The following is a 144,179-nucleotide window of genomic DNA, read 5'->3' on the forward strand; positions in this document are numbered from 1 at the left end:
CCATAGTGGTACATGTGGTGCTGGAGTAGTGTCTGAGAGCTACAACCTAATGTAGGCAGAGGGTCGGAGTGGGGAAAGAGACTGGGTCTGGCATTGGCTTTTGAAATGTCAAAGCCCACCGCAAGTGACACACTTCCTCCAACAAGGCCATGCCTCCTAATCCTTCTAATCCTATCAAAGAGCTCCAATCCCTGGTGACTAAACATTCAAATGAATCTATTGGGGCGGGGCCGGGGGCATTCTTATTCAAGCTTATTATATTTAGCTATTTTCTCTTACTTCCTAATGCTATCAACCATTTGTACCATGATGTACCTAGATGTGGGACTTCTAAAACTCATCTTACTTACCAGTGCCTTTAACTGGTAAGTTTCATTTGCCAACTACAAGGGCTGGTTTAATTATTAGTTTTTTTCCTGTTAATCACCTTGGCAGTACAGTCAGTCATCCAGTCCTGTACAGTCAACCAATCCTAGATGGAAAAGTGTAATTACGTTTACAATGGCTGCATCTGTCCTGAGCATCTGCAGACTTTTTTCTTGTCCTTATTCCATAAATATTACAGTAGAGCAACTATTTAATAGCATCTGTGTTATATTAGGTATTGTAAGTCATCTACAGATGGCTTATAATATATAGGCAGTTGTACATTGGCTATATTCAAATGTTATGCCATTTTACACAAAGGACTCCAACCATCAATTATGCTATCTGCAGAGTCTTGGAGTTAAACTCCCAATGGTACCCAGGAAGGATGAAACTCCTGGACCTGTGAGCTGATCCTTCTTTCTAATACTCGTTGGCCTGAGTTTGGAGTCCCCACGCCTCCATGTTCCCACTTTCCCTGTGGATTCTCCATGTCTTGAGGAAATGGGTTCCTCTAGTTTTGTTTGTGTTTTGTGAGCTGACTGCTGCTCTGGCTTCGGCTTTGGCATACTGCTTCTGAGTGTTGTGGTAATACTGTGTTCCCCAAAATATTGTGCACCCTAATAAACTTATCTGGGGTCAGAGAACAGAACAGCCACTAGATATAGAGGCCAGAAAACGGTGGCACACACGCCTTTAATCCTAGCATTCCAGAGGCAGAGATCCATCTGGATCTCTGTGAGTTCAAAGCCACACTGGAAACAGCTAGGTGTGGTAACAAGAGCCTTTAATCCCAGGAAGTGATGGCAGGAAGCAGAAAGGTATTTAAGGCACGAGGACTAGGAACTAGGGCTCGTTAAGCTTTTAGGCTTTTGAGCAGCAGTTCAGCTGAGATCCATTTTGAGAGGACTCAGAAGCTTCCAGTCTGAGGAAACAGGATCAGCTGAGGAATTGGCAAGTTGGGGTGGCTGTGGCTTATTCTGCTTCTCTGATCTTCCAGCATTCACCCAAATACCTGGCTCCAGGTTTGTTTTTATTAATAAGAACTTTTAAGATTCCTGCTACAGAGTGTCTGATAGAACTTTCCTGCATTCCCATGAACTGATAAATTAGTTTCATGTGAGGTGGAGTAATGACAGCAGGATGCTTGTACAGAACCAGTCTCCAAGGGAACTCTCTAGCACATGGCCTAAGCAGCTACCTGGCTCACTGGAGATGCTCAGCTAGTCACCTGCAGAGTGAGGTGAAGGGACAGGTGCTAGGGAAGGAGGCTTCCGACACTGCAGTACTCGCTGGCTAGCTTATGTAATACCGGGCTCCCGAGGATGGGGTGTTGACTCTGGCTCCGTTGTGTACGCACTTGGTGACTCCAACTGAGTTACTTTACCTCCCTCAGCTTCACTTTCCTCATTCAGAAAACGGAGATAATATCTCCTGCCTGGTGGTCCTGCCCTGAGGGTTGCCGTCACAGTGAACACCAAGCACTCAGAACGGCCCTGGTGTACATATCAGAAAAGATTAAACTGGGTTGAAATTGCACAAAATATTTCGGATCCCAAACCGTGTTTGAGGCATGTGATCTGGTGCTCTTACCAGCTGTCCCTCCCGCCCCCAGCCCTTCCTCGTTCACCTGCCTCTTCCTACTCTCACGCTCCACCCCACCCACTCGTTCAAAAGTGCAAAGCCTTCCAAGCAACCCAGAAACCTGCCACCTAGTCTTCCCCTTAATGGGCCTTAATAAAAACCCTTAACTGAGCCTGTCATCACTGGAGGTAGGTGGTGAGTTAGCAATCAGCATTCTTTAGTTAATGGGCCTATATTTCTCTCAGGGCGCCCGTACCAATTAGGAGATGGAAACAAAATTTTAATCTCATTGCTTTATGGGCACAGTACATCTGTGGTTGAGATACCCTTGATGGATGAATTCGAGAAAACCATACCTGGCATGGCATCTCACAGTGACAGAGATATCATCCTATAAGTCAAACTTTAGATACACAAATACAGGGGCTGCTGAGATGGCTCTTTGGGCAAGGTACTTGCTGCAAAGCATGGTCACCTGAGTTCTTTTCCAGGGATTCACATGATGGAAGGAGAGAAAGAGAGCTGGCTCCTACAAGTTGTCCTCTGACCTCCATACCGTGTGTGTCAACACTCACGCATGCACACACACACACAGAGACATACACACATACACACACAGAGTAAAATAAAAAGGAAGCAATTTTTAGCTTCTTGAAAATATTATCTAACAGAGGCATGTGTGAGTGGGCACGTGTGTGTAGCTAATACATGTTTGGCATTATTATAACCTTTATGCATTTTTGCAGAATGTCTCCCTTCTCTGCCACCTCAGCCGTGTCTGCAAAATGACTGGGAGGAAACACAGCCCTTCCTCCTCAGACTGCAGTGGCCAGCATCCAGAGGATACTGTGCCCAGACGTCTGGGGTTGCCAAGGGTCCACTCCAGCTGGGTAGGAGCTCCTGGATGTCTCTCTGTGTCCTTGCACTATGAGGCCTCTTTTCGCTTTGTTTTTTAAATATTTCCCGAAGCTCTAATTGCTACACTTCCTCAAATGTTTTTTAATACAGGCAATCAGTGACTACTGCAATTAGGAGGGCCTAATTACCATCGGCATTCTTTTTCTTCTGAGAAACCACCATTGGAACAGTCACAAATAAACCTTAATGAAGACCAAAGATCTTTCCACAATCGAAAGCCACTTGTAATCATGATCTCTTATTGTCAAAGCCAGCAGGCAGAGGAGTCCTTTGAAGGACTATTGCATATGCAGCAGCAGCAGCAGCAGCAGCAGCAGCAGCAGCAGCAGCAGCTCTGGGGCCAGGACTTTATGGCTCTTCAGGGGACATAGGGGACTTGTATTTCACCTATTGTTGTATACTTTATTTGTCTGATGAAGTTGCTTAAGTCATACCTTTAGCGAAAGGTTCCTAAAGGGCTGGAGAGGTGGCTCAGTCGGTAAAGTGTTTGCCATGCAAGCGTGAAGACCTGAGTTCAATCCCTAGCACTGACAGAAAAGGCTGGGTGGGTACAGTGGGACATGCCTGGAATCTCACTGGGGAGTAGAGGTAGAAGGATCCCTGGGGCTCGCTAGCCAAAATAAGGTGGAGAGCAGCTGAAGAAGTCAACTTCTGGCCTCCAAATGCGTGTGTACTCACATGTGCACATGAACAACACACACACAAATAATTCCCAAGACATAGCGTGAGAGATCACCAAGAGCCAGAGAAGCACAGGCAAGGCTGTTGCTTGTTTGCTTCTGCTGCCTCTGAATTCACTATCGTGGGGATGAGCTGAAGCCAGCACCTCTGCACCTGCTCCACCACTGGGACCCTTCCGAGCACAGTGGTGCTCTTCGGCTTCTGCATGGTGCAGCTTACAGACCATCCCTTTTGCCAGGTGTAACCGGAGCTAGACAGGGCAGGGGACTCTGGAGTGTGGTCTAAGGGGAACCAAACTGACAGTAGAAAATACAGCTCTCATGGAAGCATGTTTATGCTGGCTAAATGTGGCTCATGGGATGGCATCCTCCAGCTGTGAGATGGTGCCTTTAGAAGAGTCGACACGCCAGCCACAGGACACTGGCACACCTTCCCCAGATGCATAGGAGGGAGATGGCATGTCCCTTCCTATCCCTGTCCCCATGCCCCTCGAGGTAAAAGAGCAAAACCTGATGATGTGCTTGTGTAGCCTCCTGGGAGGCTGAGCTAGGAGGGTCACTGGAGCCCAACGGGAATCTGGGGTTTAGAGTCAGTCTGGACAACAGTGAGAGGGCTCTCGTTCCTTTGCTGTCCCCTCAGTCTCAACTTCGCTCTAGTTGTTTAAAAAATGAGGGCTGGAGACGCAGCTCAGTGGTGTTTCCAGAAGTTCCAGGATGAGCTGTGGCTGTGGCTCAGTGGGAAGAGTACCTGCCTGGCATGCACAAAGCCTTGGGTTCCATTCCCAGCATGTCCTAAACCGGATGCGGTGGCAGACACCTGCAATCGTGGCCATAGAGAGCAGGAGGCAGGAAGATGAGAAGTTTGAGGTCATCTTCTCCTAGACAATGAGTTCAAGGCCAACTGTAATATATGGAGTCGTGGCGGTGCATGCCTTTAATCCCAGTACTTGGAGACAGAGGCAGGTGGATCTCTATTAGTTCGAGGCCAGTCTCGAACTGGTCTACAGAGCCAGTTCCAGGATAGGCTTCAGAAAGCTACACAGAGGGGCTGGAGAGATGGCTCAGCAGTTAAGAGTACTGGCTGTTCTTCCAGAGGTCCTGAGTTCAATTCCCAGCAACCACATGGTGGCTCACAACCATCTGTAATGAGATCTGGTGCCCTCTTCTGGCCTGCAGGCGTACACGCAGGCAGAACATTGTATACAAAAAATAAATAAATCTTTTAAAAAAAAGCTACACAGAGAAACCTCGTCTCAAAACAACAGCAACAAGAAAAGAAAAAAGAAAAAGAAAAACAATTATAAGTTGGAAAGTGAAAAGTCCTGGATGCAGGTTCAAGAGGGACGCTGAGACAAATTTTTTTTTGGGGGGGGCGGGTAAAAGTTGAGTAGAAAAGGTATTAATACCATGGACAAACAGACAGAGAAGAACAGGATGGGGAGAGCTTTGAAGAGAGTTCAGGATCCAGCACCAGAGACAGACAGTGTGGTAGTGGTTAGGGGAGGAGAGAGCGGGGAGAGAGGAAATCAGGGACCGTGTAGAAGAAGTAGGAGTCCCTTCTATATTAGTGGTTCTCAACCTGTGAGTCGCAACCCCTTTTGGGGTCAAATGACTCACAGGGGTTGCCTAGGACCATCGGAAAACACAGATATTTACATAATGATTCATAACAATAGCAAGACTGCAGTTATGGAGTAGCAATGAAAATAATTTTATGGTTGAGGGAGTTACTGCAACATGAGGAACTGTATTAAAGGGTCTTGGCATTAGGGATGTTGGGAACCACTGTCTTATATCTTCCTAGGGGTGGGAGTGTTTTCACAGCACAAGTTTGCTGGTAGACTCTCTGATTCCCAGGGAGGAGCAGGGCAGAGGGTGGGGACCAGAAACTGTAGTCATCACTACCCTCTTTGATGTAAACTTACTTCCCCAGGTGTGGTGGTTTGCACGAGAATGCCACCCGCCCCCATAGGCTCAGATATTTGAATACTTGGCCCATACTTGATGGGACTCTTTGGGAAGGATCAGGAGATGTGGCCTTGTTGGAAGAGATATGTCACTAGGGAGAGGGGAGCTTGCAGTTTCAAAAGACTCATGCCTTTCCCACTGTGCCCACTCTCTGCCTCCTGCTTGTGGATCAAGGTGTGAGTTCTCAGTTGCTGTTCCAACTGCCTATCCCTGTGCCTTGATCTGCCATCATAAACTAACCATATGAAACTTTATGCCCACTTAAACTCTCTCTTTTATAAGTCACCTTGGTTATGGTATTTTTTTACCACAATAGAAAAGTAAGCAAGACACCAGATGAGAGAGATCTGAGTACCTGTAAGTCTGTTAGCTCAGAACTCACAGGCAGTGCCTCAGTAGAGTGCCTACGGGTATCTGTGAGAGGTGAAGGGCTGCTGTAGATGCCTGAGCAGCATCTCGATTCTTACATTATATTCTTCCTTACCCCCCCCCCCCCTTAGACAGAGAGAGATGTCCCACTGTATGACCCTGACTGACCTGGAACTCATGTAGAACAGGCTGGCCTTGAACTCACAGAGCTCTGACTACCTCTGCCTCCAAAGTGCTGGGATTATAGGTGTGTGCCACCACACTGGATCCCTAACTTGACGTTCTTACAGAAAGTGACTGAGGAAGATAACCCCACGTTGACCTTGGACCTCCACATGCATACACACACACATACATTCGCATCTGCACATGCCTATACATTCATGAAGATGTATGAACATAACACATACACACACATACATCTGCACATACCTATATATTCATGAAGATGTATGAACATCACACACACACACACACACACACACACACACAGATGGACAGTAACTGGGTTTAGCGTGGTGATGACTATAAGCTGGTCATTAATAATCTTTTGAATGCGGTGTCCCCACAAATCTTGGAAATGTCTTAGTTACCCTTTAGTGTCTTCAGCCTTGAAATAGGCCAAGAGAGGTTATACAGGGTCAATCAACTGTGCATCTCTGATTTTTAGATGAACACTTAAACAGTGAACATGTCCAGCCAGGTGCAGAGTGAAGCAGGAGTGGGACGTAACATTTAAGGTGGCAAAGGGAACAGAAATCACAGGCACAGATGGCAAGCCTTTGTCTGGATTATAGTTGCCTACTAGATGCCCTCAGACCCAGGGGACGAGTCGGAGCAGTGGGCCAAAGCTACCTCTTAGTCCTTGCTGCGTACAGAAAGAGGAATCCTTTCCATTCAAGGGAACACAGGGGACAGACTTCCACAATAGGAACCTCCCCATGTGGGACCTTCCCAGCCCCTGGTAAACAGCTCTACAAAAGCTCTGGAGGGGAGGAGACCTGCCACACAGGAACCAGTGTGGACTCCATGCAGGTGTAAGTGATCTTGCCGAAATATGAGTTACTTCTGCCCAGTCTTGTGACAGGATTTTGAAGAATATGAAAGTGTTAACATTTCAGAAAGCCGATGCTGTCCAGGTCTAATATTAGTCACGAGGGAGTTTAATATTCCCACAGACCTGGAAGGAACTTGCTGTGTTAAACCTCTGCCTTTGTGTTCAAAGCAGACATTATCTTCTCAAGGTGGAATGGCCTCCCATTTACATAACGGTTTTCCTTTGTTCCCCCTGTTGTCCCAATTAATTGCCTTAGAATACCCGACCTCTATGATTTAGTCTATCTCTCACCAATAATGGTTTATGATCCACTTCCCTCTTGATATGTAAAATGTAGAGAAAGTTCAGGCACTTCAAAGGCTTCACAGGACTCCCCCAGGTCTGGATACTGACTGTGGGGTGCCAGAGACTGGATGAGCAGGGGGTATGGGAGGGATGTAACTTCCTTGCTTAATCAAAATGTCTCCTTATGTTATGTAGGGGTGGGGTTTGGGGGGGTGGTTTGAAAGGAAAGGTTGTAGGATGGGGGTGTTAAAAATCCTCTTGGGACGTCTCTTTCCTGAGATTTGGGGTGGAAACTGCCTAGGTAGAAACAAAAAAGGTTAAAAATAAAAGCAAAATCTCCACACTTAACCATCAGCCTGGGATCATTTGGAGCCTGGCCTTCGTGACCCAAGATGTCTTATGTAGAATGTCTGGAGCCTGAACTCCAGTGGCCCATGGCACCTTATACCAACTGGCCAGGCTCAAGAAAAACAGCCTTGTCTGTAAAATTTCCTATTTAACAAGATAACGAGAAGTCTGTCTGTTCCCTTAGCTATACACTAGTACAGGACCCATGCAATTAAACAAAGTAACATCCCCCTCAACTGCTGCAAAACAAACAAACAGACAAACAAACAATACAGATCCTTCCACCCCCTCTCAGTGACAGGCTGCTCTCTTTGGGAATGAGCCTGCTGCATGTTTTTCAATAAATTCTCTGCCCATGTCTTGGTAAGTTCTTTTACTGCTAGAGTCACCAGACTTCTCTATGTCATTTTACACAGTACCCGTGCCTTTGTGTTTAATAACACTATGTTTTTGTGGCTCAGTGATTCTTTCTTCTTCAAATGTGCGGAAAAGCCTTAAGAGAAAAGATTCTCTTTAGCTCGTGGTTAGGATTAGGATTTGGGACTCTCTAATATGTTCTTAACTATTTAGTGTGGTGAGGCAATGATACACAAGGTCCCTCACAGGTTGGTCCTGTTTAATCCACACATATTCAAGTTGCCCTTGTTCAAGGCTGGGGATATGTGTGAAAGATCCATGGGTCCCAACAGACTAGATATGGCCATTTGATCCTAAAAATCCAGAGGGAGGCCAGGTGGTAGTGTCACATGTCTTTAATCCCAGCACTTGGGAGACAGAGCCAGGCAGATCTCTGTGAGTTCGAGGCCAGCCTGGTCTACAGAGCAAGATCCAGGACACGCACCAAAACTACACAGAGAAATCCTGTCTCAAAAACAACAACAGCAGCAACAACAACAACAACAAAAAACCAAAAAACAAACAAACAAAAATCTAGGGGGAGAAAGTGATGGTGAGATGGGCGAAGGGTTTATTCTAGATGACCACACCGAGAGCAGGGTACCATCAGCCTCAACTCTTGGGAGTCTTGACAAGAGTTTCAGCACTGCATAGGGAAGGGACAAAAGCAGGAGTGATAGTAGGAAGCATGCACCGTTCTGCTTTAGTGAGCTCGTGATCTGGCTGACCCAGCTTGGTTGGATTGGTGGCTGGCTAGCTTAGGTTTTCTTCTGTTGGATCCTGCTGGCTCCAGAGAAGGAAGGGGTCCTTGCTAGTGTAGGCAACTGGGCTCTCATTAGGGGATGATGCTTTCCCCCTGTGGGGGTCACTTCCATCGCTCTCATAGGATGATTTCTGTCTCCTTCTGGGCTTGGGGATAGCTTCCATCCCATCATGGGATGGTTAATCTGCAAGATTCGTGGCTCCTCGGGGTTTACACTTGATATCTTTCTTCACCTTTAAAGGGAGCAGAGTAGCTCAACTTAGGGCTCATAAACCCGGTGTTGCCAGGCTTTAAATGACACCCCTTAAATCATTAACATGTCTGGATTCATGAAGCATGACTCAGAGTTTAAGGTAGCAGAGGAGGCAACTGCAGGCCCAAGAGTCAGTGCCTAGCCCCGACAACTCTCAGTTCCTCTTAAGCCACTGGATTTGATTGGTATTTCTGTTTTGTGATATACAGGGAAAAAATATCCCCCTACCTTCTTATATTCAATATATGGGCCCCCCAAATCAAGTTGATAAGAGATAGATGAACAGAAAAGAGGGGAAGCATGCAATTTTTACTTGCTGTTAGCATTTTAATTTCATCCCTGCACACAGGGGTCTCACAGAAGAGGACACAGAAACCCAAAGACATAGGCCTGAGAGTTTATGTACTGTTTTAATAAAGAGCAATACAATTGTGGAGAGCTGATGAGACAAAGGGAAAGAGGTTGGACTCCTGAGAGGTAAATTGTGGGAAGGTAACATGTGGAGGAGTCTAACCGGAGGTAAGTGTTGCTTCAGTGAAGCTTGTGTATGCAGGTTCAAGTTGGTGACATCCCCAGGATGAAGAGCTGCTTCATCTCTGGGACAGGAGAAATGGGGAGAGACACCCAGGGATTTATGCAGAGAGGGAGAGGGCAGAAAACTTTGCCTACTTCTGCTGTGTCTCAATTGTCTTCAGCTCAAAATAATCAACATGCCAAAGTGGTGTATTTGGAGTGGCCTCTGATCCTGTCCAGCACGGGAGTAAATCAAGGTACAGAAAGCCCCTGAAGTCATGGAGAAGGGATTTGAACGGATCTGTGCTTTAAGTTAGAATGATGAGCTGTGGCAGCAGGAGCTGACCTTGTTGTAATAAGGTAGTCACGGTCTACCACGACCATAGTTCTATACCCAGGATGCACAGCTCAGGATAAATAGTGTGAGGTGGAGCCGAAGAGAGGAAGAAGCAGAGGAGAGGACTTGAGGCAAATCAGCAACCTTCTATCAGGGGATCTGGGACTTGAGACCAGAGGGTTAAAAATCAGAGGAGAGTCAACCCAGAGGTGGGAATAAGATTTATGGCTGTATGGAAAGGAAGGGAGGGAAAAGAACATATATCAGTAAGGCCATAAGAGAATGTGTTGCAAAGAACTGCCATATGTGGTTGTGGGGGCTGGCTGGGTAAGTCTGAAATCTATGGGCAGGCTACTAGGAAGGGCAGAGTGGATGCTTTGAGAAGGAGTGGGTGTTTCTGCTCACAGGTGGAATTTATTTATTTAGCCTTTAAAGCCCTTCAACTGACTGCAGCAGGCCATTGAGCATAATCCCTTTTATTTAAAGTCAACTTTAGAATTAGTCACATCTGTGAAATTCCTTCATGGCAACATCTAGATAAGAGTTTGTGTGATTCATTTGGTCCTATAGGTCAGCCAAGTTGTGATGGTTCTTCTTGACTGTCAATTTGGTGGGATTTAGATCACTATGGAAACAAACCTCTGAGTATGTCTCTGGGGGCATTTCTAGATGATATTAATTAAGGAGGGAAGATCCACCCTGAACTGCAGGGTTTCTAAAGGAGCTGGAAGGCAAACTGAGTATCAGCATTCGTCCCTCTGCTTCCTGACCGTCTATACAAGGTGACCAGCTTCCTCACTCCCCTGACGTCATGCCTTTACTCACCTTGATGGACTGTACACGATGGCTCAAACTGAGCCAAAATTAGCCCTTCTTTAAGTCGGTTTTGTCATAGCAGTGAGTCAAGTGACTAACACATGCATTGAAATCGCTGCTGTGCTCAACACACACTTACCAAGGAGTTAATGTGTACCGCTCTTCCGAGAACTTACGTCCACAAACACATGAAGAAGTCAGCCCCGCTCCTTGTGTTAGGAAACTGTGCTGTCTTCTCATTAGTATTGGCTCTCCTCCCCTTCCCAGGCCTGTGGTGGCTTTCATGTTGCTGTATACTTCCCACTTGGTATGGCCATGTGATTTGTTTTGCTCAAGCATCAGGAGTAGAAACGTGCCAGAGCCTATCTTTTTGTCTCCTGGTCATTCTGCTGAGCCATGTTCAGATGGTCGCTTCTATCAGCTGTGGCCTCCTAGACTGGGCTGCCAGAGCAAAGCCCAGTGACTCCTGTTGGGTGCATGGTATGTGTTTTTAGCTACTAATCTTTAGAAGGTTGTTATGGTTAGGATTGGAAATGACCTTCATGGGCTTACATGTTGAAGGTTTGGTCCCCAGTAAAGCAGTGTTCGGTGGTGGGGGCCTTTAGAAGGACCTTGACCTAATCTGTGGGTTAATCTGATGGAATCATAGCTTGATGGACTGTGGGGAGGAGCCAGTGGAAACTTCAGGAGGTGGAGCCTAGTGAGGAAATGGTCACTATGGATGTGGCCTTGAAAGATGTATTTTGTCCCTGCCCACTGCTGCTTCCTGACCGTTGTGAGGTACGCAGCTTTGCTCTACAGTCATGTTCTGGCTCATCTACACCCAGGGACAGTGGAACCAGGGGACCGTGGACTGAAGCTCCAGAAACTGTGAGGCAAGAGCAATCTCCCTACTCTGTGTTGATTTTTCCCCTGAGTTATTTTGTTAATGTGATGGAAAGCTAATGAAGGTGTTGTTTATTTCTGCCAAATAACACATCATAGCTTGGTCATCCCATTTTATGGTTGAGGAGACTGAGGCAGAGAGAAATTAAGTAAACTAAGTCATATTACCAACCAGTGTGAGATCCAGGACTCAAACTCACCCTTTTAGCTTTCTGTCCTGAGCGCTGTAATCACTCAGATTGCTGTCTTTCCTAAGGCTTTGTTCTTTCAATTCCCTATCTGTAGACCAGTGCTGGTCAGCTGAGAGCGACTTCTGCCTCCTCCCTTCAAGAGACATTTGACAATGGCTGGAAAGATTTTTGGTTGTCACAAGCTGGTAGGAACAGAAGCCAGTGGCGTGTGTCACATCCTACCTTGAGCAGGGCTGCTCCCTGAGGGTGGCCCCAAGTGTCAATCATGCCGCTGCTGGAAAGCTAGGATAGACATCCACACTGAATTCCCTGTTGCTTGTTACCTACTGCTGCCCCCACTACCATGACTGGATCTTCCTCTCCTTCTCTCCTCCCACTCTCTTCCACCATCCTCCTCTTCCATCTTCCTTCTCTCCTCCTCCTCCTCTTCCTTCACTCCACCTCCTTCCACCCCCTCCTTCTTCCTTCCCCCTCCCCTCTTCCCCCCACTCTTCCTCCTCTTTTTTCTTCCTATTCCTGATGCTTAGCTTGCTGTCTCCTTTTTTTTTTTTTTTTTTTTTTGTTCAGCCTGGAACCTCAAGCCATGGAAAGGTGCTGTCCACATTGAGTGTGGGTTTTCTTCCTACCTCAGTTAACCCAATCTACAAATTCCCTCACAGATTACCATGCACACACAGCTTTCAGCTACTTGCAAGCAGTCACGTGGTCTGGGCTGTGGGAAGTTAGTTACTTAATGAATTGACAACGGTTGGGTGTGGTGCTGGGACTGGTCCTAGCTGACATTTGCCTAGCTGATCCGGAGGTGTGAGTGGTGATAGCTCCACATTTGCTGGTGACACTTAACTGTACCAGGTAGTGAAATGCCAGGCTGCTGCTGCCGAGCCGCAGGGAGAGCTCAGCAGGCTGCGTGAGTGGGCAGAGGAGTTGCCAGGGATGAGCTTCAGTGTGGGCAAGTGCAAGGTGCCGCGCTTGGCAGAAAATAATCCAAGCTATACTTAGAGGTTAGAATGGGAGGGGAAAATTATGAATCAAAGCTGAAGGGACTTCAGTGAGTGATTCCAAGCCTACCTGACTGTGAGACTCACCTGAGTGCTGGCGTGCTCTACAGGTAACCCAACTCCTGACTCAGGGGTACTTGCCCAGCAGTCTGGGCTTGGCTCTCTCAGGTCTGCTTTTAATTCTCTGCAAGTAAACGGAGCTGCATTTCCAGATTCCCAGAGTTTTTGAGAGTAGCATTTTTTTTTTTTTTTGGTCAAGTTCCCATTTCTCCCCTTTTGAGAACTTTTAATTTTAATATAAATTCTACCCACAGAAAAAGATTTATGAGCAGAGTTAGAGCTCCTATATACCCTCTGCTCAGATCCATCACCGGCTAGCATTTTGCCTGTGTTGCGTCTCTCTTCCATTTGCCAATTTAAAAATAAACACCCCACTGGTCAGGCTGATTAAGAATGAGTAGAATTTGGCCGAGCTATCCGTTGACAATGTCTAAAGTCCAGTCCCACTCTGAGGCCAATTAAAATTGCTGGGGTCATGGGGGCTGGGGACATAACTCAGTTGATAAAGTGTTTGCTGCACACATATAAAGATCTGTGTTCAGTCACTGGCACTCACATAAAAAGCTGGGCACGGAGGCTTGCTCTTGTAATCCCAGTACTGGGGAGGCAGGGACAGGTGATCCCTGGGGCTTGCTGGCCTGCCAGTCTGTGGCACTTAGTGATTTACAGATCAGTGTGAGATCCTGTCTTCACAAAGTGGCCAGTGCCTCAGAAATGGCTCTTGATGTTGATTTCTGCCCTCCACGTGCAGGCTCATCCCTCTGAGTGCACGTGTGCACCCCCATACAGGCACCCCTCTCCACACAAAAGAATAGCTGGGGTGGAGATCGGACTTTGGCAGTTTTGGAAGATGTATTTCTTTTTGTTTTATGTGTATGAGTGTTTGTCTGTATATGTGCTATACTACATGTGTATCTGGGGCTCATGGGAGTCAGAAGAGGGTGTTGGCTCCCCTAGAACTGAAGTTACAGACAGTTGTGAGCTGCCCTGTGAGTGCTGGGAACTGGACCTGGGTCCTCTTCCCCACTTAGCCATCCTTCAGCCCAAGACCTTTGTATCAGAAAAGAATTTTCTCCTGGTGATACTCAAGTGTAACTGAGGCTGAGAAGTACTAGCCTTAGTTCCTCAGAGTAGGTCCACTCCACCCATTACTGGCTTACAGGTGGAAACTTGAACCAGCTTTGCCCAGTATGAACAAAAAAGCAGAAGGTCTCCCTGAGTAATTCTGGGCAGGCTTTCTCCATTCTTAAAGACACACAGGGGAAGAGCAGGTCTTCCCTGCTGGGCATTGTGTCTGGATATTATGGGATATCACACCCGCCTGTGATGGAGCAGTATTAGATCTGACAGAAACAGCATAAGGAAGAAAGCTTTGTCTCCCAGCTGAAGGTGAGTCTGTGGTGGAGGTGATGGCATGGCAGCAGGAGACCATGGTCACCCTGAATCCACAGTCAGGAGGCAGCAGGAGGCCATGGTCATCCTGAATTCACAGTCAGAGAGCAGCAAGAGACCATGGTCACACCACATCCACAGTCAGGGAGCAGCAAGAGACCATGGTCATACTTCATTCATCCACAGTCAGGGAGTAGCAGGAGACCATGGTCATACCACATCCACAGTCAGGGAGTAGCAGGAGGCTATGGTCATACTTCATTCATCCACAGTCAGGAGGCAGCAGGAGGCCATGGTCATACTTCATTCATCCACAGTCAGGAGGCAGTAGGAGGCCGTATTCACACTTCATTCATCCACAGTCAGGGAGCAGCAGGAGGCCATGGTCATACTTCATTCATCCACATCAGGGAGCAGCAGGGGGCCATGGTCACACCTCATTCATCCACAGTTAGGAAGCAGGAGGCCATGGTCACACCTGATTCATCCACAGTCAGGAGGCCATGGTCACACCTCATTCATCCACAGTGAGGAGGCCATGGTCACACCTGATTCATCCACAGTCAGGAGGCCATGGTCACACCTCATTCATCCACAGTCAGGAGGCCATGGTCACACTTCATTCATCCACAGTCAGGAGGCCATGGTCACACCTCATTCATCCACAGTTAGGGAGCAGGAGGCCATGGTCACACCACATCCACAGTCAGGAGGCAACAGGAGGCTGTGGTCACACCACATCCACAGTCACACCGCATCCAGTCAGGAAGCAGAGAGAGACGAGTGCTGCTCAGGCCACTTTCTTCTTTTCACCCAGTCCAGGCTTCCTGGAGTGGGTCTTTCCACCTCAACTGACCCAACCTCAAACTTTCTCATAAACATGCCCAGGTGATTTTTCTCTTAGATGATCCTAAGAGACTCATAATACAATCAATAGTAACTGCCATAGAATAAAAATATGGGAAAAATGGGAAGATTTGGCCCTTGAATTTATTGTTAAGCTGCTGAATTAACTAGCCTCGTGGCTCTTCACCTAGATATTTGTTCTCAGGGAGGGTATGTTTTTCTTGTTTAAGTTGTATGGCAGAGATGACTGTTCCCTGCCAAAGATATGTGCATGGGTTATATGATGTAGTTACTACCCAGAAGCAGCTCTCTCCCTGTGGATGACATTTTCAGCATCCTTTCCTCTGGACTCTACACAGAACCACATGACTGGTTCTCACTAGTGGATGGGACATGAGGTATACAAGTTCCAGGCCAAGGTGGTGAAGTTTGAGTTCATGATCCTTTGGCTTCTCACCATCTCTCTGCCTTTTCCTTCCCATCTTCCAGGTGGTGATTGCCAGTGTGATTCCAGAGCTCAAGATGGCGGAACTACAAAACTAGTCCATGTGGCTCCCGAGTCACTGCGTGGTGTAGAGCCACCCAAGGGGAGCACTGAACCAGAGCCACCCAGGGGGAGCACTGGACCAGAGCCACCCAGGGGGAGCACTGGACCAGAGCCACCCAGGGGGAGCATTGGACCAGAGCCACCCAGGGGGAGCACTGGACCAGAGCCACCCAGGGGGAGCACTGGACCAGAAACACCTGTTCTGGTCTTTGTGGAACCAAGAGATGAAAGTCTATTGTGATTTTGGCGTTGATTTGCAAAAACGTAACCTAAGTCTCCCCGACAAGGGTAAGCTGACTAAGCAGGAGTTAGGTGTTGGCCACTGCCAGAAGCATTTCACCTCAGGCATCGGAAACAGGAAATGATCCTCAGGTCCAGATCACTGTCATTTTATACCTTTAACTTAATATTTTTTTGAGATAGGATCTTGGTATGTAGCCACAGTTGGCCTTGAACATGTGGTGATCCCCCTGCCTCTAGTATACTGGGAGTACAGGTGTACACCACCATGCCCAGACAGATTGCTGTCTTAAGATTGATTTGGAGGGCTGGGGACATAGCTTAGTATAGACTACTTGCCATGAAGTGCAAGGCTACAGTTTCAATCCTTAGCACCGCTTCCTTGAGTTCATTTTTTTTTCAAAGAAGTAGTTGATATGCAATGACTATTTCTCAAGAATGGCTTGCTGTAGCTTGGTGGCCTGGCCTCTTCACTGTCATTGTGACGACTTTGATTTTACCACTTCCCAAACCCTCAGACCCCAACACTTGGGTTCCAGTTCCCAGATCTCTCTCTGTCTTAGCCCTTTGTGGACTGAACTGACTTCGAGGCTGTGTTCTTCTGACTAGATGCCACTGGTCTGGCTTCCTAATGTCTCTAAGAGGGACTTAGCTGCCACACTATTGTTGGGTGTTCCTCAGTTCTAGAAGCTTCTAGAGATACCAATTCTGGTCAGTGTTCATTCAGTAATTAGAAGCAGAAACACATTCAGGCTTTCTCAAGGAGTAGGGGGACTGTGAAGGAGTTCAGAAAAAGTGCCCAGGGGTCTGAGAACAGGATATAGTTAGGAAATAAGGCAGCAAAGAAACCAAGAAACTAAGCCCATGCTGGCTCTGATTTCCCTTACAGAGCTTGCAGTATATTCTTTCTTCCCTCCCTCCCTCCCTCCCTCCCTCCCTCCCTTCCTCCCTCCCTCCCTCCTTCCCTTCTTTTCAGTGTTTGAGCCCCATCAGGCATTAGGCATGGAGGATACAGTAGAAAACAAGACAGGCCAAGAACTCTGATTTTATGGGAAACTTGTAAAAAATTAAGTAAATGAAATACAACACAACACTACAAAATATACAAAAATTGGAGTCGTCAAGGGAACAAGTATAGATTATAGTAAAGAATCACAGGCCATCTAACTTAGGGAGCTTGGTGAAGAATTCCTCTCTGAGGAAGTGAACAATGAGCTCAGCCCTGCAGGACAGCAAGAGGCCAGGCATTTAGAGAGGCGGAGAGTTCAGGCTGAGGGAGCAACAACTGCAGAGGCAAGAAATGCATGTAGCTTGATCAAGGACTGAAATAGGGAGATGGCAAGACTGGGGTGCAGGCTGCAATATGCACATTGTATGGAATATAGGTGAGCAGGTCAGTAGACTCTTGGAATGCAAGATCCTTCTGCACGTAGGAAAACGTAGATTTTATTTAAGCACAATTGAAACTTTGTAGGTTGATGTATGCTGTTCGTATGTCTCCAGCACAGTCTCATGTGCTTAAGGCTTGTTCCCCAACTGGTGGTCTAATAATTGAGAGGTCATTGGATCCTAAGGAGTCTAGCCTCATAATCAATTCCTTGATGGGTTCACAATACAATGACATATTGGAGGTGGTGGGGTTGTTGGAGGTGAAGCCTAACTGGAGGAAGCAGATGAACAGGGGACATGCCCTGCAAAGATGTGCTTTGTCCCCAGCCCTTTCCTGTGTTTCCTCCTTGCTTTCTGGATGCCAGGAGCTGGACAGCTCTGCTCCACTGTGCTGCCACCACAACGACATTCTGCCCCACTGTAGACCTGAAGCAATGGAGGAGCCGGACAACCTGGGACAGAAGTCTCCGAGACAAAGGCCCAGAGAAATCTTTCCTTCCTTAAGGTGCTGTCTCAGGCATTTTGTCCCAGGGATGAAAGGCTGATTGACACAGTTTTTCTCTTTACCACATTGTTCTTGATCATTTTAACTTGCCCTTAGCCCATGGTTAATGTTCTACCCCTCAGACCCTCTCAGATCCTTTCTGTTCTGTTCCCTATAGCCAATTAGCAGTTGCCTGCTGGGTGTTTAGTTAATACTCCCAGTGTAGATCATTTGATTAGTCCAGCTTATTTTTTGTAGTGCAGCCACAAATTCCAGGCCACTGGCCATCCAGTGAATGACTTATCAGGCCTTTGGTTAGGCACAGTCCTCTGATCCATCAGCTGCGGCTGTTCAGAACATCATGATGTCCACTTGCTATGACAAAGCAGTCTGTGAGCTAAGTGTGAAGGAGATGGACTCAAGAGATGATTGAGGAAAGTAGTATTTTCCTGGGAACATGTCTTACCAAACTTCTGAAAATCGAAAATGTGTGTCAGAGTTTCTGATATATCTTGGATTAAAGTGTGTGTGTGTGTGTGTGTGTGTGTGTGTGTGTGTGTGTGTGTGTGTGTGCATGCTTACCCATATGTTTGCATATGTGAAGTCAATGTGAAATCAACATTGGGTATCTTCCTTTATCACTTTCTATCTTTTATTTTTAAAAAGTAAAAAAAAAAAGAGGGGGGTGCTGGATTGATGGCTCAGAGGTTAGGAGCACTGGCTTCTCTTCCAGAGGTCCTGAGTTCAATTCCCAGCAACCACATGGTGGCTCATAACCATCTATAATGAGATCTGGTGTCCTCTTCTAGCATGCAGGCATACATGCAGACAGAGCACTGTATACATAATAAATGAATAAATCTTTTTACGAAAAGTAAAAAGTATGTGTGTGTGTGTGTGTGTGCGCGTGCATGCGCGTGTGTGCACGCATACACATACGCACGTGCATATGTTCGTGACAAGAGAGGTAGCAGGGTGGGAGGTTTTGCATGGGTGATGCATGCCATGGCACATGTGTGGAGGTCAGGACAACCTGCAGGAGTTGGCTCTCTCTTTTTATCACGTGGGTTCTGGAGAAGAAACTCAGGTCATCAGCCTTGGGAGCAAGCACCTCTACCCACTGAGCCAACTTGCTGGCCCTCTCTACTTGAGTTTTTGAGACAAGATCTGGAACTGAATGTCGAGCGTGCTGTTTCAGTTAGACTGGTTAGTTCACTAAGCCTGCAGGGTTTGCTTGCCTCTGTCCCTGGGGTACTGGGGTGACTGATGTATATGCCTGGCTTTTATATGGGTGCTGGGGATCTTAAGCCAGGTCTTCTTACTTATGAGCAAGCACTTTATCCATTGTACCTGATTAAACTCTCAAACCTCTGATTAAATGAATGCATTCAAGGTCTAAAGCCATAGTCCTTAACATGCCTATGAACTTGCATCCTCCAGAATGCCTACAAAGTCACATCCTCCAGAATGCCTAAGAACTTGCATCCTCCAGAATGCCTACGAACTCAAATCCTCTGGAATATCTACAAACTCACATCCTCTGGATTGTTTACAAACTCCGCATTCTCCAGAATGTCTAAGAACTTGCATCCTCCAGATGCCTCCAAACTGGCATCCTCCAGAATGCCTCCAAACTGGCACCCTCCAGAATGTCTGTGAACTCATATCCTCCAGAATGCCTATGAACTCGCATCCTCCAGAATGTCTGTGAACTCACACCCTCCAGAATGCCTATGAACTCGCATCCTCCAGACCCAGCTCCCCTTGCTGGTCTCACCTGATGCTGCTTTTCTTCCTAGTCTGTCACCAGGCTTCCTGGATTTTGTTTTATTTTTTATCCCCCTAAGCCCCTAGTCTCAGGGTGTTTGTACATACCACATTCCTACCCCTTACACACTTCTTTCCTTTTATTTGAATAACTAACTTTCAGGTCTGATCCTAGTATTTCTTTCTTTTCTTGACCCTCCTCTAACTTGGGGGACCCTGTTTATATCCCTCTGAACTTTGTTTGATATGCAGTTCTTTTATGGAGCTGGGAACCATTTTAAACAGTGCAGATTGCTATGCTCCCCGAACACTGTCTCCCTCACCAGACGGAGAGTGGTGTGAGGACAGAGGTCATAGCTGCTGAGATCATGACTGCTTCTGTGATCTAAGTCCTGAAGGAGCTGGACCCAGAGACAAATGAGGAAAGCAATATTTTCCTGGGAACATCTCTTACCAAATTTCTGAAAATAGGAAATATGGTTGGAGTTTCTGACGTAGCTTGGATTAGAATGTGTGTGTGGTGGGTGGCAGCTGCTTGATAAGTGCTGACTGATGGAATGGCCCAGCAGGCAAAGACACCCACTGTTAAGATGACCAAGTTCTGTCCGTGCAAGGAGGGCTAAGATTTAGTAATAAGGCAAGGAACTGGGAATCAGTGTGACGTAGCCATAGTACCATGACACAGTGGCCTTACCAGAGCTGGGGTGAGTGGATGTGAAGAGGAGGATCCTAGAGGAAAAGTGTAAACTTGAGAACAATATGAAGTATACTTTACTTTTTGTTATTATTATTATTATTATTATTATTATTATTATTATTATTTTGTTTTGTTTTTTTGAGACAAGGTTTCTCTGTGTAGTTTTTGTGCCTGTCCTGGATCTCACTCTGTAGACCAGGCTAGCCTTGAACTCACACAAGATCCGCCTAGCTCTGCCTCCTGAGTGCTGGGATTAAGGGCACGCACCACCATGGCCCGGCCTTGTTATTTTTTGAAGCAGGGTCTTGTTATATAGCCCAAGATTGTCTCATACTCACAATCCTCCTGCTTCCACCTACCCCTTGCTTAGAGTGGAAGTGTGTGCCATCACACTTGAAGAATGGCTTATGTTTGAATGGATGGTGTGGTACTTCAATTTCTTTTCCAAATGACTTCTGACTATGAACTCAACCCTCCTAATAAACCCATTGAGTCCTGTTTTTACTTTATCGATTGGTCAGGTGGTTAATTGGTTATAGTGATGGGGATTCGACTCAGGGCCTTGTGGGTTCAGACATGTCAGCTACAGCTGCACAGTGTGGTGCTTAAGTACCAGGTCATGCAAGCTTCCCCTCTAGAAAGGGCAAAATATCTGTTCTCAAGGTAGGGAGAGAGGACTATGCACTAAAAAATGGACAAGAAGCTCAGGGTTCTGGTTTTCAGTGTGGGGCAAGAATTATGCTGGTCTAGAAATGGCGAGTTGGGGTAAGGAGCCAGACTTAGTGGAGGAGATGAAGTATGCCATCATGGAGCAACCAGAAAACCTCTGTGATGGCTGTTGCACAGGCTGTGGGGTCAGGCAGGCATGGATTATGCTTCTACACTGCTATGTATTTTTAAGTTTCAACTCTATCCAATGGCTTAATAATAACTGCCTCAAAGGTTAGGACTCAACTCATCACTCAAAATAAGTGATGTTTGTAATATGGTACTTAACATGGAAGGTAGAGGATTGGTAAAGGGGAAGTTGTGTGGTGTGCTGTGCTCTGTGTGTGTGTGTGTGCTTGCACATGTGTGGGAGAGTTCATGCACATGTGTGTGCATACATGTAGAAGCCAGAGAACAACCTCTGATGTTGTTTCTCAGGAGTCATTCACCTTGTCTTTTTAAGACAAGATTTCTCATTGGACTGGGGCTTGCCAGTTGGCTAGGCTGACTGGCTAGCGAACTCCAGGAATCCTCCTGTCTTCCAGGCTTGTTGGTGAGGACCGCTGCACATGGAGTTTTTCCATGAGTTCTGGAGCTTGAACTGTGGTGAACACTTCACTGACAGAGCCATTTCCTCAGCCCTTCTCATGGGGTTTTGATGACGAGGGTTGACCAGAATCCTGACTACAACCTGGGAGGCTACTAGTGTGAATTTGGTGCTAGTCAGCTAGGCAGACTTCAGTAAAGGTCTCCCGAGGCTCATCCGTGGTGCCAAATCCTTGCAGGGAGCAGCCTGGTTGTTCAAAGGTCTTTTCAGGAGTAAGGTGCCCATATCTCTCCTCCAGCTCTCTGGCCTTTGCATAATAGCTTTACGTTGATGTTCAGGGCCAGCCCCCAGCTGGTGAACCATTGACCTAGATTCCCGAATCTTGACTAACTGGTGGTTCCTGCGGTGGCCTGAAGCTGCTGTTACCTCCTCACAGTGTATGTCACCCAGTCACCAGATCCTTTCCTCCCAAGGATCTGTCCACAGCCGGTTTGTGGAGGGAGGCCACAGCATCGCACCACCAAGTGAGACCTGCTCCTCTTTCTCTTTCCTGTTCCTGCTGAGTAAGCCAAGGGAAGAGGCAGCTTCCTAAGCTAGACTCTCCTTACCGCTCCCGACACTTCGGCGATATGCTTTTGATGAAGGGTAGCTGCAGGGCCAGCAACAGCTAGAAGGCAGCATCACTATTTTATTTTTATCTGTTACCATTTGCTTATTTGAATTAATTCCACTTTCCTCTTTCTAGTAGATAAACCATATAGAATTGCCTCCCAAAAATCTGTTTATGGAAAGAAAAACCGAGTGTATTTAAAGAAAAAAAAAACTTAGGTATGTAATTGTTGATGTGTTATGGGGATAGGAACCATCTCATAAAACTAGTGCTTAGATGGCTGAGGCTTAGAAAATGCGGGCAGTGGTGGCACACGCCTTTAATCCCAGCACTCGAGAGGCAGAGGCAGGCAGATCTCTGTGAGTTCGAGGCCAGCCTGGTCTACAGAGTGAGTTCCAGGAAAGGTGCAAAGCTACACAGAGAAACCCTGTCTCGAAAAACCAAAAAAAAAAAAAAAAAAAGAAAAGAAAAAAGAAAATGCTGGTAGAGTAGGGACTCCTGCTTCATGTAGGAAGCAGAGGCTGGATGCAGATGTGCTTATTAGTGCCTAAGATACCTTACATACCCCGAGTCTCTATTTCCTCATCTACTCAAACGGAGAGAGTGATTTCTAAAACACGAGGTTATTTTGATGATTAAAAAGACAATTGGAGGTGCATGTCAGCTGCATACAACAGCTGCTGAGCATTAAACAAAACGCATTGTTCCCAGTGTGCACTATCTTAAACACGTATTTATTTACTGGGGGTAGGGGTGCACGTGCATGTGAGGTCAGTGAGCAGCTTGCACAGTTGTGCTCTCCTTTTACCAAGCGGGTCCTGGGATCGAACTCTGGTTAGCAGGCTTGGCGGCAGCGCGTTTACCCGCTAGGCCACTTCCCCATCCCATCCCGCTCATAGTGGGCACTCATAATGAAGTCACAGAGTCAGCGGGGACTTTTCGTCACACCGTAGGACTGAATCTTGGCAAGTTACACGCCCTCTCTTGCTTTGCTTATTGCTCCATGGTAGTATTAGCAATATCATCTTAATGTGGCTCCCGGGAGGATCAACTTTTTTCTCTTTAAACATATATATGACCCTGGATGACTGGGCTGGGATGTGTGAGCACTTAGGACAGTGGCCCTGGCTCCCGCTGGGGCTGAATTCTAGGTGAGTAAGTGCTGTAGAATTGTGAAGGCCTGGATATGTGCCAAAAATTCTCCCTGACACCATTATTGGTAGAGGGGACATGACATTCATGCTTTGAAGAATTAGTCGTTTAGCTGTGCCCCCACTGTTTTCTCTTAAGCCAGCTCCCCAGAGCCAGCATAAGGACACTCTTCCCTCCCTTCATATAGAATCACTTCCGTCGGCTTTTATAATGTTGCCTAGGAACAGTGTGGTATGCCAGGGCCCCTTCAAATTCACGCGCTGAAGCCGTAAATCCCAGTGTGACGGCATATGAGAGGGAGACCTTGGGAAGCACCTTAGAATTAGTGAGCTTGTGAGAATGCCCTACCCACCCCATGACGCCATGAGTAGTTCGTAAGAATAGAAGACATGTTTGCCCCCTGCTGCATGAGGACACAACAAGAAGGTAGCTGTCTGCAAGCTAGGATGGAGGTTCTTGCCTGGAGCCAAATACACAACCACCTTGACCTTGGATGTCTCAGCCTCTAGAGCAGTGGTTCTCAGCCTTCCTAATGCTATGACCCTTTAATACAGTTCCTCATGCTGTGGTGACCCCCAACCATAACATTATTTTTGTTGCTACTTCATAACTGTAATTTTGCCACTGTTATGGATCGTAATGCAAATATCTGATATGGTCTGCAGGATGGTCTTAGCCCCTGTGAAAAAGTCGTTCAACCCCTAAGGAGTCGCGACCCACAAGTTGAGAACCACTGATCTAGAGCTATGAGGAAATAAATACCTGCTTTTTAAGCTAGTCCAAAGTATTTTGTTATGGCAGTATAAACTAACCACTAATACAATTCTCACCCTACTTGGAATCTATGTATAAAATAAAATCTAAAAAAATCTGTCTATCTATCTATCTATCTATCTATCTATCTATCTATCTATCTAGTTCCTAGGCTGGGGATTTTGATAGCATCCTCAGCTAGAATGCACAGTTCTCAGCACCACATAAACTGGGTGTGGTAGTGCGTGCCTGCCTGTAATCTCAGAACTGCAGTTCTGAGAGTCTCAGAAGTGGAGGCAAGAAGGTTAGGAAGTTCAAAGTCATCCTCAGTTGCACAGCAAATTTGGGGCATGCTTGGGCTACATGGGACCCAGTCTCAAAATGATACACAAATGCATACATGCATTCTTCGTAAGTCACTAATGATTCCACGTACAGACGTTATTTGAGCTTCACAATTCTCCTTCAGATGAGGAGACTAGGTTTGAAGGTCAGAATTAGATCTTGAATGGCCACCATTTGCTCTCTTCTGAGGAGCCTCCAGGGGATGAGTGGCAGGAAAAAAAAGGCTACAGAGAAGATCTCACTGGCCTCAGTGAAATGGGAGAACCCTTACTGATGACTAGAGAGAGGATGAGAAAAGTGTGGTTTCTGAGAGAGACATGAGCCTTGCTGGTGGCCGGAAGAGCAAATTTGTGTAGGAAATACCCAGAAAACAAAACAAGACAAAATACCCCCAGCTCCGTTGGTTACAAGGCAAAAACCTTTAATAACACGAGTGCTTATTACATTAACTGCTTCAGGGCACTGACATCTTTGATTTCTGGTCATGTTTTTCTAACACTTAAAGGTGAATGCCTCTATCAGGGCCACCTGTGTGGTGGGTTTCCCGAGAGTTTGTGTGGGTGGACAATGGGGACAGCTATGCATACAACTGATGGGGCTTTGGAAGTTCCCCCCGCTGCTATGACCGCACCTTCGACTTTCAGTCAAGTCCTTTCCCAAGGAGGGAAGAATGTTGTGATCCTTCCAGCAAAGAAGGAAAAAAGAAAAAGAAAGAAAGAAAGGAAGAAAACACCTGGCACAGATACACAGAGAGGGGTAACATTAAGGGACCAGGGAGAAAAGTTAGAGGAAGTGGATGGGTTAAGGTCTGGGGGATAAGGGACCAATGTGGGAGGAGTTGAGTCCATTTGGTTTCGTTCTTTGTAAGAAATGATACCATCACGAGGACCATGCCATGCAACCTTAGAGACATCTGTGTACACTTCCCCCAAGGCTGTGCTGGGCGGCGGGGCAGAGGTCAGAGGTCAGCTCAGACAGGCGTAGTACGTCTGTTGGCTGGATTGTTATGCAGCGACTCTTTGAACTCTTTGGGTGTGGAATTGTGGAACTGTAGAAAAGCATGGTCCCGGTCAGAGTTGAGGAGGGTCCCCATGGTAAGCTTAGAGGGGTCCCGGGAGAGGGTGAACATGGAGATGTCAGTGGAAGGGATGGTGTGGAAGCCTTTGCTGATGGGAGACAGGTCTCGGGATCTAGGCTCAGTGGAGCGAGAACTTGACCGTCTTCGGAATCTATACCTGTAGGGTGGTAGGCGGGCAAATGTAGACTTCTTCAGGAGCTCCGAATGGGATCTGGCACGCAACTGCTGATGCTTCTCAATATAGATGTGCACAGCGACCACACCCACAATTTCCGCGATGATGAAAGAGAAGGCTCCGAAATAGAAGGACCAGCCGTAGGAGTAGCTCTTTTTAGAGTCCCTCTGCCCGGGGTCTCCAGCATTGGCTGATATATAAACTATGATGCCGATGATGTTGCTTAGCCCTGAGAGAAAGGGAAAAGAAAACACGGATTTTATAAAGCCTCGGAGGCAACGGCCATTTTTAGTTTTGAAATACTGATAGAACGTGTGGAGGTAACAGGGAGAGGAGGCAATGGATTACGGCCAGGAAATCCCACAGCTGAGCTCTTCCTGCAAGGGTTGTCTCTTGGGAAATGACGAATTCTGGTGCTCAGTCCTGGGCAGGACATTGTCAGTTAAAGAAGACATTGTCTGTTCATAGCGAGTACCGTAGAACCCAGAAATGCGTCCATTTCCCCCTTGAAATAACCCATTCCATCACCACTTGACGGTGACACTAACTCGCAAGGATGGCAAGATGAACAAGCTACAGGTCCTTGACCTTGAATTTCCCGCCAGTACCTGGAGAGACTGACATGTAAATGCAGTTAGAGTATAATACAGCAAGGACCCTATCAGGGATGCATGTGAGGTGACTCAGGAGCAAAGGAAAGACAAGTGCCTTGCTTTGAAGACCAGGTGGCATTTGACCGGGATCCTGATAACTGACAGGAGATGTGAGGCTGTGGACTATGAAGTGGGAGCGAGGGGACGAGAGAAGGACTTGCAAGGGCATAGCTTGGATGCTGGTGAGGCTGGTAGCGTCTTGAGCACCAGGGAGGACCAGCTAGCGAGTCGGGCATGTCAGATCTGTGGAACTGGAAATGCTGATGAGATACCCGGCGGACACACACAATGCGGAGCTGTAGTTGGGAGGTTACTGATCCTCTGGAGGAAGAAGGATGGTCACTTAACAAGTCTTTTTTTTTGGGGGTGGGTGGGTGGGAGGGGTGTCAATGAATGCCCTGTCCTTCTCAAGATATCCCCAACGTTATACAACTACAGGGTTATTGGAAGTTCTGTCTAGAGGCTGCAGAGATAGCTTGCTGCTCTTCCAGAGGATCTGAGTTCAGTTCCTAGCACCCATTTCTGGTGGCTTATAACTGCCTGTAAGTCCAGCTCTAGGGGATCCCACCTCCTCTTCTGGGCTCTGCAGGCACCCCTCCCCCCAATGCGTACACACAAATAAAAATAAACCTTAAAATATAACATAAAGCTTTGCCTAGCAGAGTTGCTTCAGTGCTGCTGTTCCGATTGGCTGGTGCACAGGTGTGAGAGCTTACAAATATTTGCATATGACTCTGGTCATAGTTCATCTAGGACTTGCCCCTAGCAAGGAACGGTCAAGTTTCGCCTCTGCCCTATGTTTTCTTCTGGCCTTTCCTGGCACAGGCTCTCCCAGGTAGGCAGCAAGTTCTAACCTGATACCTCTGATATGGGAGATGACAGATGTGGCTCTGTCAGGCTGCAAGGACCACCGCAGGATGAAAAACGGCTTCTCTTCCCCCAGTGTCAACTTGCCTGGATGATTAGTGGAAGACACATTCTTTTATATTAAAATGAACACGGATATAAGGAGGAGAAAGCAGAATTCGTATGAATTTTTCAGTGAAATGGGAAACTGACTTCAAAGGCACTTCAGCTCACTGATGCTTCGACTGATACCCTGAGTGCCCAGGGCCATGTTCTCTTTCTGCCCTGTGACAGCAGGGAAATATGGGTGACAAAGTTTAGAAAGTCCTAGAAAAGAGGGCTTTGCTGGGGGCAGTGTAGGAAAGTTCACAGAGAGGCTCAAATGTCAAACTAGCTTAAAGAGGCAGGAGTGAGTTGTCAGTCATTCACAGGACATTTATTATGAGCCGGACACTGGACAGAATCTTTAGTGACTTGGTTTATTAATTTAATGGTGATGGTACCCAGGGCTTCCAACATGCTAGGCAAGTGCAATACTACTTAGTTAGCTACATGCCCCTCGCTACACAGACTCTTTCCTTCATTGGTTCAATGAATCATTGCAATATGTCTGCTTTGAAATAGAGGGGTCCCTTTAATAGACAGGGAAACAACACTGATTAGTAAATTTCCATGTCAACATAAACTAGGAAATGGTAAAAGCAGAATTTGAACCCAGGACTCTTAGCCATGGTGGGCTGAGATTTCAGTAATGAGGTATAGACAATAAGCTTTGTAATCAAACTGTAAGCTCCTTGAGAACAAGGACAAAACACTTGCGTATCGCTCTTGCTCCAGCTCCAGCTTCTAGCCCAGAGCTTGACTCAAAGCAAGAACACAGGGTATGTTTGTTGAATGAATGGATGAATGGAGTTGATACACACATTAAACCCACAAAGCACATTACAATTGCTTTGTGTTGAGCCACACTGGGTGCTAGCCACGGTTCTAGGCTCAGTTATGTGTACCAGTTCATCTAATCCTTTAAACAGCCTCCAGAGGAAAGATCATTATTACCCCAACTTTTAGGTGGGGAAACTGAGACACAGAGCAGCTTAGTGACTTGCCTGATGCTATCCGACTAGACTATGGAAGAGGGAAGATTAGCACTGGGCAGCCTGACTTCAGAGCTCATACACTTGGACCTTGTTATAGGCCCAGGACACAGTAAGTGCTCAATAAAAGGTTGTAATAAAACCATAAACTTTAGCACCATAAAGGACCTGGAGGAGCAGGTCTTCCAAAACTATTATTTTATAGGTGGAGAATTTGAGGCTCATGGGATCCAGAGGAAGACGAGTGGAGAGGTCTAATCCTAGACAAGTATCCCCTCAGGGCTCTCATGGTCCCCTGCATCTAACTTATCTGTCATCCCTTACAATACTCCGGCGAAAAGCAAGTAGCGGATGACACTCTTTCTTAGCAATCCCCTGGAGGAACAAAATAATGATCTTATCTCGTTCTTTGGAAACTGTCACACCAACACAACACTGGTGCAGATTCTCCTGGTTGAGGTCAGCCAGAGCCAGGACAGGGCTCCCAGTGGGAGGAACATTCCTAGAAGCCAGTTAAGCCTCTGGGTTTTCCAGTTAACATCTGTCACCACAGAACATGGTCAGAAGCCATAGCTACCTCCAGCTGACCTCATCTCCCCAGGGCAAGGACACTGCTTTCTCCCTGGTCTGTAACTTGAATGGGTTCTCTGAGGGTTAGAGTGAGGTGCTGTCTCTCTTACTCACTCTGTAGAAGGAGAAACCGTCGGGGGTGGGGTGGGGGGAAGAGCACTGCAAGGTATGATAGGGGACCAGGATGCTGGGCTCCATGCTTGACAATGTGTTCTTACTGCTTTCCCAATAGGAGAAAATAACATTGTAAACGTGCACACCCTGTGCCCTTGCACCAGCTCTGCGAAATGGGAACCATTGCGGTTTGCCATGTTGGAGGTGAGGAAGCCAAGTTACCAGGATGTTGGTGAGAGTTCCCAAGGCCACACAAATTTCAAAGTGTCACTTATCTGCAGTCATCTTTGGTCTGGAAATAGTGCAAGGAAATTCCAGAAAGAAGTAATTCATGTTAATATTAAATAACCTTGTTATAGTTTATTATGAGTCTTCTATTTTATTATTTATTAAGTTCTTACTATACCTTAATGTGTAAGTTACACTTTCATATGTATGTTTTTACAGAGTAAGTATAGTATTATAGGATTTGGTACTAGTCTTTGGTTTTAGCATCCACTAGGGTTTTTGGAAGGTATCTCTTGTGTGTAAGAGAGAACCACTGTACCACAGAGTTGAAGGTCACCACCAAAGCCATCTTCCTCTACCCATGCCAGGGTGGTTAATAGTAACTGTCAACTTGACAGTATATCTAAGAAGCACACCTGAGTGTATCTGCAAGGGATTTTCTAGGCTGTATTAATTAAGGTGGGAAGACCTAGAGTGGAATGGTTCTTCTGTGTGCTGTGAATATGTGTTGCTCTCATTGGTTGATAATAATGCTGTTTGGCCAATGGTGAGGCAGAATAAGGTTAGGTGGTAGAATCAAACTGAAGATGAAGGAGAAGAGTGGAGTCAAAAGTCACCAGCAGATGCAGAGAGATCAAGATGGGCATGCTGTACTGAGAAAAGGTACCAAGCCTTGTGGCAAAGTATAGATAAGAAATATGGGTTAATTTAAGTGTATGAATTAGCTAGTAGCAAGCCTGAGCAATTGGCCAAACATTTATAATTAATATAAGCCTCTGTGTAATAATTTGTGAAGTGACCACCAGGTACAATCAGGCATACTGACAGAAAGCTTGCCTCTGTTTACAAAGACCCACCCTAACTACGGATATCACCATCCCGTGGTCTGGGGTCCTGGATTGAATAAAAGGAAGAGAGCAAGCTAAGTACCAGCTCATCACTCCCTGCTTCCTGAATGTTGGCACAGTGTGACCAGCAGTCTCACATTCCTGCTGCCATACTTTCCTCACAGTGACAGACTGTACCCTCACACTGTGAACCTGAAGAAACCTTTTCTTCTCTAGGCAGCTTTTGTCGGGCACTCGGTCACAGCAACGGGAGAGATGATGAATAATGAATAAACTTGCCGTGTTCTCTGCTTTCCTAAAACCTTCCATCCAGTTGGCATTGACCTGCCTGGAGCGGGAAGTGTTGGGAAAAGAGGGCAGAGGAAGTGTGGAATCCCAGAAGAAGGAGAGGAAGATGGGGAGGGGAGGTGGTGGGTGAGAGAAGGCAGAGAACTTGGACATGTTTGGGAAGGGAGTCCCTTGTCTCCTGGCCACCCTGCACTTCCTGCTACTCAGAGCTGCTGTAGATGGATGACAGGTCTTCCCTGAGGTGTTCCATCCAGGGATGCTTGGGAGGATATGGGGACTTTAAAGGTTGTGAACAGCAGTTGACCGGCAAGTAGTCGTCTCCAAGCTCTTCTCAACCCTTCTCCTCCCCTCTAGCTCCTCTCTCCTGCTTCCCCCTTCTCTCTCTTTCTCTTTTCTTCTCTTGCCTCTCCTTCTTTCCCTCTTCCCTCCTTCTCTCTCTTTGCAGTTTCACAATGTAACCCAGACTGACTGGAATTAGTGACTCAGCATCCATGGTGTTGGTTTTCTAGGCATGCACCACCATGCTTGGCTGCAGTTCAGTGAGTCTGTCTCTCTGTCCCTTTGTCTCAATAGACCCACACGTCCTGTCCTCTCCGTGTGTTTCCTTTGTGCTGGCTTTGGCTAGAGTCTGGGTCTCTTAAGTGTGTAATGGAATCTTCAGCTGTACACAAGCTGAACGTTTACTGTTGGTGTGGCTCTTGCTCTGGTTTGTTTTCTGGGGAGATCTCAAGGTCTAGGCAAGATGCTCACCTGCAGAGACGAAGAAGATGCCCGCGCTGAGGATGACGCTATGCCTGCTGCGGTGGAACTCGCTGGCAGCCACGCAGAGCCCCCCGAAGAACAGCAGCGTGACACTGAGGATGGGAAAGACGCTGGAGGCCCTCACAGCCCCTGCGGAGAGAAGGAGAGAAGTTTCCACCTATGCTCCAGCCAGTCCCAGGACTCGCCTGCTGTGGTTGTGGGGTGTCTGTGAACCAGACAGTGTAGAACTGGAGAAAAGTCCACATCCCATGGGGGTGTGAGACCAGTGCCAGCCACTCAGGAACCTGTGTTTGGTAGGCCCATCACTTGGTGGCCAACATCTTGAAAGTCTAAGCAATTTTTACTAGTAATGTGTATTGTAAATTATATCTAGGTGCTTGGAGCACAGGGCCCCACTTTCAATCATCATCTTCTCAAAGTGCCCTCTTCCCAGACCTCCTGGGGTGGAGTGTCAGTCCTCTCCAGCCTCAGCCTAGTAACTAGGTCACCCTTTGTCTCTGATGAGGGTCTGGTAGTGAACACAGGGAGAATCAGACTTAGCTGCAAGCCCCAGATCCTTGGGTGAGGTTTCACTTACTTTGAGGGTATCCCTGTGCCCAACAGAGGGCAACATTAAACAATAATTAAAAACAAACAATGGCAATCAAAACCTGACCATGGAGGGGCTGGTGGGGGGCAGTATTGGTTGAAAATCTTTTGGGTCTGTATCTTGAGCCTGGAACCCAGGGTCTTCATTTTATACTGGGACCTGCAAATTATACAGGCAGTCTTGAATGCAGGGATTCCTGTCAGCCCATTTGCAGCTCATCAAAATGCAGAATCTTAAACACCTGGATTTGCATAGTAAAGAGCCTGGCAATACCCATTCAAAACTCATTTAGTCACAGAATGATTAAATGAATTTATGTATTCACTCAAGAAATATTTATTAAGCGCCTACTAGATGCCAGGCACCCTGCCAGGTGCCAGGGAAGCAGCAGCAGAAACACTTAAGGACCATAAAGGCACAGCATTGTCCTTGGAAGAGATGCTAGTCAGAAGACCCCCGAGTCTCTGCTGTGAACCTGGTGGCTTCCTGGATCCTGGAGAGGCCTGAAGCTCCCATGGCAGGAGTCAGTGTGATCCTAGCTGGAAGAAGGGCCTACACGATCTAATTCTCAACTTACAGTGTGTTGCATCCTGATGAACTTCAGGATGACGAAAATACGGTAAATGCAGCAGGCATTTCCTACAGGGATGGGCAAACCTCATAGTGACACAGTACACCACAGAGTACTGGCCATCTCCCATCAGCTGGCAGGCTGACTGGGAGCCCCGATGGCTGCTGCCACACACGGTGAGAGAATCATTCCACATATTGAGGGCTTTCCAACCACTGTCGGGTTTGCAGATCCCAAGGTGAAATGCCTTCAGTCAGGGACTGGCTGTATTTTCTGGCATTGGCGGGGCACGGGAGAGCTGTTAGGACACCCTGTATTTCACATTACAGAAAGGAGCAAGCACCTCTGTAAGGCTAGTGGTTGGTTTGCTCTAAGCTAATCTGCATGCATGCATTTTTAATGGTTTGTTTGTTCTAACTCTTTCCGCCCAGGTAGCACCTGGAGGAGTAAAAAAAGCTGACTGGTGAATGTTCGGGTCCAGATGTCCAGAAAGATGATAACTGACGGAGGCGTGGACATCCCAGGAATGTGGAGACTACCTGGCCAGAGGGACAAGCTTGGGCACTCATGATGGACTGTCTCATTCTCAACAGCAGTACTGGCTTGAGAAGAGGTGTGAAGGTGGGGTCTTCTCAGGCCCCCCGAGCAAAACTCTCCTTAATTATTCAGTAACAGGCAGCACCAGCTTTGTCTGGTTGCAGTAGAGTCAGGCCTGGATATAGAGCCTGAATGGACTCTGTGCTCATCCATATATAAAAAAGCCGCGGGCCCCATCCTCATGGGGCTTATGCGGTAGTGGAGACCACACACAGGGCCACACACACAGTTTGCAGGGCCTTGTGCAAAGTGAAAATATGAGGCATCTTGTTGCAAAACTGTTTAAAAATTCAAGATGGCTACAGCAGTGCAGTGAGGAGGATTTTTCATGGGTTGGGCCCTGAATGATTGACAGGACTGCAGGGATCCAGGTGGGAGCTGGCATGGCTTGGACTAGTGCAGCGAACCGTGGAAGGTAAGTGATTGAATTCAGGCAATATTTTCTACGTGGAAATATTAACTGATGGCTCTGGTACGAGCTGTGAGAAGAAGATTCATGAACACCTGCCGGCTTGCTCTCAGTGAGGACTGAATGGTGGTACCCTTACTGTCGCCTGCCAGCCAGAGGAGCAGAATAGGGATGGGACAGGCAGGGCTATAGCTTATTTTGGCCCTGAGAGGTTCAGAGCTGAGTTCATGTCCCTCACAGTCACATGACTGAGCTCCAGCCACTTCCATTGTTCAGACCTAAAAGTCAAAACTCTTTCAAGAGGCTGTGGCCAGTTTGGGTTGGTTGTGTGTTTAGTGGTAATTGGGTTAAGGGGCAGGGCACAGAGGAGTGGGGGCTTCTGTATTTGCTTCAAGATGTCTCAAGCTAGAGGCCTGGGCAGTCGGGGGTCCTGGATAGCTGTGTCCTTCCCAACCCTCTGCTACCACAGTGACATTTTAGGAGGGCGTTCAAACTGCCTGAAAAACTGGTTGAAAGAAGAGGCATGGGTGTGGGGGTGGGGGTTGACTGTCCTGGACTCTGGAAGGACCAGATTGGACCAGTCTCCCCTGAGCTTGTGGCCTGCTCTGGCTGTCTTTGCTACTGCCCTGGGTTGTGTTGAGGGCTAAGAGAAGGATAAGCTGGAAATCGAGTGGGTTTTTTGTGTTGTTTGTTTTGCTTTGGTATGCTGAGTAATTTGATTTAAAGCAAATGAACCAGCTTTTAAAAACAGGCCCAGTGTCAAGGTCGCTCTGACCTTGTGTCATTCTCCCCAGCCTAGCTTCATGGCCCTGCTTCAAGTCCTAGCAGAGGCTTCCTGTGAATTCTCTTATCTGCCTGAATTCTGCATCCACCAAAGAGGAAGCAATTACTCTAGTCCCTTCGCTGAGTTTCTATTACCTAAACTCATTTCACAGGAAGACTGCAGTCTGCTGACACACCTGGACAGACGTCTGTTCGCCACCCATGGCTGCCTCTACTTCCATTCCACAGAGAATCATTTATAACTCACTGTGTGTGTTCTGGTGTCAGAGTTTGTTCTGGGCCACTGCGCATTTAATAGGTCTATTGGGTTTGAGGAAAAGTCATCTACTTTGCCCATTCCTCCTTCCCCGATGGAATAAAGGAGTCTGTAGGTTTCTAAGTCATGTTACATCGGCACTCATGCTTCAGTGACCTTCCAACATGATATGATTTCCTTCCTTTCTTCCACTTCCACACATTTGTAAGCCTCGTCTCCAATTGAGAGTACTTATTATCAGTCCATTCCAGGAAAACTTCAGAAGGTGCAGTGGAGGTGGGTTCCTCTTCACCTTAATACTCAGAGGAGGGAGAGAGGATCTTCGTGGTAATTTTGGTCCTCAGGTAGAATATGATCCCAGGGAAGCTGGCTCTGGCATCCTGAGTGTTAGGGATAGATTACTGGACCCAGTCTTGGGAGTAATTCATCAAATAATTTCTAAAAATTTCCATGTTTGATGAATGGGTTTGCAGCTGGATTTTTGGCCTGGATATCACTGAAAATTGTGTGTGTTTATGTGTGTGTGTGTATGTGTGTGTGTTGGTCAGAAGATAGTTTGTAGGAGTCAGTTTTTTCCTTCCACCATGTGGGTTCTGAGATGGATCACAGGTTGTCAAGCTGGGAGCCAGGCGCCTTTAATCTCTGAGCCATTTTGTCAGTCTGTGAATCAACCTTTAAAGAGACCATTTACATTGTGAATTGGTAGGGTTTGCTTGAATATTCAATGTAATGAGTTTATTTGATTAAAAGATTTTTTTAATTAAAAAAAATGATTAACCTTTGAAATGTGCCCCAAGGACATGCTCCCAACATTGGAAGTTATAAGGTTGATTATAAAAGTGTATATTTGGATTGGCCTGGTGGCATAGGCCTGTTATCCACACTATTAAGGAGGTTGATGCAGGAGGAACGTAAGTTTAAGCCCTGACTGGGCTACAAGGTTAGTTCAAGGCCAGCCAGGGTAAATTAATGAGATCCTGTCAAAGAAAGCAAGAAAGCAAGAAAGGAAGGAAGGAAGGAAGAAAGAAAGAGGGAAGGAAAGAAAGAGGGAAGGAAAGAAAGAAAGAAAGAAAGAAAAAAGGCTAAGGGAAGCAGAGGCAGGAGGATCTCTGTGAGTTCGATGCTAGCCTGGTCTACAGAGTGAGTTCCAGGACAGTCAAGGCTACTCAGACAAACTCTGTCTTGCAAAGCAACAAACAAATTAGGCCTCCCCCTACACACACCCCAAGTGTGAAACATGTATGTTGTATATGTGGAAGAAGGGCTGTGACTGAAGCCAGAAAGGGAGCAGGTCTTCAAAGCCGGCTTGGTACAGAAAGGATCTCTAAGACAGGAAACTGAGCTTCCTCTGGCAGAACGGTGGGTAATGACCGTTAACTGCAATACACACCTTAGAGATGCCTCTGACTCCTGTAAAGCCGGCTCAGTCTAGGAATGAACATCAACCAATCAGATTTGCCCTCATTTGCATGGTGAGGAATGCAGGGCAGGACCCTGAGTGATAGTGGCTTACCCTGCCCCTATCCAGATGAATGATGGCAGCTCCAAAATGAAGAGCCCACCCCCAGCACAAGCAGCCAGCATCTTACGCCAACAGTTGTTCTCTTACTGTCGTGTCTGCAGCATACTAAATAAACTTGTCATTTTCTGCTCTGGTCTAAAGAGTGTCGTGTGTGTGTGTGTGTGTGTGTGTGTGTGTGTGTGTGTGTGTGTGTGTGTGTATGTGTCCTGCTCCTAATGGTGGGGCTGTGACTCGAACTGGGAGCCGAAATAAACCCTCTTGCCTACGTTGCTTTTGAATCAGGATAGTTCATCATAGCAACAGGAAAAGAGACTAAGGCAGCCAGAGATTCTGAAATTCCTGGCAAGGAACCTGTGTGCTTACAAGGGCCCATGCTTAAATTTCTCCTGGTTCTGTGGCTGCTGCTGAAGCTGCTGTCGGGAGCCTTGCAGAGAATGGAGCAAAGGACCAGAGGCCTCTCCCCAGAAAGGGGAGGGACATGGTCAGAAAAACGATCAGGCTCTCCAGAGAATTTAAAATCAGTTTTGTGAGTTGAAGAGTGAAAGCCACAGTTCTGTTTAGTCTCCAATAGGGCAGGTATAAAACTGTTTCTTCCAAGCAGGAAAGAGAAACACAGATAAAATAGGCATCCAGGAAAATCCCATTGGTATTGACTTCAAAGCTATTGCTTTTGGAGGGAGTTCAGTTCTCTCCCTCCCTCCTGCCTGCCCCTTCCTTCCCCCCTACTTCCTTTTTTCCTCTCTTCCACTCTCCCCATACCCCTGGGTTGAATGCTAAGCACGTATGCTACCCACTTTGGCCCCAAGATACTTGATCTCTGAGTCACAATCAAAACCTGAAGAAGATAATTTCTTGGAGGTTTCATTTATAACCTCAGTTTTTTAAAAAATCACCTTAAACTTAACATTCCTAAATAGCAAATTAGATACTGCTTTGGAATTTTCCTTCTGCTTGAACTTGATACCCGTTGTTAATAACATGGCAGTAATATCTCAAGCTAAGCTCCCCTGTGCCTGGACCAGTGTAAGGCTTCATCTGCATCCGACTCTGCTTTTTCTAATTCCATGAGACAGACCAGAGATGACATACACCACCTCATGATTATCCGTGGGGTTCAGGGCTGAATATACTACACATTCTCTCATTTAATTTTTATGACCTTGTCAGATTGATGACATAATTTCCATTTCAAAACAGATGAAGAAAGTTAAGATATTGAAATAGCTTGCCCCAGGACCAACCTCGCTGGAAAGGAGTCAAACAGGGTCAAAGCTTGGCCTATCACATCCCAGCCCTACATGGCACTCCTGTGCTGTGCTTACAACAGCCCATGCCTCATCCAGGTTACTGACCTTGGAAAATTCCTGCAGAGACACTGTCCCTGTCCCAATAGGATTGGAATTGCAGAGCAGTCAAAGGAGAGGTGAAGTCTGGCTTGTATTTATCATGCCAGGCCTTGCCCTTGGGGACCTCACCCATTAGCACCTCACCCATTAGCACCTCACCCATTAGCACCTTGCCCATTAGCACCTCAAATCACCCACTGGAGAAGGTGAAAACGACCGAGCTGAAGAAAATTCCTTAGATTTTCTTCTAAGGAGACTAAAAAGAACCTTTCAATTCTGATACACCTGCTCTTTCTCCTTTCTATTTCTAGCTCATTGAAATGAAAGAAACTTCGACATCAGAGCCTTGGGAATGTATGTCTGCACTTTGAGTTGGATAATGAGGAGACTTGTGCTCACAGGTAAGTGGGTGATGGCAGGGGACCCTCTCCTTCCCCCCAGGGAGACTGGAGAGGTAGGGGAACTTACGTAGAAGATATTCTGCTGTGTCCTGTTCGTAGTCTGCATCTTCTGGGAAGTGATCAATTTTCTTGCACACGCCTCGGAAAGCCCCTGTGAAAACAAACAGGGCCCTGAGCCAAGGGAAGAGTATTACCAGGCCCAGGCTGGGCGGTCAACTCCATGTTGCATATACTTTCCTGGTTATCAGAAGCTGTGCATAGAGGCCCAACAGCTGGTTTAAGAAGGGTGTAAAAAAGAAACTAGTTGCTGTAGTTTGGATCTTGAATGTCCTTGGGAGACCCATGCATTAAAAGATAGACCTGAAGTTAGGAATAGAGTTCAGTGGTAGTGCGCTTTCCTAGCATGTCAAATTTTCAGCACATGCATAGACATGCACAGACACACAGACAGACACACACACAGACAGACACACAGACACACACACACACACACACACACACACACACACACACACACACACACACACCTCTGCCATTGGCAGGAGGTGCTAGAACTTGGGAGCTCAGAGAGAGGAAGCTAGGTTGTTGGGTGCATGCCTTAGAAGGAGATGTTAGGAGCTTTGTTTCCTGTGTACCACAAAGAAAGCAGCATTGCTCCCCCATGTCTTACCCAACATGAGCCCCCATGTTCTGTCTTACCAAAAGCCTCAAACAGCAGGGCCTATTAACCGGAAACCTCAGAATCAATGTCCTCCAATAAATTTCTTTTCTGTAAGAGTTAATTTATGCCAGGCATTGTGGTACATACCTATGATTCCAACTACATGGGAAGTAGAAACAGTAGGGTTACAGGTTCAAGACCTGCCTGGGATATGTGACAAGCTCAAGGCTAACTTGGGAAACTGGGCAAGACCTCCTCTCAAAATGAAAATAGAAAATAAGGTAAGGGAGGCAGCACAGTGATAGAGCACTTGCCCATCATGCTCAAGGCCTAGATACACACACACACACACACACACACACACACACACACACACACACACACTCACAGAGTTTGTCTCAGGTATTTGTCACAGTGACCCACAGCTAAAATATTAGCAGAGACAACAGATAATAAATACATTCAATAAAAACTAAGAGGCTGAAATACTCCACGTTTCAGATATTGCATGCTGTTGCCATCTTAGAAAGACAAAGAACTAGGAAGCGTTAGAGCTTGGTGTGAGGGTTTCTCCTATCCTGCCTTGGTGAGGAAAAAGGGAGGCAGAACTGAAGCATTGGATTTATCGTCCCATTTGACAGATGAGCAAGTGCGAGTTTCACTTTCAGTCACTTAGGCAAGCAAAGAGCCAGCATTCCAATCTGGACATTTAGGAATAGTCTCCTGTCTCCAACCCGCCAATTGTGACCAAAGGTCCTTCCAGTCCTCTCTTCCGTCCCAAGATCACAGTCACCCTCCTCTTACCCTGGTGCAGCTCATTCAGATCCACAGAGACGCTGTCAGCATCCTGCTTTCTTTCTTTCTCCAACATAAACTTGACTCAACTCATTGTGTGTGTTTGATAATCGTTGTGGGTGTTTATTAACTAGCCAATTAACCAATCTCTGGGGCAGTTAATGACTCTGTCAGTTCTTATAAATGACAAACAGTATTCAGAATGTCTCACAGCACAGTAGGAAATTATGCTTGTGTTTCCTCTTCCCTGTCTGCAAAGACAGAGGCAGGGAGGTGAGGGGCGGTGTAGTGTAGAGCCAAGAGGGAAGGTGGAGCATCAGACAGAGCTAGGCATGCTTCTCAGCAGCCACTGAAAATGAGAAATGACCATCTATGAAATATATATATGCATATATAGTTCTTGTGAAGCTTGGGCATGTAACCATAATAGTGGTCACTTATTAAGTGTTTCTGAGGTGGAAAGATGGCTTAGTGGGGATGGTACTTGCTGCTAACCATGAGGATGTGTGCTCAGTTCCCCGATACCCACAAATACCGAGTATGGTGGTGATGATGTCTGCCTGTAATTAAAGTGCTGGGAGGGAGGGACTGGAGCATCCCCAAGGCTTACTGAACAGATAGTCTAGATGACTTAGTGAGAGACCCTGTCTCCAAAAATTAGGTGGAGGGCTGGCAGATTGGCACAGTAGATAAATGTGTCTGCTGCACAATTCCAATGATTTGCATTTAATTCCTAGAGCCCACATCAAGGTGGAAGGAAAGAGCAGGCTTTATAAAGTTGTCCTCTGACCTCCACACATGTTCTGTGGTATGTACACGCACACGTATGCACACAAACACTAATTAAAAAACAAATGGGCTGGGCATGGTGTTACATGTCTTTAATTTCAGCACTCTGAAGGTAGAGACAGGCAGACCTCTGTGAATTCAAGGCCAGCTTGGTCTACATAGTAAGTTCCAGGCCAGGCTACCCAGAGCTACACAATAATACCCAATAATACTGTGTCTTTAAAAAAAAAAAAAAGAAAGAACAGAAAAGAAGTAATTAAAGAAGACACTCAGCATTGACCTCTGACCTCCACACTCATAAACATGTGCACACATATACCCACACACCAACTCATACCGTTGTACACATCCACTAAAATGAAAGCGTTTCCAGTGGGCCAGGCACATGGATGAAGCCCACCACCCTTTGAGGCAAGGCTGTTAATACTGATATTTCTGATGGGGCACTGAGGACAACAAAGGCATCCTGGCTGGTGAGGCTTCAAAGCCTGAGGTTTCACCATTAGATTATGAACACCCATCACTGTTGTGTCTACTATTCTTGTTCCCATGATTATCTTAACAACACTAAGAGGGCTTTCCATTTCACTCCTTACTGTTCACTGTGAGTAGGCTCCAAGCCAGCAGCATTTCACAGTCATTGCGAAGAGACATGTCGACTGTACCTTTGGTTCTGATTCTTTGCCCACTAGGCAAAGAATAGACTCAGAATCCAGAAAAGGATCCAGGGGAGAGGACTCAGGAAATTCTTGGAAAGAAAAACAAGCAATAACCTTTCTCTGAACCCTGAAAAAAAGAGTTTTAATTTTACTTTTGTATTTCAGAGCTTCGCTCTCATGTTCCTGTTTGTGGAGTGTATTATGTCTTGACATAGGTCCTAAAGACCCATGCATCAGGCTTCAGGGTGTTGAGTCATGGGGGCTCTAAGTTTATTAGAGGATTAATCTTCTGATGGGTTTATAGTGGAACAGACTGTAGAGGTTCTGGAAATGGTAAGAGATGGAGGAAGTGGGTCTTTGGAGGTACGCATGCCCAAAGGCTGTGTCTTGTCCTAAGCTCCATCCCTCTATCATTTCTTCTTGTTTGTAACAACCCTATACTGTCAAATGAGTAGCCTGCTCTGCCATCATGATTCGTCATCCCAAGCCTAAAAGCAGTGGGTCCAGCTGACCGCAGACTGGAGCCTTTCAAACTGTGAGCTAAAGGGAACATGTCTCAAGCATCTTGTCCCAGCAATGGATAGTGACCAACACTGGAGTTAGGAAGATGGCTTGGTGGGTACAGTGTTGGCTGCACAAGTGTGGAGACCTGAGTTTAGATTTCTAGCACCCATGAAAAAATCAGGTGTGGCATCATGTATCTGTTACCTCAGTGCTAGGGTGAGGGCAGGTCCCGGGACCTTGCTGGGCAGCCAGGCTAGCAAGCTCTGGTTCACTGAGAGATCCTGCCTCAAAAATGAGGTGGAATGCAATAGAGGAAGACACATAAAGTTGTCTACTGGCCTCTACACATGCATGCCAACACACACACACACACACACACACACACACACACCACTCACGCGCACACACAAAGTGGATCAACACAAATTGACGGGATAATGTCATAATAAGTAATACCTTTTGCACACTTACTATATCTCATGAACCACTTGTAGTGTCTTACATGCTTGCTAATCTATAGTTCTCAAGATACACCATTTTTTTGTGATCAGTTTTACAGAAGAAAAACCTGAAAAGGGCAAGTGTACTGTCTTACCGATTCCCAAGTTGAAAGTCCTAAGAACTGCTGTGACTCCTGCTTTCTTCAGTGGTTTTAGAAGTGGGAGCACAGATGACTTAGTGACAGTTTTGTGGTCATCCCTTGCTATCAATAGTGACAATGGGGTGCGCCAGTGACTCTCTTACCACCTAAGCTTCTTCCATGAAACAGGTCAGGGACCCCTGGGCAGAGCAAGGGCCTTTGAGAGTGACCTCACCTCACTGTGGGCTGTTTTCTATGTTCCACAGAAGATTACATAGGAAGAGAAGGGTCAGGGGAAGACAGAATGTGGAGTCTCCTAAAACAGACTACTCAGGATCACTGTGATGATTAGTAGGTGCAGGGATGTCTCCATTGGCTCACGAAACTGGCCACTCCAAGTGAGTTGGGCAGCATGAGACTGGTACTTAGAATCAGGAAGCACTAGGCTCTTGGGTACACACTAGCCAGATTTGTGTGCATATGTGTGTATACACATGCATATATACGTGTATATGTGTGTGCACATGCATATATGTGTGTGTGTGCCTACATATGAATGCAAGTGAGCCCGCACATATGTGTATGTGTATCCTCAGTTGCTGTTCACTTAAAAAAAGATTTTATTTTATTTAAAAATCATGTGTGTCTGCAAGTGGGTATATGCCTGTGAGTGCAGGTGCCCCTAGAAGCCAGAGGTCTTGGATTCCTTGGAGCTGGAGTTATAGGTTATGAGATGTCTGACGTGGGTGCTGAGAACCAAACTCTAGTTCATTCTTAACTCCTGAGTCAATCTCCCCAGTCCCCACTTTTTTTTTTTTTTTTTTTGAGACAGGGTTTCTCATTGGCCTGGAGGCTCAGGCTGACAGGCCAGCAAACATCCAGGTCCTCTTGTCCCTCCATCTTAGTGCCTATATTACAAGCATGTGGCACCACCTAGCCTGGCTTTTTCATATGTGTTCTGGGGATCGAACTCAGATTTTCATGTTTGTCCGCCATGTAATGTATCAACTAAGCTATCTCTTTAGCTCTAGTATCCAGGGGTTTATATTTTAATTTTATGTGTACGGGTGTTTTGTCTACATGCGTGTCTGTGTACCACTTATGTGTCTGGTGCCCGAGGAGACCAGAAGAGAGCATCAGATCCCCTGGGACAGGAGTTGCTGATGGTTGTGAGTTGTCTTGTGCCTTGTGGATCTTGGGAATTGAACCTGGGTCCTCTGGAAAAGCATCCAGTTCTTTTAACTGCAGAACCACCTCTCTAACCCTGGCAGCTAGCTTTTAAAGGCCCAAAGTGGTCCACTACCTGATTTCCTATGATTTATCAGCCAGGAATGTAGAGCCTGTCCTGGAACTCACTCTGTAGACCAGGCTGGCCTCGAACTCACAGAGATCCACCTGCCTCTGCCTCCCGAGTGCTGGCATTAAAGGCGTGCGCCACCACCGCCCGGCAAAAGAAGAATATTATTTTATAACATGTAGTGAATAAAGTTTTACTGAAACACAGCCATGCCTGTTTGTCTACACAGTTCCAATGCTGCCTCTCGTGCCACTGTGGCAGACATCAGTATTTGTGACAGGCAGCACAGCAGGAAATAGTTACTTTCCATCTCTCTAAGAAAGATTCTGCTAAGCTCTTCCTGGTCCAGTAACTTCTGCTCTCTCAGGGGAAAGGTGGAAATTAAACGTGAGTTTGGGCTTTTATAGGGTGTAGGGTGTGTGTGTGTGTGTGTGTGTGTGTGTGTGTGTGTGTGTATGCATGCGTGTGTGCGTGAGTGTGCATGTGTGCATGCGTGCGTGTGTGTGTGTGTGTGTGTGTGTGTGTGTGTGTGTGTGTGTGTATGTTCTTGTGTGTGTCTATGTGGAAGCCAGAGGACAATGGGTGACCTCATCTCCACCAGGGTCTGTTACTGAACCTAGAACCAGGCTGGAGACGAGCAAGCCCCAGTGGTCCCCCTGTGTCTGCTGTCCCTTCATCACTGGGTAACAGGTACATATGGCTACACTGGGCCCGTGTTGTGTACCGGGGATTCAAGTGGGGGTCCTCAGGCTTGTGCAGAAGGCACTCTCCCTTGCCCACCAGGCCTTTGAGAAATTTGAGTAAAAAAAATTTTGTTTTATAATTTTGGGTTTTTTGTTTTCCTTTAACATGTATTATTTAAGTGTGTATTGTGCTCTATTAAAAACTAAATGTATTTGCTGCAATTTAAAACTCAGGATGTTTCACATGAACATCAGATTTTCAGATTTTCTTTAAAAATGAGTTCCTTGTCACTTCCATGTGACAACCAATCCTTGTAGGCAGACATGAGCTTGGGCATGAGTCCATCAGTTGGCCAGAATCCCCATTTGGCTCAATGGCACATCTATATCCCTGCAGACATATAATCCTGCTATCTCTGAAGGCAAGCATTCTGAATAAGAGGCCTGTCTTTGGAGTCATATCTTGGTATCAACTTCAGATCAATCATTCACTAGTTGTAGTACTCAGTGAATTACCTCTCCTGCCTCTGAAGAGATGATAAAAGTGATGTCATGGAGTTGTCCTGAGGTTGTCCTGATGCAGTCACAGTACCAATCAGGCAAATGCATAAAGCATTTAGTGCAGCTCCTGGCTCACAGCAAGAACTCAATAAATCAGACCAATTACTCTCATTGGTTTTGGTAAATATTTTTAGGATGAGAGGAGACAGATTGGTGACATGGTGTGACTTTAAAAAGCAAAGCATTATAAAAGAAGACAATGTCAAGGATTTCCCTAAGGAAGACTCCACACTGATCAGAAAGCTGTTGACACCCCAAGTCAACTGCTTGCTATAAAGTGAACTTGGCCATTCGGATCAGTAGCATATTGCTAGCTCCAGAAATAACTACCAGTTAACATCTTTATATCTCTTCCATGCTTTTTTTTTTTTTTTTGCCTCCCGTGCTTTTATACAGAAGATTCAACAGGGTTGGGACCATATACTCTTCTTTACTTACATTTTCCTGTGGATATTTCCCCATATCAGTAAAACTCTTCGAGACTGTTTTGCTATGTAGTCAGTCTGGTCTTGAAATTGTGATCATCCTGCCTCAGCCTTCTGAGTGCTAGAATTTCAGGGATGTGGTTTTCAAACCATTCTCGTCAAGAATAAAGATATTTGTACTCTTGTACCCTCCCTTAGCTATGAGACTATTGAAACAATGGATCCCAAGGAAATGGGATCTCCCCAGGAGTCTCCTGTTGGGAGAGGGACAAAGCTGGGCCCTGGTGTCAGCCAGAGGAGGAGCTTGTCTCCTTAAACAGACTTTATGCAGTTCTGTAATTTGTCAGGCTACCTGACAGGGGAAACTGGAGCTGCCACAAGGATAGGTTGCTGATGGTTGGGAGCGCACTACTAGGACCGCTCTGATATGCAGATCTCTTACCCTCCATTTAAGCCTAAACCTCCTGTCAGGACCCCAGAGACAGGCTAGGGAGGGTCGCTGGACCTCTTTATGCGTTCCTCTCCTCAGTGTGCACACTGAATAGATCTTTCTCTGCTTTCCACTGCTACTTGTCTCTTTAATGGCCTACCAAGGACAGCTGGCTGAGCCTAGCTTGTTCCGACTGCTGGTGCCCAGGCTCTGTCACCATGCACAGCACTATATTAATAAACCTTTTTTAGAAAAGGAAGAAAAAGGGTGAGTGTGGTTTACCTACATACTGCAAACAAATGGGACCTAGAAATATTGGAAACATTCAGATTGTAAAGATCAAGTCAGGATGCAGACTCAACACTATCCTAGCTCAGCTTCAAGCTGAAGCTCTGAGGCAGAGATGCTTCAAAGAGGGTGAAGTGAACCAAGTAGAGGACCATGGGTGTTGGTCTGGGGACTGATCTGGTGGCTAAGGATGAGAGCTGAGGGGACTCCAGCACCCAGGCAGTTGGAAGACCTGGGGTGTGAGAGTCAGTGGATCACAGGATCCTGGGAAGAAGTTTGGAGTAGAAGGAGAGATTTCTTCAGCTGTTGAGGTGTCACCATGGAGACTGGTTTTTACAGTGATTAAAGTTTCATTCTCAGGGGAGAATTATTCCAGTAGCTTGACTTTGAATAGACAACGGGGTCTTTCCTTCCCAGGAAGGAAAGCATATTATCTCATATCTCAGACTGTGTTCTTAGACCATCATCATCATCATCGTCATCATCATCATCATCATCATTATCATCCTTCTCTCTCTCTCTCTCTCTCTGGTTTTTCAAGACAGGGTTTCTCTGTGTAGTTTTGGAGCCTGTCCTGGAACTCACTTTGTAGACCAGGCTGGCCTCGAACTTACAGAGATCTGCCTGCCTCTGCCTCCCAAGTGCTGGGATTAAAGGCATGTGCTACCACTGCCCGGCCATCATGTCTCTTTAAGGGCAGGTCCTTGAAGCAGTCCCACTAAAATCAAGAATAGGAGAAGGATGCTTGTCATTGTCTCTGTTGGTTACCACAGCTCCATGGACTCTACTCGGCACAAAGACTGAGCTATGAGCAATGGGAGAAAAATGGAATAAAGGCACCATTTTCCCAGGTGACAGAATTAGCCTATTCAGGAAGCTGAAAGCAATTTTCTCAGAAAAAAAGTTGGAATGAATGAAAGGGCTCAGAAAGGTGGGCTTTTTGTTTTTAAACAAGATATCAAGCCATACAACAAAGCTATAATAATTAAGTCCTTGTTGTACTCATGTTGAACATTTATTAGAATAATTCTTAAATGCACAAACATCCTAAAAATAAGCAGCATATTATCTCATATTTAGATAATCTCTGTTAAATTAAAAGAATATATGTGACATATGGTTCAAATGGTATAGAAAGGATTCAGAGTAAGCAACTCCCCCTCCTCACAAATGCACATACAATTATCTCCCTGGTAACTCAGTAAAATGATTTTTGTTAACTGAATGCTGAGTGAAATCATATCTAGGCTGATATTTGAAGGTTAATTAGAAGCTAATCAGAGGAGGTGGTTCCTTCAAGCAGGGGGGATCTGGTGTGATGATGACAGAATCCAGGAGGGAGGACCTGTTTGGGGTCCAGAGTCACTGCAGGTTGCAGGGTCAGCCGAGGTTGGTCTGCAGAATAGACCCAGAGAGCATGGCGAGAGAGGAGGAAAGAGCAGGTGAGAGTCTGGGGAGGGGCTGTGTATGAGAACTGGGCTACAGAGACTGGTTTCAGGCGATTCTCTGTGGTCAAGACAAAGAGGATGCTGGTCCTCAGACCAGAGAGCCTCACTGAGGATCTTAACCAGTCAGCTAGTGGACAAGATGGTGGGATTTTGATAAATGGGCCCAGCATTAAGTTGCCTCCCAGCACTTATCCTTTTATGTATAGATTTGTGCAGCTTTCACCTCTCATTGCAGTGGACAGTGGTGAGTGCTGAGACACACAACTAGTCAAAGTGCATTATCACCCTTACTTCCTGCTCCTCTTTTTTTTCTGGTGGTCCTTTTTCCTTTTCCCAAGTATAGATTCTGCACATGAGAGAAAATATGCCATTTGTCTTTCTGAGTCGGGCTTATTTTGCTTAACGTGATGGTTTCCAGTTCCATCCACGCCTTAGGGTTACTATTCCTATGATGAAACACCATGACCAAAGAAACTTGGGGAGGAAAGGGTTTACTTGGCTCACACTTCCATATCACTGTTCATTATTGAAGGAAGTCATGGCAGGAACTCAAGCAGGGCAGGAACCTGGAGACAGGACCTGATGCAAAGATCATAGAGGAGTGCTGCTTACTGGTTTGCTTCTCATGGCTCGCTCAGCCTGCTTTCTTATAGAAACCAGGACCACCAACCCAGAGATGGCACCACCAACAATGGGCTGGGCCCTCCCATATCAAAATCACTAATTAAGAAAGTGATCTCATGGAGGCATTTTCTCAATTGAGGGTCTCTCCTTTCAGATAACTCTAATTTACATCAAGATGACATAAAACTAGCCAGCACAATCAATTTTCTTGAAAATGACATAGTTTTTTTATGTCTAATTAAAATTCATCTATATATATCTGAGTTGAATATTACACACACACATATGTGTTGCTGGGAATCAAACCCAGAGTCTTGTACACACAAGGCAAGTGTTTTACCACTACATTACATCCTTGGTATGATGGTAGTTCTGTATTTGGTGGGGGCAAATGGTGGCAACTCTGGGTAAGGTGGTGGGCAGTTGGTGACAATCATGGGTAAGGTCACAGTGTTGGTGGCAACCCTGAATACGGTGGTAGAAGAGGACTGGACCTTAGACCTAGATGGAGAAGAAACCAGTTATCTGAAGATTCAGAAAAGGCCCTTTCAGCTAAGAGACTGCAAAGGCAGAGGCTGAGTAGTAGAGTGGACACCTCAGTTTGAGAAGGGAGGCCAGTGTGGACAGAGGACTAGTGTGTCAATTTCAGTGGGCCCACCAGCTGCCCTTCCAGCTGTTTCTCTATCACTGATCTCTGGAATACCCAGGAGGCTGGGTTGTATGTGGACCATGATCAACCCTAGCTCTTCCTTGGGGTTAGGAGCACCCAGTAGAGGCATCCTGAAGGATGTGCATGATCCTGGGTGGCTCCCAAACATGCCAGGATAGGAAGTAGCTTGGAAGATGGGGCATTTGTATTTTTGAGTCTTAAAGATCTTGTCAGCTATCTCCAAAGAAAGTATTGGTTCAAATCACTTGAGCTCAACATGGGGATCAAAGTTCCCATTCTGAGAGTTTTCTTCCAGATTCCAGCAATGTGGCCTCAGCTTGAACCTGGGAAATGTCCATCAGTAGTCACAAAGAGGCATAAGCTGCAATCTGTAGAAACAAGTCAGGTTCCTGCAGTCTGGGGCATGTATATTTTGACCTGGGGGGGCAGAGCTTATAGAGCAGAAGGAACACAAGCTTTGGTATTCTCAGATGCTGCCACGTTCTAACTCACCAATTAGATGCTCTTATACAATGGACTGAATGTTTGTATTTCTCCCAAACGTCTATGTCAAAAATCTTAATCTCCAGTATGATGTTATGACGAGGCAGGGTCTTTGGGAATTAATGACATTAGGAGGGTAGGGTATTCATGAATGGGATTAGTCTCCTTATAAAAGGGGCCCCATTCAAAGAACAAGAAAGCAGCTCTGGGCAACCAGGAATGGGTCTATGAGAAACTTACCATGTGGTGGGTTCTATGATCTCCTACCACCCAGAAATGTAATAATTTTTTTTCTATTATATAAGCCATCTGGTATATCGATGGTTCTTAACTTGTAGGTATCTACCCTTTGGGAGTTAAACAACCCTTTCACAGGGGCCACCTAAGACCATCAGAAAGCACAGATATTTACATTATGAAATCACAGTTATGAGGTAGCAATGAAAATACTTTTATGGTTGGGGGGGTCACCACAACATGAGGAACTGCACTAAAGGGTCTCAGCGTTAGGAAAAGTTGAGAACCGCTGCATATATGGTATTTTGTTGCAGAACACAGGCCAACAAAGACATTTGTAATGGTTTACATTGTTTGCTAACCTGACAGAATCACCTACAAGACAAACCTCTGGGCATGTCTGTGAGGAAGTGTCTGGCTTGGGTTAATCGAGGAAGACCCATCCCTAAACTTGGGCAGCACCATTCTCAGGCTGGGGGTCACAGACTGAATACAGAGAAACGCTCTTGCCCGTGGGCGTCATGTGACCAGCTACCTTCCATTTCTGCTGCCATGTCTTCCCTACCATGATGGAGAGAATCCTCAAAGCTGTGAGACAAAAGCCACCTGTCTTTCCTTAAGTTGCTTGTTGTTGGGTCTTCTGTCATAGTACCAAGGGACATACCACAACACCTCAGGTGAGTCATCCCCCTGTGGCTTGACCTCTTCATTCTCGGTCTTGATAATCTCCTGACTGGTGGGAGTTTCACCAGAAATGGCTGAAGTTGGAGCTGGATAGAGTTCTTCAATCAGTAAAGTGATTGCTATACAAGCATGAGAGCCTGAGTCTGGCCACCAGGGTCCTCATTAAAGGACTGTAATTCCAGCACCAAGGAGACAGAGACAGGTGATCCCTGGGCTTGCTGGCCAAACAGCCTCACTGACTCGGTAAGTCAAAGCAACAGACCCTGTTCCAAAATCTAAGGTGAGAAGTGACCGAGGAAGACACCCAAAGCTGACCTCTATTTTCTACATGCACATATACTCGCCCGTGCCTCAAAGAACTCACTGTAGCTTCCACTCTTACGGAGACACGATCTGCCATACCTGATGAATGCTCTCTGGATCTCCCTCACACTTTGCACAGAGAGCGTCACCTGAGGTGACATGAAGAAGTAAAAAGTGTGGCCTATGAGGCCAGGATGCCTGGGTTTGGATCCCGCTTCTACTACACATCACCTGTGGGTTACTTAGCTTATTCATGCCTCGGTTTCTCCCTATATAAGCTGAGGACATTAGTAACATTTATTAAGAGCTTTAATGTGAAGTCAGTATTTGTTCCATATTTCATTCGTTCATTTACTTTTGAGATAGATCTCATGTATCCCAGGCTGGTCTCAAACATTCTCTGCAGACAAGGACGACCTTGCCAGTCAATGAACTTCCAATATTCCCGCTTTCGTCTCTCAGGGGCACCATCATACCAAGTTTATGTGATTCTGGAATCAGACCCAAGGTGTTGTGCATACTAGTGAGCATTCTACTAATTAAGCTGCATTCCCAGTCCTTGTCACACACGTTACAGCACTGTTTAGTACATGGAATTATGCAACTATGTGTTAATTCAACAAATGCATATCAAGTCAGAGAAAAAGACATAAAATTAAGATCTGATTAATCTCAGAACTCAGCTCATAGTAAAATCCTCTTAATCCACAGCACTGGGCACTTAGTATGGGTTAGAGGGCACAGCTTCTAATACCATTATCTTTATTTTGGGCCTAGAAAGGAAATCAGGAGTCTCTCCCATTCTCATAGAGATGTATGGGTAGTTATGCAGATCTGTGCATGTGGGTGCATGCATGCATATCTATGTACCATGTAGAGTTAACTTAGGCAAGAAGCCCAAGGAACTTGTCACCATCCAGAGGGACTGGCTTAAACCATCTACTCTGTTTGGCCAAGGACTAGGTAGAGTTTCGTTTGTTGGAAAGGGGAGAAATAGTCTTTGAAAATAGTTCTTCAGTGTGTGTGTGTGTGTGTGTGTGTGTGTGTGTGTGTGTGTGTGTGTGTACATGCTGACTAGTCAGTCCCAGGGGTCCTCCTGTCTCTGCCCCCTTCTCTTCTGCCAGCATTGGGATTATAGGCATGTGCTTCCTTGCCTGACTTTTTTTTAAATTTAATTTTTTAATGCCTGTAGGACAGAAGAGGGCACCAGATCTCATTATTGATGGTTGTGAGTCACCATGTGGTTGCTGGGAATTGAACTCAGGACCTCTGGAAGATTAGCCAGTGCTCTTAACCTCTGAGCCATCTCTCCAGTCCCCCTTGCCTGACTTTTTATGTGGGTCCCGGGGATTTGAACTCAGGTCCTCACACTTGCACAGCAGGCACTTTATCCACTGAGCCATCTCCTTAGCCAGCCCCTGTGCTCTTAGTCTCAAGTTAAGAAATTATTGGATCTAGAACAGCTAGAACTGGGAAGACAAGACTGTCACTCAAGTCTTAACTTTCCCAGGCTTACAATCCTGAAGGGGGCTGGGTAGACCACAGCTATGGCAAGCTACCTGAGACAATCTACTTCACAGGAAGAAAGGTTTGTTTTGGCCCGTGAGTTCTGAGGTTACAGTCTGTGGTCAGATTGCTCACTTGTCTGTGAGATGAGGTGAGGAGATAAGGAGCATGTCACAGTGCAAAGGTAGCCAGGAAGCAGAGAATGAGGAGAGAGGAAGACGGATGAATTGGGCTACAAAGACCTATTTCTTCAAGTAGGCTCCACCTTCCACCGTTTCCACCTGCCCACCCACCAGTCTATACCTCTATGAATCATTCAGTTGATGAATTCCCGGTAATAGTGGAGCTCTCATGGTTACTGAACTCTGAACCACTGAACCCTGCTGTATAAGGAAACCACAAGACTTTCAGTGCAGACATCGTCAGGTCATATTTCAAAACCAAACATGGCACAAGGGCTGATTCCCCTCCAGCGGAAGGGGAAGATACCATCAAGGCCTCCAATTAGTCTTGTGGGCAGGACCCTTCACATCTATCTCCATTGGACAGTCAGCACCTACACTGATGGTCCTTAGGCAGGCTTTACATGGCTGTGGGTTCATATAACCTAATAAAGGGCAATCGTGTCATGCAAGCTCTGGGTAGACTCCTCATGTTCAGAATGAAGATAGGTGCCCTCACCAGTCCACATAGCCAAGTTTTACACCTACAACCTGGTCCAGTCCATAAACAGGATCAATATGGTGTCTGGAACTTAGCTACCATCTCAGCCATGAATCTAGCCAGTGTGCTCAAATTCCAGACCCTCAAGGCCCAGTTTAAAACACAAGGCTAATGGAAAAACCAGAGTTCTGGGTCCAGCAATATAAGTATTCAGTTAGATCCCCATTGTGATCTAGCTTTGTCTTGAGAGATGAGGAGGAACAAGGTCAAGTTCTTTGATGTGTCAGGAGCACTTTGGCTAAGCAGGCAAAAGTAAGCCCTTGCCTGTAAGAATGCTTGTGTTATAACACATCTGTATTGTCTAAAGACAAGGATGAAATTCACCCACAGAGGCTCTTACTGAGTGACACTGGGGCACATGGAATTTCTGAGGGTCCCTGCTGGCCCTAACTGTGGCCATGTTGAGAGGCATGGTCTCCTGGGTAGCCCACGGGAAGATACTTCTTTCACAGAAATCAATGAAAGACAAAGATGTGTTTACTGCCAATAACATCTTGGACTTGAAATGATTTATGAAAATGTTTCTTTCATCTGATCTTTCCTAAGTATGGGCTAGGATGAACAAAAAAAGCATCATGTTGATTTGGGGGTGGGTGGGTGGAGAGACCTCATTTTTCTGATAAAGTTGCATGATGCTCCGATATGGAATCCCTTATGACAGGATTGTAAAGTTTGATTTTCATAGCAGAATCATAAAGTGGGTCAGTTTTGTGAAAAAAACTATGTTAGTTCGTCATCAGTTTTCCCAAGGGCTTCTGTTAATCTTTTGATATTCAAATCATGGGATGTCTATCATGCCATCACCCTCGTCAGCACCCCTCTTCCCTGGCTAACTGTGTCCTGAGGCGGGCTCTTCTTCCCCTCAGTTGGCACATTACATTTGGACCTTCTATTTGCTTTTTACTGTTACATGTTAACAAGAGCTGGCAATCAGAGGGAAGGCTGCCAGATAGACTGGGAGTCACAGAGTGGTAAAGGGGTGGGGAGTGGGAGGTGGGGTAGGGCAGCCTGTGAATGGAGGCTGCTTTTGTAAGTGGTTGTGTCATTAATGCATGTGTTCATATTAAGACAGCGTTCACTCGCCTGTCCATATGCACAGATGTAGATAATGAATTCACAGATAATGAGGACCCTGAACTAAACTTGGTCTCTTTGAGCAAGATGAAGCACTTGGGCTATAGCAATTATGAATTACCGCCTCTAATAAGAGAACCAGAAGACAGAAAGTTAATGAGAACTAAACACCTCTGGTTTCACAGAGCCGCTGTTGGTGCACATCCTGGGCCAGTCTTTTGTTTCACAGATGTCTTTGGAGGCGCCCACACTCCATGAAGAATGGTCCTGACACTTGGAATTTATCAGTGACTAAATGGAACTAGCTTCTGCAGTGAGCAGTGCAGAGGGACTGGGACTGGTTGCGGGGGATGCTCAGGAGGTTGGACGGACAAGGAAGGATTCTTTGAGAAGGTAACACTTAATGACAAAAGGAAGCCATGCCTGTGAAGAAACGAGGGAAGAGTCTCACATACACAGGAGAGAAGAGCCCACAGAGTATCTCACTGTTGACCTTAGATGGGGAAGATTTGGTGAGAAAGGATGGATGGTTGCTGTCGCTCATCTCTATACAATGAACCATTTTGCTTTGTTTTTGAAGAGCCTAGTATTGAGTTCTTGGTTCAATCAGTTCATTGGGTGGGTCTCAAAGGTAAAATGTTTTCCCTTGCTGTTAATTAGGTAGATAATTCAAGGTACAAATAAATAACTAGCTTGTCTCAGAGCCCAGGATACAAACATCCCCAGGTCACAAAGTCAAAGGTCTGGGTCAGGGCACAGGCTCAGTTTACAGACATATCCTGCCACTCAGCACAGCACCCCTGATTCCATGGGCTCTGATGTTTGGTTAATCAATGAGACAGTAGAATCATCAGTCTGGGGTACCAGTCAAGCAGGTGTGTGGAGAAAGAATGAAAATGGGAGTTATTTGATTGTTGATATTTATAAAAAATAAAATAAAAAGCATGGGAAAAAATCGGAAGTGTGTTGATCTTGCTCATAGAATGGCTTAGTATTGTTACTTGAAATTTGGCTGGGCTGAGGGTGGGATGCTTACACGATCACTCACTGCTTGAAGTCCCAGTATTTGTAACTCTGTCTCAGTAGGCACTGGACGAGTCAAGAACTCGTTCCCTCTGTAGACCACAGAGGTGAGGATTCTGGAGTGAAGGGTAGAGAGAGACTAAGAGCCGTGGATGTGGCTCCTCCATCTTGGCTTCTTGCACAGAGGACCAGCTCTCTTCCAGAGGGGTGAAGCCACTTCTCTAAGATCCATCTAGCTTGTGCTTAAAATATGGAGGATGTTCTTGGGCCTCCTTTGGTCGAGGCCTCTGAGGACCCATGCTTTGTAGCAGCAAGCTGTTGGGTTCTGTTGCATATCAGTCTGAGAAGCAGGCTCTGACCTTAGGAAGGTGCTTCTGCTTTGGTAGCCAAATGGCCTCCCTGGCACATCACCACACCTACAAAGGACTGTGCCTCAAGTGTCATAAAGAGTAGATTGATGTTATTGTCATGGGCCTGGGCAAGTCATCACAGGTGGGTTCCTAGTAAAGGCATGAGTACAGTTACACAGACACACAGACACACAGACACACACACACACACACACACACACACACACACACACACACACACACACACACACATATACAACCACCACCACCACCACCACCGACTTCTGCCATGGCATGAAAGTCCTCAGCAGAGGTGGCTCCTTGACGTTGGACAATCTTGCCTTTAGCTGTAAGAACTAAATCTCCTTTCTTTATAAATTCTTGAGCTTCAGGTATTCCGTTCCAGGAGCACAAAACAAGGTAAGATGACTCAGATCTTCTGACAAGGAAACATCCCAGTCAGGGAGAGTCCTGAGTCCTGGATCCCTGATGCTAGCCCAGGGGATCCAGTCTTCATGTTCACCATCTGGCCAGCAAGCTCCTCTTGCCTCTGTCTCTCCAGGGCTGGGGTTACAGATTCGCTGTGATGTCCTGCTTTTTATGTGGGTGCTGGGGATCTGAACTTCTGTCCTCACACTCACCTAGCAAGAACCTTACTGATCGAGCCCTCCCCCAGCTCCCCCGCCTTCCACCTTTTATAAGGAGCACACATATGGCCCAATGACAATATGGCATGCGGAGGCTTGGAGTTCAAAATAGTATTTTTAAACCCCAATTTGACACTTTCTCCATTAAAAAAAATCCAGAAGAGTCTTTTTAAGTGCTGTTTTTTCAATTTCTGAGTGATGTGTGCTTGGATTGCCCCCTCTGCAAGTTCTAGAAACATGCGCAGAATCAAACCCTCAAGCTGGACCTGTGTTTAGCTGTGTATAAAGAGTCATACCTTTTTTTTTTTTTTTTTTGACATTTTGTGCCATTCTGGCCATGCCACATTGAGAAAAGGAACTGAGGCTCCTGGATTAATCTCCAGCTACCCTGGGCTGCTCATTTCAACCTTCGCTGGTCAGCTCTATCCAGCGCTAACAGACTGGCTCGCCAGCACATCCATTGGGGCCCTGACATTTACCCTGCGTCTTTTACTCTCTTCTATTCATTAAGCATGGGTGGTTGCCACAGCAACCATTAACTGCACCTGACATCCAGGAATAGTTCTTTCGTTTTGAGCAAACACCACGCCAGGGTTTCGTTCAGTGATGTAAAAAATAAAGACTTAATTGTCTTCCCTCTGACCTGCATGGGCACCTGGGGACTCTCTCTCTCTCTGGGGTCTGAACTTCCTTCTAAGCATCTTTGCTGGTCTCAGAGCTTGGGGCAGGAGGAGAAGGAAGATGAAATCTTTCCTCCAAAATATCTGTCTCCTTGTCAATTGACCTCAGATTTTCTCTTTGTTCTCTATATTTAGACAGCATCTTGTAATATATCCCAGACAGGCTTCAAAAGTCACAATCTTCCTGCCTCAGCCTCCTGAGTGCTGGGATTATAGGTGTGCACAGCCATGAGTGGTATGCGTGCATGCATGCATGTGCGTGTGCGTGTGCGTGTGTGTGTGTGTGTGTGTGTGTGTGTGTGTGTGTGTGTGTGTGTGTGTGTGTGTGTATCTGTGAATATAGAGGCCAGGGTTCAACATCAGGTATCTTCCTCCATAATTCTTTGCCTTATTTTTTTGAGACAGAGTCTCTCACTGAACTTGGAGCATGTTGATTCAGCTAGGTTGGCTGACCAGCAAGGTCCAAGTTTCTGTCTTCTCAAAGTTGGGACAGCAAGCATGCACCACCTTGTCTGGCTTTTTATATTGCTGCTGGGGAAATGAACTCAGGTCCTCATACTTGTGTGACAAGCACTTTGCCAATGAAGCCGTCTCTTAGCTGCTCCCCTCTCCCCTGAATTGTTCTTAGCGTTGAGGAGAAGTGCAGAAGGGCTGCACTGAAGGGGCTGTGTTCAGGGATGGGAACATGCTCCTGACAAGGGACGGACAGGGTAGAGGGTGCCTCCAGAGTTATCGGAGGTGGATGCAAACATGTTTTGGGAATTCAGGCACTAGGATGACTCCACAGTATTGATGTGTGCATGTGACTGTGTGCTAATGAGCACACATCTATGGCTTCTAGGCTTTTGCATATTTCTACCTCTGCCACTGTTTCCTGGGTCTTCAAGAACCTTAGGAGTGTCCAGCCACTTTCTCTTCATCACAATGCCGACCATTCGTATTTCCTGTCTCTTATGCTGTAACTTCTTCACTAGCTTGCGCTCCTCTGGGCCGAAACACAGAGTGGCTACTTCATGAGTATTTACTGAATGTCTGTCTATCATGTGCTCGCCCCAGAGGGAATTTTAGACAAGATGACTCTTGGTTGGGTAATAACAAAACTCCCTAACTTGCTCTATAAAGTCTTCTGTGATCTGGCCCCTGAGGTTTCCAGATCCTTCATATTAATGCCCTAGCCTTTGCTTTTCTCATGTGCTCAGAACCCTTACATGCACAGTCTGCCTACCATGCTCCTCCATATACATCCTCCATTCAATTAATTTCTCCTTACTAAGATCTTGCCACAATATCCTTGGGCTGATGTTGTTTGATTATTTGTTCCCATGGCACCCTAGGTTTCTCTTTCAGGGGAATATAAATAATTAATTATGGTTTCATTATGTCTGTTGATTCCACTTAGTGTAAATTTGGAAAGAACATCTCTATCTTGCTCATTGCTGTCTACCCAGTGCCTGGTATGTAGTAGGCTGTTAAATAAAAGTGAACGCTAGTGGATGCATCAGTATTGAGTGTTTCTTGCAAGTCTAGATGCTTCTTTAAGCTTTTCTTCACATCCAAGACTCTTGTTTTATCTATAAGTCTTTCGGAGCCTGGTTCTCCAGCTTGCCTGTTTGCCTCATCCCTCTCACAGGGCTATGGGTTTTTGTTTGGTGGTCTTCAAGCCCTGCCCTCCCCATAGACTTCATATCTTCCAGTGAAGAGGATAAATGCTCCAATTCACAGCATGCTTGTCACAAGCCCACGAAGCTGCCAGTGTCTCTGGAGGGGCTGTAGCCTGGAGCTTGCAGTTAAAGGTCATTAGCTGGGTTGACTGTCAGAGGCAATGGCAAGATCAGGATACATTTCTCTGTGATGCTTAGTGGCCTGAGGCTGTGATCAATGAAATCTGCTTTACCTGTTTGAGATTTCCTGCTCTCCTTCACTGTGAGAAACCCTACCCTTACCCCACATTAGGGAACGGCATCTTCCTCTCTCTCTCTCTCTCTCTCTCTCTCTCTCTCTCTCTCTGTGTGTGTGTGTGTGTGTGTGTGACTCCACTTTCAGGTGGTTTAAGGGGACCATGAGCTTGTGGGGACAAGGGTACAGGTTATTGTTTTCATTTGACTTTTTGAAGAGTGAATAAAAGTCAGAAAGAAAGAAAGAATGTGTTAAGGGGACTAGGTAGGTGCTAGGGGCTAAAGAAAAGCCACTTTTTTTTCTTTGTGCTTTTCCAGGGGAAGAAGATAGTTCTAGTCATGTATCAACTTTTGTTTATCAACAGCAGCCTGTAAAGTTGAGGAACTTGACACAGAGTTTCTGAGATCCCCTTATTATCCAATGCTTTACATAAATGTAAGGTCAGAGTGACCTGGGACTGCTTCCAGGACCTGTCACTTACTGGCTGTGCATGCTTATGAGGCTTCTTATATCTCTCTGAGCAGTTCTATACTCTGCTTAAGATGAACACCTTTACTATTACAAGAGCCGTGGAAGACTGAAGACCAAGAAGACATCTCACACAACCCTCAGTAGGGAAGAGGTGAATTCACTGAGGTACACAAGTTCTATGAACCATCAGGCATCTATCACAGAGGATGAGGAAGTTCTGATATTTTGTTTCCTCAAAGTTACAGTTCTAGGGGGCTGGAGAGATGACTCAGAGATTAAGAACACTGGCTGCTCTTCCAGAGGTTTCAGGATGGATTCCCAGAAGCAACATGGTGACTAAGCCACCTGTAACTCTGCTTCCAGGCATTCTATGCCCTCTTCTGGTCTCAATAGGCACCAGGTATGCACGCAGTGCACAGACATATATGAGGTAAACCATTGGTACAGGTTAAACCAAAAGAAAAAATAGTTATGGAAATCCCACACAGAAGTCTCATTTGTCAGCCAAAAAAAAATTGTGAATAAATAATAGCCTCAGGAATTGAGTGGTGTGCTACCCTACCTGGGCAGTCCTATATGGGTCATACTGTGACAGATACTCATTGGGATATATTGATTTAGATGTAGATATGTTCCAGTGCTCATAGGAAGAGGCTAAGTGCATCCTTCCAATGATAGTTCCCTCTATGTGTTGTGGGCGTGTGCAGAATGGCAGAAGGGCAGCATGGTGGGGATTCTGCTTTTTTTTTAAACATTATATTTTTTAAAAAATGGACTATAGATATTATGGATGCATTTACTTTTGAAGATCCACTTCATTGTATTTTCAAAATTTAAAAATCTTTGAAAGCCAGAGATAATATATAAGAAAATGTTTAACTGGCCATGGTAGGGCACAGCTATAATCCCAGTACTTGGGAGGCAGAGGCAGGTGGATCCCTGTGAGTTCTAGAACAGCGTGGTCTTGCTGAGAACTGTCTGGTACAAGGTTTATACATGTAATTAAATCCATAGAGAGCCTAAGGGTAGGTGAGGAAGGAACGGGTGAGAAGGTCAAAGGTGGCATGAAAAGGAGAAGGAACTGAACAACAGTCTTCACTGTTTCTGACTGTGGGTTCAACATGACCAACTGCCTCAAACTCCTGGGTCATGACCTCCCATCATAACGGCTGCACTCTTTTAAATTCTGTGAGCCCGTACAAACGCCTTCTCCCTCATGTTGCTTTTGTCACAGCTACAAGAAAAGGAACTAACACTACAGGTGACTTAACCCCTGGAGATGTCAGTTTCTACATCTGGAAAATGGGTATTTCCCTAGGACTTAACTCTTTGAAAGGTCAGTGTCAGTATGACTGACGTAAGATCAACTAAATCTCTCTCTCTCTCTCTCTCTCTCTCTCTCTCTCTCTCTCTCTCTCTCTCACACACACACACACACACACACACACTCACTCACACACACACACACACACACACACACACACACACACACTTTTCAGTGACATTAACTTTCAACTAGTATTACCAGTAGTATATTAATATCTGTGTTATTCTTAAGAACCAGAATCTTTTACCCACAATTCTGAGACACATGAAAGTTCCTTGGAGTGTATTTTGTCTGCAAAATCAGACCTGAGCTGATGTGACCACCTACTCCTTGTCCTTATTCATCTCTTTTGACTATTTATAAGTTTTATGGATGACCAACATCTAAGTGTATGCCCCACAGGTATCCAGTCCCTCATGGTAGACAGTCCCCCAATCTTTCTAAAATGTTCAGGAACATTTCCCTTCCTCAAAGGCATCCAAGTTGGGGACTGAGAAGCAAGACTCTGATGTCCACAGCAGCCACCCTTCCATGTTCTGATTCCTTTCTCTGGGTATTTATGGCGTATAATTTTAGTGTTTGTCTTCCATTTCTCTTTAAATCAACTCTAACTTAAATTTATTTCCAATGGAAATAACTTGCAACTCAACTGTAAATAGAAAGCTAGTACCTCTGTCCATAAATAGAAGGCTACTGTAAAAATAAACACAATAAAACCAAAACCATATTATGAAATTCTGGCTCAGTGCTGTGAATTGAAAAGGAAATATCTTGCTTGCTTCATGGTGAGATGTTATTTAATGGCAGGCTGGGAGGCTATGCATCAGCTACAGTGGATGCTACAGCAGCTAGGCGGTGGGGTAGCTTGCCTGTTAGAAGGAGGGCTCTGGTTAGTTTTCAAATCTCATCAGTCTGGGGTTCAGGGCAGTGACTTTCCATGCATCACCTGGCAGAATTAATCGCTTTCCCTATGTGGTTAGGACAGATGGCCTATGTCCAAATTCACCCCGACTCCCTTGATCCTCAGTCCCCTCCATCCTTCCCATCCCCTCCCCACCTCCCAACAGGGAATCTCCTCCTGAACTGTAAGATCCTCCTGCCAGTGTTTCTGGGAGCCTTGGTCTTGGGGATGTTATAGTGTAACCAGGAGCCATGAGGCGGGCAGTTGGTGCTGGCAGGAAGGAGGACCACAGAGTACTGTGGTCTGGGTGCTGGGCAGGAAGGAGGACCTCAAAGGCCTGGTACTGGGTGGGAAGGAGGACCACAGAGGCCAGATGCTGGGTAGAAAGGAGGACTCAAAGGCCTGGTACTGGGCAGGAAGGGGGACCATAGAGGCCACATACCTAGCAAGAAGCTGGTATTGGTTCATTTGTTCATTAAAAACACAACTAAGAAAAAAAAAAAACGCCTTTAATCCCAGCACTTGGGAGGCAGAGGCAGGCGGATCTCTGTGAGTTCGAGGCCAGCCTGGGCCACCAAGTGAGTTCCAGGAAAGGCGCAAAGCTACACAGAGAAACCCTGTCTCGAAAAACCAAAAAAAAAAAAAAAAAAAAAAAAAACAAACAAAACACAACTAAGTATTAATAATGAATGCTTGCTGCATGCTAAGTACCACATGGGCTCATCTAGGGATACAAAGGGTATTAGAAAATGGACAACATTGTCCCTGCATGGGACAGGTTCTGTGAGGAAGCCAACAAAGGGTGCAGACAGCCAGTGGCAATAGGAGGCTGGTAAAGATGCTCAGAAAAGGACATCTGAGCTGAGACGCAATGCTGGACATGAGCAGCCACACTGAGAACAAGAAGGAAAGCGTCTGGGCAGGGAGCCAGATGTGTGTGGTGACCTAGAGGCAGGAACACCCCCCCCCCCCCCCCCGTATAGGGTGGTGTCTCTTGAATTTCTGTGGGGCAGAGTCCCTTGGAGGGTTAGTCCAGACATCTTCCTAGGTTGCACCTTGAGAGGCTGGATTCAGCAGGTCTGGGGTGTGGCTGGAGGTTCTGTATTTCTAAGAAGCTTCTACACAACCAGGAAGCCTTCACCAGAGGCAAATCAGATAGGTCCATCTGACCTTTCAGCCTTCCAAACTGTGAGCTAAATCAAACCTTTCCTGATTCATAAAGAAATCAACCTCAGGTAGGTATTTTGTTATAGCCACAGAAAATGGACAAGTTGCAAAGGCCATCTATGATCACAGATGGCACTATTTAGGCAGAGGGTTAGTTCTGTCTCTTTTAGACTTCCAAACCTGCCAGTAGGGTGCTGCCATCTCTGGTATGCCAGAGAAAACCCTTTGACCTGAGCAGAATGAGGGAGACTCACTTTTGCCAGAGTCTTGGGTCTGGGCTGCAGATAGTAGTTATCCAGGCCTGTGTCCCACCTGTCCCTTGTGGACCTGAGCTCCTCCTGGAGCAGGCAAAGGACTCCTCCATGGCTTCCTCTCTATCCACCTTAACTCCCATCATTCAATTCCTCTATAGTACATGGATGTCCCATGGCCTTGGAGACAGTGGCCTGCTAGGAAAATTAGTGGCTCAGGAATCACCCCCATTCAAACTCGTCCTTGTTATCCATGTAACCTGGTTTTATTTTCTCAGCATCCTTAAGCCTTACTCACTTCCTCATCAGAAAAACTAGATGGCACAGCTGAGTGCGCTGAGTTAAGGGAAACATTTGAGACAGGGCATACGGGCAGCAATGGGCTGTTTGCAGCCTGGTGGTTCACATAGGGAACTTCTCCATGGATAGGAACTCCCTAGCTCCAGCTGGAGGCTAGCACCATCACGCCATCATTCTAGGTGCCATTCTAGGCAGTTCCATCGCTACCCAACCCTCTGCACATTTTCTTCCTTTATATTTCACTGGTGAAGGCAAAAGAACACACAGAAATGAAGCCACCTAAGGTGGCCCAGCCAGGCAGCTGTGCTGGAATTTGGACCAACTTTGAAATGTGCTTGTCATCTGGAATCTGGGCTGTCTCCGTCCCCTCCTCATGTGTCCACTGTGTCAACCTTGGTGGGTGCCTGGCTCTAATTCCCTAATGGAGCTATGTCATTCACTCCCAGGAGCTAAGGACTGATAAGGTACAGCCTCGATCAGGAGTACATATGGCTGGGGAGTGGACCTAGGGCTTCTGGAGGTGGGGTGGAGTCACAAGTGTCTCAGTGAGAAGGTTGGCGCAGTGGCCAGAGCACAGGGAAGTCACAGACAGATTGGCCAGGAGATGCCTGGGTGAACAGCATGGGTCTCACGCCATGTTAGCTCTGTGGGGGACACAGAAGCAGGCCATGACCTTCCCCCAGGAGCTGCATCTCATCGGGGACGGAGATCACAGATTCCAAAGAGGAAACCCACTTTTGAGCAGGCAGGGACTGTGCTAAGAGCTGGGTTTTAGATCTGGAGCTGGAAGGAAAGGCTGAGTCGGGTGGTATCAAGCATTAATACAACCTCAAGCTGGCAGGGAAGGCTCTTGCTGGGGGCTTGTGGAGGAGGTGAGACATCAAGACTGTGCGTGCTCTTGATGTGCTGTGAATGGATAAGGCTCAGAGACTCCTGAGATCCTCCAAGCTGGGGTGACAATGAGGTTATTGCTACAGCATAGCTCCCAGGGCAAGTTATGCCCACCCTCTGACCCCCAATTTCTTCTTCAGCAAGGCAGAGACAATGAAACATGGCGTAGCTTGCACGTGGGCTGCCACAGTCCTGACGGTATAAATAAATATGTCCCTCGTTCCCACTGACTCCCCAGTAGACATGTGGTCGCATCATTCTGAAAACTGACAAAATTCTGCAAAGGCTCTCGCCTCCTCTTCTCCCCCTGCGCCTTGCCCACTCTCCCTCATCTTCATGTCTTCCTGGATACCCACGCAGTCAGGCAAAGGAAGGTGAGAAATAGGATCTGTGAACTCAAAGGATCTCTGTGACCAAATTACCTAGTATATAGTCTGTGCGAGGTACAGTTGATTAAGATGGTGATGGGAATAGTGGGCGTGGTGGTGCAGCCTGAAGGAGAAGGTGATAGGCTGTTCTGATTGCTGAGGAGGAGCCCAGAAAAGTCCAGCGTCCCTTCCTTGGATTTAGAGTGGATCTTTCCTCCCACAATGAAAACATCTGTATGAGACACCGCTGTGGTGTGTGAGAATGTCCCCACAGGCTTGTGTGTTTGAATACTTGCTTCCCAGCTGGTAGTACAGTTTAGAAAGATGGCGGAGATGGTAGCCACTTTGCCATAGGAAGATGGCTGACAGAAGTGGATTCCTGGGTGGGGTGGGCTTTAACCCACTAACTTCTGGTCGCTTTATCTGCTTCTTGGTCAGTTGCCATTATTTGATCTGTGACTTTTTGTCTCAGACTCTCACTGACAAGGACTGGGTTGTTGGGCAGCCATGATTCAAATCCTCTGAAACCTTGAGCCAAAGTAAGTCTTTTCTGCCTTACGTTGTTTCTGTCTGGTTACAGCAAAGAGGAACGTAACAAGCACAGATGCGTAGATGGGGGGGGTGTATAAAGGAAGTTTGGTAAGTGAAATGGCTATTCTTGGTTGTCAACTTGACAACATCTGGAATTGACTAAAACTCAAGTGGCTGGGTACACCTGTGAGGGAATTTTTTCTTAATTAAATCATTTGAAGCAGGAAACCAACTTCTAACCTAGGTCTTCGAGGTGGGAAGATCCACCTTTAATCGGGGCCACACCTTCTGCTGGCAGCCTCTATAATGGACATGGAAGAAGGAAGCTTGCTCTCGCTTTACCTGCTTGCTCTCGCTCTCACTGGCAAGTCCATTCCTTCACTGGCGTCAAAGCCTACTTTTTGGGGATTCTGGGATATACTGAAGACCAGCTGAGATATCCAACCTCATGGAATGAACTACGACCTACTGGATCCTTGGACCTTCTGTTGATAGATAGCCATTGTTGGGCTAGCTGGACCACAGCCTGTAAGCCATTCTAATAAATCTCATTTTATATACATTATATATTATATATATATGTAATATATATATATAATATATATATATATTTCCTTGTGTAAGTTCTGTTCTCCCTTGACTAATATAGCAAGGCAGGGTTGCTCCCCAGGCCCCAGAATGTCTTCAGTGAACACATGTTGAATTACAGATTTTCAATACTGCTTCTGAGAAGCATTGAGGGAGCCCAGATACTGCTGTGAGGGAAGCGGTGTGTGAGCCAGTGGCCCAGTGGCTCACTCTTTAGACTATTGGGTGAGCAAGGCCATTGCCATAGTCCCCAGTTTCAAAGTTTCCCCAAGAGCCCAGACTCTAGGGTTGGAGGCAGGAGAACTGTACTCAGAGTCCCCAACTCCTATGTTCCATCCTTTTTTTTTGAGCGTGTGCCTACCTAGGTTTATGAAAATGAGGGAGAGTGGGTGAGGAAGGGAGGAGGAAGGGAGAAAAGAAAGGAGGAGGAGGGAGAGGAGGTGGGGGAGGAGGAGGCGAGAGCCCTTGGAGGATTGTGCCAGGTTTCAGAATGAAGCTGCCACATGTCTGCAGGGGAGTCGGAGGGAACGTGGGGACATATATATATTTATACTGCGAGGGCTGTGGCATTCTTCCTCACAGCAGTTTGATGGCTAATAAATTCAAGAGGACCAGAGTTGGTCTTTTACTCAGATAATGCTGGGGACTGAGGAAGAGGCTCTGGTCTAGCATCATAGCTTCCTTCTGCCTGTATGTCCTTGTGCCCTGGCTCGCAAGGTCAAGGCTGATCCTGGCCCTCAGGCTGCAAGCTTGTAGCTTGTAGTTTCACTCACACAAAGCCAGTGGGTGGCCCATAGACACAGAAACTTCCTATTTCTGCATCAGGATAGGTTCCATGGGACTAGGACCAGAGTGGTTCACAAGGGACCCACCCACTTCATTTAATGCTCTTTTCTAGCTTGAAATTCTTAGTATTTTTTTTGGGGGGGGCAAGGCATTTATTATTTTCATGTACTGAACTCCATACAATACATGAATTGGCTCCAAAGCCCCCATCAGATCCCCAAATTTGCAGGTTAAATCCCTTATATAAAAAGGTATGGCTAGAATTTACATTTAACCTACACAATCCTCCTGTATATTTTAGTTTTCTAATTTTTCCATTTTAAATATGTGTGCTGCAGATGTATACATGTGTGCTTGCATGTGTGTGAGCACACATATTTGTGAATGTGTGCTCATGTATGATGTCAGGAATTGTGCTGGTTTTTTTTTTGTGTGTGTGTGTGTGTGTGTGTGTACGTGTTTGTCAACTTGACACAAACTGGAGTCATTTGGGAAGAAGGAAGTTCAGTTGAGGAATTTCCTCCATTAAACTGGCCTGTGGGAAAGTCTGCGGCCATTTCCTTGGTTAGTGATTGTGATATGAGAGGACCCAGCCCACTATGGACAGTTCTAACCCTAGGCAGGTGGTCCTGGGTGGTATAGGAAAGCAGGCTGAGCAAGCCACAGAGAGCAAGCCAGTGAGCAGCACTCCTCTATGCCTTCTGGCTTCATATTTCTGCCTTGTGCTCCTGCCCCAGCTTCTCTCCATGACGGGGCTCTAACCTGTAAGATGTAATCGATCCTCTCCTCCCCAGGTTGCTTTGGGTCATGGTGTTTATCGCAGTAACAGAAAGCGAAGTAGGACAGGGATTGGCCACCTTATTCTTTCAGGTAGTGTCCCTTAATCAAACCCAGAGCTCATTGATATGGCTGGTGTCACTAGCCAGTTTGCTCCCAGGATTCTCTGTCTCCACTCTTGTACGGCTGGAATTGCAGTCAGGCTACCATGCCCACCCAGCATGGGTTCTGGGTATCGGAACTCTGGTCCTCAAGCTTGGGAAGGGCTTTAGCTGCTGGGCCATCTCCCCGTCCCCTTGAATGTTCTAAAAGCTCTCTAGGTACTTTGTAACTCCTCACACACTGTAGCAAATGACCGCTCTGCTGCACTGCTCAGGGAAAGATGAAAGCCTGCGCATGTGCAGTGCAGAGGAGCATGAAAGCCTGCGCATGTGCAGTGCAGAGGAGCGTTCCCCAGATGGCTTCAGTCCACAGGCTGGGCTTGCAGATCAGAACCCAGGCCTGTGGAGGAAGACAGTGTGCTGGAGAACAGTGAGCTGGAGAAAGAAGGAACGTGTAAGATGTTGATAGTGACGTTTGAGCAGAGCCCATCAGAAGCCCTGCCAACAGGAAAAAGTGCTCTAGGCAGAAAGAACAGCGGGTGTAACAGCCCTGATGTAGATGCTCACTCAGTACACTGGCATTATCCCTAGACCAGGGAAGCCTTCTTTGGGGCATCTGAAGCAGTACCAGGGGGATGTCTCTGTCCAGGTTCTTCTGTATATCGATGCCAAACAATGTAGGAAAATATTGACATGTAAAAAGTAAAAGGCATTCGCTTAGTGTAGGGATTGTGAGCCTTCAGCCTGGGGCCAGAGAACCTGAGTTCAAGTCCCACTCTTGCTATTTTAAGCTGTGTGGCCTTGGGTAGGGTGCTTGCCCCTCTGAGTCCCCTCCTCCTCTGAACCTGGGAGATAATAGGATTACCTCAGAGGGATCATCATGAAACACAAAGGGAAAACGTTTACAACAATGAATAGTTTAATGAATGTGTTGTAGGAAACAGCGGTTTTTTTTTTTTCTTACATTTATTTATTGGTTGGTGGGGGTGGGAGGCGGATGCCTGCGCCACGGTGTGTGTGTGTGTGTAGAGGTCAGAGGACAATTTTGGAAGTCAGTTCTACCTTTACTGGGCCCTGGGGATTAGACTCAGGTCACCAGGCTGGCTGGCAGGTGCCATTCACCTGCTGAGCCATCTTACTAGCTTTGCTTCTGTTACTCATTAAAAACAAACAGCTCTCACACTCTGAGACTTGCTCAGTGCTTGCTAGATGGCAGAGGCATGACTTCAATTAATTCTCACAGCGGCATCATGAGATGTTGATCGCTGCCCACTGTTTTCTTTTTTTTACAGATGAGAAACAACAACAGAGAGGGCAAGACACTTATCCAAAGGACACACAGCTAATAAGTGGCAGAGCTGGGCTTAGAACCCCAGGAGTCCGGACCCAGGAAAAGCACACTGGATCTCATTCTTGACTAGCAGGTTGGTGACTAGCTCAAGGAAGTTCAAGTGGAGCTGGAAAAGGTGTGGCATGCTGAGGTGACACTGGCCAGTGAGCTGGTCTCACATCGAGCTCTGTGGCAGACCTGATACTTGGTAGGAGTCCCACTTCCACATTGCCTGGTTTGACTGAGCCCAGAAGCAAAGGTTCGGCTCCATCCTTCCTTCCTGTTAATGCTGGCTTACGTTTTAGCACGTTTCCATTTACCCCGAACAGTCAAGTACAGAGGCAGGCCTAGAACAATCAGGGTCATAGACAGTTAGTGTGTGCAATGCAGTCCGGACTTGGCCCCGCAGTGCCTCCCTATGTGCTCCCCTCCTAACCCCCGTCCTCACCTCATGTCCTTATTGAGAACTTAAGCATCACCTGGAGGAGGGAGGAGCTGGGGGAAGGGGGGCGTTTGCACCGAATGTGCACACTTTCTTCTTACCATCTCCTCAATGTTGTGTTTACATCGTATTCATTATTACACATTCAACAAACGTTCAGAGAGCACTTGGATCGGCCCTGGCACAGGTTTATGGCACTGTACGCATACTGATAAATTGTGACCCCTTGGGGCACTAACCTGGTCCTCACAGTGCAGATGGGGATGGAGGGCCAGCCTCTGTCTTTGCTCCTAACTTTTGTTAGACATGAGCCTGTGGCCAGAGTAGGTAGGTCCTGTGCTTGAGGTGGCTTCCTGCTTCCCCACAGGGGAAGGAAACCCCTTGAGAATACCTCCTGCCCGGGAAGCAAGACCCTTTGGGTTCCTAGTTTTGCTCCCCACAGGGACAGTGTCAGGAGTGTGTCCTGGGAGAATGCTCCATCCCCATTTGACCTCGGTTGGCTTCAGGGGAGTCCCTCCAGTGGGCTGATTTAGGTGTGCTGACTTGAAGACCAGGGCAGAATGTGGGGCCCTGGGAAGTCTCCAGCCTCGTGAACTCTCCTCATGGTGGAGTATGTGTGTGTGTGTCTAGTCATACCCTCTGGAGCCACTGCTCAAGTTCAAATCCCAGCGTCACCATCTGCTAGTTGTGTGGCCTTGACAAGTAAGTTCTCTGTGCCTTACTTTTTCCTGTCTGTAAAATGGGGCTAAGAGAAGCACCTACCTCACAGGGGTTGTGAAGCTTAGAGGAGCTGATACAGCTTAAGTGATGTGAGCGCAGAGGAGGATGTCTAAATAATGGCTGTTTTCACTGTTGGGTCCTTCCTCACTCAGAAAAGTTGGGTCTCCCCCTTTTCCTCCTCTTCCTCTCTCCCTTTTCCTTTTCTTTCCCCTTCCTCCTCCTCTTCCCCTCCTTTTATTTATTTTTTTAATTGAAACTTGCATTTTTGAGACAGGGTCTTACTATGTAAGCAACTGGCCTTGAACTCCTATTCTTCCTCCTTAGCCTCCTGAGCAACAGTCTCTGCCTTCTCCTCGCCCTGTACCCTTCAGGCTGATTTCTTTTCCCTGGTAATATTTGACTAAGAATCTTCCTTTACCAGACTCTCGCACGTAAGCTCTCTGGTGGCTTCTTGTCATATTTAAAATCACATCGGATGTCCTTAGTAGAATGTCCTTTCTGATTTGACCCATCTATTTTCCAGCTCTACCTACTACCATTTACCCTTTGGTGGTTGTGCCCTGCTCCCCAGCCATGTCGGCAGAACCATGCCAAGCTCTTTGTTGCCGCAGGCCCATGGCACATGCCATCCCCTTTGTCCAGAATATAGCTCTTCTGTATGTATCTCACATGGCTTTGACTTTCATTCAGGTCTCAACTCAAATGCCACCTCCCCAGAGAGGCCCTCCCTGCTGTCCCATGGCAAGACATGATCTGATTTACTCTTTAAGAAGACAATTCTTATGCCCTGTGGATAAATCATTTACCACACAGCATGTTCTTACACTGTTTCTACCAAGTCCCACCAGGCGCCAGGCACCCCTGCAGGAGCCTACGTGAGCTGTAATTCATCTGCTCACTCAACAGGCATTGTTCTGGGAACTGTGTGTAAAAACACCACAGATATGCACTGGCACAGCTCACCAGGAGGTCACAGTCCAAGCAAGGAAGCTTATCTGTTGATTTTCTCATGCTGAAAAAAATTCCCAGGCCATCACTAAAGTTTCTCTGATCAGTGTCAAGACTGTGTTACCGGGTGGTGGGTCTTTAAGGGGCAGGATCCAGTCCTAAACAAGTCACTTATACCAATTCCTCTAGGCTCAGAAACATTGTGGAAGAAAGGGCAGGAAGTATGTACAAAAGATAGGGTGACAGGCTATGGAACACCATTCTCTAGAATCGATTCAACCATTGCAACCACTAATTCACAACTGTGGTTCCTTTCACTGGGTCCGGACAAGAGCAGCCCTATCAACAGTCATTCAAGGAAGGGGGAGGCGCCCAGGGGGCCATACCTTTTACCTCTAAATTATTGACTATTGATAGATCCTGGGATTCGGGGAACCACTGTCTTTAGCTATAGACCCATTGTTGAGCCAACCAGACCCAAATCCATGGTGTAATGGCCTTGGCTAATCTCAGTAGTCCACAAAAGACATGAATAGATAATTAACATGAGAGTGAGATTTGTAGGGAGTGGGCAGGGAGGATAAGGGTGGCAGGGAGATGAGAGTGGTCAGTCTGCAAGGTGCATATGTATAGAACTGCAAATAAAAAAGAGCACAGATAAAAGAGGCGTGGCCTGTAAGAGGCGTGGCCTGTAAGAGGTGTGGCCTGTAAGAGGCGTGCCCTGTTGGTTGTTCATGCTGGGACCCTGCCCTGTAGTTCTTGTGAGACCCATGTTAGTTCTTGTCTTCTGTGCTTTTGGGGAGGAGCCCAGGGTCCTCACTTGCATGTGCTAGGTCAGCGCTCTGCCATGGCGCCATATTCCCCAGCTGACCTGGTTAGTTCTTAAAAGAGGTTTGTTAGGAAGGGACGAGACTGGCCCCTCCCGAGTCTTCCTGTCCTGCTGGACCACGTCTCTCTCACAGGTGCCTCACCATGATGGCGTCTCTCAGGATGTATGGCAACTACGGAGACCCTTTGCCTGTGACATGCTGTTTGGAATTTTAGCCATATGGGATCTTTTCTCTTTACCTACAGCAACGGAAGTGGGGCTGATGAAGGGAGTCAGATGTGGCAGCAACCCCACTGTTCCCTTGGATACTGATGAGAGAGCAGAGGCCTTGCACTGTTGGGCTCATTCAGGGAGACTCTTCTGTTGCAGACCCAGGGTCGCTTCAGTGTCTCCTTCAGATCACCCAGCTGAGGGGTGCTGCCAACCCAAGAAGTGTCGGAAATGACCAGGTTCTGGTGAAGGACCAACAGGACCTCTTGCACACTGCACACTCTTAGCCATCATTTTTCCATATGTGGTCACATATAATCATCCCAACAAGAGCCCAGAGAAACAGGAAGGCTGTGCTCACTGTCCCCATCCACTTGCTGGCCACCATGGTAGTGCTGTATTACTTTTGCACAGTGCAGTGTTTAGTGTTCAGGGGTGCTCTCTTGGGTTGTGCTCCTGTGGACACACTGCATGGAATTTAGCAAGGTAGCAGTTCCCTGGGCCGGGCCTTTGGGAGGAGCCCCGATGAGAGGGGTGGTAAGGAGAGCCAGGCTGGCCACTGGGGGAAACAGAACTGTGTCAAAGTTGTGACAGAGACCCAGTCCATGCAGAAATGGAGCTGAGGAGGCCTTTAGAGGTGTGTTAGCTGAAGGCTAGAGAGTTGAGCCTGCTCCCACTGTGTTGTGAGGCTTCTGGGAAGGAGCCGGCACCTGGGATGTACCCGCTCTCCCATACTGGGAGACGTTCCCAGAGGTGGGCTTAGCAGTGGGCAGGCTGAACTGAAGGACCACCCAGCAGGATGAGGATGTGGGTGCCCCCATGTTGGCCACCTGTGCCAAGCAGACAGACAGGCTGAGAGTCTTTGGGCAGGTCAACGTCCTGCAGCCTGATTGTCCATCTGTAAAATGGCAGCAAGGAAGAGCAGGGTGTCGTGGGGTAGGGTGAGGGCTGGGTGGGTTACTGCAACGGGGCTTTGTTATGGGGATATTCAGGGCTGTGACAGGCTATTATCATTGTCTGTGATGGCACAGATAGTCATATGTACTACATGCGTATGGGATTGTGTGCATATGTGCTAGAGTGTATCTGAACACATGTGGGTATGTGAACACAAGTAAGTACACGAGTAGGTGCATGTGTGTGAGTGTGTACATGTGTGTGAATTTGTGAGCATGTGCATGCATGTGAGTGCCTGTGTGAGTGCATGAGTGTGTAATCACATGGAAGTGTTTATTAAAGACTGCGCAGGTGTGAGTGCAAGCTGTGTGTGCACTTGCGAATGTGCTTATGAGTGTATGTGCACATCTGTGAGTGCATGCATGTGTGAGTGTGTGTATGTGCTAGTGTATGCATAAGTGTTACACATGTGTGTACATGTGTATGCACATGTATAGGTGACTTGTGCATGCATGAGTATGTGTGCATATGTGAGTACATGAGTGTGCACATGTATGAGTGTATACATATGTGAGCATGAGTGTTCATGGGTGCATGCATGTGTGGGTGAGTGCAACAGTATATGCATATGTGTATGTGCAGTGTGCATGTGCATGTGTGTGTGTACATGTCTAACTACATGAGTGCATTCACGTGTGTGTGTTGGGAGTTGGGGTGGATAGAAGTTGAGGGTGGGGAGGGCATGGCTGGGAAGTTGGAGCTGGAACTCTTTGAAGCAGCCATTCCCTGGCTGTAGCACCACATGAACGGGGTGAGAGAGGGGCAAAACGATCCGGAGGAATCAGCGGCAGCCTTGTGTTTTCCAAAGGCAGCGGCGTGGTCCTTGTAGTGCCACCTACGCCCCGTCCAGTTTAGAACCCTGTCCTCTGTTCTGTCCTCACGTAGCTCAGGAGATTTCTGCATCTGTAACTCTCATCCAGCTGTCAGCCTGCCCAGCACCTGTGCTTCAGGAAGAGCGAAATCAAAGCGCAGAAGGAAGAAGAGGAGCCTGCTGCTGGTAAGCTTCGCTAAACCACAAGCCTCCCAAACAGCAGCGAGCAAGGGAAGCCCATGGGTGGAATGAGCTCCTCTCACACATCAGGAACTGCAGTGCATGGCACAAGGGGAGCCACCTGGCTGCTCCCACCCAAAGCCTCCTACTACCAGACCTTGTAAGGCATCATTGTCGTGCATGGACCCAGGGCTGGTTGAGACTTGCTGTCCACTGTCATTCATGGACTCAAGGCTGGTTGAGACTAGCTGTCCTTTGCTAATAATTTCTGTTTCCCTTAGACTTCGTATTATGGAGCAATTTTAGGTCGCAGCAAACTGGAGTGGGTTAGAGACTTCCCAGATGCCTGTCTCACTCATGATCAGCATCTCCACCACAGTGTCACATTTGTCCTAACTGCTGAGCTACATCAACGTGTCATCATCCCCCTGAGTGCAGGGTCGTGCTGGGGCTTCATCACTTGTTAGTGGCTTACGTTCAACAGTTGAGCCTCTGGGAGCTGTGTTCCTTGGATTCCCCAGAAATGATGTGTATGGGGATGATAGCTGGAAAGGAATTCATCCGCTCACTGATCACTTGACTTCATCAACAAACAAGGCTCAACTGTCTTGTGTTTGTGAGGTACTGGACGAATTGCTGCTTTAGAGAAGCGACTGTGTTGGACTGAAACTTGCAAACTCCCCCCCCCCCCCCCAGCTCATTCTGTCTCTGTCTGTTCAGGGAGTGCAGGAATCTGACTTCTGGCAGAATGGCTGACCTTCCGGGAGCACAGCCAGCTCTGCTTCCCCTGGGCACTGACTACACAGGCCTGTTCCCTTTGCTAGACTCCACTGAGCCTGTGGGGCGTACAACTCTCTGCACACACACTATCCCTTAAGGCTGGAGGGCTCAGTTGGTAAGTTGTTTGCCCAGCATGTAGGAAGCCCTAGCTATTATTCCCAACACCATGTGTAAAAACTGGCTCATAGCAGTATGAGCCTGTAATCCTAGGGCAGGGCAGACTGCCAGAGGATCAGGAGTTTAAAGTCACCTTTGGTACATAGCAAGTTTGAGGCCATCCTGGGTCTGTCTCAGAAAAATATAACAAAAAGTGTAAGGCTAGGAAACAAGACTTACAAGCCCTAAGTACTAAGAAGGTGTTGTGACAATTATTGTTAACCCAATAGGACCTAGAATCACCCGGAGGAACCGGCTTCTAGGCATGCCTATGGGGGATTATCTTGATTATGTTAATTGAGATGGAGACTCCTGCCTACTGTGGGTGGCATCATTCTCTGGCTTAGAGTTTGGTCTGCAGAGATGGAGAAAGGAAGCTGAGTACCATTCATCCCTCTCTGTTCTCTGTGTCTGCAATGGGACCAGCTGCTTCAAGCTCCCGCCTCCTTCATCTCCCCATGAGGGACTGTACCCTTGAACTGTGAACTTTCTCCTCTCTACCCTTGAACAAGCCCTTTCTCCCGTGTAAGTTGCTTTTGTCGGAGTATTTTATCACAGTAAAAGTAAAACAACTAAGATAGTAGCAGTAGCTTTCCTATGCTTAATTTTAAAATCTACTACCCTTAGTATATTTAAAAAAAAAAAGTCCAACAAATTCAAATATTTTGCCAGGATGACTACTTTAAATCAAATCTCATTTTGAAAAGCCTTTTTTCCCTCTGTACACTACCTGGCACGTGTTCTTGCTTAATGCTGTGCTCAGTTTGTGCTGTTAATCCATCTCACTGGTAAATAACCCTCAGAAGGTCCCCTGCCTTCCTGGAGCTGAAACCCAATGAAGGAAAATAGCTATTCCACAAACAGACATCCAGACACACGTTTGCGGCAGGAAGCATCGTATCCTGGGGAGAGGGCTGAATGGAGAAGTGGGACACAGAGCTGTTGGGAACAGATAGCAAGAGATGGTCTCCTGAGAAGGTGACATTTACAACAATTGCGAAAAGCCAGCCACGAGGCTGCAGGTGGCAGACACACAAGAGTTTGGACTAAGAGCTTCCTGGACTATGGAGAAAAGGCTGGTGTAAAGGCAGGGGGTGTAACTCGGAAGAGTGCTAGCGAGCAAGCACAAACCAGATGTGGTTGGACAAGAGATATGATTGGACACACCTGTGATCCCAGCACTCATGAATTGGAGACAGGAGGATCAGAAGTTCAAGCCCCAGGCCAGCCTGTGATACACAAGATCCTGTCTCATCAATCAATCAATCAATCAATCAATCAATCAATCAATCAAGGCTGGTAGAGCTGGAGTCCAAAACAGGAGGAAGGTGCTATAACTGAAGCTGGAGAAGTGAGTGAGGAACACCCTGGACATTACAGTTGTTTTTAACCCCTTGCAATTTACAATCATCTGGGGAACATTAAAAAAAACAAAAACAAGAAAAAAAAAACCATACCAGGGCAAAGACTCAAATGATGGGATGGTACCCAGGCTCCCATGCATTAAAACAAACAAACAAACAAAAATCCCAAAACAAAACAGGAGATTAAGTGTGCTACCACCGAGGACCACTGAGGTGGGTCTGAAAGCTATGGTTTCCTAAATACTTTCAGTGCCTCCAAATCCCCAGGGGACTTTGAGAAAAATACAGATTCTGATTCAGCCAGGTGGAGTTGGTAGTTTCATCTCTTTGAGCTCCCACGGGAGGCTGACGCTCCTAGTCCAAGGACCACATTTGGAGAAACAAGGTTTTTGTCGGTGATAAGGAGGCTTATTTTTACAGACTGGTAGGAAACCACTGGAGAATATTAAGCAGGAAGGCTAGCACGACCTTACGGATGTTTTCACAAGATTACAGAGGTTACAATGTGGAAAATGGATTGTGGGGGGGGGGGGGGGTGATGAGGGATAAAGAGGAGGGCTGCATCACTTGGCCTTTCTATGCTGCTCTCGGGACATTGGGCTTGGGGAGAGAGACAAGAAGTGTACAATGTTTAAGGTTTCGATCTAGAACCCTACATCTGTCTCCCCACTAGATCCCCAGAGCCATTTCCACAGAAATGACTCCTTCACAGGATGACTCCCCGGCCCAGATCTATCTCCCAGCCATAGAGATCTCTGATAGCAGGTTTAGATAGGGGAAGTACAGATGCTCAGAATCTACAGCTACTAACTAGAGAGTGTGCTCTTTAATGTCTCAGAGACTTCAAATGTCTTTGTTGTCTCAAAGATTTGAAATGTCTTTGTCACTGGTGCACAGTACCCTCTTGGGTGAGAGGGTCTGGGCTGTTTGCCAAGATGAATGAATGAAGTATGGTTTTCATTTGGAAGCCTGGTACTGCCAGATGGATAATAATTCCCCCAGCCCTAATCCCTGCTTTGGATGGCGTTTTCAAACCAATCCCCATAGTTCCAAGAAAAAGACTCATGCCTCAGAAAGTTGAAGGAAACCGTGAGGCCTTCAGGGGATGAGGGATGGACTGCCAGTGGTGGGTTGGTGCCTTCCCTGCCTGCACATTCTGTGTGAGCTGCGGGGCACATGCACCCTCCTCCTAGCACTGCAGGGGAGGGGTTGGTTTGGGTTTTTCTGCCTCTGCTGGGTTGCTAAGCTTTCGTGTTAATTCCTCCAACTCTAGAGAGTAAGATTTCAACTTGTCCAGAAAACTCATTAGTTCAGGAAGTAGGGGGAGAGAGGGAGGACAAGGAAGGGAGGTGGAGGAAGGGTGTTGGTATGGAAGAGGAAGGAAGGGGTGTGTATGGGAGGGGAGGAAGGAGGGAGGAAGTGAAAGAGGGAGCAGAGAAAAAGAGAAGGGTGGAGAGCAGGGAATGCTTTTGCAGACAAAATGGCCCAAGTGACTTCTAGGATACTGAACTGACTTGAGTGTTACAAGATGTTCAGGGATTACCACCTAAGTGAGTTGTTCTCCTCTGTCAATCAATGAGAGAGTGCATGGACTAAGATCTAAACTTCTCGGTCCTTCTAGAGGATATACTTCGGTTGTCTCTCACAAAGATGGATCACTATCTACATGGATATGTAGACAGATGTCCATATCTACAAATTGTAGGAGTTCACAGATGAATGCAGATTTCTGGTTCCTTCTGATTCAGAGGACATGGCAACAAGGGGTCCACGTTCTTTCAACAGGCATGGAATTTCCTGTTTGCTGTGGCCTATACCCAGTCCCCTTTCTTCTGTTTTCTGATGGTGCTGAGGATTGAACCCAGGGCCTTGTGCTTGCTGGCAAGCCCTCTACCAGTGAGCTCTGCTTTTGTTTCCTTTCTCCTCCACAACCCTCCTGGTCTCTCTAGATACCTGATTCAAGAGCCTATTGCTTGCCTTGAGTCTGTGAGCCACTGTTGGGAACAAAAGATCAGCTCCTTATCTGGGATGGAAAGGCAGTTTGGAAGCAGTTCAGATCAAAAGGCCTTAGTCATAGCTCCAAAGAAGATTCTACAGAGTGAGAAATAAACATAGAAATAGCTGCGGCTTCCCATCTGGAGCTCTTTGATATTCATGGTCTCTGGTCTTCAGAGTGGGTGACTGAGCAGTTAGGACTTGTGGGTTTTGATCTCTTGAAGCAAAAAGAACTCCAAGCCCCATGAGAAATGTGAACCTAGTATATACCCTCCTCTCCTCTCCTCTCCTTCCCTCCCTTCCCCTCCCCTTCTTTCCCCACCCCTCCCCTCCCCTTCTCTTCTCTCATTCCCTCCCTTCCCCTCCCCTCCTCTCCTCACCCTTCCTCTCCCCTCCTCTCCTCACCCTTCCCCTCCTCTCCTCTCCCTTCCCCTCCTCCCTTCTCCTTCTCTCCTCTCTTCTCCCCTCCCCTCCTCCCTTCTCCCCTCCCCTCCCCTCCCCTCCTCTCCTCTCCCCTCCCTTCCTCCCTTCTCCTCCTCTCCTCTCTTCTCCCCTCCCCTCCTCCCTTCTCCTTCCCTCCCCTCCTCTCCCCTCCCCTTCTCCCTTCTCCTCTCCTCTCCCCTTTCCTTTCCTTCCCCCAAACTGATTCTTAACCCACAGCAAACCCCTCTTTCCCATTCACCAAGATCAAAACAAATCAACCCCAAACTTCAACCTCAATATGGTGATATAAATCAAAAGGCTTTAAACTATAACTGTCTTCAATGAAGGAAAAGTCAGGAATGGGCTACAAGAGACTGGATTCAAAGTAGAGACATTGGTCTGAAGCCTTTTTTAAGGTTTAGATAAATACAGATGGAAAACAATAACCAGAACCAATTAAAAAGGTGTCCCTGTATGTGGGCAAGTGTGCACACATATGTTCCCAAGCTCTGCCCCCTGGAAGGACCTGGAAGTAGCTGCAATCCCCCAGCTGTGAGCATGTCTAGCACCCAGGTCTTGGTTTCTAACACCGTCCTTCAGCCAAAAGAAGCCAGGGACCTTGGGAAAATGACCATTTCCAGGGTCTAAACAGAGAATGGACATCTTAAATCACAGAAGAAAGAAGTATTCAAAATACAAACTGGAAAGGTATGTGAACAAGACACAGGACCAACAGCAAGAGCTGCTGCTGCTATGGTTTGAATCTGCGTTGAATGCTTGGTCCCTCGCTGATGGTGCCACTTTAGGAGGCTCTAGAAACTTTAGGAGATGGGACCTAGCTGGAGATGGATCCTTGGTGACATCTCGTCCCTGGTCTCTTCCTGTCTCCACCTGCTCTGCTGTTTCCTGTCCATCATGAGGTGAATCGTTCCTCACCACACATTCCCACAGCCGAGATATTCCATCCAGGTGTGGGGGCTAAGCAAGCACTGGACTATCTAAAACTACGGCCAGAACAAATCCTTCATGTCTGTCAGTATTTTGTCACAGCCACGAGAAAAAGGCACTGAAAAAGGCAGAATAACTAATGTAGGAATAGGTCATGACCCAAAGTTTAAAATAAACATGTGTGCACCTGGGCCCAAATAAGTGAATCGAGGAATAAGCAAGTAAGTGCGTGTGTGCGTGGAGGGGCGGGTAGATAACTCTCTTGTGTAGAAGAATTCTCCATTATTTATGTAACTCTAGCCCCCTCAAGGAAGCAGAACCCAATCCTGCTACTGAAGTGTGGGCTGTGAATAATGACTGCATCCCAAAGTGTACAGTAGGGGAAGGGAGAGGAAGGAGTCACTGTGGAGAGGACCTGACAAACACCGATTCAGCCGTGGTCAAGGTTAAAATCAGCAGAGCTAAGTCACAATGGTAGGATGTGTTCTTGAATGATGTGATGAGAAAGACGTTTTACCATTGTGATTTTCTTCCCCAACCTCATAACTCCTCAAGTGGTCATGAGAAAAGACAGACTGAGAGACGTTTGACAGAATGCTCAAAATCATCAAGGTCATCAGCAAAGGTAAGGAAAGTTTGCCTAACCCGCATAGCCTAGAGCAGCCTAAGGAGATCCGATGACTAAGCACACTGGCATCCTGGATCAGAGAGAGGATGCTTAGTACAGAGTAAGGACACCGGTGCAAAGTGCAGATCTCAGTGGATAGAAACTTTCAGTGTTGGTCCACTGCTTAGAACAAACGTGGATCGTGCTAGTGTGTCTTGACAAGAAGAAACATCTTGCGTAGGAGCTCACTGTGCTACCAGTGCAGTTCTATGTAAACCTTCAACTATTCTAAAAGCAGATTTATTTAAAGATATGTTCATTTTTGACTCAACTGCAGTTCTAGAAATTTTATCATAAGGAAGTTGTTATGAAGGTGTGTAGGGATTAATTTACAATATGTGCATATAAATGTGTGGCTTGTAATTAGAAGTCAAAAAGTCCCCAATGATGTGGGAATTAACTAAGTAAATTATGGCATATCATAAGTGAAATACTGTCATTTAATGGTGCAGTGACATCTTTCGATGAAGAAAGTCTGATCACTATATCTCAATGAATGAAAATGTACACAACAAAAGTATAATCTCATTTTGTTTAAAAATAAGTGATAATGTAAATATATGGTGGCATACATCTGTAATATCAGCCCTCAGAGGATTGTGACTTCCAGGCTAGCCTCGGCTAAACAGTGAGACTGTGCCTCAAAAAAAAATACAATTATGCTGGGTGGTGACACACATCTTGAATCCCAGCCCAGCACTTGGGAGGCAGAGGCAGTCAGATCTCTGAGTTTGAGGCTACCCTGGTCTACAGAGTGAGTTCTAGGACAGCCAGGGCTACACAGAGAAACCTTGTTTCAAAAAACAAATGTATATTGAAAAATCAATTGATATATATGTACACATACATATGTGTGTGTGTATATATATATATATATATATATATATATATATATATATATATATCAATTATGTATCCAATGGGGGTTAATTTTGGACTAAGAGAACAGAAGGATAATTATTTCTTATTACTTTCAAACTTCCTTATATAGTGTGAAATGAATTACTGCTACAGTAAACAAAAAATATATCCAAGTGTCTGTATACACAATTTTTATTTTTTTAAAGGAAAGGCAGGGTTTTAAGGCCAGGTCTTGCGCTTCCACTCAGTTTACTGGGACCAGTTGGGGGTAGAATCTAATCTTTCCTCTTTCTCAAGGTCATGAGAGAAACACAGGGGCATCTTTTTTCTGTTCCATGGTATCCTGCTGACCATGTTGGTGAAACGGAGAACTAACTGGCTCACTGGTGGTAGAAGGATTCTGAAACGTTATAGAGAACTCCCATGACCCACCCTTGACCCTTCCCATCACCTGGCGCTTCTTCCCTCAGATGGCTCTCAGAGATCTTAGTCTCAGAGGCTATTGCAGGTCAGACATAGCTAAATTCCAACCTCAAAGAATTTTCTCAGGCTGCTGTATCTAGAGGATGGCTTCTCTGGCACATAGTAGGTTAAACAAATACTGCTGAGTAGATTGGTGGACGGACATAAGTGTATGGATGGACAGATGACTGGATGGTTGGGTGGATGTAAAGAAATGAGTGGATAGATGGATGGAAGTGAGTCAGTGGATGGAAGAATGGAAGGATGGAAGGACAGACAAATGGAAGGAAATGATGGATGAAAATATCTGGATGGACAGATGGTTGGTTGAATTGATAGAAGGAAGGGACTGGGTGAATGGACAGATGGATTGATGTTTGGATTAGTCGAAGGATGGATGGGCAGATGAAAGGGGATGTATGTAGATGTATGGGTGAAAGTGTGTGGACAGACAGATGTTGTTTGGATGGACAGATGGATGGTTGGGTAGATGGAAGTGACTGAGTGGGTAGATAGATGGATGGCGAGATGGATGGACATGTCCTCTGCTCATTTTGCATATTGTCCTTTCTTGTTTTCAGTTCTAAGTTGAAAGGGCAATGTTGGTTTTGGTTTTTAGAGACTCCACACTCTGTATTGTAGCATTTCTCACCCCATTTGCCTGTTTGAATTCCCTGAACTGGTTCAAAATCAGTCATCCCCCCAGAGTCTGGTTGAGGTGGATTTGGAGTAGAAGTTGGGACTGGCTTCGTTTAGCATTATTAGGCACTTCCCAGACCCACTGCCCCGAGCTGCTCTCTCAGCTCCCATGGTTGTTGGATGGGCAATGGCAGTTCAGCATCATTTGCAGACCCTGGCAAGCCTGGCACAATCTGAATAGACAACAAAGAATGTCACCTTCTCAGGACTTCTGTGACTCAGAAAGGTGCTAGGAAGTCCCTCCTCCCTTTGATGGTATTTTGGGAGTCTCAAGTTTCTAATAGGCAACTGATTTAATTATTCAGACAAGTTATTGATTGCAATGTATGCTAAAGCTGATGGAGGGTTAATTCTTGAATATCTTAACTTAAAAGAAGAAGAAGTGGAGCATTACAGGAAACCTGGAGACCTTGAAATCTGCACAGGCTGCGTGCCTATCCTGCCGAACTCATCCTTCCTTTCTGAAGGATGCTTCAGGAGTGTCTCCTGAGATAACAGCAGCATCGCTTCAATCCCCTGAGCTGCTTTTTTGCAGCTCTTATCACAACTGTAATTGATTAATTTCTTGTGCACAGTTGGGAGTCTGGTGAGGAAAAGGTTGGATTTTGTTTCTGCAAGAGAGACCATTGATATGCAGGTCTGGAGAACTGCAAGTGAAAAAAAAAAGCACATTCACAGAAAAACTAAGATGTGAAATTGTGGAAACCTGTCAGGGAAACTGACTCAAATGATGTGAGGCAGATAGATAAGAGCCTTGGACGCAGGCCATGCTGAGGGTGGAAGGAGATAAGACCAGGAGCCAAATCATGGAGAGAGAACCACCATAGTTGCCTGGGGGATGCTGGGAGATCCCGACCTTGCCATGTCAAGGAAGATGCAATCTTGAATCTACAAATTTCCATGTCTTACTCAGTGAGCACTGAGTATCCATCAGTAGAAGGGATGAGTGCATGTGATTCAGCATCTTGCATAGAACTGCCCTCTTTAGAGACAGTAGGGCATAGCCGTTAAAGCTGATGACTTAGTTGGAATCCAAGTTCTTACACTTCCTAGCTATAAGTCAAGAGGCTTCTTTAACCTCCCTAGACCTTGGTTTCCTCATCTGTAAAATGGAGATGATCCTAATACCTCCAAGGGTTTAAGAACTAAATGAGTTAACGTGTGACACATGTATCATAATAAACCTAGAATATTCTGCCTTCACATTTGTATGGGTAGTTATGCCCTGCAGGCTGGTTTGAGGTATGACTCCTCAGCATGTCCTAGTCCCTAAATCATGTGCTCACTCAATAAATATCAGCTGTTTTTATTGCTCATACTTTGCAGAATCACAGGGGCCTGGATGGAAATCACAGGTCTCCAGGGGCTCAGCTCTAGTTGCCGCCAGCAACAGGAGCAGCAAGCTGAGGATCTGTTTGGGGTTCCAGACTCCTTCTAGCAGCTTCACTGGTAGAACTGGGAGCATTTGGTAGGGTGGAGGCTCATTCTGGGGTTAGTGTGTGGCATATGGGACATTTGTAGCTTCTAGAGAACACTCCTGGGCTCCAGTTTGGACTACAGGTCTAGAGAAAGCTGGACTAAGCCATTCGGACCTGACACAATTACCTGGAGCCTTAGCAAGAGAAGAGAGCAAAGTGAGACAGGATTTCCTGTTAAACTACAGGTGGAGGTACAAGACTTAGTCTCTGGAGAAAGCACAGCTCAGCACATGCTGCCTTAGACCTGTGCTTCCCACGTGTCTGTCTAGATCCACTTCATCCCCTATACCCAGAACCCAGTGAGCACTGGGTAGCTATCAGTAGAAGGGATGAGTGCATGAATGGTCATGTGCATGGGGGCAGTTACTGTGTCTGTCTAGCTCTACCTTGTCCCTTGCACCAGGTACATGAATGGTCATGTGCATGGGGGCAGTTACTATGTCTGCTTAGCTCTACCTTATCTCCTGCACCAGGTACCAGTGAGCACTGAGTATCCATCAGTAGAAGGGATGAGTGCATGAATGGTCATGTACATGGGAGCAGCTACTATGCCTGCCTAGCTCTACCTTGTCCCTTGCATGAGTTCCTAGTGAGCACTGGGTGCCTACTAGCAGAATGGATGAATGAATGAAGTGTTAGTCTTCAAATACTTTCACAATTAGTTTCTCATTTCACTCTCCTACAGTCCTATGAAACATTTTTCTAATGTTGCCAGATGAATTATCACAGGACTCTTAGAACTGGCGAGATTCTGAGTCTCATTCCCTTCAGTTCTGGTTGTTTCATCTATGATAGCACAGTGCTTCCAAATATCCTTTTTATTTGTTTTGCTAGGAGTTGAGGACAATACGGTCGGTCTCATTGCCATCATCTGCTTACACGTTTTGGTGTGTGTCAGTCACTTGACCCCCAACCCCTGCCAAGAGTCCCCTGGCTATAAAGACAATTATCTCCTTCAGTGCCCCGGAACCTGGACCTTCTGCCCAGCAGAGCAGACAGCTTTTTCTCTCTCTGCCTGTGGGCAGCATTAATGAACAGTAGATGGGAACCCCAGGGCTTTGGCACAGGCAGCTCTGTGTCTCTTGGCACTGATGCAGGGGATTTCTCATTGCCAAGCTGAGGAGATGGTGGCCCCGCTGCTGGAGGGAAGCCTTCCCAGTGCCTTTGCCCAATGTCTTTGCTGAAATAAGAGTTTTCAGATAAGGAAAAGGAAACAGAATCCATCTTCCTCTAGGGAGCTGAGTGTTCTCAGAAAGGAGATGAGGGAACAATAGTTTTCTCTGAAAACCCATCCCTGAGGCCAACAGCAGACTGGAGGAAGAGGATGGATGGAGGCAAGCAACAAAGGGATCCAGAAGAGAATCCAATCCTCTGGTGCGTTTGTCTGGAATACTGAAGGTGTGTTCCCTCCCTCACTCATAATGTCTCTAGTGTGATAGTCTGTGCAGGGCACTAAGCAAGAGATACCATGTCCTCTCCAGCTCTCTCTGGCACATCTCCCTGCTCCAAAAGGACCTGCTGACAAATGTTGGGAGATGATTTTGCCTTTCTGGTCCTCAGCTCTCTGAAGTTGAAGCTGACATGAAACCTTATCATAGCAGCAACCAAGTCTATCCCAGAGCACAGCATTGTTGGTTGCAGGGGTCACAAGCTCCAATGGTGTAGGTTTGGAGGTGTGCAAGAGTCCCACAGTGTAGCTCAGGCCAGCTTTGAACTTGGGGCCCTCCTGCTTCTCCCTCTCTAATGCTGTCTTTGCAGGCCTGCACCACCATGCCTGGCCTTGGGTAATGAACTTCTTACCTTTGCTGAGGATTGAAGGTTCTATTATTACTTGGTTGCTTTCTGTTGTATGTTCTTGAATGACAGAGAGTGTTCTGTAAACCATTCTGATGTTACCCATTTTATAGATAAGAAAGCTAATCGTTCTGAGAGTTCAAAGTGTCAAAAAAACAAAAAAACAAAAAACCTCACACTGGTGCAGTACAGACCCAAGATTCAAATGCAGGCAGAGTGGTTCCAACCTCCGTACTAAGTTGGCTATCAGACAGAGTGACAAGGCTAAAAAGACTGGGTAATTCCTCTCATGCAGCAAAGAAAGAAACTGAGCTTATAGTGCAATGGTATAGCTCTTGACTAGGACACACAAGGCCCTGTGTTCAGTTCCCAAGCACGAGGTTGTGGGGCACATACACAGGGATGTTGTGGGTTGGGATGGCTCAGCAGATTGAAGGTGTTTGCCATGCAGGCCTAAGAACATGATTTTGATCCCCAGAACCCGCCTGCACTGAGGTTGAGGGAGAGAATGGACTCCATATAGTTGTGCTCTGACCTCCACACTTGTGTCATGGAACATGCAGGCTCCGCCCTGACACATTGTCTACTCACATTTATAAGAACAAGGGTGATGATGATAAAATGAAAACAAAATAAAAGAATAAAGAAATACACCTGCACAGGACCTGGTTATTTCAGGGTGCGCCATCAGAGGCAGAGCTGACATTCAGCTGGGGTTAGAGCCCAGGACACTTAAATCCAAAGGACAACAACCTCTTTGGACTTAGAAGACTTCTGTGTTAGTTTCCCTTCCAGGCTTGTGATCAAATTACCTGGCGTAGACAAGTTAAAGGAGAAAGGGCTTATTACACAGCTTTGGAGGGCTCAGCCTGTCCCAGCAGGGAAAGCATGATGCGGTGGCTCAGTCCAAACCATGGTGGCCAGGAGGAGGAAGGCTGGCTCTTCACTCCCTAGCTCCCTTTCCCTTTTTATTTCATGGATGCCCCCATCCCATGAAGTGCCACCCACATACAAGGTGGGTCTTCTTCCTTAGTTACAAGCATGCTCAGAGTTAGGGCTCCCTGTCTCCGGGTGGTTCTAAAGTCAGTTATGCTGAAAATAAAGATTGACTACCACTGCAGGTGACCCACGACCAAGCAGCCAAGATCTGGATGACATGTCTACACAAGCAATTATCCAGGTGTTCCTAAGAGCCAGATGTTTGCTCTGAGATGGGCTGCACATCCAAGCAACTGAATCTGTATCTCCTGTGTTGACAGGCGTTCCTGTCAAGGCCCAGGGCGGGTTTGCTTCCCAGCAGACAACTCTTCCCCTCCCTTTCTTCTTGCTGATTCCCATTCTACCTGAGGGAGATTTAAGTTCTTCTTCCTACTTTCTTCTTCTTCTTCTTTTTTTAAATTCTTTCAGGATTATTATTATTATTTTTTTTTGTTCATTCCAGCTTAGATTTTACTCAGATTTCTTAGGACTGACTCAAAGGGAAAAAGCATTTTGTTAAGATAGCTGTGTTGCTTTTGAACAATTTGTCCTCCTACTCACTTTTTCTTTTTGGAAGACAGAAACCGAATATAGATTTGTGGGAGAGAGATAAAGAGGGAGCCGAGAGAGGAGTGGAGGGGAGAGGAGAGAAATGCTGGAGAGTGGAGATGGGGAAGGTGGGGAAGGGGCAGGGGCGGAGCCTCTGACCTGTGGGATCTGAGTTGAGGAAGGGGCAGGGGTGGAGCCTCTGACCTGTGGGATCTGAGTTGAGGAAGGGGCAGGGGCGGGGCCTCTGACCTGTGGGATCTGAGTTGAGGAAGGGGCAGGGGCGGGGCCTCTGACCTGTGGGATCTGAGTTGAGGAAGAGGCAGGGGTGGAGCCTCTGACCTGTGGGATCTGAGTTGAGGAAGGGGCAGGGGTGGAGCCTCTGACCTGTGGGATCTGAGTTGAGGAAGGGGCAGGGGTGGAGCCTCTGACCTGAGGGATCTGAGTTGAGGAAGAGGCAGGGGCGGAGCCTCTGACCTGTGGGATCTGAGTTGAGGAAGAGGCAGGGGCGGAGCCTCTGACCTGAGGGATCTGAGTTGAGGAAGAGGCAGGGGTGGAGCCTCTGACCTGTGGGATCTGAGTTGAGGAAGGGGCAGGGGTGGAGCCTCTGCCCTGTGGGATCTCAGTTCCAAGGCCCAGTGGGGACAGACTACCTGACCCTGTCTGCTTTGGTTGCCTGTCACATGTTGCAGAAACCCAGACTCTCTGTTGTGTGCGTGTGGACATTTTGGTTTATTACTGGTGTTAGTGGCTTTCAAAGCATATATTTATTGAGCATAGTGATGGGTTTCATAAAGACATTTCTGTCAAGTATATCATACATTTTGACTCTTTTAACTCCCATTATCTCCTTCTTGCTCCTTCCCTCCCTGTTAATCGACTTCTTTCTACTTTTATGTCACACACACACACACACACACACACACACACACACACACACACACACACACTTAGAATCCACCTATGGTATTTACTTTTCTGGGTTTGGCTAATTTTACTTAATACTACAGTGGTTTCAAAAAGGACTCAAGCCAGATCCCTGCAGATCCTGTGTTCCGGATTACAGCTTCATTTGACAAGGGGAAGGAAGGTTCCTATGCCCCACAGAGAGCCCACAGAAGCCAGTAGCCTGTTCCTGAGGGACCAGCACAGTTAGGAAGTCACTGCTCCCCCAGGAAGAATAGTGAGCATCTAGAGCCCTTCCGCCCAGCAGAAACTTAGCTGCCACTCACTCAACCCTAGTGTCTTTTTCTGCCTCCTCCACCTTGATCTGGTCCACCTGTACCTAGGAGTGCATCCTGTCTGCTGCCTGAGTCCTTACCTGCTCAATCTCCATCCTCACGTGCCTCAGTCTTTCTGGGCACTCCTTATCCTAAAACAACTCGCCTCATTCTACCTCCTTTCAAAACTCCATCCTCCTTCGCAATGGTCCCCCCCCCCCCCCGCCCCCCGCGAACTCTGCTGTTAGCTCCTTCCTTTCCATTAGCTCAGTGAGATACAGCTAGCAGGTCAGCTTTAGTGTGTGCCCTGGTAAATTCATCTCCCTGGTAGCAGTTCACTTCATCTTTGCTACAGTAATGCCAAGGTACGGTATTCTGTTGTAGGTCTCGCTCTTGTCACATTTTTATTTTTTAATTAATTGTATGTGTGTACGTGCATGTGGTCTGAAGAGGTCAGAAGAAAGCACTGGCGTCTTTGGAGATGGAGCTACAGATGGTTGTGAATTGCTGGATGTGGGTCCTCTGGAAGGGCCAGCAACGTGCTCTTCACTGCTGATTCATCTTTCTTCTCCCCCACCCCCTGCCCCTGCCCCTTTTTAACTGATAATGAAACTGAGGTACAGAGGCATTAAGAAACTTTCTCTCCAGGTCACCCTGCTAATAAGTGGTGGAAACAAGATTTGAACCCAGCACGATCCAACTCCCCACTATACATAGTCCTAACCATTGTGCCACAGTGACTCACTCCTGTGGGCCCGACTTTCACCATGGCTATTTCCTCTCCCCCTCCCCTCTTCCTTCATTCTGTTTCTCTATGTGTTTCTTTTTCTAGGTCTCTTTGATCTCTCTCTCTCTCTCTCTCTCTCTCTCTCTCTCTCTCTCTCTCTCTCGTGTGTGTTTCTTTTAAATAGGCCTCATAAGTAATCTAGACTGACCTTGAATTCAAGATCCTCCTGCCTCAGCTTCCGGAGTACCACACACAGCTACCACCATGCTTTTTTTTCTAAGGAAGACCGAGAAATGGTCTTTCAGATCCAGTTCCTTTTGCTTCTTGTCCTTTTCCATAAAAGGATATTGTCTACATCTTCCACTTGATTATTGTAGCCTGCATTTGGACGGCTGATTCCACTAACTATAGATCAAGTTCATGGGAAAAAAATGCATCTATACTAAACACATACAGACTTTCCCCCTCATTTCATTCCCTAAACAAAACAGTGTAGTAACTATTTACATCTCATTAGATATTACAAATTACCTAGGGATGGTTTATATACACAGTTGGATGTACCTGTACCATAGGCTACAAACAGACACTACATCTCACACGAGGGAGCTGGGCTGGAATGCTTGATGGGGCTACGGTCTTTAGGTGTGTAGTCACAGTCATCAGAAGTGTGGCTGAGATGCAGGCAAGTGCTGCAGTGTGTTGGAACTGCTACTGGCCCCTTCACCATCTGCAGTCAGTTAGTGCAGCGGCGGCGATGCTTCTGAAAACAACAACAGCACACAGCTATGGGCATGCCCTTGGAAATCCATCTCCAGCTATAACCTCATCTAATTCCCATGATAATCCTGTGAGGAGCTACTATTTTTTTTTCCTGTCAGAGATGAAGAAAGAGTCCTAGGAAAATGAAGACAGCATGCCAAAGTCACCCAGCTTCTGAGGGAAAGACCTAGGACTCCACCCATGCTTCTGACATTGCTGAGCACCATCTGTCATTGGTTGGAGGGTTTCCCACTGCCCTCATTGGGAGACACAATGCTTTGTTATATGACATGACATCCTGTAAGGAAGTAAGATGTTCCTATCTGATCTTGGCACCCAGGTAAATGGTGCTGTTCTAAATTTCATTTATTTTAGGTGCTACTTATTGAATAGTTTGCTAAGTGGCTGGGGTTGTGATCAATACCCTCCATAATAATTGTTTCATTTTATCTTCAAAATAACTCCATGGTTACAATTATTATCCCCATTAGCAGCAAAGATACTCAGGATCCCATGATCTACGTATTTTGCCCAGGGGTGAGCTGTGGAGGAGGTTTGCTTGGGAGCTTAAGCTGGCTTGGGCACAGATCTGGAAAGATACCTGTTTCTACTATGTATAAACTAGAAGACCAATTTAAGCTACTTGATTTTTCCATGCCTCAGTTTCTTTATCTATGAAATGGGCATGATGGGGATGAGTTAATTATCATAAAGTGACCAGTACTCTATGTATGCAGCTGACCAGTGTCTTTAGTCAAGGAACTGCCAAGACACTCGATTCATACCTCCTCTCATCAGCTGCCCTTAACAGGAACCAGACATTTTGTGTCTACATCTTTAGACTCATTCCTGCCTTTGTTCTGTGCTCATTTTTCCTTTAGTTCAATTTAAAATTACTCTTTGTTTTAATTGCATAGCTAAACATCCTCTCCATCTTTTCTGAAACAAGATGAGTTTAACTCAACAAACACATAAAATGGTCATTTTGATTTGTGTCAAGCTTATTACACATAGTAAGTCTTAGTTCCAGCCTCAATCCCTCCCACTCTCAGGTTAAAAGCCTCTTTTTTTATCCAAGATTGGGCACCCCACTGTTCTTAGTTACTGCCCACATATTTCCTCCAAGTTGAGTTTTAATTGTCTGTGAATTATAGCCACTATTATGGCATGCTTTTAGTACTGTTTGAAAAGATTTTATAAGAATTATCCTATGCCCCCTACGTTATCCCCCATTTCACAGATAAGGAAATGGAGGTATGGAAAAATTAAATAGATTAAATATGGTCTTATAGTGTCTAGGAAGTAGACCCAGCTGTCTGTAGATCCAGGCAGTCCAGTCCCACAGCCTGAGTTCTAACCTACTAGTCCATGCAACAGCTAGCTAGGAGTTCAGTGGGCTAGCCTTCCTGAAGTAGCTTCAGATGTCTCCCAAAGTAAGCCTGGTTAGTATCTGGAAGGGAGGCAAGGGCCCCCTGGCGGGGGCCATGTAAAGCACTTCCTGTAAGTGGGTGGACCACGAATCTTGAAGGCTGGGGTCCTCTGAGCTGTGAGGCTCCACCTCCTGTCCAGTGGAACCAGCTCTGCAGATCTCAGCCTCCACCTGCCAACTTGAAAGTTTTAGCATTTCAGCTGTTTCAGAATTACCAAAGCCCACAAAATGCTAAGGTGCTTTTTTTAGGGTTTTAAAAAATGTGTCTTTTCCACCATCACATAACAATCCAAAGGAAAATTTTAGATTCTTTGCCAAATGTATATTTTTAAAGATTGCGTTTGGCCAAAGACCAGAAGTGGAACATCTGAGAGGACTGTGGGGGTTTCTGAGGCACATCCACAAGGACCAGGAGCAGGAGGAGGATGACGATAGCTCTTTCTGCAGAGTTCTGGGCTGGCTGGGGTGCCGTGGGGGCTTAAGTTGGTTTCTGCTTCCTTAACACGTTTGTTAACAAAGTTATTTCCTTAAAGCATTAACACTTCAACTGAGAGGGTGGCCCAGAGGATTTGGGGCTCTATATGAACATCTCTGCCCTGGCCCCCACCACAATGATCAACTGGCTCTTTGGTGGGCAGTCACCATACTTGGTGGCGGTGTGTATGCCATAGCTCCCACCAGTGTGAATTGGCTCAGTCATCATTTGGTAGTGTTTCCGTTTGAGATTGCAAACTCCCACCAACAAATAGGAGCCTTGCTTTCTAACGAGCTGGGGACGTGTGGAAAATAGAGTCACTCACAGAAGTAGTGAGCCACAGATGTTCCATGGTGACAGCAGGCTGTGCCAAGCACAGACAGCCTGTGTGGCCGTGAGACAGGAAGTGTTGCCCAAGAGCCCAGAAGATAAGGGGATGAAGACAGCTGGGGATGGAGTCTGGCTTCTTTTCCCCAAGGCCCAGCCTTCTGCATAGTTGCATGACACTCCATTTGGAAGTGGTCCAGGAAGCTGAATGTTTAGCTTTGAATAACTGCCATGAGAGCTTTCACCTCCAAAGCAAGGAGAAGAAGAGATGTTTATAAGGAATCAAAAAGACCTGGGTTCAAATCCAAGTTCCAACACTTGCTAATTGGATGCCCTTGTCAAATCACCTCACCATATGTTTTGTTAGCTACAAAATAGGAAAACAAAAGGACTGACTTACTAGGTGGCTGCATGTATTGAAATAGGACAAGCAAAGCCCTTAACATAATGACCACTCACTACCATCCCTGGCGTCATCTTCCACACCACCCACACTGTCATTTCTAGTCCTGAAGCCCTAGTAAAGCAGTCCTGACTTTGCTAAAGTTGAGCTTCTCCTTTCTACAGCAGGAAAGGAGCAATGATGACCACTTCACAGAATTCATGTTTATTACGGTCTAGGACAGGACCTCACATGCAGTCCTCAAAACATACGAATCTATTTCCCCTCCCCTTTGAATTTCCTTAAATTTCCTTTAAAAGTCTCCCAACCTTCCTTTAAAATGTGGTTGGATTTAATTACCAAGAATCAGAATTCACTTGTGTTACATGGGTACCCCAAGGACCTGGAAGTCAGGGGCCCCAGAGACAATGCTTGTCTGGAGAAGACGATACCATGGTAGGAAAGACACCATCATGGAATGTCACGATGCTAAGGACTCCATAAGGCTATGAGACTCCCAGAACCATTGCTTAAGGTGAACAAGTCGGTACCTAACCCAGGTCATTCTGACTCCACTGACAAAGAACGGCGGTATAAACTTTATCCAATTCAATAAAGCATTATGTAGCAGTCAAAAAAGACTGCACTAAATCTGAAGTAAAAATTGATATGGAAATATATCTATAATGTCTTTAGGGAGAGAAGTAAGTGGCAAACCAATATCTACAGAATAAAATAATTTTTAAAGTTTCATTTTATTTTTATTTATGTGTGTATGTGGGGTGTGTGTGTGTGTGTGTGTGTGTGTATGTGTGTGTGTGTTTCAAGATGTATTCCTTACACCCCGTCATTATGACAAACTCCTCAGAGAAACCCATGAAGCATGGAGCGGTTTGTTTACACTCATGCTTCAGAGGTCTCAGCCTATGGGCAGCTGTTCCACTGCTTTGGGCCCAAGAAGAAGCAGAATATCATGATGGCTGGGTTTTATGTCAAAGAAGGCTTCTCACCTCATAGTCGTCAGAAAGCAGTCAGCCTGAACTAGTAGGCTTCTTCCTCTTACTTTGTTCTATCTAGCCCCTCATCTTATTAGACAATGCCATCCATATTCAGGGTGGATTTTCCCCTTGCAGTTGCTGCCTGTTATGGGTGCTGGGACCTGGATGGGAGTCCATGCCAATCATCTCTGGAAATGCCCTCATGATCACACCCAGATGTGTGTTCTATTGATTTTCTAGACATTTACCAATCTAATTGAGTTGACCATCAAGACGAACCATCACACGAGGCTGCAGAAGATTGTGGTGGAAATAACCTCGTTGTTCATGTTGGTTACTTTGGAGTGGGGTGAGAGTGAGGTAGGGCAAGGTCTGTTAATACTTATTTTCTGTCTTTGGATAGTTTTGCTGGCTGTAGTAGACATATTACTCTTACAATATCTTAAAAGGGACTTTGATCAACAGGTGTTCACAAATTTTAAAATTGCACATGTAACTTGATACAGAAGGTCATACAACTAATGTGGTTTGAATGAAAATGGCCCCACAGGTTCATAGGGAGTGGCACTATTAGGAGGTGTGTCCTTATTGGAGTAGGTGTGTCCTTGCTAGAGGAAGTGTGTCACTGGGGGTGGGCTTTGAGGTTTCAGATGCTCAAGCTGGACCCAGTGTCTCTCTCTCTCTTCCTGCCTCCCGCAGATCCAGATGTAGACCTCTCAGCTACCTCTCTAGTACCATGTCTACCTTCAAGCCGCCAATCCCACCATGATGATAATGGACTAAACCTCCAAACCTGTAAGCCAACCCCAATTAAATGTTTTCTTTTATAAAGTTGCCATGGTCACGATGCCTCTTCACAGCAATAGAACACTGACTAAGACAACTAAGAAAGGATTTTCTTCCTCCTCTGAGTCTGTAAGGGCAGGGGCTGCCTATTCTCAGTATCTCTAGACCAGCACAGTGTCTAAACCAGAGTAAATCCCGTAGTATGACAACAAGAGTGAGGTGATCTGACTCAGTCAATGCTAGGGTTGTGGGTCTTCCATTGACCAGTGAACTGTGAGTGAGTTCACACCCAGGAGTGCCTTCCAATGGTGATTGTGCCTAGTTAATTCTCTGTGTTGAGCTATGTCCTTGAACTTTCCCTGCTCCATGGTTTCATCACTGACTTGACAAGCTGAGGCACAACCAGGTAGCCAGTCATTTGGGCAGATGACACATGCCTGAGGGGGTCCAACTTTGCTGGATGTGGGTTATGATCCTCAAATGGACCTCTTCATGTTAAAACATGCCAACTTCAAAAAGATGAAAGTTTAAATCTGGGTTAAAAAATCCCAGGAGCAAAAAAATTTATTGCTGGAAATGGCATTTGGCTAGCTGCCTTCAAATAGCTCTTCTCAGCTTCTTAAAAAATACATTAAAAACTCAGAGACAGAAACCTCAAAGCCTGGAAATTGAAGACTGAGAGACAACTTAATGGCACAATCTGGGAAGAAATGACACCGATTATAAATGCACTTGGAGACAAAAATGAGAAAATAGAGAGGGGGAAAGACAGACTTGGAAGAAAATAAATGACAAACAAGCTCACTGTTCAGCTCCACACAAAAACATTTATACATTTCTATGAACCAAATGATAGTCTAAGAAACACAAGTGACTGCAGAAAAAAAAGGCCAGATATTGACAAATAAGACATGAAAGAAACTGTCAAAGAACTCCTTCTCAAAAGGCCCTGGGCTCAGAGGGTCTTATGCGAAAATCATTCTACTCAGGGTCCAGAGAGTAATGTCACCAAGATACTACAATTCTGATTTTAAAACTGGAAAATGAACACTCAGGAAGACAAGCTATATGAAAATTTTGTTGGCAAATACATAAGGAGAGCTTACATTATATATCAGGAAATCTATTTCAGCATCATATAGTGAAAGAATGAAATCTATCCCTAAAGGACTTAAAAGAGTAGAAAGTGCTCTGCTCCTAAGAAGGGAGCTACCACAAATTAATCCATTAATAAAGGAGAAGGGAGCCGGGCGGTGGTGGCGCACGCCTTTAATCCCAGCACTTGGGAGGCAGAGCCAGGCGGATCTCTGCGAGTTCGAGGCCAGCCTGGGCTACCAAGTGAGTTCCAGGAGAGGCGCAAAGCTACACAGAGAAACCCTGTCTCGAAAAGCCAAAAAAAAAAAAAAAAAAAGGAGAGGGGAAATATGATGATTTCAATAGGAATAAAAGAAAATAAACCTCCCTATAGAATTAAAATTGTCACCCAAGTAAATACCAATAGAAGCCTCAGTACTATGAAGAAGACCTGTCTAAAACACTAGGAAATATCCTCCTTTTGGTAAAACTTTGGAAGGATTACTCACTTTGGAGGTGCAGGACTCACCTTAGGAGTCAGGGAAGAAGCAGACCCCTGGGCCTATCAGAGATGCACACCAACACCTGTCATCACACGCTGACAGGAAGTCCTCCTCAGGCATACTGCTACAGTTAGAGGAAAGGTAGGGTGGTCCTTGAACACTACCATCATGTAATAATTCTCAAGCCCCAGACCAAGGAAAAAGACTCGGAGTGAGTGTTAGTGTTAGTAGATGATACGATGGGGGACAAGAGACAAAAATGACATTGACCGCAATGTAATTAGCACTAATAAGAAAGTTCACACAGCTTACAGGCAGCAGATAATCATAGATCAGCAATAGCTTCCTCTTGATGGCTAGCCAAATGCTGTTTTAAAAAATCCTCTGCAAGGCACCGTCCAGCTTCAGGAGTTACCCAAAGTATAAAGAGTGTGTAGACCTCACACCCTGCATGCCATGCCTTTCATGTCATAATGAACTGGACCTCTCAAATCATGTGCCCACATCAGCCCCACCACACCAGCTTACTTTTGTCAGGGACTTTGAACACCAGCAATAAAAGTCTCTAAAATGGACATAAAACAATGACTGATGAAAGACATTTTAAATGTAAAATGTGAACATTTTAAAGATGTTAGTTGTGTTCAAGGAAGTCTATGAATTACATTTTATTACTATCCAAGTGTTTCTGGCAACTTGAGAGAACTGCCAGGAAACACCCAGGAAATGTAATTATACAAGCCAATATTTGACAAAGAATCATCCTATAAAGCCACAATATTATCTATATTTTTATCTATGAATATAGATAAAACCACAATGGCTGTTAAGAAATTAGCCCGTTTATATGTGAGTGTACATGTGTGCATGTTTATAACTTTAGTGAGATAATTTTAGTAGGCATGCTACTAAATGTAAAGAAGTCAATGTGTGGCTTTAAGTCTCTGAGGGCATTTTTTGGGCCAGAGATCTTTGGGTTCACAGCTCTGTTCATCTCAAGCACAGGAAGTCATGGGAGGTGGCATGGTGGGTGAGTCTTTAGGTGATGCCGTGATGCGCCAGGAGGACTCCCAAGCCACTGCGGCTTGCCAAACATTCCCAAGTTCTTACACTGTGTTATTGCATGATTAGAGGGGATTCTAGTCTCTTAGTCAACTATTTTTTTGATCTTTGACCTCAGTGGAACTGTATTTCATTTTATCCCCTGTACAGTGAGGATAATGTGCTTAGATCCTGTTTCATTCATAAAGTTGTGACAGAGAAAATACATCATGTCTACATCTGCTTTGTGTTTGTTACCTTTGCATTGCTGTGGCCAGCGTGCCCGACAGAAGTGAGTGCAGGGAGAAAAGGCTGACTTTGGCTTACAGTTTCAGGCCATTATGGCTGGAAAAGCATGGCAGCATTCCTGGTGGTGAGAGCATGCATTGGTAGCTCCTCATGGGTTGAACAGGAAGTAGGTCACTCAGGCCACAACCATTACCAACTATAACCTTCAAAGGCTTCTCCTTAGTAGCCTCCATCCACTGTCTAGTCTCCACCTCTAAGGACTTCATAGTCTTCAAATAGTGCCACAGCTGGGAATCAAGTGCCAGAAAGATGAGCCCATGAGAACATTCCAGATGCAACCACGATGCTAACTCCAGAGTGTTATGTCAGACATCTGATAGCCTGTCCCAAGTCAGGGTGGCATTGCAATACAGAGTTAAGAACCCAAACTTGGAGGAGAGGCGGTATCAGTCTGTAGGCTACTTTATTTACTAGTTGTGGACCTTTGGGAAGGTAACTTTGCCTTGGTTTTGACGTTTTCTAGCTGTGGATGGCTCCCTGGCAATTGACTCTATCTCACTATATGTTCCCCCTTATTATTAAGGCGATGGTAATATAGTACCTACTTAGGATGCTTATTATAATGAGCAAAGGAAGAAAGGGCCGTATCTTGCTTATAACACTCCAACAATACTACTTGTCATTACCATTATCTCAGGGGAGCTAATGTTTTCCTTCTCCAAGGCTGGAACATGTGACTCAGGCCTTGGCCAATCAGCCCTTCGATATTCCTTGTCTGAGGCTATTTGTTCAGTCATGGGTGTGTGAACAAATCAAAGTCAATGGTTGCTTTCTGGGGAAAAAAAAAAAACTCATTTAAAGATGGATGATCATAGCCCCGACAGCCACTGTTAACCATCATGTATTCCCAAGTCTGCTGTCCATTGCTCCAAAATGGATGATGGGAAGAGAAATGTTGCATTTGGGAGTTTGATCGCTACATCAAACCATCCTTCTGCTGTTAATCAGGTATGATACCTTCTCACTGTCTTTTGTGCATGTACATGTGTGTTACAGCTGTATATGCACACTTGTGTGCCTGTGTGGGAGGAGGCCAGAGGTCAGAGATGTCAGTTATCCTCCTCCATCACTCTCTACATTATTTTTTTGAGACAGGATCTCTCACGGAACCCAAAGCTTGCTGGCTGGCTAGAACGGCTGTCTAGAAAGCCCCAGGGGATCCTCCTGTCTCTGCTTTCCCAGCATTGGGATTGCAGACATATACTGCCATGCCTAGTTTTTCATGTGGGTGCTGGGGATTCAAACTCAAACTCAAGTCCTCATGCTTGTGGGGTAAGTACTTTACCAAATGATCCACGCCCCTAAACCTCCCTCCCCCTCTTCTTAATGTGATTAGAATTTGATTACTTGCAGCAAATGAATTTTAGGTAATATAATAGTATGATTGTATTATTATGGCCTCTGACAAAAGGCTCCCCAATTCTCTAGAACAGACTGGGTCCAGTCCTGTTATTACCATTACATTTCCATCCTCACACAGAGTCGTCACACAGTTATCAATGATGAGCCTTCATCTGAATGATGGGCACATTACGAGGGCAAACATCACTGCCCTTTTCCAAATCACACTTGAGAGCATGGGATGAGAGGCGAGTCACAAGCTTCAAGCCCATGACCTTCAAGTAGTAGCCCCCAGGCTGGAATGGAAATTAGCTAGAAACCATCATTTCAAATTTCAAAAGGTCACCGTTTATGAAAGGGTTCCTTGATGTTCACTCAGAACCAGGTGATAAGTCGGACAGAGAAGGAAAGGGGCCTGGAAAATGGCAGTCACACACAGCTTGCTTCTGCGAGACCCAAGAAACCCTATCTGTGCCCAGTTAGACTGCAGTGACCTGAGGTGGCATTCAGACTTTTAGCATCAGTTAACTTGTCACACAGAATCTCCTCTAATGGCTTCTCATCTGGTTCTCTCTATTACAATTAGGAGAGGTTAGGATACATTGGCTTGGGTGATTTCTGGTCAGCAAGGCTGTATTTGTGCAAGTAATTAGACAAGTCACCTCTGTGTTCCCTTGCGGCGCACCCGGTGGCTCTCTCAACACCCCCACTTGACTGTTAGATGGGAAGCGATAAATTCAGTGTGTTCAAAACCCAACCCATTGTCTCTCACCCTCACTAAACTTCCTGTCACGAAAGGGCATCACTGTCAATGCAGAAACTAAAAGGAGAAAATCCAGAGTGCTTTGACCTCATCTGTCTTCACCCTCTGCCTATGACAACCGAGAGTTCCTGACGCAGCCTATGGCCAATGTCCCTATCAGCACTGCTCTCTTTCTGAGACAGGATCCAATCATTTCTGCTGCTCTAGTGTATCAAGGCCTGTTTTTCCCTTTTTCTATTTGTGTGTATGCTTTTCACGTGTGTGTATGCGCATACTTGCATATGTGTGGGTATGTGTGTGGGGGTGCATGCTCGTGTGAGTAGTTGTGAATGTGCATGCCCAAGACTCATGTCTGGAATCATCTTCAATTGCTCTTCCACCTTATTCAATTGGGAGGTTCTCTCAATCAATCCCAGAGTGCATAGATATGGCTGTCTCACTGGCCAGCTTGCTCTGGGGAATCCTCTATCTCCATTGGCATTATAGGCAAGCCATCACACTCATCCAGGCATTTGCATGGGTTCTTGGGATCCAAACTCTGGTCCTCTTGTCTAGCAAGGACATTAATCAATGACCCATCACCATAGCTCCCATTAATATCTCTTGACCAGTCTTCAAATGTTAATTTTCCTTCCCCATTCTGTTCACACTCCAAACAGTACTTCAAAATAAAAATCTAACAATGTCAGACTTTTAAATACTTTCGTTTTATTTATTTATTTGGTGTGTGTGTATGTGTGTATGTGTGTGTGTGTGTGTGTGTGTGTGTGTGTGTGTGTGTGTGTGTGTGTGTGTGTACATGTAGGTACGGGAGCCCATGAAGGCCAGAAGAGGAGGCTGGCATTACAAGAGGTTATGAGCTACCAGATGTGGGTGCTGTGAACTGAACCGTGATCCTCTACAAAGAGCAACAGGCGCTCTTAACAGCTGAACCATCTCTTCAGCCTATTTCCTATTCTCAGGACACTTTTCATCCCTCATTCTTCTTAACACTTACGCATCCTCCAGCTCTTGTGAGTGTTATTATTTTCCTTTTGGATGACTCTTTTTAGTCCAGGGAAGCAACAGTTACAGGGGAATGCCTCAGAGTCACACCATCTGAGTGTAGATTCGGTCCGGGGGAATAGCTGTGTGTGAGAGAGGTGACCTCTCTGAGCCCAGGTTTTCTCTTCTGTCACATAGAGATAATGAGAGTTATTAAAAGGCTCAGATATAAGGGTACAGATGACTGCAAACAGTGTTATGTATGTTTATTGGTGTTTTTACCTGTTGGAATAGCTGGTCTTCACCGTCAACTTGACTAAATTTGGAATCACCCAGGAAACACACCTCTGAAAACATCTGCTGGGGTGTTTGCAGGGAGGTTAAGCAGGGTGATTCTTAGCAACACTCACACCTCTGTCCTGTGCCACTGATAATTTCCTAATGTCCATTTCAAGTTCAAATCGGCACCAACTGTTCTAGAGTTTTCTTTTACTAAGGTTTTTGCAATAATTACTTGGTTTATCTCCCTGCAATGCACTAAGCTGATTCTCCAAGGCTCCCAACTTATTTTAAAAGCATCAGTTCAAAGCTAAGCTCAGTGGCATATATCTGTCAGCCCAGCACCCAGGAGGCTGAGGCAGGAGCATGGTGAGTTCAAGCCTAGCTTGCACAACATAGTGAGAAAGTCAGATTGCCGCTACCAAGAGGAGGAGGATGGCTGGATGTGAGGCCATCCAAACAACAAGCTAGAAGAAGCAGATATTTGCAGCCTCAGATCCCAATCATCCTTTCTACTGGATGAGAATCGCTCATAAGGCTGGGAAAAACAAGATCATAGGTCTAGATAGACAGATAGATAGATAGATAGATAGATAGATAGATAGATAGATAGTTGGTTGATGGATGGATGGATGGATAGTTGGATGGATGGATGAATGGATAGATGGATGGATGGATGAATGGATAGATGGATGGGTGGGTGGGTGGATGGATAGATAGATAGATAGATAGATAGATAGATAGATAGATAGATAGATAGATAGAGCACTGGTGCTTCTGTGTATTACAGGATGTCAGCTACTTGTCATGCTGCTTTGATAGACCACCTGACAACTTGAGACAGGACAGGTTTCTGTTAGTTCACTGTTTGAGGGTAGTGTCCACATGGCAGCATGAGGCAGCTGATGCATCCGCAGTGAAGCAGCAGTGAGGCAGATGCTGGTGCTCAGCAGTAGGAAGACTGGCCCAAAGGAATGTTAGCTCAGCGGTACCCAACAGGCCCATCCACCCTGTCAATGGCCCCTCCCAGCACCGTCTTTTTAATTAGAGATTACAAGGTGGTCAGTTTATAAGTTATAAACCCCATCCACCAAATGCCTCAGGATGCACAGCTCACTGTCCCTGTGCCTTACTTCATCTCACAGGGGAGTTAAGTCTTCATAGATCTCCACTCTTGTAGAGCTACCGCTTTGCTTTGTCGGCATTCCCCAACAAAGCCACAAGATGCTATGAATCCTCCAGGTCCCATCAAACGCTACCTCGGCAGGGTTGCGTTTTAATCAAAGGCACCTCTTCCAGGACTTATTGAAACCTCACATTGCCTCTTACATCCCAGAGACGGTGGAACAGCAGCATAGCCCAGCTGCAACTAAAGAGGACTCAGAGACAAAGGCCAGAGCTGCCAAGGGAGTGTTTCATCTCCCACTAGAGAGAAGGCAGAGCTTGGGGGGAAAAAAGCTGACGACTGCGTTTCTCATCTTCGTCTTCATTTCTCTCCCCAACGCTTTCAAATTTGTCAACAGAATACAAACAGAACCGAGGGAGAGGCTCACAAATCTAGTCCTAAAATTCCACCACAGAGACACACATTATCATGCTTTTGTTTGTGTAGATGCTATCAATTCGATAATTCTTGTATCACACATAAAGTCAAAAGAAATGTAAATGTTTGTCTTAAAACTTGTGTGGAAGTGATGGTAGACCCAATTGCATGTTAACATAATACATTTATTTGATAAAGTCTGTTTTCCAGAACAAAAAGGGGGAATGAGAAGAGCGGTGTTTCCTTTCACTTGTTTGGCAAATCTTTTACTTTTCAAAATATTTCTTTAGTGTGTATGTCTCTGTGCGTGTACACACCCATGCCACAGACACATGCAGAGGTCAGAGCACGCCTTGAAGAACTTGGTTCTCTCCTTCCACATGTGGGTCCCGGAGACTGAACTTGGGTTATCAGGTTGGGCAGCAGGCATCTAGCCACAGAGCCATCTCCCTGGAAAACCTCTCTATGGCCTATTCCCCCTCTGCTTCTGCATCTGCTCTGCTGCCAGATGTTTGGGTAAGAGTACATGAAGAAACTCCAACTTTATACAAATATGTGATTAGAAAAGATGGCACTGTTTGAATGGCCTTTGGAAACATTTGTGGCTATTTATCTTTTATCTTACACCAAAGCTCAATAAGTAGTAGATTCTTAAAGGTTTCTTGGTACCATAGACCATAAAACCATACTAACTTTTCGTGTCTTAGCACGTGAGAATCCACGGTTCTCATCCTATGCTGCTGCAGCTGCATAGTTTACTTAGTATGATATTTTGTTGCTGTTCTTGAGACAGGATCTCACTATGTAGCCTTGGCTGGCCTCTTATGCAGACCAGTCTGTTCTGGAACTCAGAGAAATCGTTTGCCTTTGCTTCCTGAGTGCTGATTATTAAAGGTGTGTACTACCATGCCTTGCTATTCGTGCATAATTCTGTTAACAGACTATATTTGGTCATTTGGAAAAATATTGATTCTTTGAATTATACAGGGTCTTTTAAATTGGGCACATTTCATCACACAATATTAAAAAAAAAAAAGAACATCCAATTGGCTCACAGAGCCAGATATGAGTTTTCCAAAATTGTAGTTTTCACTTGAAACCTTGAATTTTATCCTTGGCAACAAATACTGTTGGTTGCTTTTCTCGAAGTGACAGGCTCAGTTAGTTCATTTTTTTTTTTTTTTGAGAAAATGTCTGCCAAAGACCTGAACCTAAATAACCATAATTTTGCTGTCATTCAGTCATTCTTTCCAGAAAATATGGCATCTCATGGAGGGAAAAGCAGCTAGTTCAGCTCGCAACTCAGTAGCGCAGGGCCTTCTCTGGAGACCTCCAGTGGGCATGCACTTGTGGTGGAAGTGCCCTCTATGTACTTCCTATATTTTTAGGTTATCAAAATAACCCCGCAACATGAGATTTAACAAAATCTATCTTTTCTATCTTTCTTTCTTTTTAAGCTTCATTTAGGCTATTTAAAAGTGCATCTACTATTTTCTAGCACTGTGCGGTGGAGACATGCATGGTGACATTGACTGTGGGGCCATTGTCCTGACTGGTGCTTGGACTTCAACAGGGTTGCTGCTGTAGTGTGCACACCATAGTGCAGCCGTCACCATGGTGGGAAAAATGTGTCTGCTCCTATGGCTCTGAAATAGTTTTGAAGTTGCTGAATCGATCTCGGGAGGCTGGCCTGACCACTCCAGCCTGAAGATCCATGCTTTGAGAACACTGGCTATGGCTTTAAGATGAGAGATCATCTTAAAGATTTAGATGACCTGAGTTTGCATCTCACATATGGCTTGGATGTGAGCCAGTGGCCTGAGTTCCAGATGCTCATCGGTTAAGCGGTGATAACACCTTGTAGGGCTCTTACAGGACTAAGAAGAGGTGTGTAAGCACTTGGTGTGCATCAGCTGCTGCTGCGTACTAAGTGCTACCAGTTCTCCAATGTACCTCATCTGCAGATGAGCTAGAACATGGGGTCCGTATAATCTGTACCACCCATATGAGAAGAATCAGATCCAAGATTTGTGAGTCTGAGTCTGACTTGTCGGTACTACCTCCATCAGACTTCTTTGAGTCTTGTGAAAGATTATTAATGACAAATAGAACAATGGTTGCCACAGTCTGGATGATTCTCTACTGTTGGCAGAACAGGGTTGATTCTGTCTAGTCTGTGCCGTGAAAATGGAAATACCCAGCACCCATTTACTCCAGGCTCAATGTTTCTCAGTGCTCTACAGATATTAACTATTTATACAATGCTGTGGGCAGCTACAATGACAATCTTCATTTTGTAGATGGGTTAACTGGGATTCAGAGGAGTTAAATAATATGCTCAGAGTCACTCAGTCGTATTGGTTGAACTTGGATTTGACCCCAAGTCATCTGGTAGTAGAAATCTATATTAGTGACTCTTGCATTCCTGTGACAAAAGACCCAATAGAAACAGAGAACAAAGATGTATTTGGACTCACTGTTTCGGAGGGGCCATCCCAGAGAAAGTATAGCGAGGCAGCACAGTTCATATCACAATAGTCCAGGAAGTTGTCTGCGGTAGTCCGTCCTCAAGGACCACCCCCCCCCTGCAGTGACCTACTTCCTCCAGTTAGGCCCCACCTCCCAAAGTTTCCCTGAACAGCACCACCATCTGAGAACCAAGTGTTTCAGATGTGAGTCTATGGGAGACAATGCAGATCCAAACCATAATGAGGTTGAATTATCTTTTTTCCCCCTTTGGTTTTATTTGCTCCTTTTTCAGTTTTTGAGACAAGATCTTGCTATGTATCCTCGGCTGGCCCAGAACTCACTATGTAGTCCAGGCTGGTCTCCAACTTACTGCTGTCTTTCTGGCTTTTTTGTTGGGATTATAGGCATACACCATTGTACCCTACAAGGTTGAATTCTTAAGTTCTGGGTGATATGGAGGAAGCAGGAAAAAGGGGAGTGTAGTAGTTTTTCCAGGGGTGTGTTTTGAAATTGATCCATTTAAAAAATAAAGCTTTGAATCAATCAGAAACTCTAGAAATTATAGAAATTGTACCAAAAAGCCAAGCACAGGTGTAAAAAAGATGTGGTTGTGAACAACGGACTGAGTGTGAGGAGATGCCACTTGAACGCTTGCCCCTGAGTGACTCAGAGATTGTGTCTTTGAAACCACAAAGAGAAGAATATAGCCCTAGAAAGCAACGTGGCTTTGTGCTGGACACGAATTGTGGTAACTCCCATTGGTTTTCAGGCTCTGACTCTATTGCTGGAACATGGAAGATGCCAGTGTCTTTACAGGTTCACTTGCTAATGGAGCACATAGTGGGTTGTTTGGTTTGCAGAGCTGAAGCTGGACCCTGGGCCCTGCACATGCCAGGCAATCATTCTGCCTCTGAGCTAGTCTTTCTTTTTTTTTTTCCCTGAATCTTTTTTTTTAGTGATTCTTTAAACTTTTACCTTGACAATTTTATACATGTTTACAACATGTCTTGATCATGGGTCTGTCCATTCTCCCGCCTCTTACCTGATTAAAGAGACTCATAACTGGTCAGAATGCTGGGACTAAGTGGCTGAGGTCTGAGTCCTCAGACCTGGCTGGCAGCACCCCACTCAAGCTCAGGAAGCATCACAGAGGAGGGGCAGAATGAGGTAAGAACCGGAGGATGGGAAGGGTGCTGCGAAACGTTGTCTTCTGGACAGGATGTGGCCATTGCACTCAGGAATGCACAGCAGCAATGGGGACTGCACAAGGCCCATACAAGGTCAAGGCAGAATGAACCCTAATGATGAGAAAGTAAAAATACAATGGACAGATGTGGTGGGTAGAGACAGGGAACTTGGACATTTTCATTTTATAAAGTGGGAAGCTAAGACATTCTGCCCAGTGTGGATGGGAAAGAAATGAAGATTTGTGTTATTTTTAAAAATTAGAGAGCTAATCGATACAGAAGCTGGAGTGAGTTGGACACATCCTTACCTATCACGGCAGGAAGTCAATAGATTATAAATCAAGAAATAGAGGGCTTAAGATTTGATTTAGAGATATGAGAATAAACCCTGGGAGTATCAAGTCAGAAATGGCTTTTTTAAAAAAAGCTTTCTGTGGAGAAGTGGCTGTGAGGGGTGAGTCTCCCAGGGATTGTCAAATTGTAATGACAAAGGCTTGTCATTTGTATTGGATTTTAAAATTCTATGAATGATTAAGTATCTTAATAAGTTGAAAGGTATCACTTTTCTATTGCTGTGATAAGACTCCATGGCCAAGGCAACTTAAATAAGAATTTGTTGGGGCTTACAGTTTCAGGGGGTTAGAGTCCATGACCATCATGGCTGGGACCATGGCAGCAGACAGGAAGGCATGGTGCTAGAGCAGTAGCTGAGAGCTTACATCTTGATCCACAAGTATGAGGCAGAGAGAGTGAATTGGGAGTGGTGTGGGCTTCTGAAACCTGAAAACCCACCCCCAGTGACACATATCCTCCAACAAGGCCACACCTCCCAAACAGCCCAACCACTGGGGTCCAATCACTCACATATATGAGCCTATGGAGGGCATTCTCATTCAAACTGCCATGTAAGAGCAATCTCAGAAGGCTTTTGAGTAAATTCAGAACAATGTGAACTTGAAGAGAAAAATATTCTCTCTGTTAAGTATTAACAGATGACTCAGAAAATCAAGGAAATGCTATTAGTCATTTAACAAAATATGAGCAGCAATTATTTGAGTGAAGGGAGGATGAGGCTCTAGTGTGGGCACAGGGAAGACAGTATCAGGTTGATTTTGTTTTATACCGGGGGTCTGTTTGTGTGTTAAGTTTTTATCCTTCAAAGTGTTTTAAGAGACTATAAAGGCTGTAGAAATAGTTGGGTGGTAGAGTGCTCACACAAGACCATGAGTTTGATTCCCAGCATGGCAGAGCAAGATCAAAAGCATGCAACTGGGAAAATTCTACTCAAAAGAATAGAAGAGAAGTCAACTATCTAGGAATTTTAAAAAGTTCAAACATGAAAAAGAGAAGCTGGGTATGGTGGCATCAACTTTAATCCCAGTACTTGGGAAACAGAGGCAGGAAGAGCTCAAGTTTGGGGCCAGCTTGGGCTGTAGAGTGAGGTCAAGGCCAGCTAGAGATAGAGTATGACTCTGTCTCAAGCAATGACTGGAGGTCACACATGCACAGAGAGAGAGAGAGAGAGAGAGAGAGAGAGAGAGAGAGAGAGAGAGAGAGAGAGAGGGGCTTAGTCCCTTGGCATGCCTTCCTGGGTTTCCAGGAGGGTGCTGCTTTCCTGTTCTCATTGCCCTTTGCTTAGCCATAAGAACCTGGGATCTATGAATTCATTTATATACCCTCCCAGACCTGGATAAGCCAGTCCTCTGTGTACCCTGTATTCTTTTTGTGTACGTGGCATATGTGTTTTGAGCACCTAGTAAGGCCAGTCACTTTGAAGACTCACAGCCTTAAGAACATTTCCATGACAACCCGACATTGACTAATCCAGGAACTCCTCCTCTGAGCAGCAGGAGCTCCACCCACTGCTTGCCTCTCTAGCAGCCTCTTCCCCACCCAGCTGTGCGCAAAGGCAGGAGGAACCTGGCCTTCCTTATTCTCTGCGGCATCCTCCGGACATATCATGGTGTCTAGCGCACTGTAGCAGCTCCATAAGCATTTGAAGAGCAAGGAACCCAGGCTGAAGGTCCCTCTGCTGGAAACCACATAGCTTGCATCTCTTGTTGGGGCTCTGGGCTGAGCAGGGACCTGCGTGGGGGAAGAAGCCGGCTGGAGCTGGATGAGCACAAGGGGCTAGGTGGTAGAGAGCTTGCCCAGCATGTGTTAAACCCTGACTTCAGTCCTCAGTTTCAAGAAAAAAAGAGAGTGAGAACCTGTGGGTTAGGAAGAGGTTGCTCAGCAGGAAGGAGGATTCTAAGAGCTTTGAGAGATTCAGTGAACACTTCAAGTTTCTCATTGATGTCACTTTCTGTGTGATTTCTCCCAAATAAGAAATGAAGTGCTGAAAATAAGAGAGCATGGGCTTGTCTTCAGAGGAAGTGAGGAAGGACGACAGCTCTGAGATGTTACTCTGTTGTGCCCATCACAGAGAAGAGTCGGGGAGGGGCAGGATAGGCAACCATGTCAAAGACTAGACTTAGAGTTCTTGTCTAATGGAAGCCAGAGAGATCTTGGGGCAATGTGCAGCAAATGATACAGCTGAGAAGACTCAGAGCATGTACCAGGATCTGGGTTCAATCCCCAGTACCTTGAGTAGGAGGAGGAAGGGGAAGGAGGATGAGCAGAAGGAGGGAGGAAGAAGTGGGATGAAGGGGGAGGAGGGAGGAGAATGAGAGGAAAGGGAAGGACAGGAGGGAGAGGGAGAGGAAAAGGAAGCAAAAAGGAGTGAAAGAAGAAGGGGAGGATAGGGAGGAGGAGTAGAGAGGAATGCAGAGTAGTAGGAGGAGGGAGGATGGGGAGGGAAGAAGAGGGAGGACCGTGATGGTGCAAGCACCTTCCACTCCTTCTTGGGATCTGAATCCAGGCCCCGTGTGAGCTGGGCTCCAGCACCCTGAATGAATCTGCTTTTCTCCGTCTTTCAGCCACACTGGACTCTTTGAGCATCAGGCACAGTCCCACCTCCAAGCCTTTGCAGGTACTGCCTTCCCACTCGGAAATGCTGCTCCTCACACAGCCACTTGGCTTATGTCCTCACCTCATTTCCATTTTGAATTCAATGTCACCTTCTCCATGAAAGCCTACCTTGACCACAGTATATAAAAGTTCCCCCAACACAATCCCCCACACATCCCCTTAGCATACCTTTCCTGTGTTAGGGTTGGGTTCTCTCTTTTTTATGCTAGTAAATTGTCCTTACAGCTGAGCCCCGGGGACTCTAACTGGAAAATCATCTTCGGCGTTCGTGGCAAGGGCATCGGGCCTTATTTCCATAGTTCAGACTTTATTATTCTCATCCTGGCTACAAACTACCACTCAGGACTGGAAGCCATCACTCAGCAGAGGGAGAAAGCAGAAAGGGGCCGTTGCAGCCCTGCGCAAACAGACCTTTAACTCAGACTAGCACCATTACCTCTTGATGTAGTTTTTTCTTTTTCTCTAAACACTTAGAGCAAACCAGATTCCTCTCTGGTAAAAAGTAATACATTGAAATGAAAAAAAAGCCAGAACTACTTTATAATACAAATGTTAAAGCAGTTTCCACTGATAAACAGCTACTTGTCCCACACTTTTCATGGAGTTGAAAGGATCTATAGTAAACGCGTCTATACTGACTGCTCCGATCCAGAACTAACTTCTGCAGGTGGCGGGAGAGTTTGCAATGAAGGAGATGGTGGGAGGTCCCACCATAGTTACCTATGGTTTCCAGAATAACTTTAATTTAATGGGTAGGTACTATCGTATTTCCAGGACAGGAATGCATGATTCCAAACAGCACATGCTACAGGATGCAGAGTGGTGACAACTCCAGCCCTGTGTGTGCAGGCAACAAACAGAGAGAGAGACTCTTAAGCACAGAGAACAGAAGCAGTGGCTGCTGGGTTTGTATGCACTATATCCACACAGCATGGCTTTTCTTTCTTCCTTCCCCAAGTTTGCACCCAGAGTATTGAGGGAACTTGAAAATGAGACTGCTGCAGCACAGTGTAACATCCCAGGACAAGCTAGGAGATGGCAGATGGTGATACGGAGATGCTAGAGTCAGGAGAGCCGTGCCTCTCAGACTGAAGTCTACTGGATTATGAGACCTCATGGCTGGGGTTCTGGATGTATTATTAAGAAGGTGGTTCGTAAGAACTTATGAATCAAACATCTAGGGCTGGGGAGATGGTACAGCAGACAAGGTGCTTGCTGCATAAGCACAAGGACCTGTGTTCCAACCCCCAGCAGCCACGTGAAATCAGGACACAGTGGTGTGTACCTGGAACCCCAGTGCTGGTGGTGGGGAGTCGGGGGAATAGGAGGATCCTGGGGCCTGCTGGCCAGCCAGTCTAACAAGAAATGTTCAGCTACTGTTGGGGATTAGCACGGGCACACTAGAAGCTTAAGGCACTCAAATTATCCTCCAGCCTGCAATGAATTTAATGCATATACAGTGAGCGTATACTACATTCTGGGCTCTGGGGCTAAGCTGGTGATTGATGGGAATGCGGTGGCTGGAGTTCTTGGATAATGTTTCTTGTAACATTCAAATTAAAAGCTACAATGGTGGTGTTAGGACTCGCCCACCCTCAGTCTCATCCCAGCTGCCCATTTGGGGCTCGTTCTTCCCAAGATCAGTAAGAATCAAGCTTGGTGGTGTCTATTGGTCTGCTGTCTGTCTGGTGTTCCTCAAAGATAGTTGAACCCCTCTAAGTACTGCATGAGAACCTGGCCAAAGGCTGAACCACTGATCCCTGCCTGACACACAGCATCTAAAGCTCAAAGGAGTCAGGTCAGTGATGTGCCCAAAGTTTGATCCTCAGTAAAGAGGACAGTCATGAACCTAGTAGTATCTCCAACTTCAGAAGTCTTGAGCTCCGGTGTGGAAGCAGTGGGAGGTGGCTCACTGTCTATGCCCTGAATCTGGTCAGCCTCCTTGTGCTTCTGACTTCCAAACCCTCGGTGCTGCCTTTTAAAGGGGAAATGGCTTTGGGTCTGTCTTCGGAAGGAGTCTTTCTTCATAGCCCAGTGCTATGGTGTTGACAGTCTGCTGGTTTTTACCATTTCTTTCCCTTGGTGTTGCCTTCTGGATTTCTTTTCCTGGATTTACCGTTTCTTTTCCTGGTGTTGCTTTGCTGATTTCAAAATCAGCAACTCTTAGCATTATGCTTGTCTGTGTGGCATGTATGTATATGTGCAAGTGTGTGCATGCTCACACACATATGTGTGGGTGTGGTGGCCAGAGGTCAATATCCAGGTGTCCTTCTTTATCTCTCTTTGTCCCTTTACTGCTCTTTTTTTTTTTTTTTTAAATAGGGTCTCTCATGGAACCTGGATCACACCAACTCAGCGAGACTACCTGGTCAGCGAGCCCCAGGCCCCACCTGTTCCTACCTCCCCGGCACGGATATTACAGGTTTGTACCACCACTCCCGGCTTTTTTTTTTTTTTTTTTTTTTACATTGGTGCTGTTGGTCCAAGCTCAGGTCCTCATGCTTGAGTATCAAGCACTTTGCTGACTGAACCACATCCCCAGCCCCCAGCGTAATGGCTTTTCACGGTATTTACAGCTATTGGACAGTTGTGTGTTTAGTGACTGGCATCAGGCTTTCCCTGACAGAGCAGGTGGGATGAAACCCGTTCTGCCAGGTCTGGGCTTTTAATCAGGGACAGGCAGTGCTGAGGTTAGGGCAGGGCTGTGCCTTGTATCCCAGTCCTACCAGCTCCCAGTGCTGTGATTCTGTGCAAACTACCTTACCTCTCTAAGCCTCTGTCTCCTTCCTAGTGGCACAGAATGACTAGCAGTAGACTGACTGGCTTTTAGGATAATCAGCCGATCCTGTTTATACTGCATATCCAAGTGCCTAGCGCATAATTAATGAGAGGCAGCAGATGGGAAGACTTGAATCCCAGCTCCGTGTGGAAGTCTATAAAATGCAGATAACAGTAATATCTATTCTCTGAAGAAGTCCTGAGGATCACGTAGTGTTTATTAAGTGCTTTCTTAGAACGGTGCTTAAATCATATATGTCTGCTGTTAAATAAATAAACAAATGTTCAGGGATGGCCAGGAAAATGAGCTCACAGCCTGACACAATAACAGTAACTTTGCATATGGAAGGTGATTGCTAAGTGTCAGCTGTTATTTGTACTGCTTTCTTGTGACTCCCTTCAGGAATTGGCACAGCCCATGCTTCTCCTCCTTTCTTGGAAACAATGTGGATCCCACGGGTTCGTTAACAGCATCTCACCTGCTTAACAATATCAGGAAGAAGGGCCATGTTCCCTGGAGGTAGGCCACCCCCTGTGACTGAGGATATAGGACCATAGGTAAACCTGCCTTGGGGTGGAGAGCTTCCAGACATGACTGATCCTTGCATGATTTGGGGCAAATGCTAGTCAAACCCTGAATTTTCCTTTCTCTCTCTCTCTCTCTCTCTCTCTCTCTCTCTCTCTCTCTATATATATATATATATATATATATATATATACACATATATATGTATATATATACATGTGTGTGTAAAATCTTTCTATCTATCTATCACCTATCTATCTTTCTATCTATCTATCTATCTATCTATCTATCTATCTATCTATCTATCTATCTTTCAATGGCTCCCCTTTTTGAGGAGATGGTCTATGTTTTCCGATGACAGCAGTTCCAGTTCCCTTAAGGAACTGTGTCCAGAGCACTAAGAGAGAAGAGGCCTACACTTCTCTTCCTTAGCTCATTGTAGTTACTGCTTGTCCGGCTAATGCCTGAGTGGTGAGGCCTCACATGTTGGCTTTCTTATGAAGGTACAGACATTGGTTGTTGGAAGGATCCCTTCCCAATAACATGTTTCCTTGTTGTAAAATGTCTGACTTTGGACTGGGCTTCCCCATCTCATGCTGGCTCCTACTGCTGACTGAGTCCCATGCTGCTGAGACTGAGTTGCCGACCCAGTACCCTGTAACTACGTTTAAAGCCTCTCCTCCTACTAGATAGACTCAGCTCTGCATGAAGGTACATGGCTGGTGAGTGGAGTGGGGGCTGACACTCAGTCCCTGCTGGACTCCAAGGTCAAGAGAACTCAGGTACTGTGACTTCTTTACAAGTATGGTTCAGATGGGCCAAGGGCTTTTCAGTGAATGGGCATCTTTCTCCAGGAAGACACCCAAGCTTCATTCAACTTAGAGACTCTCGTCATCCCAAACCATGTCATACTTGTTGTCATGTACCTTTCAACATGGCTATTTCCCCTCCATCTTCTTGCTGAGGTTGACACGTGTGCAAATGTGTAGCCATGCAGCCTGAACAGGAATCCAACCCAGAGGAGAAATGCTTTCTCTTCCCTACACATCCTGTATATTATGAACAGTTTTTCTTGGAGTCCAAGATAGTTCCCTGGAAGACCATCTCTTTGGGAGGAAAGAGCACTGGCATAAGAAAGCTAATTTACCATCTTAAAGCAAGTTAATACTCTGACGTGAATCAATCAGGTACTAATGGCCAACATATTATTGACAGAACCACAGAAAATGCAAAGGAAGTGGTTGAAAAATGCTTGCTGCCTTTGACAGGCAGGTGTCACGCCTAAATGCTCCTAGGCACATATTCTATATTTGCTCTCCAGAAGAGGGTACCATTTGGGGAGTCCTTGGAACCAGTAGACCTCTACCTAGCAGAAGTAGATCACTAGGGGGAGGCCTTTTAAGGTGATCTCTAGTTCCTGGTTACTTCTGCTCTCTACTTCCTGTCTGCTGTGATGTGAACAACTGTTCTCTGCCACATTTCCACTGCCATGATGTCCTGCCTAAATGCATTGGCTTTCTTATGAAGGTACAGACATAGGTTGTTGGAAGGGTCCCTTCCCAATAACATGCTTCCTTGTTGTGAAATATCTGACTTTGGACTGGGCTTCCCCATCTCATGCTGGCTCCTACCACTGGCTGAGTCCCATGCTGCTGAGACTGCAGTTACTGACCCAGTACCCTGTAACTATGTTTAAAGCCTCTCCTCCTACTAAGTGGCCCCAAAGCAAATGACATACAGGTGGAATGCTCTGAAACGGTGTTCCAAAGTATGCCTTTCTAATTTTCAAACTATTAAGAACACATTTCTCCTAACTTACATAGTCAGCTGATGTCAAGTTTTATTCAACTCAACAGTAAGGGAGCCAGCAGAATCATAAAACTGGTTCAACAGAGGAGGTAACAAAATTCTGAAATAAGATTGTAAAGTTAGATGTGAAAACTGATTGGCATGCTGAGAGGTGCAAGCTGCTGTATTTGGGGTTACCTTTGGTGCTGACCAGCAGTCATTTGCACCGCTACTGAACAAAATGTTATGTTAATTTCACCAATTTTTGAACTAAATAAACATACAGTTACTGGATCTGAGTCTATTTCTTTAAAAAACAAACATTAAACAAAGAACAGTCCCTCGGAGGACAGTCTCTTGGGTGAACTAGTACACTGCTCTGGGAAAACGTGAGAAGAACCTGGCGTCCTTTTATCTGGTTCCTTGTGTTTTTTTCTCAACACATGATACCAGGAGCCCACAATCGGTCAACCTTATGGGAGTAAGTGGTCTTTACTCTACTCTACAGCATACACGTTCAAGTGATGAAACCAACAGAGGCATTTCCCAGGCCTTTACTGCCTGTGATGGAACCACAGAACAAGAAGACAGAATGCTGTGCTTCAGGTAGAAAGAAGATGCCTGGGGACTTTGTAACAACGAGGGCACAGCTGGGAAGAAATGTGGATCAGTCAGTTGAGCACAAGATCAGCCCACAAAATGGAAGGTTTCCATGGCTGAAACAGGGTCACGATCCAACGTGTAGTAGTGGGAGTGTGGGGTCAGGTGGGTCCTACTTTCTATCTGGATACCATTTACTGTGGAAGTGACTGGGCATCTATGCATTGGTTTCTCTACCAGCCAAATCAGTCACATTTGCACTGTGGCAGCCAACATATCTGGCAGGCTTTACTCTTCACTCTGTGGATCTTAGGGAGTCCTGGGAGCTCTCAGGAATGGGTAGGACGGCTGCTGAGGGACTTTGAACATGTGCTGTTTGCCAACACTGAGCAAAGCGTCTCAGTATCTAAAACGTTTAGGACGATGTGGACATAGCATAGCTGTGTGTTATTCATGCCCCTGTTCTGACCTCTGCCACCTAGCCAATCCTAACTTAACCCGCAGGCACAGCTAAGGTCACTTGCTTGCATCCTGCCTTATGACTCTGGCCCACTTCCTCTTTGCTTTTGACTTGGGTTTTAGGGGTGAGGAGGAAGAATGCATGGAAAGGACCAGAAAGGCCGGGAGTGGAAAGTCCGGAAGAGCTCTAGCTTGTTCTGTGCCATGGCTTAGATGAGACAACAGGATGGCATGTGAGATCTAGGAATGAAGGAGCAGAAAGGGCTGTGTCTAAGATCTAGGGATACACAGCAGTGCGCCTCAAAGACCCCTGTACTTACAGAGTTTGTCTTCTACCGGGTGACACAAGATATGAAAAGTGCGCATTGACCTATCCAAAGGCACCTGGCACAGGACTTGGCACACAGGACGTACTCAATAATCCCCCCCCTCAAACTTGCCTTCTTCCTCAACTACATCCTTGCAGCTTCCCTGAAGGATTCAGAACACATAAATAAAGCTGGAACCCCATCTGGCTGAAAAAGCCAACCATCTGCAGATTTGGAAATATGGGGGAACTTCTAATGACTGGCTAATTTTTTTTTTTCAGTTTTTCAGCCAGATGTTTGGTGTCATTCAGGCCCATCTGCAGCAGAAACAGCAGTTTACTGAACTTCCTTTCCATGATTTTAAGTTCTCTGAGCTATAATTCCAAGTGAGCTTTCTTTTCTTAATATCCAAAGCCTTTTCAATGAGTTAGAAAGAGTAATTCATGAGCTGAGTATGAAAACATCAGAAATTTGCTTTAAAAGGCCATTTAGGTAATTTTTAAGGCTCAAAACTGGCAACCTATGGACAAAATTAAGCTACAATGTAAGTACAATTTGGGTGAGTTCATGTTTTTAGAAAGGTGAACTATTTGCTCGTATTTTAAAATTCAAATGGTTTTTATGCCTGACTTTTCTTTGATCTTTCTTCTCTCTGTGTATATATGTATGGTGTGTATGCGTGTATATATATCAAGTTGTGTATGTGTGTGTACCTATGTGTGTGTGCACAAGGATGTGTGTGCACATGTGGAGGCCAGAGTCTGAAGTTGGGTGTCTCTTTTCATCAATTGCTTCCAACCTTATATGCTGAGTCAGGGTCTCTCACCTGAACCTGGAGTTTTCTAATAGCTAGTTTGGTTATCCAGATTGCTCAGGAAACTCCTGTGTTGGCCAGGATCACAGGTAGCCTTAACGACTCGGCACTTGCATGGTGGGGGGGATCTGAACTCCAGTCCTTACATTTGTGTGACAAGCACCTACTGAGCCATTTCTCTGGCCCCTGCTTGGCTCTTCTTTACCTGACACATTGGCCCCATTTGATACACACGTCCCCATGGTCAAACTCAATTCCAGTCAACTAACAGTTGTTTTTTAGATGCTCTCTCCACCTTGGTACAGTCCCCGACTACCCTCTATTGCCCCCACATTGAGACCAAATTCTGGTCATCATATGTCTCTCTAAATCAAATTGTTGTCTACCATACAGCTGAGGTGAAAGAATATGACTTGCTTTCTTCACACTTTACCTGACCTGGCTAGGCCACATGGACAGTTGGATTTATGACTTCTTCCTTTTTTTTTTTTAATTCACTCTGTAGACCAGGCTGGCCTCAAACTCTTAGAGATCCGCCAGCCTCTGCCTCCTGAGTGCTGGGATTAAAGGCGTGAGCCACCACCGCCCAGCTATAACCTCATCTAAAGTTCTTATCTTAGAACTGAGTAAACGAGGTTCAAGGGAGAAAAGCCATATGAACAATTTACATGACTATTAGGGACAGAAATGTGATTAGCCCCCAGGTTTCTTCACTGCTAAGGTAGTGGTCTCTCCACCATCTAATTGCATTACTTTGCTTAGATCTAGGGCTTCAGTGATTTTTTTTTTTAAATGAGAGAGATGCTTACTGAACATATTCTCATTCAGATTCACATGCTGCCTTTGAAAACATGCAGCAGGTGGGGACTTTGTGAATGCCTTGCCTGCTTTCCAGATAATGAGTCAGGCAATCACTAGGGTTTCTCACTGTGAGTATCTCTACATAGGTTGATTGCTTTCTCATTCAAAGTGCATCTTTTGCTGCTCTGAGTTTGTTCTTGTCTGGTGGCTCCTGTATCTCTTCCATCGATGCATGGACAAGCTGAATGTTTTCAGATCTGAGACTTCTGAATGGAAAAACCCATGTGTCTGGGCATTCTCACAAGTCGATATTTCTATCGGCAGCAAATCAGCTACTAGAGTGTGAACTAAGGCTCTCTAGCTACGCCCTGAGAAGCTGCAAGTCTTAGGCTAGGTATTGCCTGCCAAGTTGAAGTCTATGACCTTGGGCAAATGATGGAACTTCTCCAAGCTTCAGTTTCTTCATCTATAAGGGAAGGATAATGATAGGACCCACACGCCTGAGCTCTCCTAAAGATGAAAGACCAAAGTTTTCAAAATGTTGAAAGCAGTACTAGTAATAAACGATGCTCTGTTGGCTCATAGGAATGACAAAGGAGGTACCATCTCTCTTGAGTGCTGCGGCCCTCACAAGCGTGCACAGTCATCCCAGACCCAGTGTAAACATTCATTAGATGTTGGCTCTAACATCATAATTGCTTGGAGGGCTTTTAGGAAATTTGGATTCCGGGCATCCACCACAGATCTATGGAGGCATGGAATGTAGTTGTGGAGCTTAATAATCTATATTTTTTTTTGAAAAAAAAAACCTATTCATGAGACTCCAATGGCTAGCCAAGTTTGGAAACAATTGATATTATTATTATTATTATTATTATTATTATTATTATAGCTTTGAATACTTTTGCTGTTAGTGGACTCACCACCTCTGGAAGCTTCCTACTCCACACTAGATAGTTATTTATATTTAGGTAAAACCTGTCTTACTTTAGCTCCCTCATCAGCCTTCTTGAGACCACACAGAAGATTTCAAATCTCTCAAATGACAGCTCTTCATATGTTTGCAGACAGTTGTCATGCCCCCACCCCCCAATTATTCTCTTATTTGGGGCAAAATTGCCATATTGTCTCATGGCTCTTGAAGTATGAAAAAAGGACTCTTTTAAATTATGTGTAAGAAAAAATTGAGCTGTAACACACTCCCTATACAGGTCCTTTGATGTTTAAAGGACCAGAAGATGAGGATGTTGTAGTTCTGAGACAGACAGGAGCTAGTGAATAGAGATAGCTATTTGTCTTCATCCTCATAGAGGATGGAAATCTTAGGATGTATTCGGGCTACTGTATGTGTCTTATCATGCAAAACACGGAGGCTCTTGCAAATTCCTTGAACACCTGATGTATTCAGTTCATTAAGAAGAATCTTGGCTTCAAATTTCAGCCAGGCCCATTTAGATGGTTAACACTTTTCAGACCCATAATGGAATGCTTCAAAAAATGTAAAATGTAGCTGAGAAAAACTAGAGGAAGACTCCAACAAGTTTTCTCAAAAGAATTGACTTGCCCCAAAACACAACTTCAATTCCTTCCAAATTTTCTTTCTCTAAACCTATGGAACACTTGGGGCTCCAGTCCCATGTATGAACTGTAGCACAGAGTAGCATGTAGAAGAGAAGAGGAAACACTCTTTAGGAGGCTTTGAGAAAAGGTTCAGAAAACTCAGGCCCTGATTCTATCTGACAGATTGTTAAATAAATAAGCACACTGTGGGATATCAATATTTGTGTTTAAATTTACGTGTTCAAAATATTTCCAAGAGATAAACTGACTATAAATGACTAAACCTGATATACTTGTATATGGTTTTGGCTGGGGAGGAGTCTCGGTTTTTTTTAATGCCACGTATGTAGGCATTATTACATCTACCAAATTGCAGCATCGCAAAAACTGATTTAATTCATTATTGCCAATACATCAAAGGGAAGGATGGAATTTCCCCAAGGTGAATGACCTCTTGCTACCCAACTGCAAATGCTCAGAAATAACCACAAATGTTAGATGCTTCATGATGTTTAGGAGAGAATCATTTCAGAATTTCTGTCAGTACACCGACAGAAACAGTATAAGCTTGAGTAATGCTCACTCAAAGCTATCAATTCCAAATCAATCATTTCCTGGGTTAAGCGAGAGTTTAGAAAGGACAAACGTCTTAGCTAGGTGTATAGAGACCATTTGCAGCATTGCCTGGGTCTTCTAACTTGACGTTGACTCTCACTTCACAAAGGTAACCCTTTCCCTCCTAAGTTTCCCACCAGTTGCAAATCTGTGTTGGAAACAGAATCAACTGTAGTGGCGCTATAGTCAGGGGAGTTCAGAGCGTCAGGACGTGGGAAGGAGGCCAGAGAATGATGCAATATTATACTAGCAAGTGATGTCATAGCATGATTTCCTAAGTCATTTACATAAATGCGAGTTCCCAAGAAACCCTGAGAATGCCACATGGAATGCGGGTGGAGAGAGCCAACAGCAAGTGGGGGGAACAGGAGGAAGCCCCTCTTTTCTTGTCTGTCACTGTGACAAACTTCACTGAATCCCTGGGAGCCAGAGAAATAACAAAATCCAATCAACCAACCCAATAAAACCCTTCCTCAGTGCCCCTTGAATCTAATGTTTCCCTGAGGTGACAGGTTCCCAGAGCTTTGATTTTCTTCTTTCTTTTTTCACTCCTGGTGACACCCAGGCACTGCCTAGTGAAGCTGACAGTCACTCTTCATGCGGCAAGCAAGTTTAGTAGTGACACAGGCTACCGAAGAGCTTCCCATTCTAAAACTGGCCTGCCCTCCCCGTTACTAGTTAGAACAAATCCTCTGATTTTTAAAATTAGAAACAATGAGCTACAATTCTTAGCGTTAGTCTCATCTAAATGTCAAGGAAAGACATTTGCTCGTTAAGAGCGTGATTTATGAATGAAGTCAGGTGGCTAGCAAACGCCAAGACTTCAGTTTTATTTTGATTCCAAATAATGAAACACTTATTCATAATGAAATTTTCTTTAGATGTGCCGGTGTGAGAGTTGGGGTTTACATATTGTTCTCTAGTACTAGTTGGCAAAGGAAGTTCATGACAATGTCTAGTTAGACCAAACTTGGGAGAAGCTAAGATTTTATTGGGAAAAAAAGAAAAAGAAAGCAGATCAGAGTGCCCCATGTTGGATCAGCCCCCCTACACCTCTTCCATCACCTTCCTGTCCTCCCTCCCTCCATTCCTTAATAATCTCAGTTCACTGAAATGCAATTAAACAAATCCAAAGTCTCCTTCTCTAGACATAGATCCAACCAGTGCACAACATGCCTAGAGATTTGGGATTAGAAGATTTCCCAACTGCAGACGCTGCTTAAAGTGTTACAAAATCGCATCACATTTAGCTTGGACCAAAAACAATCAACAAGACCCAACCCTTCCATCCACACAGCACCAGCCTCAGTGGAAACATTGTCTGGACATTCACACGTTTTCAAAAACAATCTCAACTGTTTTTCTTCCCCTCCACTGTCTCTGTTTCCCTCAAACACACATCAGGACATTAGACGCCGATCATTCAGAGCCAGCGAGAGGAATTTGTAAGTACCTTCCAAGCAGCAGGTCCTCCACAACCCAGAGTGGGTCATTACTTCTTCATTCTTCCTGCTGGTTTCATTGTCACTTGTAGATTTAGTCCTGCACACACCTCTGGAATATAGCCAGTAGTCCGTGCCCACTGCAATGGTCATTAAACTAAAAGCTGCGAAGGCTCCTACAGTGGTGATCAACATCTGGATACCTCTGTCACACATCCTCATAATTCTTCATGGTACTCTGAACGGCTGGGGGTTCGAGGGGGAGATTCAGTGCCAGAGGGGAGAATCACTCTGCAGCTGGGTAACCTAGGACGGCCTCTTCCAAAAATCTGGATCTCCTTTTGTCAGTATCCACGGGGACTTTGGGAAAGCTGGGATTTCCTGTCTTGAGCTCTCTCCAATTCCCTGAGTCCTCTATGGCCCTCGGGAGGGTGCGGGCTCCAGGGGGTTGGTCCACATCACTGCTGCGGTCAGAGGATTCCTGGGTTGCTTTCATTCCTCAGGAGCTTGGTGGGAGCGAGGGTTTGTGCTGGGCATGGCTTCGGAGCTTGCAGCTGGCAGCTCGGCTCGAGATGCGCCTGGTTCCTCACAGCCCCGGGAGACTCAAGGCAAAAGAAACCCGGAGAGGTCTGGTGTGTGAGCGTGTGTGTGTGTGTGTGTGTGTGTGTATGTGTGTGTGTGTGTGTGTATGTGTGTGTGTGTGTCTGTGTATGTGTGTCTGTGTGTGTGTGTGTCTGTGTGTGTGCGCGCGCGTGCGTGCGTGTGTGCGAGCGCGTGTGCCGGGGGTGAGGGCGGATGGCAAAAAATAGCTCTGCTGGGAGGCGAGTCGCTGAGAAGAGTGTTCACTGCTTCCCCAGCCTCCCAGGAAAGCTCTCCGCCTGCTCTCCACACCCCCGCGCAAACTGGAGAAAAGGGAGAGTCCTGGGGCGGGGGCCGGCTGCTTGCATCGGAAGGCTGAGGTCCGTGGTGCTGAACGGACAGCTCCCCGCCTGTTGCCCAGCCTCCCTCTTCCCGGTGCAGGGTCGTTGGAGGTCCGCGGTGCTGAAGGGACAGCTCCCTTCTGCGGCTGTACCCTAGCTCTTCGAGCTTCTAGGCTAGGGACCTGGGGTGCCAAGGGTCATTCCCCTAACACTCCCCTGGTGCTTTCCCGGAATCAGCCAGCCAGCTCAGCTCCGCGTACTCGAGCCCACACCCCGAGCAAAGTTTCGGGAGCCCGAGGCAGTCAGCACCAGGGCTCCAGGGTACTGCAGCACGGTGGATCCCGCTCCTCAGAGGGAAGGGTTAAGGACAAGGGCCAGGGAAAGAAACCCACAGCGCACTCTGGCGCGCCTGTTCTCTCAGCGCCCACCCAACGCACCATTCTCTAATCAACCCTCCTCCTCATCCCTGAGCCCAATGAACCAGGCAACTTTGCTCTTTGCTGCGGGAGTCCACTGGAGAGACCGAAGCTGGGAAAGATCTAATCTACTTAAAGGGATGGGAGACTCTGACTCACGGTTCACTTGGGTGGGCAAAAATGTCTGTTTGTATCTGTCTCAATTTTGTTCCTCAGAAAACAAACCAATATGTCTACCCACATCTCTCCGGAGATCAGGTTTACACAGGAGACAGCGTGCTCACATCAGACCCAGAACCATTCATATACATATGAACACATACCGCTAAAGGGCTGAAGAGACTAAATGTACCTAGACTGTTGTTCATATATCAGAGATCTTGGATGAAGGGATTTACATCCAGGGTTTAGTCTCTGAATATACTTGTTAAATATTTTAACACTTTTACATTTAAGGGGTTGGTGAATTCAGGATGGGAGAGCACTGAAAATGTCAGCTTTTTTCCAAGTGAACAGCCCTAGTCCTGTTCACTTGTTAACATCTTCTAAGTCAGACCTGGAAGGAGGTGTAATTAGGTCTGGGTTTCTTGCTAGCCCAAAGCACAAATGCCATTACACACCTGTGAGTTCTTTCTCTCAGAAATAGCGAATGCTGAAAAGAACCGGCACAGACCAACTTCCCAGTTCCATATGTTCTAGCATATAGATAAGGACACACTAATTTGACTTCAGGCATTCCACCAAATTGCTCTGACCATTTGTTTTCTTGTGGCATGACAAGTACTGATACCCGGTTGGGTGTTTGGAATTGAGGCTGCATGGGCTGTTTCTGCAAATCTCTGAGACGTGCCCACAACCAGCTGTCACATTTGAGTGTTATTTAACTGGACAAACATATAATGGAAAGGAATCGTAGGCACATTCATTCCCTGTGGTGCCATCTCTGGCTGTCTGAGAGCTTCTATTCAGGTAACTGAGGAGGGGCAATATACTGAAAAAGTCTCAGACTTGACTCCCAACCTTTTTGCGACTTTGAGGTTTTTATTTTTATGTTAATGTCATTTGAAGATTTGGTTCTTGGTGTTATAAACACATACATGTATACATATAGGTTTGCATGTATAGCTAGTGGGTTTATGTGTGAGTGAGTGCTATGATCAATTTTGTCATGATTTCTGGATGCCTGTGAATTTGTTGTAGACGTAAAATAGATATGTCACTATATGTATACACCTGTATGGTGCAGTTCCTGGGGTCATGTGACCATGTTTTACATAAACATAGTTGTGTGCATGCATGGATGTGTGGGTGTGGGTGTGAATATGCAGGTACAAAGTAGATTTGTCTGTTTATATGCATTTAGTTGCATATATGTATGTGTCAGTTTATACTGAAGTTTTTCCATATTACAAAATGAAATGTAGGCAGAGGGCTGGGGCCATAACTAACTGGATCCTAGAAGCATGGGGCGGGTAATGAGGAGAAGATGCATGAGTTCTCCTTTAAGTGACTTAATGTCTTTTTCTCTCTATATAGAAAATTTGCTCCTCAGTCATGATTATTGGTATTCTTGATCACTATTGTTTTTATTGATAATACAATAATATTTATTGTTAACTGTTTTTTTTTAAAAAATAGTCTTAATATAGTTTAGGCTGCTCTCAAACTTGTTACATAACCCAGGCTGACCTGGAACTGATTTTCCTGCATCAGTGCCTGGGGAAACAGGTGTAGCTATCACACATACCTTGATTGATAATTATTAATTTAAAAGGCCACATAGTTACATGAAGGTGAAGTTGGTCTTTACTGGGAGGTTTTATAAGATAGGTGGATATTTTCTTCTCCCTCTCAGAAGTTTAAATAATATGAAATAATTAATAATGATCAAAACAGCCATTCCTGGGTCTGTTTTATTCTTCTCTTACTCCAGCTGAGATAGGAAAGATGCTCTCCGAAGCAAGGCAGCGATGGGTGGATGGGCTTGGGCCTTAGGAATTGTGTGCTCCATTACTCTGTTCACCAGATGACCAGCAAAGCAGCAGCAGCCCGATCCACACCCTCAGATAAGTGGCAGAAGGCCAGACATACCATGTCCGGCTGATAGAACCAAGTATCCAGTTAGCCGACCGAGAAAGGCCAAGTGCTCAGGTGGATGAAGGGACAGTCACAGTCAGAAAGCAGAAGAGAAATGGCGGCAATGCTCAAGAATTGAGTTTTGTGCTGAAGCTTGGTGATGCACAATCATCTTTGGTAACCTCTGACCAGAGCCGAGGTTAACTTGAATGTGGGAGCATGTGGAACAAGTCAGAGAACCTGCTGATGTGGGAGCCGGAGGCAGGGAGCCTGTCATTTAGATCCTAATAGTTTCTCCTCACTTACGAGGGGGTGATCTCAGCCTTTCATTCAGTGAAATGTGTAGGTGTACACAGGGGTGTGTAGAATCTGAGGCTGGGCCTAGAGAGAATTACTCATTCTCACCACTAGAGGGCTCTTTCACCAGTTAAATTGCAGATTCGAAGCATCCTCCTTTCTTAATGGAGCCAGAGGCTTCCTTGGTGTTTGCCAATGATCCTTTCTGATCCTGCTCATCTGGCAGGGGACTCGGGAGGCATTCTGGCAGCTTTAAACTGGTGTGTGTTTCTCTTATTAAGACGTTTTCTTCCGCTGATTTCTTAGCTTGCCATTAACAGTCATAGTATATTTATTTGTGCTTTTTCTTATCTATTAGAGTTCCACATAGGAAAATATTGTTAACAGCTAATTCAATTTAATAACTGTTCATGAGTGCCCACCATGCACAAGACAATCAGCTTTACACTTGGGACAATGATGTAAGTCTCATTCTCCAAGGAGCAGGAGATGCTGTATTTGTCTGTAAGCACCAGAAACTCACTGGAGCTAGCTTGAGAAAATGGAGAGGGTGATATAAGAATATGGGGGTGGGGGGTGTTGAGGAAACAGAAGCCAAAAATACAATTAGGCCTCAACAAGGAATTGGAAACCCTAAGTAAAAGCCACTGGGATCTCTGGCAGCTTCTGTGTTGTCCACCTCTGCCCCCTTTTACATTCTTAGAAAAAAAGTTTTGCTTCCTCAATGCACTCTCATTGCTGTGGAAGAATAACACCCGACCCAAACAGCTGATGGTGTGTGTGTGTGTGTGTGTGTGTGTGTGTGTGTGTGTGTGTGAGCTATTGGCTCCTGGTTTCAGAGGTTTCAACCTGTCCTAGAGAGGGCATGCTAGGTCAGTGCAGCTCACATCTTGGTAGCCAGGAGGCAGAGAGGGAGGGAGTGGGAGGGAGTGGGAGAAGGGAGGAGAAAGGCGGAGAAAAGAGAGGGTGAACACTTCGCTGGTGGGTTCCTATGTTTTTCTCTCTCGGCCCTTAGCCTATGGACTGCTTGAGAGCAGAACTTCCTCTTGTGGTTCATGTCTCTGGAAATGACCTCACAGATATACCTAGGGATGGACTTACTAATCTCCAGGTGCTTCCCAAGCCAATCAATTTGATAAGGTCAACACTGATAACTTCTCTGTGCTTTGATCTTCCAGATGGAAGCTAGAGTTAGGCTTTTTGTGTTATTCCTACCAAGAACTCTACCTAGACTAACATGAGATGCTTTAGCTCCAGTTTAGAATATTCAGAACTGACAACCTAATTGGTCTAGCTTGTGTTATGTTATTAGACTACTGCTAATCAGATGGGCTGGGGGAGGGGATTCTATGGTACAATCTGTCTTAGAGGCTAAGGAGACCACACCCTGTGATCTGGGGAGGAAGCTAGAAGGCACTGTTGTGACACTACAGATAGAAATCAAGACATGTATGTTTGGCTGAAGAAAGTAGATACAGAATCTGGGCATCTTATTAAAAAATGGCAAAGATAGGGGCTGGAGAGATGGCTCAGCAGTTAAGAGCAATGGCTGCTTTTCCAGAGGACCCAGGTTCAATTCCCAGCACCCACAGGGCAGCTTACAAATGTCTGTAACTCCAGTTCCAGGGGATCTGATACTCTCCTCTGGCCTCTAAGGCCACCAGGCACACACATGGTACATAGATATACATGCAGGCAAAACATTCATACACATAAATAAATGAACAGTCAATAGAAGACCTGACATCCTGTTACCATATCTGAAGCAGAAGCCAGGGGTGGGGTGGAGTAAGCTAAAAGAAGACAAACACAAGCGTCCGACTACTCTTGGGTGGAAAGACCAGGGCCTTTCCATTTCAGCCTTTTCTAGCCTGCCTGGTTTTAAGTCTTATGCATGCATACTTTGGTAAGTGTTTAGGGTTAATTAAAAACTGAGTGAAAAATAAAAAGCAGCAAGCCACCTGTCCACTACACTCAGCCACCTCTTGCTTTATCATTACAGAAATGCCAAGTGTTTCCATGAGTGATCTCTGTTCCTAACACCTGGGATTCTCTTCCCTGAGATAGCCTGTTCACTGAAAAATTGCAGGGAGGGTGTGAGGGTACATAGCTGGACAGGTAAAGATACTTGCTGCCAAGCTCCATGACCTGAGTTCGGTCTCTGGGACTCACATGATAGAGGGAAAGATCCTCCTGCAGCTTATTTTCTGTTTTCCACATTCATGTCTTGGTAGGCATGTGCCTGTACACATATGCGCATGTACGTATAGACATACAAGTAAATAAATGCAATAAAAAAGTAATTTTTAGTTTACACAAATTAGATAGCTTGTGGTTTGCTCCGTCACTTCATTTATTTCTGAGCTCAAATGTCACCATCTCAGAGCATCCTTCCCTAGCTCTGCTGTCTAAAATATCACCCCATATTTCTCCCTCACTTCTCACTCAGGCTAGTGTTCTGCGGTGGCGTTTATCGTACCTGGGTGCATGAACACTCGGATGCATGTATGTGTGTGTTTGTGTCTTCCTCTTCATCTTCCTGATGAGGAAATGGCTTTGTTTTCTTTGCATCTACATTTCCCGACCTCAGACTAGTGCCCAGGATGTAGTAGCTACTCAAACAGCGTTTGCTTAATCCATTAATTGTGTAAGTAGTGATTAAGCTTCATGCCTGCAACAGGCACTGTGGACTCAAGCAAGAGGCATATTGCTCTTGATCACCTGGAACTTCAGTCTGAAGGAGTGGACGGTGATGATTAGGAAAAGAAGAATGCTTGTAGCAGATGCTGTGGGACAGATGCCCTTCACCAAGTCGGTATGTTTACAGAATCCTAAACCTGACTGCCACAAACCACAGCTGCAATTCTTAGGACAATTTTTCAGCTTATTGGAGCTACGTTGCCCAAGGAATGACATGTCCCTCAGGGACAGCTTGCAGCCAGAGGGCAGCAGATACAGGGATGCAAAAGGCAGCCATCTTGCAGAAGGAGGAACTGTGTATGTTCCGTAGTCATTCATGGATCAGGCTAAGACTTGACTCTGTCCTCCTTTCTTGTGGTTCTTAAACTATAGAGTGCTTTAGAATCACCTACAATGGAGCTGTAAGCTCACGGGTATTGTGCTTGCCTAACATGTAGGAAGCCCTGGGTTCAATATCTAGCATCCCATAAACTGGGCATGGTCATACACACCTGTAATCTCAGCACTCTGATGGTAGAAGAAGAAAGATTAGAAGTTCAAGGTCATCCTCAGCTACATAGTGAGTTAGAGGTCAGCCTGGGATACATGAGACTCTGTCTCAAAGACAAACTATTCTCTCTCTCTCTCTCTCTCTCTCTCTCTCTCTCTCTCTCTCTCTCTCTCTCTCTCCTCCCTCCCTCCCTCCCTCCCTCCTCGTGTGTGTGTGTGTGTGTGTGTTTGTGTGTGTGTGTGTGTGTGTGTGTTTGTGTGTGTGTGTGTGTGTGTGTGTGTGTGTGTGTGTGTGTGTTTAAATTGACACAAATCTAGAGTTATCTGGGAAGAGGAACTTCAGCTGAGAAGATTCCACCATCAGACTTCGCTGTAGGCAAGTCTGTGGGGGTATTTTCTTGATTAATGATTGCTGTGAGAAGGCCCAGCCCATGGTGGGTGGTGCCACCCTTGGGCAAGTGGTCCTGGGTTGTATAAGAAGCAGGCTGATCAAGCCATGGAGAGAAAGCTGGTAAGCAGCCCACCTCCATGCTTACTACTTTCGTTCCTGCCTCCCAGATTTCATGCCTTGAATTCCTGTCCTGACTTTCCTCAGTGATGGTCTGTTATCTGAAAGTGGAATATGAAATAAACCCTTTCCTCCTTGTGGTGGTTTGAATGAGGGTAGCTCCCATCAGCTCATATGTTTGAATGTTTGGTTCCCGGTTGGTGGGCTGTTCAGGAAGGATTAGGAGCTGTGGCCTTATTGGAGGAGGTGTGTCACTGTGGGGGTACTTTGAGTTTTCAAAAGCCCACACCAGTCCCTGTCTTGCCCTTTCTCTACAATGTGCAGACCAGATGTGAGGTCTCACATCTGTGCCCGTGATGTCCTTGTCTGCCATCCTCACCCTGGTGATCATGGACTCTCCCTCTGAAGTGGTAAGCAAGGTTCCAATTAAATGCTTTCTTTAATGAGTTGCCTTGGTCACAGTGTCTCTTTTCAGCAGTAGTAACCCTAACTAAGACACTCCCCAAGTAGCTGTTGGTCAAGGTATTTAACACAGCAAACGAAATCTAAGACACAAACCAAATCAATGAGCTAGAATTACCTAAAAGGCTTATTATACAATAGATTCCTGATAAAGGGGGTGATGCTTAACAATGTTAATTTCTAGAAAATTCTCATGGGTGCTATTGCTGCTCTCCAGAAAATCACAATTGCAAAATTACTGTTCTTTATTACACTGTGTCCCACGGTCCCTTGCTCCTTCAAGAAATCAGGTGCATCAGAACTTCTGCCTCAGGCTCTATTTCTAGGGACTTTAACCTATGCAATCAAAGGGAGCTGAGAGAGGAATGCCCTCAAGGACAATTGAGGTCACTGAAGAAAACTATAGAAAACTCGACACCGAAACAGAAGCCTTGAGAATGGGCGAATGAGGGAAGATCAGGGTCAACGTGGTGTAGGTAGGTAGACTCACAGATTGAAAGTCCTGGCTTGAGGGAAAGAAAGAACAAAGCACCAGTCGTGATTTTGGTACTGTTTCTATAGTTGAAAGCAAATTCCATTTTTTTCAGTCTTCCTTAAAGAGAAAAGTGGGCGAATAACAAATAACAAACTCGGATCAATAAAATGTAATTATAAGTTGCCGTATGGAAATAGCCAGAGGGTGGGAACAACGCATGTATTTATCTGCTGATGGCTGGATAACCACAAAGTGGCACACATATACTGAAGAATATTATCCATCCATAAAAAGGTATGAAGTTCAGTACATGCTATAGTATGAACAGACCTTGATGACATTATTATGCCAACACAAAAGATTCTGCTTATTTGAGTCTCCTAAAGCAGGCAAGTATTTAGAGGCAGGCAGTGGATTGAGGTCACAAGGGGCTGAAAAGCAAGGGTAACAGAAAGCTTTTCCCCACCACTACAAAACTTTTGCTACAATTACAGAAAAATGGTTCAATAAAAGCAGTAAAGATTGTACAGTATTGTGAATGTGATTGATGCCCTTGAATCACATACTTTAAATGATTGAAATGTCAAATTTGGCAATGGAGAGATAGCTCAGAGGCTAAGAGCACTGGCTGCTCTTGCAGAGGACCTTGGTTGAGTTCCCATCACCTACATAGTAGTAGCTCATAACCTTTTGTAACTCCAGCACTAGGGGATCCAGTGCCCTCTTCTGTACTCCATGGGCACTGCATGCATGTGACATGCAAACATACTTGCAGGCAAACACACATATACATAAAATAAAAATAAATAATACTTTTTAAGTGTCAAATTTTATGTTACATATTTTTTATCACAATAAAAATGTGGGGAAATGTATTACGGGTTTTCTGTAAAAATAAAATATCCTTGGAAGCACTTGGCTTTTGGCCATGTGACAAGGCTTGGCTTTGCCACATCTTCCTGCCTGAAGCGAGGACTCAGTGACTTCTTAGCACCCTTGTCACTGTATAGTTACAAGCTCATGTTTAGGATATTTGAAAAGAAGAGTTTCTGAATCCCCTCCCCATACTATTAGCCATCGTCATAGGCCAGGACTATTTGTCTTCAAAATTCCTATTATATGGCAAAACCCAGACCATTAGCTGATTGAACTGATTTTTCAAGTTTATAATGAAGATAATCACCAATTTATACAGACATGGAGAAGTAAAATTAGAGGGATAATTTAGTGATCAAGAAACTCTTAGTCCCAGTCAACAGAAAGCCAGCTCAAAGGGGATAAATGAACAAATAAATTCAGTAGTCAGTATGTGTGAAAGTGCAGAGGTAATGACACGTGGAGTAGATGCACCCAGGACCCCCAGCGGTGATGTGTGGGATCTGTGTCTCCATCTCAGTCGCGGTGCTCAGCGATGGCTCCGTGCTCAGCCTGGCTCTTCTCAAGAAGCCAGAGCTCCTGACTGACATCTTACCCCCAACCCCAGAGGGAGCAGAGCTCCACCAACAACTGCAGCACATTTCTTGGAGCTGGTTTCTCATTGGTCCGTTTCCATCTGAACAGGAGCATGATAAACAGGAAGTAGATTTGAGGTCTAAGGCTCCCATTCCATCCCTGAACATATGGGGAAGATCAGCGTCATCTTAACCCATGTGGACCGAGAATAGGCTGAAGGATGAGTCTTAGAGGAAACTTCTGATGCAGATGCCAGAAAAAGGATGGCTACCGGGCAGGAAGGAAAGCATGGCAGACACCGTGCCCTGCAGTCATGGAGATTGCCCGTGTTAGGCCATTCAAATTAAAGATACTTCTGGGGTTGGAGAGATGGTTCAGTGATTAAGAGTACACACTGCTCTTACAAATGAGGCAAGTTTTGCACCAGTTGGGAGGCTCACATGCTGTAACTCCAACTCCAGGTGATTCCATACCCTCTTCTCACCTCCATGAGCAACTGTACTCCCATGCACACAGCACAGGCCTACACAGACTCACACACAGACACACAATTCAAAATAAATCTTTAAAAAGTATACTTACTCACTAAGTTCTGCTATAGGCATTGAGGATGTAGCAGTGAGCAAGACAAATGGATTCCCCATCCTTTATTGGTCTTGCATGCTGAGAGAAATAGCCAAGAAATATGTAACTAATGAACCAACCAAAGCGATACAGTATGCTAGCTCTCTGTTACTATCACAAAATATTTGAGCTAATACATTTATTTTTCAGAGGCTTCTTTTGGTTCGTATTTCTGGAGGTTGCAGTCCACAGTTGGTTGACTGTTGCTTTGAGGCTGTGAAGAAGCAGTTGAGATGAACAAAACCACTCACCCCCATGCACCAGGAGAAATACAGAGCGGGGAGAGGGATATGAGGGTAGATGGAGGAAGGAAGTCCAACCTTCTCAGAGTTGTGCCTCAGTCACCCAAGGACCTTCCTGGAGGCCCCACCTACCAAAGGTTTCATGGTCTCCCAATAGCACTACACTAGAATGAAGTCTTTACTATATGGATTTGGGGGCCCATTAGGATCCAAACTGTAGCATGCAGGCAACCATACACACCTTGAAGAAAATGAAATTGTGTAACCTGACCAATGTTGGCAGTAGAAGACTCACTTTAGACAACACGGTCCGTCGGGAATGCATTCTGAGAAAGTGACCCCTGCATGAGAAAAGCCTGTGCTGGAGGAGGGGCCTGAGAGGAACTGGGGGACTGTCCCCAGCACAAAGGCTGTGAACATGGCTTGTTGATGGTCAAAGAGGGTGGTATTGTGGGGCTTTCGTGGACAAGGAGACAAATGGACGATGAGGTCAGGAAAGTGAACTAGAACCAGCCTACGTGCAGAGTTCACAAGGCGGGGCAGACAAGAGTGGGCGTTAACCTCCCCCGTAATGGAACGAGGTATGGCCAAGTTGGGGGACGGCTCAAATGATGCCATTTGGAGACTTCACTCTGGACATGGAGTGGGTAATGAAGTACAGGAGTGAAGGCCAGGAGCCACTTTAGGGAACTGTGTCACTAATTCAGGTATTGGTGTTTAGGCCATTAAGGCGTGGACATTTCCTGAGGGAACACTCAACTGGCCGTAAGTGGGGAATGAGCTGGTCAAACTTTTCTGGTTGTGCATTGGTGTTTTGGTTGTGCTCCACAGGACAGAAATTAGAGCAGAAGGCAAGAAAATGGCAGTCCTTCAATCCCAAGATTCCACAGAGGAACTGCTGTCCTTCCTGCCTTCTAGGTTGAAATATGAGGTGGGGGACAGGAGAATGGAATTTGCCTTCATCCAAAACCTGACTCCAGGGAACTGGACTTAGAATAAAAAACCTCAAGTAATGTCAGTGGGAGCACTGTGAGTGAGAACCTTTGTTCAGCTGGAGTCCAGAGCAGGTCTGGGATAAAAGCTTGGATCTCTGGGAGCACCAAATGCTGTACTTCCTGCACCACAGAGAGCAGACAGTAAAGGTGGGTGATGAGCTTTGGAGAGGGTGAAACATAGGTTCAAGACCTAGTTGTCTCTCCTGCATGACCTTGAAAAAAAGTAAATTAACCTTCCATGTCCCTCTTCCCTCCGAAATAAAGCCAGGATCTTATTAGGACCTGTCTCTTTAGCCAATAGGACCTTCCTTACTGCAGAATGCGGATTGCATATGATAATGCATGCAGCCCTTAGCGCAGGGCCCGGCATGTATCAACTGCTCAATAGATGTCAGCTGCACTATAAATAAAATGGTGATGCCAAAGAAGCTGGCTCCCTTAATGAGATCTGTTCTAATCTGCCACCTTTGGAATAACAAATGGCTGACATTACGGGCTTAGTTTCCTTGAGACCTATACACCAAGAAAACACAGAGACCCAGGAAACGCCTAGAGACTCAAGGGGTGTTTAGAAAAGAGATGAAGACCTCAAGAGATAACTGAAAGGCCAAAAGCTACCTCCGAAACCCCTACAGATCGATGAAGTAGGATGTGTTTGGGGCTTGATGACCTAGAGTGTTAGCCACGGTCTCAGTCCTAAGAGTGTCAGGGGAACATGGTGTGGTAGCGTTCCTTTGAAATCCCAGCACTCAGGAGGCAGGAGGAGCTCAGGGCCTGTGTGGCTGCCTCCTAAGACCCTGTCTCAAAGATTTCAAAATAACAGTGTGTCAAACATGAGTCTAGAAAGGGATCCTGAAGAGGAGGGAAGAGATCTTAAGTTGAGGAGAGAGTAATGGATATATGTGCCATGAAAACAAGGGGGGAGGGTATTTGGGGAAAGTAAGGGAACCAGCAGAGAGGGTGGGGGTACTAGGGAGGGCAGTGGAGGAAGGAAAGGATGTGGGAGGAAACCTCATATTCAAATCATAACAGAGGGAACAGCTCTGAATTAAATGTGAAGTTTTAGCTTTGATACCTGCATTGAACATACAGTATCTTTTTTTTTTTTTTTTAGACAGGATTTCTCTGTGTAGCTTTGTTCCTTTTCCTGGATCTCACTCTGTAGACCAGGCTGGACTCAAACTCACAGAGATCCACCTGGCTCTGCCTCCTGCCTCTGCCTCCCGAGTGCTGGGATTAAAGGCGTGCACCACCACTGCCCAGCCGAACATACAGTATCTTTAGTCCTAACAAAAAACCATCCTGTACCCATCACAGCTGCAGGAATTACAGACTTGCTCATTGTCTTGTTTGGTGTCCCTCCCCAACCCTGGTCCTCTCTGCTGGACTATCCTGTAGCAAGTCCCAAATGTGATGTGTTTCCCAGATTGGGCTCGAGTGCCTACAAATGAGCCCTAACTGTAAAGGAGGACAGTTGGAATGGACAGAAGACCCCATTGCTCATCATTATGGCCTCCAGTTGCAGGAGGGCAGAGAATTTTCAAACTTTGTTTTGTGCCTCGAACCTAGAGCCTTGTGCATGCTTGGCAAGCACTCTTCTACTGTTTTTCCCAAGTTCTCTTTTTACTTAATATTTTTTCTCATATTTATTTACTGATGTTGTATGTACATGGGATGGGTTGGGGCAAACATGCATGGCACAGCTCACGTGTGTAGGTCAAAGGACAGCTTTTGTGAGTTGGTTCTCTCTGTCCACCATACAGGTCCTCCAGACTGAACCAGGCCATCAGCCTTGGCAGCAAGCTCCTTCACCATCTGAGCCATCCAGCCCACAGGGTCTTACTAAATTGCCCAGGCTGGACTTGAACTCAATTTGTAATCTGGGCAGGCCTTGAACTCATGAACCTTTCACCTCAATCTCTCATATAGCTGGAATTGCAGGCCTGATCGATAAGGCCTGGATGATTTTTCTGTTTGATCAACTGCTCTTGTTTCCTATTTTATAATAGCAGCTGCCATAAGATGGGTAGTGGATAACTATTTATTGACTGGAAGGCTGAGTGAATGAATGATGACTCAACATACTCCAGCATTTCTTTGCTATTACCTAAAATGTTCAGTCTGACACAAAAGACAAAATATTTTATGAGGCTCAGCTTGATATGATGTGAACTTAAAATTGTTGAGCAGTATGACCCACCCACCTGGATAGACAGGCTGGAGGATGGTATCTTCTAATAAAGAGCTTTGGGAATGACTCTGGATCATGGTGAGTTCAACACTCCCCAGTCCTTCTGTGGCAATGCATTATGGTAAAAATATTTTGCTTTCTAGGAGACTGGAACTTTTGCTGGACCTCACAGCCAAGTTAATAATACACCTTGAGGTCACTTAAGACTTAACAGTGGTATCCTACTGTGTACTCAGCCTGTTAATCTGCCTTTAAGAGAACAATGTAAAGCCAGATGTAGAGGCACAAAGCGTTAATCCCAGTACTGGGGATGGGGTAGGGGGTAGAGGCAGGTGGATCTCTGTGAGTTCTAGGATAATCAGGTCTACAGAGTGAGTTCCAGGACAGCCAGATCTACAGAGAGAGACCTTGTCTCAAAAACAAAGCAAAGCAAAACAAAACAAACGAAGAGAACAATGTAACAGTCAACCTGACTTGCCTTGGATTTGCCATGTAATTAACTTATACAACCTAAGCTAAGGCACAGCTGTAATCTTAAATTATGTACTCTTCCATGGGCCTGCCCCGGAGAGCAATGCTTGTGCTATGATAATCACATGCTGCAAATAGCATGTATAGGCTGAAAGAAGTCTTATAAAATGAATATCCTCTATAAATGTTGAATGCAACATACAGATACTGCTGGATAAACAATGGTGTTTGTAATACTGTTATCTGGGTCAGCTGGAGTCAGTGACTTAATCCCTTGTAAAACCCTGTTAAAGATTTCTGTAAAATAACCTGTATTCCTTCACATGTGATGATTTCTGTGCTATTCATTAAATCCATAGCAAAGCCCTTTGTTAGGGAGAGACAGACACACAGAGAAAGACACAGGGACAGATTTCACGAGTCAGCCTTTAGGCAGGCACAGATTCCGAATCCTCCAGCAGAGAGAGTAGGCAACCTTCATTGGAGAGAACAGAAGACACAGGGAGAGCAAAGTAAAGAATTTAATCTGGGCTTGCTCTTGGTTAAATGACATCATGGGGATGTTCTTTATCTCCTTCATGTGACACTGTGGTGAGTTTATTATTAATGCATTCACGTAGACTGTATTCTTCTGAATTTTGCATCTTCAGGAGAACTTGCAAACTGGTAGTCATGGCTTTTTTTTTGTTTTGCTGATGTTTGGCTACCTGTTTTGCACAATGTATACCAAACTGAATTCAGTGTAGGCCCGTATTCTTCAGCCAGTTGGTCAGAGGAGAGCAGTGTCTGGCCCCTTCTATAAGGCTTGCCTGTTGTGGTTTGCTGCGATCTCCAGCCTGCCCTTTAAACACTATCTGGGCAAGCTTGCCACCTTCCTGGCTCCCTGGATGTCTCATGGATGAGCCATGTAAGAAGAGGTTCCATTGGCTTCCATCCGTTTGCCCAAACACTGTGTGACGTCATCTGTAAAGTCATCTGGGCCCGTTGCCATTCTTTGACTCACTTTTCACATTTTTCTCTTAGATTTTTAAATTCTTTTTGGAATCAATTTTTGGCCATAAATGTTTTCTTTGAATCCATTTCACCTTTCTCTAGCTTATCAACATGAATGCTTATACAGGATTTCCTTCCAGTTTTAATTCCTATCTATAATTCTGATTTTACTATTATTTTGATAGAACTAACTGAAGAATTTCCTCTTTTATTATTATACTCCAATACCTATCCAAGATCCATTTTAAAACTTTATCTCACCCATACCATACTGAACATATTTAAAATGTTTTAATTATATGGCTACCAACCTTTGATAATTTCCAGAATGAATATAGCTTTATGGTTGAGTTCTCTTTCTCTCTCCCTCCCTCCCTCGCTCCTTCCCTCCTTCTCTCCATATATTCAGTAGCTCTCCCTTATCTGTGCAAGATAAATTCCAAGGCCCCAGCTGATGCCTGAAGCCTTGTAGTTCCAGACTCCACATGAAGTATGAGTTTTCCTATACGTATTATGATGGTAAGTTTTAATTGTCAATGGGACTCAACCCAGAATCACCCAGGAAGGGACTGTCTGAGTTGGTTGGCCTGTGGGTATGTCTGTAGATGATTATCTTAATTAAGTTAACTGATGCAGGAAGATCTACCCCAGTATAGGTGGTATCATTCCCTAGGCAGGGGGTCCTAACCTGTATGAGTGGAGAACTGGAGTTGAGCATAAGCAAGAAAATAAACATGCATGCATTCATTTTTCTCTGTTCTTGACTATGGATATTATGTGACCAGCTATTTGAAGTTTCTGCCTCAACTCCCCAAAAAACGATGTCTTATGACCTGGAACTGTAATCCGAAAGAAACCCCACTCTCCTTAAGTTGCTTTTTGTCAGAGCATTTTATTGTAGCATCAGGAATGAAAATAGACACATGGCTATAATTGATTTTAATTTAAAAAAATTAGGCATCATAGTCAGGCATGGTGGCGTGCTGTGGGATGTTCTGTATGGCAAATGTGTTGCTCTGATTGGCCAATAAATAAAACACTGATTGGCCAGTGGCTAGGCAGGAAGTATAGGCGGGACTAACAGAGAGGAAAAAAGAAAGAACGGGAAGGCGGAAGGAGACACTGCCAGCTGCCAGGACAAGCAGCATGTGAAGATGCCGGTAAGCCACGAGCCACGTGGCAAGGTATAGATTTATGGAAATGGGTTAATTTAAGATGTAAGAACTAGATAGCTAGAAGCCTGTCATGGCCATACAGTTTGTAAGCAATATAAGTCTCTGTGTTTACTTGGTTGGGTCTGAGTGGCTGTGGGACTGGCAGGTGAGAGAGATTTGTCCTGACTGTGAGCCAGGCAGGAACACTCTAGCTGCAGTGGTGCATGACTTTAATCCCAGCACTTGAGGCAGGGGCAGGTGGATCTCTGAGTTCAAGTAAGTTCCAGGACAGCAAGGGCTACACAGAGAAAGCCTGTCTCAAAAAAATAAATAAATAAACAAAAAAAAATGAGGCATTGTAAGAGATGAGAAACAATTACTGACAACAAAATAGAACAATTCTGACAATATACTGTAATCAAAATTATGAGAATGTGGTCTCTCTTTTAAATAATTTAATCTTTGTAGTGTAGGGGATAGAACCTAGGGTCTTGTGTATGCTCTGTCACTGAGCTGCGCCTCTAGACCCTCCAGACCCACAGCAAAAGTCTTTTACATGATGTGGTCATTCTTGCAATGATGTGAGTTAATGTGTTGCAAGTGACTGAAGCTATGGAAAACAAAACCTTGGGTACAGAAAGACTATCCTCATAGTTGTGCCCATTTATAAAATGTACATAGACATATATTTATGCCTTAAATGCATATCACACATAGTTACACACATGTGCTTTGATTGCATTTTAGTGACTATTTTCCAGGAAATGGATTTTATCATACTTACATCATATGTATGTTCACATACATGTTCACTCTCTCATACATGTTTATATCTGATATAAATTATTCTCTCTCTCTCTCTTTGTGTGTGTGTGTGTGTGTGTGTGTGTGTGTGTGTGTGTGTGTGCGCGTGCGTGTGCGTGCGCATATATGTGGTGGAGGCCTCATGTTGATGTTGAGAATCATCTTAATTTTCCACCTTATTCATTAAGGCAAAGCCCCTTGATCAAACCCAGAGCTCATCAATATGACTAGTCTCCCTAGCCAGCTTGCTCTGAGGACCAGCTTGCTCTGAGGATCTCCTGTCTCTGCCTTCCCAGGTTGGAATTACAGGTGGCCACCATATCCATCTGAATTTTCATGGATTGTGGGGATTTGAACTTGGGTCCTCACGTTTGTGCTACAAGTGGCTTAACCACTGAGCCATCTCCCTTGTCCATGAATGTATATTAGAATCACAGGACTTAAGGAGTGGGATGTTAGACTTCAGTAATGAAATGATAAGTTGCCAAAACTTTGTCAAGATTGTTTATTACTTTTAATTAACTTTTAAATTACTTTATACTCTTTAATCAATCTGGAATCGACATTGACGTACAACATGAGATGAGGATTTAATTTTGCTTTATTTATTCCCGCAAATATTAATCAATCATCTCGGGGTCATTTATTGAGTATTTCTTCTTTCTCCATAGACTTGTCACTTTTATTATCAAATAAAGCCAGGTACCTGAAAGATTGCCTTGAAGCTTTCTGTCCTATTACATCGACTATGTTATGATTTTGGTGACATAAATCACCTTAGTCTATATTGCAACATTTATGTTCTGTGCTATTTTAATCTTTGGAACATTATAGCTCATTTTAACATCTATATTCAATGCACTCTTAATTATTTTTTCAGTTTCGATTGCTCTTGGCTCCATTACCCATTCATTCTTCTAGTTGAATTGGAAAGTCACTTTGTCAATCTCTTCCCCTTCTCACCAAAGCAAAGGCAAACACAACGAAATAAAAGCATTTGTATGGTGGATGTTTGTTAGAATTGTATCAAACCCATGTGTTTGTTTAGAGAGAAATGACATTATTAGATGCTCACTCTCCAATTGTGATCTGATCTTATTTCACATTCACTCGCTGGCCTTTTACCATCATTTCATGTCCATTCTGCACACTTCTCTTTGCATCTGTAGCCAGACAGGGCTTTTTGATCGCTTTAGAAGGATAGAAATCGAGTGTCACCGAACCTCACACTGGTAGAAGTATAAGGGGCAGTGGGTGGAATTGAATCCACGCCCATCCAGTTGCACAGCCTGCCCTTTGAATCACTATGCTCCTTTATTTAAGATTAGATCATGCCTTGAATAAATGCAAGTCATTATTTTCTAGAAAAAAATCAACTTCATTAAGATTTTCTGGCTTGCCAGCTGAGCTGCTCACTGCACTTTGCTTGGGTTGTATGCTCAAGACATCTCATTTCCTCCTTCTCTTGTGAATGGAGAACACGATGGCTGCCCTCTCCTTCCCACAGTCCTGCCCACTCTCCTCAATCCAGAGCATTGTCATTCTGGCTCTGGTTCACACACTAACATTCACTGTGTGCTGGTGGAGTAGGAAGACGATCACTCCTGGGCAGACACTGCTCTGATCAGGCACAGCAGCTCCAATTACACATCTGGAAGGTCACATGCTCAACTGAGTTTAGGAGTAAACTCAAGTCAGTTCTGTGGCCCATCACAATGCTGTGCGGACCCCAGTCTACACAGAACAGTCAGAAATGACCAGGCCACAAGATTACTTGATTAAAAAAAAAAAACACTCAAAGTTCTCATTTTTATGCGAGCACGCACGCACACGTTTGTGTATGTATGTGTGTACCATGTCACACATGTGGAGGGTCAGAGGACCACTTTGTGGAGTTGTCTTCTCCTTCAGTCTTTACCTGGGGTTCTGTGGATCAAACTTAGGTCACCAGGCTTGCACAGCAAGCTTCTTTTCCTTGGAGCCATCTCACTAGCCCTCGGACTTTTTTTTTTTTTTTTTGAGGAAGGATCTCCTGCAGTCAAGCCTGGCCTCAAACTTACTATATAAATGACTTTAACTCCCAATCTTTTTGCCTCTGCCTCCCAAGTGCAGGGATTACATGTATGAGCTACCAGACCTGATTTATGCTGCAGGGTTGAGGATGGGGCCCAGGACTCCCGAGATGCTAGGCAGGCACTCTACCAGCTTAACTGCATCACCAGCTTCCCTGCTTCTCATTGTAATACGTTCTTCACTTGGCCAGTGCCATAGTTTCAATCATCAGTGTTCTATATAGGGCCAAGGTGTTGAAAGTTTGCTCACCAGGGCTGGGAGGTAGTGGAGTCTTTATGAGGTAGGGCCCTTGAAGGGGATATAAGGGACAATCAGATATTGCCCCCGTTCTGGCCACCACAAAGTGAGCTTTCTCTATCACATGCTCTTACCATGATGTTCTTGCCTTGTCACGGGCCCCAAAGTGATAGAACTACTGACCATGGAGTAAAAGCTCAAAGCCATGAGCCAAGTGAGCCTTTCCTCATTTTGAACTGTTCAGCTCTTACATTTGTTGCTACAGCAGAAAACTGACTGATCCAGCCAGCAAGGTTCTGCACAGTCTGTCCACAGCTCATCTTTTTTATCCCATCTCAGACTGTTTCTGTGTTGTGTCCACATCTGAGTGGGCCTAGGTTTCTTCCCTTGTCTTAAGTACCAAGCCCCTTTCTATAACTCAGTTTCTTCTCAAGGCTTCTGCCCCAAGAAGCATTCTTCTCTGGGATTACGTGGCACACAGCTCAAACCATGTCCTTCGAAGTCCATTTCTTTAGGGAGTCCTAGCCAGCCACCAGATTGAAAAGAAGTTCCTTAAATACCATGGCTGTTGTACTGGTTTAAGCACTATGATGATCATAATCAGTAATGTTTACTGCTTATAGGCTGTGTGTTTGTGTTTACGTGTATGAGATCTGATCCCCAGGGTAATCAGGTGGCTGGAGGTAAGGCCTTTTGCTCATCTTCAGCCTCCAGAACTAGGAGGAAATAAATATTTTGTTTAAGCCACTCATCCTATGGTATTTAATTATAGAATCTAGAGTACCTGGAGACATTCATTTACTTATTCAATGCTTATATTACTTTAAATTATGTGTATGTGTGTATATATATGCACACATGAGTATAGGTGCCTATGGAGGCCAGAGGGGTCAGATTCCCTCAAGCTGGAGTTACAGACAGTTGTGAACTGCTTGATGTGGATGCTGGGAACTGAACTGGGGTCCTCTGCAAGAGCAGTGCATGCTCTTAACTGCTGAGCCATCTGTCAGTCCCCACAAAAGCATTTATATACTTCCTTGTCGGTCACACTGAAATATAGATGCAACCCTCTCATGTCTTTTTTTAGAGCCTGACACAGTGAGCGGCACATCAGAGGCACCCCGTAAATGCATGTTAGCGGATCAGTGAAAAGTCTGCCCAGGCTAGTCATCGTGAGTCAGCACCATTGTGATCCTTCTACAAAAGGCCTGTCAGAAAACCAGGGAGATGAAGGGCAAGGCTTTGTAGCGAGGGAGCCTGTTCAGTTTAGAGTCAACTCACACAAGCCAAGCAGCTCATTTTTAATTCAATTAAGGGGTGTGTGTGTGCGTGTGTGTGTGTGTGTGTGTGTGTGTGTGTGTGTGTGTGTGTGCGCGTGCTAGAGAGAGTACATGGATTGGCCATTTGTTACAGGAACTAATTCACACTAATGGTTCCTGAAGTCAGTCATGGATTATCATTTCTCATGGTTCTAGGAACTGACTGGGATGAACTATGGTTCTTGCTCTGAGTTCTACCCCCATTTTTGATGGTATCAGGGGCAAGTCATCTCGAAGTGTTCTCCACTCATATGTCTTGTGGCTGATGCTGGCTGTGGGTTGGGATCTTCATAGTGATTGCTGCAGGAAGCACCAGCCCATGCCCACCTCACAGCTTGCTAGCTGCTGAACCAAGATTCAGTACTCCAAGGCATGGAGCCAGATGTAAGTTCTATAGATTTTCTGCATCTAACCTTGACCTCACAAGTCGTTTCTTCTGTCACAGTATGTTACAACCCAGCCCATGTTCAGGGAGAAAGGAAGTTAAGCTTTCACACTTTTTTTGAGACAGGATCTTGTGTAGTCCAGTCTAGCCTTGAATTCACTCTGTAGTCAAGGATGACCTTGAACTACTGATTCCCCTGCTTCCACCTCCCTAGTCCTGAGATTCTAGGTGTGGAGCACTATGCCTGGTTTTATGCAGTGCTGGGGACTGATTCCAGGGCTTTCATATATGCAGGAAAACATTCTATTAACTGAGCCACATCCCCAGTCCAAGTCTCTACCTCTTAATGAGAGTGGCTCAGAACATTTATGCTAGCTCCTCGGTGTACTCTGTATCTGGATAAGCATTGCAATGTGTGATTAAATGGACTCAAAATCAGCTAGGTTCACTACTGGCTCTGCCATTTATCAGTCTTATGTTATAATTTAAATAATAAATGCTCCCTAAAAAGGGCCATGTATTAAAAGATTGGTGCCCAGTTGATGCTGGTTTGGAAGGTTCTGGAAACAATGTCTATATGGGGAAAGTTAGTCATTGGAAGCTTGTTCTGGAGGCCAGGATCTTGCCTAGAGCCTCTCTCTCTCTCTCTCTCTCTCTCTCTCTCTCTCTCTCTCTCTCTCTCTCTCTCTCTCTCTCCCAGCACAAGGTAGAAAACATTCTGTCTCTCTCACCATGAAGTGAGAGACATCCTCTGTTACACGTGTCCGCCACCATAATGGTCTTCCTCAGTGCCTGGAGCCAAGTCACTCTGGACTGAACTCTCTGAAGCTGGGAGCCAAGATATGTCTTCATTCCTTTAAACTGCTTGTGTGAGATTATTTTTTGCCGCAGCTATAAAACATTTAGCAGTCATTGTGACTCTAGATGAGTTTCGACCTCACAACCTTTTCTTCTTTGTTTTTTTTTTTGTTTTTGTTTTTTTTTTTTTGTTTTTCGAGACAGGGTTTCTCTGTGTAGCTTTGCGCCTTTCCTGGAACTCACTTGGTAGTCCAGGCTGGCCTCGAACTCACAGAGATCCGCCTGGCTCTGCCTCCCGAGTGTTGGGATTAAAGGCGTGCGCCACCACCGCCCGGCCACCTTTTCTTCCTTGTGAAGCGGATATCATACAAGGAGTGTCAGCGTGTGGGGAGGACGGGCAATGATGAGTGCTGGGAGCCCGACTCCTCCCTCGGGCCCTTTCCGGATGCAGTCTCTCAACCACGACAAAGGCATGTCAGCTGGAAAGAATGAGTGCCCACTGAGAGCACCTTGCCCTCCCTTGAGCCACCTGTGGCGCTTGCCTTCCAAGCTGCCAGAGTGCAGATAGCTTTCCACAGAGCCCCTCTGAAGGCTGGCTTCCAGGCTGCGGGGCTGGGTGGGCATGGCAACAGCCCCATTGCAGCCGGCGCGTGGCCAGAGACTCAGATCTGCCAGTGTGGGCGCAAACACTCTCTCCCCAGAAAAGCTGCTTGAAGGCATAGACGAGGGGAAGGGAGGATTAAAAATAAAGAGTGGTCATATTCGGTTTGAGATTAAATGAGAGCCATGGACTCAAAGGCCCTCCAGTTCTCCTGCTCTGGAGGGAGCGGATGCCCGGATGAGATGGACGGAAGGAAGGTACCCTGTGGTCTCCTTTCCCTAGAACTCTAATTCCTGTGAACATTTCATGTTTATTTTGTTTGTACTCACAAAGAACTTGGAAGTTTGGATTGGACACTAGGTCTCCAGTAGCCCCCAGCACTCCCTGCTATCAATCCGGGTTGCTTTCATCATCCACATCAAAGGTTTTCCTGGCTTCAGTAGACACTCAGGTTGGATCCACATCTTCCTTGCTTTGGGCCCGCTCCCTTGTTCTCACAATGCAGATAAACTTAGAGTGCAGGATTGATCAGCTATCCCCTCACTGTCCTCTAGGAAACCCAAGGGAGAGTTCTCCACTCCACAGAGAAGCTCATGGGAGGGCTTCTGGGGAGCAGGAGCTGACTGGCTTTTACCCATATCACCAGGGCTTGCATACACGGAGCTGCTTTGTGGATGCCTGGGGTCAGCCAGGTACTTGTTCAGTTGCAAAACAACAGAAAATGCTCTTCAAATGGGTTTAATTCAAGGGGTGGGGCACCGAGTAATTGGTTCAAATAGCTGAAAACACAGGTATGCTTGGATCCAGGACTCTGACTCCATCTCTCAGCTCTGTTTTCCTCGAGTTCGTGCCATTTTCAGGCCTGTTCTGCCCTTGTGCTGGCAGGGTGGTTTCAGTATCTCCAGTCAGGAAGGAAGGAGAGAGTTTTCTTTTCCAATACCTAAATCTCTTTCTTTTGAAACACACACATACATGTGTGTGGGTTGTGTATATGGTGTGCACATTTGTGTACGTTTATGTGCATATGTGTGTGCCCAAGCAGACACATCTGGAAGGCAGCTGCTGACACTGGGTATCTTCCTTTAATCACTTTTTCATTTTTGTATTTTGAGGCAGGATCTCTCACTGAACCTGGAGCTTGTTGTTCCATTTCAATTAGATTGACTGGCCAGCTAGCTGCCGGGATCTACTGGGATCTACCTGTCTCTGTGGTCCCCGCCTCCTGGAGTGCTGGAGTTACAGACATGCACAGTCCATCTTTTTACTTGAGTGCTGATAATCGGAACTCAGGTCCTTGTGTTTGGCCAAACACTTTACTCACTGAGCCATCAGGCCCTCCAGTGTATTTTACATTGTATTCTTTAGTGCTCTGGGCCTGATGACTAGAGCAAGGATTGAGTTATATGATTATCTCACAATAGTCACCGAGGCCAGACAACTTCACTCCTGAAGCCTTCAGTAGGTTAGTCCTGTCCTAACCATAGTGACTAGAATGGGGAATGGATGGACTCACAGACAAATGATGATGCGCCCCTCCCAGAAGGAAAACGCCCACCACACAGAAAATTGATCGTTAGAGTTGAATATCAAGGCAGGTGCTGAGCTCCAAGAGGGTCAAAAGTTGAGCAGCAAACCTTTAGTTTGTGATAGGAGAGGTGTAGCATGCTCCCATCTCGAGGAGTTTGGGGGCTGGAGGCTGTGGGTGTCAGAGAGACACCCCCGGCGAGATGACCTCTCAGGCACTTCCTGGTCATGGAATTTGTTTGGACACTTTCTGAAAGTTGACTCGGTGTCTCAGTCACTGTTAGTCTCTGATCACATTTCTTTCTTCCTCCCTTAGCAGAAGTTATCCTGAAAGTCTGGTAGGCATAAGCCCCAGGACTTTTTTTTTTTTCCCCAATACTGGGAACTGACCATAGGTTCTCACATGTATTCACAAAGTGTTTATCATGGAGCTACATCCCCAGCCTTTGCTTGACTTTTTATTTTGATGCAGGGCTCATGAAATTGCCTAGGCTGACCTTCAACTCAAGGCTGGCCTTGAGCATGCAGGATCCTCCCGCCTCAGTCTCTCCATAGCAGGAATGACAGTCCTATGCTGTCAGGTCCGCTGCCCTAGAACATGTTCACAGGAACCAGAAACACATAAGCTTTAGGGTCAAATAGCACTGCATTCACACCTTGGCTTAGCTACCACCAGCCGGATGGCTTTAAAGTCAAGTGACAGCACCTTATAGATTCATTTTTCAGATCTGTAAAGTGGATTTCATAATAACATCCACCTCTAGCCTCCCCCTTTGCAGTCTGAGCTCCTGCTCACGGGCATTGTTACAGTGTGCATGACCTAGGTAACTGATGCTCTGAGTTGATTTATGAACCAAGTGTAGACTTGGGAAATCTGTTTAGAATCAGACCCTGACCTCTTAGTAGCTGTGCAAACTTGGACAAATGGCTCTTCTTCTCTGGGACTCCATTTCCATGTAAAAGGAGGATGACAGAAACAGTATCTGTCTTACAGACATTATATTAGTATTTATATTGTGTTTAAAACAGTGAATGACTGGGGCCAGCAAGATAGATCAGCAGGTAAAGGTTCCTGCCATCTCCCCTAAAAACCTGCGTTTTATCCCTGGGACCCACATGTGGAAGGAGAAAGTGAACTCCTGTAGGTTTTCTTCTGACCTCCACACCTGTACCCTGGCACATGGGTGCCCACACATACACACAATAAATAAATAGAAACGTGATCAAAATGTTCAAATAGCAAATGGCGCAAGGTGTTAGCC

General features: G+C 45.7%; 1 protein-coding gene across 1 annotated transcript; it reads right to left on the bottom strand.

Annotated features, from left to right (window-relative positions):
* Positions 1 to 24,660: 24,660 nt before the first annotated feature.
* Positions 24,661 to 119,538, bottom strand: Cacng3 (calcium voltage-gated channel auxiliary subunit gamma 3). The gene is made up of 4 exons (XM_052762341.1): positions 118,723 to 119,538; positions 37,462 to 37,545; positions 30,909 to 31,049; positions 24,661 to 25,746 (listed from the first exon to the last, which is right to left on the bottom strand). The coding sequence occupies exons 1-4, from the start codon at positions 118,931 to 118,933 to the stop codon at positions 25,235 to 25,237; spliced, it is 948 nt and encodes a 315-aa protein (XP_052618301.1). The 5' UTR covers positions 118,934 to 119,538; the 3' UTR covers positions 24,661 to 25,234.
* Between the last annotated feature and the right edge of the window lie 24,641 nt (positions 119,539 to 144,179).

Source organism: Peromyscus californicus, unplaced genomic scaffold (assembly GCF_007827085.1).
Source record: "Peromyscus californicus insignis strain IS unplaced genomic scaffold, ASM782708v3 Scaffold_4__1_contigs__length_199733344, whole genome shotgun sequence".
Taxonomy (NCBI): Eukaryota; Metazoa; Chordata; class Mammalia; order Rodentia; family Cricetidae; genus Peromyscus; species Peromyscus californicus.

Bases quoted from the DNA above. Each gene is read 5' to 3' on its own strand.
- Cacng3 (XM_052762341.1), bottom strand. From the start codon at position 118,933: ATGAGGATGTGTGACAGAGGTATCCAGATGTTGATCACCACTGTAGGA. The intron at 37,546-118,722 runs GTACTTACAAAT...TTGTTTTCACAG, and splicing joins GAGGACCTGCTGCTTGGAAG to GGGCTTTCCGAGGCGTGTGC. The intron at 31,050-37,461 runs GTAAGTTCCCCT...TTCTCTCCGCAG, and splicing joins CACAGCAGAATATCTTCTAC to GGGCTGTGAGGGCCTCCAGC.